Source organism: Cervus elaphus, chromosome 14 (assembly GCF_910594005.1).
Source record: "Cervus elaphus chromosome 14, mCerEla1.1, whole genome shotgun sequence".
Lineage (NCBI taxonomy): Eukaryota > Metazoa > Chordata > Mammalia > Artiodactyla > Cervidae > Cervus > Cervus elaphus.
This window is the reverse complement of record NC_057828.1, coordinates 52,859,233-52,968,234: the sequence shown is the minus strand read 5'-3', so window position 1 is coordinate 52,968,234 and position 109,002 is coordinate 52,859,233. Positions and strand designations below refer to the sequence as shown.

Genomic DNA, 109,002 nt, shown 5'->3' with positions numbered 1-109,002 from the left:
TAGCCAGCAAGGACGGCCTTGCCGCCCGCAGCCTGTGGTCACGTGCACAAGAACCTGGTGAGTCTCAGGGAGCAGACCCAGTCTGCTTTGTGCCTTCCTGCAATGAGATGCTCTCAGATTACCTGCTTCTAACATGCTTCCTCTGCAGCCAACGCGGCCCTCTTGTGATCTCCAGACCACCACCAGGGTGGGAGGCACCCCTGTGGACCAGGGCACACCCGCACGCACACCTACCTGCAGTGCGCGAAGCCACAGGGTTCGGGCTCCCACCTTCCTCACCTAAGCTGCTCTAACACCGCACCAGAACCTTAACCGACTGTGTCCACGTGGTCTCCAACCCCTGGACTGTCCCGTAAGCACAGGGACAGAAACCCAGTGACCCCGCACACCTCACACGGGCCGCCGCATCCCCCGCCTCACAGGTGCCCCTGAGGGGTGCCCACAGGTGACATGCGCCAGAGACAAGCCCTCGGGGTTAAAGGGCAACCACTGGGATGCAGTTCTTTGTCTTTCCTAAGGAGATCGTTGTACATCTGGTCATATGTGGTTTTGAAATCATAAACGTTTGGTTTGTCAGGTGCTGGTCCTGGAAGCTTCACATGAGTTCCTGTTCCGAAGGACCGGACGCTGAATCCTCGTTTGCTGAAAGACACAAGAGGACAGAGAATCACAGTTGGATTAAACAAGACAGAAAATGCTAAAAGGGAATAGGAAATGGACTTGAACAATTATACCATTCTCAGAGAAAATGTTCCTCAGTTGTTGTTTTTTTTTTGATGTGAACCATTTTTAAAATCTTCATAGATTTTGCTACATTATCATTTCTGTTTTACGTTTTGGATTCCTGGCCATGAGGCATGTGGGATTGAAGCTCCCCTGACCAGGGACTGAACACACATCCCCTGCATTGGAAGGTGAAGTTTCAGCCACTGGACCACCAGGGAAGTCCCTCCATTTTTAAGTATTTTATACTCAAATTTTAAAAAATCCTGCAGCACATTACACAAGCTAGATGAAGCCAATCCAAGCACAAGACAAAGGATTAATGGATTCCGGGGAACGAGGCAGCTATCTGTGAAAGCCAAGGGCAGACACACAGTCAAACGAAGATTCACCTAGAAAACCCTGTTTCTGATTGTTGTGTGACTTTTGTGTGTGTGTGTGTGTGACTCCTAAAAGGAAATTGTTTGCCCAGGTTCCCAGCTGCCCTGATGCTGGCTTCCCAGGACCTAGACAGAGGCCCCAGAGCCCCCAGGGCAGGAAAAGCACCCCCACAATGGCCTCCTGCCTCAAGGCAACGCCTGTGAGGCCTGAAGACAAGGGGACGGCTGAGTGTCTCCTGATAAATGGTCAGGCAGGCAGCACCCACAAGCCGCACATGGCACCCACGTAGCCCCGTGGCTGTCCTCACTCTAGGGGCTCTGCTGCAGACCCCGTGTCCTCTCAAACTCACAGGATGGGAGTGCTCAAAGTGTCTGCGTCAAACAGCCCGCTCACCCTAACCTTGTGTTCACACACCACTGCACGTCCATGTGGATGTGTCCCTGCCCACCGACTTGGTAGCTGACCCCAGGACTGGTAGCACTGATGTCCTCCTCACAGCGCTGTGGGCTCTGCGGCCACCTCTCAATGTCTCAAGCTTTTTTGTACATTTTATTGTAACTCAGGGGTCTGGCTGCTTCTGGAGGGATTTTTGGTTATCACAACGGGAGGCCCACGGAGGAGCCAGTGCATCTGGACACTCGAGGCCCAGCACCCAGAGAAGTGCCAGCCTGCGGTCCCTCCCCACCACGTGGGCACCCTTGCCAGTAGCTCTCTGCTGAAAGATGGACAGAGGAGGAAAACCTCACTGAGCTGTGGTGCCCATGGGGCGAGACCCACGGTCCCTTCCCACTAGACACAGCATTTCCAGAAGCCCAGTTGAGTCACTGTTCTCCCAGAGAAGCAGGAAGGACCTGCAGGTCACTCAGGGGTGCCACCGTGCAGATCAGGGGTCCAGGGGCACAGCCACCATGCTTGGCACCACAGAGCATCATGGGCATACGTTTTAAAAGCATCTCATCAGGTCTCTGTCAAACACCTTGCCCGAGCCCTCTGAGGTTGGTAAAAGCCGAGCCCTGTCCTTCCACCCCTGGATGGCCCAAGCTGTGCCCCCACCCAAGCCCCGGATGTTGCCCATGATGGAGAACATGGAGAACATCTCTGACAGCAGAGATGACTGAGCATACAGGGCCATGGCCACTTGAGATGTAAATAGACCTCAAAGAAGGGTGGCTGGGATGCAAGGGCCCCCAGCAGATGCCCGCAGACCATGGCACCAATATCTGAACCCATTTCCTCAGCAGGTCAGAAATGTACAATAGAAGAAATGTTTTCTGTCAGAGCACCAACAAGCTGGGGATGAAGGTCTCCCTGACAACAGCACAGGAGCCACTCCCTCCCAACATGGTGACAGAGATGGGTCACAGTCATGTCCCCACAGGAGCACAGAGCAGGGGCCATGCTGGTCTTGCTGGCTTCGCGATGGCCGCTACTCCACAATAACTGCCCAAAACAATCACTGTATCCTCATAGAGCCAACTCTCCCCATCCTGGAAATACCCTGGAGGGAACAGGTCCACCAGGGAGGGATGTGTGCTATGAAAAAACACGTACCCACAGAAACACAGTCCCCGGGGACTTGGGGCTGAGTCCAGTTTCCAAAGAGAGAGCCTGAGGTGTGACACCATCAGGAGGCAAGCCAGGGGGCTGCGTGAGCACAGCTGTTGGACAACCATCTAGGACCACCCTGGGTCTGTCCCAAAGTCGCACAGGTGCGCACAGGATCTGGGGAGAAAGGCCTGTCCTTTGGTGGCAGCCCTGATTCTTTTAAACAAGTCATCTGAGACCAAATAATGATACATTAATTATGCGAGAGTGCCTGTGAGGTCAGACTAAGAAACCACGACTAAGCCCACTTCTCTCAGCTAGGTATCTATGAAGTTGGCTCCAAAAGGGGTCCCCAAAATCATTCTGCGGAACAATGGGAGAAATAAAACATTTCCCAACAAAGGTACATGAAAGATTCATTTAAGACACAGCTCCTCCATCACTCTTTTTTAAAAAAAAAGTATCTCTATATCTCAGTCATTTCCTTGTGGTCATTCTATTGAAATATTTATCCGTTATTAAAGAACTTATTTATATGAGCCTAACTCTTAAATCTGGGGCTTCCCTAGTGGCTCAGATGGTAAAGAGTATGCCTGCAATGCAGGAGACCTGGGTTTGATCCCTGGGTCTGGAAGATCCCCTGAAGGAGGGCATGGCAACCCACTTCAGTGTTCTTGCCTGGAGAATTCCTCGGACAGAGTAGCCTGGCGGGCTCACAGAGCTGCAAAGAGTCAGACACGACTGAGCGACTAACACAACTCTTAGATAAGTTCAAATTCGTTAAAACGGGTCCAGGTACAACTACTCTTGAAACACATTAATAATGAAATACAGTGAACAAACCTTAATTTAGCCCGGCAGCAGCGAAAGAGATTATTAAAACCCCAATGGCTGAGGTTTTAAGGAAAACAATCGCCATTTCTACTAGTGGTAGGTCAGTCATAACACCTTGATCCAGGAGTATTTTCTGGAGCTTGCTATGTGCTGGGATTCAGCAGCGATCAAGAGACCCAAACCCCCTCCTCAGATACTCTGGGAGCATGGCATAAAGGGACCCTCCAGGACCCAGGTGGCGGGAAACAGGGACAGCAAAGCCGTGGCACAGGGGTGACAGGAGAGTGGGAAACAGGGTGCCCTGGGGGCCCCAGCACACACTGTACCTGTAATGCAGACCCCAAATAGGACCCCAGGTCGTGTCAGGTTGGGGCAGGGCAAGGCTGCCACTGAAAAGCTGCCCACAGGGTTTCCAGGAGATGGAGAGTCCCAAGCACAGGGTCTCTTGTGCCCACCTACCCTGTTACTGCTGGGGCAGCAAGTCTGAGCTGCCTGGGTGGGTCACCTCCTCTCTTCCTCTCCTATCACAGGGGAGCCTGAGGTTGGAGTTAGGGCCCAAAGGAAACACTGTCCACATGCTAAAAGTAAACTACCCCAAAGATAACCTAGGCTAATCTTTCAGCCGGCTGACCCCCACCAGTGTGTTTCAGAGGATGCCTGCTGGTGTCTGAAGGCTAGGTGCCGCTCTCCCCACTAGACTATCCGGCCGGGGTGGGGGGGGCGGGGGTGCCAGTTGTGCCCTCTCCTTGCTGCCTCCCCAACTGCCTGAACAGTCAGTTACCCAAACATATTTAAAAATAAAATGAAACCCCCCAAAACAGGAATTCACTGGCAGAATTTAAACCACACACACACAAAAAGAAACTCAGCTTGTTCTTCCCCCAACAAAATGTTCACAAGTGGCAGAAAGGCTAGTTAGCAACAGAAGTGCTATCTCTTCTAAGCTCACGTGGCTGACAACACAGCTTGTGTGACTGTGCACAGTGACAACGTGTTTCTTACATAAACGGACTGAGTGCTATAAAAGTATTCCTGACAACCAAAAAGCTTTGACTCAAGGGCCAATTATTTCGTATGTTAAATAAATCTTCCAGACAAGTTTTTAGCAAACTTGTTTTTATAAAGGTATCAAAAAACTATAACTATCTGAGACATATACTTTAATAATGTTAAATATTAAGATATAAAAATGTTAAGTTAGAAAAAATATTATAGTATCATATAAAATGCTGAATTCTGGGAAACAGAATTGTTTCAACTATAATCCTGATGTCTAAAGGTAAAATAATAAGTTAAAATGAACAATGATCATGAAAACACACAAATTATCAGCATAGGTTATGGGTTATGGTATTTTCCCTATTTTCTGTAGTGTACTTATTAACCTATTTCAAAGCATTATTTTGGCTAAGACTGAAATCCTAGACCACTGCCAAACTTCTGAAAGTACGACCTGTCTCTAAGTAGGACACAATGTGCTTACAATCATGTCACCTTTAGTACAGGTAAAATCATCCACGACTTAGTCAGCCTAGTTTCTAGCTATACAATGACCCCATGTTTACCCAACACAAATCAACTGCTCACACAGTATCACACTTCCAATGTCTGCCTGCAATTTCACTGTGGATCAGCTGCAAACTTGAGATCAACTTCCTGAAATGTTAACATTCCAGTAAGGTTGATGTCACTACTAGCAAAACACTTCTCAGAAAATGTTTTCTAGGATTTATTTTATTCCTGCCATCCCACAAGGTCAAGAGGAAACCAAGAGGCTTCTCAGCATGAGGTCACCGTGCACAGAGCTTGTGACAGACATACATCATTTTCCCCACGAGAAACTCCTGCTTGGATGTCCCTGCTCTAGGCTGGCTCTTCCTCCACTCTGGCTTTTCGAAGGTCAACTTGCTCTTCTGGTCACCACTGGCCTCCCCAGTGTGGGGGCCAGCACAGAGTAGGTTCTCAAGATCTAAACTTGAGTCATCCCAGCCCCAACACTGCGCTAAGCACTGTTTATCATAGTGAACCCGCCCAACTATCTTCCCTTCTCTGGGCTTGACCTGTTCTCGCCTATATAAGGTTGGTGATGATCCTTAAGGCAGGGAAAATGTTTTAGCTGCTGAAGCTGATACTATGCTTGGTCTACCCAGTTTCGTCTCAATGTTAAGAACCAAACAGAAATCTACCTTCTTCCAACCAATCCTTCTGGTCTTATTTCTGCCCCCTGAAGACAAAAAGCAAAACACAATGCAACGTCCCTTAAGATCTATGAAGGCAAACGTGTCCCCTGTAGGCACCTCTTCTGCCATCCTTGAAGACACGATTTCAAATCCTTCCACCTCGCCAAATGGTCTCCAGTTCACCTTTGCCAAGTGTACCCAGAAAGGAAATATAAAAAATGAAGCCCAAGGGGCCTTGGGCAGAGCTAACCATCCCTCTCTGGTTTAGGACAAGACAAGGGAGAGTTCAGCACCATCATGGGGAGTGTGCTGTGTCGAGTGGCCCAGGGTTCAGATCCCAGGAACCCCTGGGAGAAGAGGTCTGAGCACCTCCATCCCACTGTGGTTGGGCCACACACTCCACTGAGGACACTGAGAGTTGAGCGCCCCACCGCAGATTGGAGCATCACAGGGCCTCAGGTGCCTGCTGCATCCCCACACCCCGGATCTTTCTCCAGCCCGTCAGATGTTACTTGTCCATCAGACTGGAGCCCCGTGTCCAGATCCTTGCTGTTACTCACCAGCTGGGGCTTCTGGCTCTGGGTCTTATCCCCTCACCTGTGTCGTGTGGACATCTTAAGAGTTTTGAGGATGAAATGACATGTACATTTGTAAAGTACTTGGCACAGAGGAGCTAAAGAGATGACTCTAACCTTCTTTCTTCCACATTTGAAGCCTGTCTGCTTATCTTCCCCAAATCACACTACCCAGGAAGTTACGATTGAAAACAGACTGAGAATTCACTTCAGTAGGTTTTACAAATCTTTCTTTAAAATTTGCTTTTAATTACTACAATTAAATATATAGCTTCCAAAAATCAACATGCCCCTTAACATCCAGAGATAGTTTGGAACAAAAAAGTAATTTAATTGGCACCAAAGGGACATCTTAATCTGCAGAGTACAAAGAATAGGAGGCTCTGTAGAAACAAACAGTCTTCCTATACTCCTTTTGAAAACCTAAAGAATTCCCAGGACTAGTATTTCAAATAATTTAGTCTCAAAAGATCAAAAATGATTACCCTAGGGAAATTATGGCTAGCTCTAGAAAATGCCAACCTTTGTTAACACTTGTATTCAACACGTCAGAAAAATACAGCCTGAGCTGATTTTCAACAGGGAGAAAAAACTGGATTTCAGTAGTAAACAATCTAGCATGCATTTGTTTGGTCTGACAGTTAAGACTCCATGTTCCCGATGCAGGGGGGCCAGGGTTGATCCCTGCTCAAGGAACTAGATCCCACATGCTGCAACTGAGACCCAGAGTAGCCTAAAAAAACCTGTATTCCCTTTGACAGTTCATTTCAGAAGTTTTCCTAAGCACAGTTTTATGCAGTTGTAACCAAACTGCAAATGCAATTTCCCTGTTTTAACTATCATACATTTTTGTTGGCCATGCCAAGGCAGGAGGACCTTTGTTCCCTCAGCAGGGATGGAACCTGTGCCCACTGCACTGGAAGTGCGGAATCTTAACCACTGCTGCACCAGGGAGTCCCTTATCATGTCTTTTTTTTTTTTCATTTATTTTTATTAGTTGGAGGCTAATTACTTTACAATATTGTAGTGGTTTTTGTCATACATTGACATGAATCAGCCATGTATCATGGTCATTTTTAAGTACTTTTCACAATTATCTTTAAGACCTAAGTCTCATGTCTCTAAATCTATAAGCTCCCCTGCTTGTAACAAAAGTCATCATATACATTATTTAAAGATGCTATTAAACCTTGTAAATTATCCAAATGGAGATAATACCATAAATTAGTTTCAAAAGTGAAAAATGACATGAAAATTTGTTCAACCTCAATAGCAATTTTAAAACTAAAGAAAAGGCAAGGTTCTTATTTTGCCCCAGCAGCATGAAAAGATGTAAATAACGTCCATATTGTGAGGAAATGGGGAGTTCTGTAAATAGGCACTTTTCTGGAAAGCAGTCTGGTAGAATGTAGGAAAATGCAAAATATGCCTACCTTTTGATTCAGCAAGTCTACCTCCAGCAATTTATGGCAAGGAAATAACTAGAAAAGTGTACAGAGACATGAATGGCACAAGAATTTGGATATTATAAAACTGAGAAACAACCCCACGTCTGTCACTGGGGATGATTACCAAAATGACTACTGCACAGGATTGCTTGCTACTCAATCACGGTTTTGAAACCACTGCCATTACTCAATCTGAACAGGCACGTTTAAATCCAATATACTAAAATAAAAGCAGAAATGAACATTGAAATTAAACTACGTTCACATCCTGTGAAGAGATTACAGAACAGTATTTTGATCTCTCTTAAGTGTGTGTATGTATATACAGAAAATATCCAGAAAGAAGAATGTACACCGAAACGGTACTTCGAGTGATTCTTATCTTTTCCATCTTATATAGCAAGGATGTTTTGCAACACGTAAACACAATTATTTTAAAAAGGAAGACAGTCCCCCAAATGTAAACATCTTAGGAATTAAGATTCATGTCTAAGATAACTTCACACTGATGACGTAAATAATGTATGTTACTCTAAACTTACCTCCTTTGGCCCTCATTCTTGATTAAATTTGAAAGACAGTAAAATGGGTAAAAGTACACAAGCATTTCTACTTGGTGATTATCTGCAAGGGCTCTTCACCCTCCTTTCCACAGGAGTACCAAGGCTATACCAACTACTTCAAACTAAGGAAGGGCTTGTATTTTGCAGTGACTGAGGACTATTAGCTGGGCAAAACTTCAGAAATGATTTAACAAATTTGCTAGAGGAGATTCAAAAACACCTCCTTTCGTAAGATTCCATCCCAACTTTGTTATGCAAAGAGCTTAAAACAAAGGATCCAGAACCAGCCAGAGCCAGCAGAATGAGGTGGTCTCCAGGTCACTTGTTATTCTAACTGAAGATATTAAATTTCATTTTTCTTGAATAATTTTCCAGGAATGTGAACTTTGCAGTCTTTCCTTTATATTTACCACTAGTGACTCTGAACAGATATACTCAGTTTGGGAATCAGATCAAGCACACTGTAATCCTCGGACTTTCCAAATTTTAAAACAAATTTAATTTAAAAAATCCTAGTTTAGAAACAAATTCCACATTAATTTGTTAGGTTCCAAGCATACCACACTCGACCAAAAAACACATTAACTGAATACTGTGGATAGTGTGGTAGACGTTAGGGAAGAATTAAACTCTTAACTAGCAGATCATGGACACCTGGTATGTCCAGCTTCATAAAGAATGAGGGGTGCAGGAAAACTCTGATTTCACTGGGAGAGTCAAAGCTGACTGCCGCGGTAGGGGAAGCGAGGCATGGTTGTCCTTTAACTCCAAGTAAGCAAACTTCGGGAGAAAAGCAATTTCAACTTTGTTTTACTATCAAAATTGACATGTACACCTAACTTTTAACTGTAACACAAGGCGTTAATCTCACATTCTGTGAAGTGCTTTTGAACGAAAAAAACTATCAAATGGGAATAAACTTTTATTAAACGTACACAAGAGAGTCACAAAAAGGGAGTTACCACTGAAATATAAACTAAACGCGTGAAACCAAATTCACGTGTGGTTCAGAAATTGTCGACTGGAGATTTTCCAAAGGAGAAAGGAATTCTTTGCATGGGACTTGAAAAATGTAAACAGGAGTAAACACACAAATGCATTAAAACAGGCCACTTTCGTGTTTTTAACGACTTGTTCTATCCTGAGGTTCTGTTGTGCAAGTTTTCCACGTTTGATACCAGGCGACACGCCCTAGACAGAGCCGGCCTGTCCTCTCGTGGACCCTAAACTTCGGCTTGAAACTTACCACCTCACTGCAGAGCATTTAAAGGAGATCACTGTTTTCAGATATAGATGTGAGTACTAAGGAGACACGAATAGCATAAGCCTTTCAGGTTTACTAGCAGCTTTTGAGGTTCCCGTGACCCGGAAACATTTCGGCTCACATTCTGAATTTTTCGTGACGCTAGGCACATATGGAGGAAACCGGACGGACCGAGCTTTCTCGAGTCCTCGCACCACACGGGCCCGGAGCCAGTGAGCCCGGACGCGGCGCGGCCTCTACGGCCGTCCTTCGGGAGCCGCCACGTACCGCCCGCCTGAGAACCCGGGATGCCCAGCACCGGTCGGGGAGAACCGGGGCTGGTAACCGCCGTCACCCAGAACTGGTCGGGAAGCCGGGATTGCCCGGCACGGGTCAGTACGAGCCCAGGATCCGGGGCCGCAGCCCAGCATGGACCGGGGAGGGCCGGGGCCAGCAACTGCGGCCGCCACCACCCAACACGGGCCAGGAACCTGGACCGCCCAGCACGGGCCAGCTAGGTCCGAGACTAGGAACCAGGACTGCCCATCACGGGCCGGAGCCGGAAGGACGGCCTGTCGGCCGGCGTCCGTGGGGCGCGCTGGACCAGGGCGGAGGCCCCAACTACCTGAGGATGTTGTGCGCCTCCATGCTCCGGTTCTGGTTGCTCGAGCACACCACCGCCACCCGCAGTGGCGACGACGGCATGGCGGCAGCCGCACAATCTGCGACTCCCGCTTCAGAACTCCCACCCAGCCGCGCCGCTTCCGCGCGAGCAAGATGGCGGCCTCCACGCCCGGAAGTCATGACGCGAAGCGGGGGCGCCGGGACGTAGCGCGTCAGGACGCGCGGCGGGGGCGTATGTGCGGTGTCCCTGCGGCCTCCCTAGACCGCCCCAGACCGCTGGGCCGCGGACGGAGGGAGGCCCCACCCTCTGGGTGCCTGGCTGACCGGCGAGCGCTCAACCGCTTCGAGCGCGAGGGCCAGGGCCCGCATTCGGCAAGGGAGCCGCCTGGCGCCTCGAACTGACGTCCTGACGTCGCAAGCCGCCGTCGCCGGGACTGACGCGCGAGGCGTCGCGCCGGCAAAAGTGACGTCACGCGCGCCCTCGCCGTCGCCGGGAGTGACGTACGAGGCGTCGCGGCAGCTGGGACGTACACTGAAGGTTGCTGGTCTCCGCCGGCTTCTCTCCTTAGCGTGGAGTCAGCCCCGGTTGTTTTCACACCTACCGCCGGAGCCGCCGTACCTCCAGCGCTCTAGGCCGAACCCCGTGCCCCTTGGATGACTGCCCCAGCCTCTTACTAGCCTCTCGCAAACACCAGCGCGTGGGTGTCCTCTGAAAACCCTGCAAAGTTTGACATTTAAGTGAAGTTGTGAAAGTATTTGCAGAGACAATTAGAAATGAGAGTAGGAGGTGTGAGGAGACCTCCTGGGTTGGGAGAGCAAATTGACTTAAGTCCTTGGGTTTGTTTGGAGGCACTGGCACAGTCGTTAAGAATCTGCCTGCCGATGCAGGAGAGGCGGGTTCGATCCCTGGGTGGGGAATGTCCCATGGAGTAGGAAGTGGCAACCCACTCCAGTAGTCTTGCCTGGAAAATTCGACGGACAGAGGAACCTGGAGGGCTACAGTTCGTGAGATCGCCAAGAGTCGGAGGTGACTGAGCACGCACGCGGTGCGACCAGAGGTTTGGGGTCATGATATGACGGTGAAACTAGTCAACTCGGTTTTGTTGTCCTCCAGCCGCTTGGAGTGGCCACTGAGTTGATGTTTTGCAGTGGAGGCGCAACAAAGGGAGGGGGCAAGGGAATGGCGATGCTCCACTATGGATCCAGAAGTGATGAGAAAGGAGGATGTGAAGGGGTGGCAGCAGTGAAAAGGTACTGTGTGTTCTGAATTGGGGATCCCTATGGAAAAAATGTCACTGGAGCCAAACAGGTAGAACAGGATGCTTCAAACAGTGTGTGGGGAGGGGACCGCATTTTATATCTCTGTAGACTAAGTGTGACCATGGGCACCAGTAGAAGATAGTCTTCCTGTTGGAGAAACTCAGAAACCAGGGCAGTGAGTGACCACCCTTACTGATGTTCCAGTGTCCTATTACTACTGATGTTTTCACGGAAGAAAAGGCTGAGAACCAGACCCTTAGAGTATTTAAGGACCCTTGAGCATAGTGTGGGGGGAGGGACAGTGCATGACTGCAACAAGGAATCGTTTACTTGGAAAGACCGGGTTGAGGGGGTGGTGTGAAGGATGAATGAGGAGGAATGAGGGCCCCTCTGCTCTCTATGTATTTAAATATACTTACAGCATAAGTCTAGGAGGACATAACACTGAGGCAGTGAGAACCGGGGCAGTAGGGTTGTGGGTGCTTTGAATAAAGCACCGTTGACTTTGTGTTTTATGTTGAACATGTATTTCTCTTACACCCACCACAAATAATAGCGCTGTTTACATTTTGAAAACAACACCTCCCCCCACCAATGTGCTTTCCCAATATGCTCCTGAATTCAAAGACAGTATGGTCTGACCATCCCAGTGCAATACTGAGCTCTCCTACCTCACATTTCCCAGCTTCCTGTTAAGAACTTAAGGGACTACCGGCTGAAAACTGCTTGTCCATTACCTTTTTTACCTCTGCATAAGCCAACCTCATACCTCAGGTCTTAGTCCAGGCCCTGAGAGTTGCAGACAGATGTCACGGGCTTCAAGAAAGCTCACCCTTGTTGTTGTCTTCTCCCCCTGGCCGTTCTGTGCTTCCAGTAGCACCCTTAACTTGCTCTTATGGCTCTGAACAGTTTTTAGCACTCTGCTTCTCTTTCCCACTGCTTTCACAGACTCTGAGTCAAAGGGGCTCGGGCCCCCTTTTCTAGCCAAGATGGCTGTGTTGCGTATGTCCAGTATATTTAGAAATATCGTTCCTCTGGAGACATTGACCAAGTGCTCATCTAGCAGATACCTGAGGGAGAAGGTGCCCAGGTGGGTGAAAGAACGCTCTGTGCTTAGGGTACCAGCATTTTATACTTTGTTCATGGCATGGGAACCCCAAGCTGAAATAAAAAATATACTTAGTCTTGGACCATTGGAATCTCCAGGGCCCCAGTATAAACAGGACCCAGTGTTCCCTTAGGACACATCCATCACCAGGGTCACATGGGACAAAGAACACTCCATGAGCAAGTTTTACCAATAAAAGAAAGCAGGGTGAGCTCCCACAAGGTAACTTGCATATTCATCAAGCAGGATAATTAATTCCTCAAGAGCTGGAGAATATAAAACAACCTGAGATGGATTATAAGACAATTTAATGACATATAACTAGACATTTAAAGGGTAGTGTGTGACGAGTTCTGACATGTGTACATCCATGTGACAATAGTAACAACGGCAGTCCCATGGTTAAGATTCTGCTTCCACAGCAGGGGACATAGGTTCTGTCCCTGGTGGGGGAAGGTCCTGTATGTCATAAAATAAATACAGTGGTAACATGTATCACCCTCAACAATTTCCTATACCCCTTTGTAATTCCTCCTTGGGCTCCCCTCCACCTGCCTGCCACCCCCCCCCCCCCAATCTCATCAGGTGACCACTGAGCTGTTTCCTGTTGCATAGCTTAGTTTGTATTTTCTAGAATTTTACATAAATGGAATCATAGAGTATGTACTCTTTTTTTTTGTGGGGGGCAGTCCCTCAGCACATTCATTTTGAGATTCACCAATAATATTGCACATATAAATAGTTGGTTGATTTCTGTTGCTGAGAAGTATTCCAGTGTATGGGTGTTCCCCATTTCATTTATCCATTCACCTGTTGATGGACATTTGGGTTGTTTCTAGCTTCTAGCTACTACAGTGAAGGCTGCTGTAAATATCCATGAATGAAACTTCATATGGACATGTTCTTTCATATCTCTTCAGTTAATGTTTGAGCACAGGATGATTAGATCACATGTTCAAATGTACGTTTAACTTCTTAAGGCACTGCTGCCAAATTGTTTGCAAAGCGGATGTACTATTTTACATTCCCACAAGCAGTGTTCCAGTTTCTCCACATCCTTGCCAGCATTTGATGTGATTAATCTTTTCAGTTTTAACTGTTTTTAATAGCTGATATCTCATGGTATCTCCGTGTGTTTTTAATGTATATTTACCTAGTTACTAATGAAATGAAGCACAGTTTCAGAGCTTATTTGCTGTTGCTCTGTCATCTCTGATGAGGTGTCCAAATCACGTGTGGTTTATCGCTGTGTTGTGATTAAGTTGTGCCGTGTACTCAGTCGCTTCAGTCATGTCCAGCTCTTTGTGGCCCCACGGACTGTAGCCCGCCAGGCTCCCCTGTCCACAGGATTCTCCAGGCAAGAATACTGGAGTGGGTTGCCATGCCCTTCTCCAGGGGATCTTCCCAACCCAGGGATTGAACCAGGGTTTCTTGTGTCTCCCGCATTGCAGGCAGATTCTTCACACTAACCTACTTGGGGAGCTCCAATTAAGTTATGTGTGTATATATGTATTTTCCAGATATGTGATTAATTTTTCTCCTTGGAGTTTGTCTTGTTCTCTGATCAGTGTCTTTCGAAGTCAAAAGTTAAGTTTGATAAAGTATAATTTATCAATTGTTCTTTTATAGATTGCACTAAAATATTTGCTATGAAAAATATACTGATGGGATTAATGGTAGATTAGAGATTGAAGAAGAGAAGGGTATTAAATAGAAGATATACAGATAGAAAGTATAAATGAAACAGAAAAAATGAACAGAATATCAGTGTGCTATGGGGCAGCCTCCAGCAGCTGCTATACATGGAATCAGTGTCCCCAGTGGGTGGGTTGGCACTCTGGCTGGTTGTTAGAGACACTGCTCCTGGCCCTGCTTGAACTCGGGAATTTTGCCTCTAATTCCATTTGTTGCTTCCTTTCTTGGCCCGGTGATTCCCTCATACACACCAGTCAGTCCTAAGCTACAGATCTTTATGTCCTCTTCTTCCAATTTCTGCCCCTCAATCTCCAGCCATCTTGGCCTCCCAGAGCCATCCACTCAATTCAGGACAGTACTGGGCTCTGCCTGAGTCCCTTCTCTGTGCTCTGCATCCTGAAAGTCATCCATCTGCCCGACAGTAAGCTGGAACAGTCACAGAACTCAGTTCATCTCTTTCCTTTCTCATTAGGGGTCATGACCCTTCATTGCATGATAGCCAATGTATTTATTTATTTATTTATTTTATTTATTTTTTTTAGCCAATGTATTTAGAACTGTTGTTTCACATATTTTGTATGATTTTTTAGTTGTTTCAGGTGAAAGAGTAATTCTGATCCCTGTTACTTCATTTTGGCTGGAATCATAAGTCTCACTGAATCCATTTTAAAGAGAGGGAAATGTGGAAACTCACCCTACAGATGTTAAGATTATAATAATAAGACTAATAGAGTACAACAATAGGAAAAGGCAATCAGATCAACGCCCGTAAAGAGACCCATGCACGTGTGGGGATGTGATATGTATTGTGGGGCTATCCATATACTGGAAAAGGATGGATTGTTTCTGCAGATCAGATTGGGGTACTGATATAAAATGTTGGATCCCTACCTCACACCATATAGAAAGATGCCCTCTAGGCAACTAAAGACATAAACATAAAAAGTAAAGTCATAAAACCAGTTGAAAGAAATATTTTATGGGGACCACTTACGTATTCTTTGGGTATGCAAGAATTGCTTAAGACCAAAAAAAGACATACAACTTACAGGGAAAAAAGGATAGGTCTGATATCATTAAAATTAAGGATATGTTTTCAACAAAGGACACTGCTGACAATGTTAACAGTATAGGAGAAGATATTTGTGACATCTAAAATGGTCAAAGGTATGTATCTAGAACTATGCTGTTCAGTACAGCCCCCACTAAACATATACAGATATTTAAACTTAACACTTTAATTAATTAAAACTTATGATGCAATTTCTCGGTTACACCAGCCACAGTATCCACAATGACTAATAGCTACTGACTAGTGACCACTGTGATTCAATTGTGTTCCTCAAAAGAATAAGTTGATACCCTAACTCCTGGTATCTGTGGGTGTGCCCTTATTTGAAAATAGGGGTCTTTGGACTTCCCTGGTGTCCAAATGGTTTTAACCATCCATTTTTAACCATCCAGTGGTTAAAAATCCACCTGCCAATGCATGGAACATGGGTTTGATCCCTGATCTGGGAAGATTCCATATGCTGAAGGGCAGTTAAGCCTGTGGGTCACTACTAGTGAAGCTGGAGTGCCCTAGAGCCTCTGCCCTGCAACCAGAGAAGCCATTGCAATGAGAAGCCCGTGGACCACAACTAGACAAAGCCCACATACAGCAACGAAAACCCAGCACAACAAAAAATAATATTTTTTAAAAAAGGGTCTTTGCAGATGCAATCAAATTATAATGGATTAAAGTGAGCAATAATACAGTGAGTGGTATTATTGCTGTCTCTCAATGGTACAGTGAGACTCGCAAAAGGTTTCAGGTCTCCAGCCTCCAGAACTGTGAGAAGACAAATTCCTGTTCTGAGACACCCAGTTTGAGGTTTTGTTGGGGCAGCCCCAGGACACTAAGACAGCACAGATAAAGTACATCTTCACAATTTCAGAAAGTCCTATTGGACAGTACTGGGTATTTGCAGAGCTCTTGAAAACCAAGGGGGAGAAGCCATAGTGATGGGAAGTTGTACAAGAACGTGAATGAGCAGTTCATCCTAGGGGAGACTCAAACAGCCGATAGGACTGGGGAGTGGTAGGCAGCCTCTCCAGTGAGCAAAACAGACTCAAATCCAGTCCCTGCTGCACCGGTGACAGATGAGCACAAGATAGAACACACTGGTGCGGAGCACCTGCGAGACAGTAAGTCAAAACCTCCCTGCATGGCTTTAGCCATTAAAAACAAGCTGAAAATATTGGTGAAATGAGGTACATACACCCCTAAGATCCACGGTTCTCACCTAGAAAAATCCTCACACAGGTCCCTGAGAAGTATGGACAAGGGTTTTCATGGCGACACAGTGATCAGCATGGCAGCCACTCGTGTTCCTCCAGGGGTGAGGACAAGTCAGCCTGAGGGACACACACTAGAAATTACACATAATGGACAGAAACGAAATATTTGTGCATTCTGCAGCATGGATAAATCTCAAAGACACGGTATAGAGTTTAAAAAAAACAAAACAAGGTGAGCAGCACAACATCAGAGTGATTGCCAGGAGGGACAGGAACAGGCATGGGGAGAATTTGTCAGACTGGAATCCTAATTGAGCAGAACAGAGACACCGGGGCAAAGCAAGGAGAGAGTCCAGATAAAAGTTGGGGAGGAAAAGAAAGGCAGGTCCCAGACAGGTGAGGCCATGTAATTAACACATGGTTAATAGCAGAGCTGGGACGTTATAGATACCATCCCAGCCTGCCCACTCCCCACCTAAGAGTGAGGGAAACCTGGCTCTGTTATATGTGACCAAGAGGACAAAGCAGTGACTGACTCAACATCCAGACTCAAGAAAAAAAAGGGACTTCCCTGGTGGTCCAGTGGCTAAGACTTAATTCCCAATGCAAGGAGGCCTGAGTTCAATCCTTGGTCAGGGAACTAGATATCACATACTGTAACTAAAGATTCCACATGCGGAAACTAAAACCCAGCACAGCCAAATATATTTTAAGAAAGAAAAAAGAAGCACGCTGACATCCCTATAGATAAGACAAACCAGAAAGACATGCCCCCAAAACAGACATTTTAACCAAATATTTCATTGTAAGCCAAACAGGAAAAGGATAGGAGTTATGCATCAGAAATGAAGGGGACATTTTACTGAGACCACTGGAAAAAATGAAGATTTGAAAAGACAGCCAATACAATGTAGAAATGAACTAGCATCTCTAAAGTGAAAGTGAAGAAAGTGAAGTCGCTCAGTCGTGTCCGACTCTGGGACCCCATGGACTGTAACCTACCAGGCTCCTCTGTCCATGGGATTTTCCAGGCAAGAGTACTGGAGTGGGTTGCCATTTCCTTCTCCAGGGGATCTTCCCGACCCAGGGATTGAACCCAGGTCTCTCACATTGTAGGCAGATGCTTTACCGTCTGAGCTGCATCTCTAACGGAGAAGGAAATCTGGGCCCTTGGTGCATGTGGCCCCTGGGTTCCTGCCTTCAGGTCAGGTGCAGCCTGACCCCTCCCTGGAAGGGGGCTGCTACCTTCCCTCTCAGCAGGCTCAGGGAGGACACACTCCTGGTCCCCAAAAAGCTGCAGCGAGGCTGGAGGAGGCTCTTGCTGTCAGGGCCCAGAACTCTCTAGACTCTCTAAGCTGAAGTGACCAAACTGCACACCCCCAGGCCACAGTCTCCAGTGGCTCCCTGGCTGTCCCGCTGATCCAAATCCAACATCCCAGACCAATGATCTGAGATCTCCAGGGAAACGCTTGCCCCACACCCTGCCCCCATGGAGGGATCCCATTTCCTCCACTGCACCCAATCCTGTCTGCACATTTTTGTGTCCCATAGCTGACCAGCCCCCAGGAACATGAGGTCCTCACAGGCCAGCACAGATGAACTGGTTTCTCCTAAGAGGACGGAGGCCAGAATATCCAGTGGACCAATGGCACAAACAGCTGCCTGGGGGCCGTGGGGAGGGGCCTGAGCAGGCAGGCAAGCAAGCAAGCATCTAGCCTCCAGGTGTCATTGCCAGGGCTTCAGTGTCAGCCACACAGGGCAATGGGCACATGTTCACAGAATGACTGTGGATCCCTCCTGCTGGCTGAGTGTGGAACACAAACTGTGGGGCAGGTCTGGGCAGCAGAGGGCGTGTGTTTGGTAGTGGAATCTCAAGGACCCCAGGATTCTGAGCAGGATCAGGCTATGCATGCAGCCCTGGGGATCTCGGCCAAGATGCATGTCAGGTCATGGCATGGACAGTAACAGGCACAGACACTTAACTCTTCTCTGTCTGGCTGACCTCATGTAAGCCTCCAAACAGGCCTCTGAGTCTGGTCTTATGACTGCACTTCACAGATGAGACAAAAGGCGCTGATGGCTGCGTGGGGCTCTTTAAAGGCCAGGCCAGGCCTACAGCCAGGCAACCCTTCAGTGTTTCAGAAGCCTAACAGTTCTTTCTGCCCCACAGCAGAAAAATCACAAGCTTAGGGAAGTAACCTTCAGGCACCAGTGAGGAGGGCGAAGTCCTGACCAAGGAATGGGCATCAGGACCCTACCTCCAGGGCACAGGGAAGACGCATGTCCCCCCACCAGCCTTGCATGAGTCAGAGAGGGTGGTGGGGAAAGGAGAGAGAGGCTCCTCCAGGACATGGTGGGGATGGAGGACTGGAGACTCGGTAGGGCAGAAGCCTGAGTGTCCCTTGCACCCCCTAGGGAGAACCGAGGGGCCACTGGGGAAAGGAGCAGTTTCAGAAACGGCAAGGGTTCAGAAGTGGTCTTCCTGAACACCAGCTCCAGATTGTTTCCAGAGCCTCTGCTCCCCCTGCCCCACAGCCCTGAGCTGGGCGCTAGGCCTCTAAGAAGCCCCTGAACAGAGCCCTGCGAAGTCATCTCTGAAGCAGAAGCCTGCAGGTTAGGGCTGACCAGTCTGAAGAATCAGCTGGGAGGATAGGCCTGAGGCTCCACCTGACATGAATTTAATCAGGGCCACAGACCAGATTGGGTGCAGGGCGAGGGAAGGGTCCAGGGCAGACCTCCAACAACTTCATGGTGGTCCCAGCTCTGAAACCGGCTGCACAAAGGAGCTGGAGGCTGGACTGCCCGCCTGTGGAAGACACCCGAGGGCCCTCACAGGTGGCAGGGGGATGCAGAAGGTCCCCAGGAAGCCAGGATGAAGTAAAACCCCTCCCACTCCCAGGGCTGTCTAGACACTGCACTACACCCCCGCCCCCTGGTGGCAGGGATGAGTCACTCCTCAGAGCCTGGCCCGCCCACAGTTGTGTTTGCTCAGAAGGGTCACTGCCAGCTGCAGAATCTCAAGGACACCCTAGCCTAGGTGGGGGAGGCCCAGCGTGGGGGTGAGGGAAGGGCCGAAGGGGCCCTGCTTGTGACCTGTGCCCCCCAGCCCAGCTCCAGCACCACGTGGGGAGACCCAAGCCAGGGAGGGGGCCCACCTGGAGGCCCCTAATTGCAGCTTGTCTTAGCTCCAGTAGATCATCCCTGAGACTGGGCTCTTTCTAACTGCAGCAGTTCCACCCTGCCCCCACCCAACAGAGCAGGCCGGGAGAAGATGCTTTCCCCAGCTCCCCGGGTGGACAGGCCAGCCAGGGACACGCCGCCTGTTCCTCTGCCACAAACTGCAAGGGCAGCATGCCTGTGCCCCTGGCTTGTGCGGACCCCAGGTGACCTGGCAAAGGGTCCAGGGCCAGCCACTGGACTGACTGATGCCTGAGGAGCCAGGAAAAGGGGCTCAACTTCCCCCTACCCCTTCTCTCCCCTGTCACAAATAAGTACACAAAACAGTGGTTTTGGTCTAAGAATGATGGGCATTTAGACACTGGCACGAGGCTCACACCTGGCCAGTGCCACACCAGGGATGGGCAGAGCAAGGACAGAGAGGTAGGGAGTGGGCATTGCGGGGGCACCAGCCAGGCTGCTGGTGTGGAGGTCACTGGTGGCTGCTGGGGGGAGCGGGGAGGAGTTAGCCACAGTGACTCCAGAAGTGCCAGGTCCAGGACGGCCAGAGTCAGGGGCTCACACAGAGCCCGGCGTTGTCATGTGGTTGGTGCCCACAGAGGGGCGAGGCCGGTCTTCAGTCCGTGGTGAGAGGGTGGAGGGGCCCGGCAGGCAGCAGCATCTCCTGCAGGTCTAGGAGGGGGTGGACCATACCGTCCGTCATGCTGTGGTTGAGGCTTGGGATCCAGACCACAGTGGCAGGTCCAGCCGGGCAAGGTTGGCATCTGTCCTGTGCCCTCTGCACACAACACTGTTTTTTCAGACCAGTCCCATCTTCCCAGCCACCTGCCCCCAGTCACCAAGGTAAGTCCTCGCCAGAAACGCAAAAGGAAAGGGAAGGAACCCAGCCCAGGCAAAGCACCAGCTTCCCCCCCAGGTCAGGGACACTCACCCTGGATACAACAGCTGAACGCTGGGCCGCCTGCTGAGCTAAGCCGTGGCTTCCAGCCTGTAGGATGCTCAAAGGAGGAAACGCGGCAGTACCCTGCTTCCCCAGGCCAATCACTCCTGCAAAGCTTGAAGGGAGGGTCCCCAGGGGGCTCTAGCCAGAAGCACACACGAGCTGCCAGCATCGGGGCCGCAGATCCTTTCGGACAGTACTGGACGGGTGGCTGGCTCCCGCAATGGGCCTGAGATACTAAGGCACGAAGCTACCTAAACCCACTGGGGCGGGGCGGGGAGAGGACAGGCTCCGAGGGCCCTTGAGTTGGTCAAATACACAGTGACCAAGCCATGACGACAGCCTGGCTTTTTCCAACTCGGCACGGGCTGGAGGCGCAGGGTGACGGCCAGGGGCTGCCGATGGCTCTTCTGAAAAAGGGCTCTGTGGTCTCACGGCCCCGCCAAAGGCCTCTGGAGAGCAGGGAGAGCCCTGGACACGGCTGGCACCTCTCCTCAGGCCCAAGGGCCAGTCCCGAACTGGAATCTGGGAGTCAGCTGCTCGGCTGGGAAGGTCGTCCGGTGACTCCAGGCCCTGGTAAGGGCCGGTGCCCCATCCATCTCCAGAAGGCCCTGTGTGGAGGTCCTAAAGAGGGAGCAGGAGCGACGAGGGGAGAGCGGGCCGAGGGCTCCGGGCCTCCTGCGCCCTAGTCGGGCAGGCAGAGCCCGGGCGGGCAGGCGTCTCGCGCTTCAAGGCTGCCTGCGTAGGCCCGGGCGCCCGAAGGCCGGGTGCATGAGGTTCTCGGTGATGTAGGCCACGAGCAGGCAGATGACCACAAGCATAACGCAGATAGAACCACCCACCGCCGTCATGGCCACCACGATCTCCCGCATGCCGGCAGGCTCGGCGGCGAACTCCACACACTCGGCGGGTACGGCGGGCTCCGGGGCGCCTGCCGGCTCGGCTCGCAGCGGCAGCGGCTGCAGGCAAAGGCGGTAACGCACGCCGTCGTGCACGTCTGGCAGCAGGTAGTCGCGGCAAGAGGCGCCGAGCAGCACGCGCTCGCATGGGAAGCGCGTGTAGGCGCCACGCCACGAGCAGTTGAGAGCGAAGGCGCGCACGCGGCGCGCCTCGGCCGGCCCCAGGCGCCACTGCAGCAACACGCTGCGGTTGCGCAGGACGCTGGCGCGCAGTGAGCGGCCGGCCGAGGCGTGCGCCGCGCAGCCGGGCGCCTGGCAGCGGAAGCCGCGCGCGGGGCTGCGGAAGCACAGGCGCCCGCCTCCCGCCTCGGGGCCCTCGGGCAGCACCTTGTAGGGACACCAGGGCGCGTCGGCCGCCGGCTCCCAGCCCGGCGGCGTCGGGGCGGCCGTGGCACAGGGCGGCGGGGCGCAGGCGGCCAGCAGCAGCAACAGCGGCGGGGCGCGCATCCTGCGGCTGGGCCGGGCGGCGGCGGGGCGCGGGCTCGCGGGCGCGGGCGGTGGGTCACGCGGGCCGCGCCGCCGCTCCCCGCGCTCGCCCGGCGCGCCGCGCCCTCCGCCGCCGCCCGCTCCGACCCGCCCCCGCGCCCCGTGCGCGCTCGGACCGGCGCGGCGGCGGAGGCGGGGCCGCCCCACGTCCCGCCCCGCTTAACCCTCGCTGGGCCACAGCCACCCGGAGATCGGATCTCGGAGAGGGGGCGGCCGCGCGAGTGGGGCGGGGGCCGGCTGCGCCCAGCTGCGCCGAGGCCGCTGTGCCTGTTGGCCTCTTGCCGTGTGAGCGCCCTTCGGAGCCCTGCCACTTCTCGCCCTGCCAGGCTTTTCTTAGGGCTTTTCCGTGGCTTTGGCGGACTGGGGTCTCGAGTCGCGGCCCACGGGGGCAGCTCCGCGACTCTCCTTGACCATGCCCGGCGAGGACGCGGTGTGCCTCTGGGTAGGGGGAACCAGCCGCCTGGAGCGCGCGCGGCTTCACGCCGCCGCATCCCAGACCCACGGTGGCCACCGGCAAAGAAAGGGTCCCACATGCCCTAACTTGGAGGGGGTGAGGATGGAAACGCCCCCCATCCCCCTCCCCGAGCTTCTGCTCCTTGAGAGGTGGACTGCGCTGACCTGGGAGGGGCCCCAGCGAGAAGAGGCTTCTTCATCTGAAAACTATTCATTCTGCACCAAAGTGGCAGCTACAGGGTGGGCCACTCTAATTAATCTTTCCCTCAGCTCCTCGAAGATAGGGCCCTAGGGCAGCCCTCTGGATCTCCGAGAAGAGAGCAGGACTGCACAAAAGGAACAACCCTCCATAAGCCCACCCGATGCAGCAGGCGGACCTCACTACCCCCCCGGAAAGGAAGGGCACACACCTCCCCCCACTCCTGTCTTCAAGCGTGGGCCCGAGGCCGGAGCCCGCCCTCCTTGGTCGGGATGCCTCTCCAGGGCCAGGGGGCGCCTAGCCAAGCCTGCCTGACCTGACTGGATGTGAAGCAGGAGCGCCTCACGTGCAGGGAGCACAGCTCTGAGCAGCGAGGGGGAGGGGTCCCTGGCCACTGTCCTGTGGACCCTGGTCACCCCCGCAGCCCCTTCCAGGTGCTGCTCTCACCTGAGAACACAGGGGAGGGACGAGGTGGTCTCCAGCACTCACTGAGTCCTTGCTCCCCATGCACCTGCCCATGGAGCATCCTACTTCCACCCCCCTCACCACTTCCTGATCATCCCTCTGAATTCTGTGTCAGCACTGGATAGCAAGACCTCAACCCGAGCCTGAAGCCAGGGCTTAACGGCCCCCCTACCCAGGCCCAACACTCCTACCCCTCAACACCAGGTCTCTCTGGCTCCTTCAGATCCCGAGCAGGGTCTCCCCAGTTCTCTGCACCTGCTGGGGGTGGGGTTGGGTGAGGATTTAGAGAGACGTACCCTGGCCTTGCCTCTGGCCTCTGCTCCCTCTGCAGGTGGGGATGGGGCTGGGTTCAGCCTCTTGCCCAGCGTCATGGGGGACTCAGGAGCTCCCCAAGGAAGGCAGAAAGTTACAGGGACCCCCATGTCCTCACCCTCAGCTTCCTGGGGCCTGGATCAGCTTGCTCACACCAGGTTTCCAGGGGGAGCTGAGGCTGCTGCAGTTGCTCTGCCCAAGGGGTTAGTGGTCAGAGGGGGCCATGCTCTGTGGTGGTCCCGGTCTCCACTACCAGGCCCTCTGGGCCAGAGAGCAGCCGGGTAACCACTTCACCTGCCCACGCCTGAGATGGGTGGAAACAGGACTGTTCAGAGCTTTTGCAGCTGATCGGGGGTGAGGGGAGAAGTCCAGTTAGATCCAACCTCAGACGTCCCTGGGGAGCCTAGCACCCATGCCTTGAGTTTGTTCTGTGGTTGAGGGCTCACACACCAAATGCTGAGCTTCCTGGTCTGGCAGCTCGTGGCTGGAGGGATGGGCCAGGCATGGGGTTGCGGGCTCTGCTGTTTCCCCATCTGGGTTTGACTCTGCACAGCATGTCTGGGCAAAGAGCAGGTTGGGGAGGGGCATGTTCTGCTTGTCCTATCCAGGGTATGTGGAGCTGCTGCAGGCTTGGGGCGGGGGGCAAGTGTGACAAAGCCCTGCTTCCCAGCGGAGGGTTCTGGGCTGGTAAAGCAAACAAACTCCCCCAGAAATCCACCCTTCACCTCACATCAGCCCCCACACCCACCTCTGCAGCTGTCCCTGCCAGTGGCCAGCAGGATCGCCATCTCTAGTTCTGCAAAGTCCCGGTCCTAGGGCTCAGCTCTGCAGAGGGGCTGGAACCCCCTCTGTCACCAGCCACAGCCTGTGAGGAATGTGGGTGGATTCTGGCTCCCTTCTCCTAGCCCCACAGAGATGGCCCCTCTCGGATCCTGGATCCACCAGCCCTGAGATCCCCTCTCCAGAGCCCCTGCCTGACAGCCCCCCACCCAGAAGCAGGAGCTCATGGAGTTTGCAGGAGCAGCTGGAGCTTGTGTCATTCCTTCCCCACTAAGGGAAGGGGAGGAGAAGTCAAGGTCAGCACTCACGGCCCTCATGTAGCCAAGTGTGGCCCTGGTGGCCTCTCTCCCACCAGAAAGGGCAAATGGGCAAGACTGCAAAGACCAGAGGGCCTGCCTTTAACCAACTGTCCACCCATCATGGTTGCTCCCTCCCCACAAAGAGACCCTACTTTGGCTGGAACCAGCTTCCTGGGCATTCCTACTGGAGACCAGAGGACAGAGCCTGGGCTATGCAGACATTGAGGCTGGCTGCTGGGCACAGGGAACAGGGGAGAGTCAGCAGACAGAGAGGAACCAGCATGTGAACTAAAACCAAACCCAACACCCCCACCCCCACCACGTCTTGGGCGGGTAGCACCTGCCTGCCCCACGTTTGTTCTGCCTTCCAGTGCCAGTGCCTCCAGTGCCAGCTCAGGCACACTTCCGTTTCCCTTTTGGGGGCCTCCGTTCTCCACTCTCGGGCTGTGGGGCTTTAGGTGGGTTCACCCACCTTACCCAGGGGTTGGAGGAGCACCCAACCTGGCCAGTCAGGCGGTCCGCCTGGCCTGAAGGCCTTTGCCAAAGCTCACAGAAAGTGTGGTTGCTCCCCTGGCAAGGGTAGACATCCAGCTGCTGACCGGAAGGTGTTGTGGGAAGAGCCGGTCTGTGGATGAAGTCACCCCCAGAGAGAGGCAAGAAACCTACCAGAGTATTTGCACCAGGTGTCTGGATCCAACTTGTCTGAAGCAAGCCCACCTCTGAACTTCACAGTCACAGAGGCCAGGAAAACCCCTCTTGTTTAAATACTAGAACACCAGTTTTCTCACCACTGCAACTGAGTTCCACAAATGCGTGGCCTGCAGGCCCCACTGACTTCCCCAACTTGACTTCCCACCCTCCACCCTGAACCCTTCTCTTTCCAAGAACCCCAGGTCACTCCTTCTGCCTAACACCTCCTCCCTGAACACGTGAGCATCTTCCCTCAGCCCTACTTGCCGCTACCCTGGCTGGGGTCTCGGGGCCTCAGACAGCAGGTGGGCAGCCTGACCCGCTGTCCCTTGGCTCCAGCTGTGAACTGTGGACACAGACTGATCAGGGGGCTGAGCTGCCTGCGAGGGGCCAGAAAGGCAAGGGGGAGGCCATGGCCAGTGATTGTGAGCAAGAGCGCAGGAAACAGGAAGCTGTTTCTGGGCAAGGAAAACGTGGTTTCTCGGATCCCCTGTTGGGAGATCCAGCTGGGGCTGGCCCTGAGGACGTGGCAGGCAGGGAGGGGACAGGCCTTCATCCAGCCCCCACAGGTCCAGCTCAGGCACACTTCCCTGCCTGAAGCTCCACTTTCTGGTTGTCAATATATTTGGCGGCTCAGATAGTAAAGAATCTACCTGAAATACAGGAGATCCAGGTTCAATCCCTGGGTCGGGAAGATCCCTTGGAGAAGGGACTGTCAGCCCACTCCAATATTCTTGTCTGGGGATCCCGTGGACAGAGGAGCCTGGCGGGCTATAGTCCATGGGGTCATAAAGAGTCAGACACGACTAAGCAACTAACACTTTGACTTTCACCAGCCGTGTGGTTATTTGCTGGATGTTCTTTTTAAATCCAGTCAGAGGAGACTTCATATCATGACCACAAATAGAAGAAAACTCAGTGTAGGATGGTCTTGGCTTCCTCCTTGGAGACGTCAGACTGACCATCTAAAGGTGACCCCAGAAGCCTCCGTGGCCTTCATTCTCTCCACGTGCCACCTGCCCCCTCAGATCCCTGGAGGCTGCTGGTCACCCATGGTGACCTGTGGTCCCTGCCCCTACTAGGGGAGGGGCATCCAGGGGAGCCCACCCAGCTCACACCTCATGTCGGGGCCGATCTCCAGGACCTGTGGGAAATGCTTCCGCCAAGCGGTGGTGGGGCAGGGGGTGGTTGACCAGGCTGGAGCAACCACAGGGTCTTCCAGGAAACCTCTTGGAGGGGCGCTTCTAGACAGGGTGGCCCCCTGCACCCCATCAGGGTTCTGAGAGAGCAGCTGGCATGGGGCCCCTCAGACTCCGAGCACGGAGGGTCATGGGATGAGCAGGTGACCGTGTTGTTTGGGTTGTCCGAGCAAGAGAGGGTCGGGGCGGCAGCTGCCCTCCTCGGCCTCTGTGTTCATGGGGACCTCCCTCTCCACTGCCTTGGCATCCGGGGCTGGGTCCTGTCTTCATGGGGCCAGCCTCTGTTCATGCCCCAGAGGACCACAGAAGGACTGCTCCTGCGGGGTGGGGTGGGGGCCTGACATCCGAGGAAGGGGACCTTTTTTGGGGGTGCAGTGTTCTCCTCTCGACAGATCTGGGCTCTGAGAAACAAGTTGTCAAGCCCAGGTTGGCCTCTGTGGGGCCATGTTTCTCACGATGTGGCCGGCCGCCCTCCTCCCCTGCAGGACCCAAAGGTGCCTCCGTCACTGGCTGGACAGCCTGGGCCTCTCTGCAGCCTTTGGGGCCTCCCGCCCCGCAGTGGCCCATCCTTAACCAGTGACCTGAGGGGGATAATCCGCACCTTGTGGGGAGGGAGAGCGGAGGGGATGCTAGAGAGAGGACCCCCACACACCACCACTGGGGTGGGTCGAGAGCCTCTGCACAACTCACCGCCCCCTTTGCCTTTGCAGTAAGGTGGCTGGGGCGGCCCTGGCACCCACCCACCCATCCAGCACCCACCCACCCATCCAGCACCCAGCCCCGGCACCCACCTAGCCTCTGCACCCAGCCCCAGCTGTCTCCCTACCCAGAGCCCCTGCTTCTTTGCTCCCTGAGAACAGAGATGAGCTGGGAGGCTGCAAGCATATCCCCAGGGCTGCGTGGCAGTGGACTGGTGTCTGTTTTCTCACCTGCAGAGGCGGGAGGTAAGTTTGGGCCTCCAGGAGCCCCTACTGGCCCACAAGGCTTGGAGCTTGGAATGGCCGGCTTCTCCAGGCCTCCAGTGATTCTATCAGGACAGCATGTTGTGGACTATTGGGGCAGACCCGGTTCCCGGGCTCCCAGGACATGCAGGATGGGACCTGGCCTGGGACCTGGCTCCTTTCCCTCCCTAGAGTGGATGAACAGAGAGTTGGCAGTATGCGGGGCAGCAGTTGGGCCCAAGCTTGCCTGATCACGAGCTTGGCAACTGGCAGAGGCAGAACTGAGGCTCGGGGTTCCATGAGCCTGGGATGTGGGGCAGGTCCCACCCGGGGGTCTTCCCTGTGGAGGGCTCCCAGTGGGTCCCTCCTCCCAGAACAGATCAGTACAGGCATCAGCAATATGGCAGTTTTTGCTGGAAGCACACTGAATTGAGCAAAAAGAGGTGTTGAACAGAGTGGAGAGGGCCTCCAGTGCGGAGGCCCCTGTGTGAAGTCATTTGGGTTCCCTTTGGCTTGTTTCTGCTTTTGTACAGAGACCCTCTTGGAGCCCATTGTGGCCGAGGGCCCCAGTGAGGCTGACGAGGGCTAAGCCTCACTGGTCAGCCTGGGCTTAGGGCATCAGCAGATCTGCTGGCCCTGATCAGCCTGGACACTTTACTGGCTTGAAACTATTCAGATGTCCTAGGAAGTTGTATATCTTGTTTATGTTTCCAGACTTATCGGCATGAAAACTCCCACAGTGCTCTCGCTCCCGCAAGACATGCAACTATGTTCTTTTTCATTCCTAACACGAAAGAGAAAGGTACCGCTCACCACTTACGGCATGTGTTTAGAAAGGGTCTGCTCGGCCCTTCGCTAATCTCAGCAAGTGTGAGCTCTGTAGGCCCCTATTTCTGGAATGATAACTGGGGCTATCCAGCCTCTGACCAGCTTAGTTCCCAGCTGCTGGTGCAGGGGTGGAGGGAGAGGAGTTTAGAAGGGCAGTGGGAGGGAGAGGCTCAGCCACCCCTGACCTGCTGCATCCTCAGAATTTCTGATTCTGAGGACATTCATGTCCCTCCTCTCTAGTCATGTGGTGAATGGGGAGAAACTTTCGTTCTTCTGATGCTATAAAGCTGCCCCTACTCCCCAGCTGCCTGCAGGTGGCACAAAGGCACCTCCTCGACACCCGGACTTTCAAGAGTGGACCCATGTCCCCCCAGATTCAGCCTCCTGATCGGGGCTTTGCCTGGATAACACTGAGCTGACATCTGTCAGTGTGATGAGTCGGCCTGGTCTCTGTGGGCATCCACCTCACTACTCCATGGCCAGGAATGAAAAGGTGACAGTGCACTCCTCAACTTCATCTTTAGAGTCTTGCAAACTAGATCTTGGCTTCAAGTGTGGCTTTAGCCACAGGTGAGTATGTGAATAGAGGGCGATCTCCTTGCTTTTGATGAGTATGTGTGTGTGTTAGTTGCTCAGTCGTGTCCGACTCTTTGCAACCCCATGGACTGTAGCCCACCAGGCTCCTCTGTCCATGAAATTCTCCAGGCAAGAATACTGGAATGGGTAGCCATTCCCTTCTCCAGGGGATCTTCCCGACCCAGGGATCAAACTCAGGTCTCCTGCATTGCAGGTGGATTCTTTATGTCTGCCACCAGCAAAGCACTTTTGATGAGTTTATAAATCTCATATTAGGAGATGCAGAAGAGATTCATTCAAAAATAAGGTCAAGGAAACAACAAGGTGAATCATGCTAGAAGAGTATAACATTGCTCTGCTCCAAAGTGTCTCCAGCCAGAAATTATCAATGAAGTGAGAAATTCTTGGGAATGTGAAACAGTTTTTTTAGGCATCTGAAACATTTACTCATATTGTTTATTTTACTGCTGCATGGTTGATTTATGGTATTAGTTTCAGGTGGACAACATAGTGATTCAACATTTTAATGGATTATACTCCATTTAAAGTGATTACCAAATAATGGCTATATTTTCCTGTGCTGTACAGTAAATCCCTGTTGCTTATCTATTTTATACAAAGTAGTTTGTATCTATTAATCCTATACTCCTGTCTTGCCCCTCTCCCTCCCTTCTCCCCACGGGTAGCCATTAGTTTGTTCTCATATATGTGAGTCTGATTCTGTTTAAATGTATTCACTAGTTTGTTTTATTTTGAAGTTTCCATATACAGGGAATTCCCTGGTGGTCCAGTGGTTAGGACTCAGTGCTTTCACTGCGGGGACCCAGGTTCAATTCCTGGTTGGAGAACTAAGATCCTGCAAACTTCACGGCCAAAAAAAGGCATCACATATAAGTAATAACATGTGGTATTTGTCTTTTCCTATCTGACTGATTTCACTAAGCATAGTAATCTCTATGTCTATCCACATTGTTGTAAATTGCAGAATTTCAGTCTTTTTATGGCTGAGTAATATTCCATTGAGTTACCACATTTTCTTTTTAAAATATTTATTTATTTACTTGACTGTGCCAGATCTTGGTTGCGGCATGCAATCTCTTAGCTGTAGCATGTGGTATCTAGTTCCCTGAACAGGGATCAAACCCAGGCCCCCTGCACTGGGAACTCAGAGTCTTAATCACTGGACCACCAGGAAAGTCTTCAGTATACCACATCTTCTTTATCCTTTCACCTGTTGTTTTTTTCCCAACAAAAGGTCTCACATATTTATCACTAAGCCAAAGCTCTAGCGCAGAAACACTGATACAAAGAGAAGAATCATTTCCCACTAAAACTCATCCAGCTTTTCAGACAGTAGTGATGTTCTCAGAGTGATACAGTAAGATGCAAATGACCTTGACACAGCATAAATCTGTGCCACCTCCCAAGGGGGCTCCTTATAGACCCAGCCTGGTTCTTCTCCAATGTCTTCTCTTGTAGTTGTACCTGATTTTATTACCAGTTTTCATTTAAATCCTTTGAGGAATGGGACAATCCTGCTTTTGCTTCTTGTCTAGGAATTACTCGATCCTGAAAGTCTTGTGAGAAGACCTGGCAAGGAGTAAATTCAACCCTGATAGGATATGGCAGAGAAGAGACGAGATCCATTCATCTGTTGATGGACACAGGTTCAAAACATTTGTTCATATGATTTTGATCACACTTATGTCAAATGACAACAAATGCTGTGGAATTGTTTTTATTTTTTAAAAAAGAAAAAGAGTAAGTTATCTATTATTTCTGATGGGCACCTGTGCAATTTCTTAGTGAAACCAGAAGAAAGCTCTGGAATTCCTTCTTTTCTCTTTGTGCAAAAAGTTATGCCAAATCTCACAGTTCTGTTGGTTTCCTTAGAGTCAAGAGTCTGTTTCCTTTCAGGCTCAGATGTTTTCTTGGATGTGTCATGATTAGGATTACTCCTCCAGGACACATTTCTGGGTCAGCTAGCTGGGCTGTCCTGTTCATTCTGTGTCCCCAGCTCCTTCCTCTGTAAACCTTCAGCCTGAGTAGCCAGAAGTCTTCACAGGCAGAATCTACTCACTTGACATGTAGTTATTTTAAAGTGCTAGGCCCCCACTGGGCTGGGAGAAATGGGAATGAATACAGAATCCCGCCCTGTTGATAAGCCCAGTGGTGTCCTCAGCCTCACCTACTACCCTGACCTGCAGTTAACCTCACATTCTGCTTGGGTCCACTCCTCCCTGCCTGTCCCCTCCTCCTGCTGCTCCTCCAACACACAGGCACATCCTGGGGCTCAGCCCCCTCTTACGGTCCCCCTTTTAAAAAATTATTTGCTTATTATTTTTGGCTGCCCTGGGTTTTTGTTCCTGCCTGAGGGCTTTCTGTAGTTGCAGAGAGCAGGGGTTACTCTTCCTTGGGGGCGCTGGCTTCAGGAGTTGTGTCTCGCAGGATTTGTTACTCCACTGCATGTGGGATCTTCCAGGACCAGGGATTGAACCCGTGTCCCCTGCATTGGCAGGTGGATTCTTAACCACTGGACCACCAGGGAAGCCCTATGATTCCGATTTCATTATGTTTGGGCTTGCTATTTCCCTCCTGTTCTTTCTCTCAGTTTGGCCATGCATTTAAAAGGACGCTTTCTGTATTTCATACAGATTTTCCATCCTTTCAATGAGAAGGCCTTGCCAGTGACTGAAAACACCTCGTTGCTGAAAATGGGGCTCCTCGTTCCTAAGCATTGATTTATCTTTGGCTATAAACGCGCTTAAAAAAAAAAAAAAAGTGTATTGGATAAACCGGCTCCCTACTCCTCAGCCCTAGGCCCCGCCGTGGTCCAAGGCTCCGGTTTCCCGCACAGGCAGCTTCAAGGGCTGGAGAGGGGGTGTTCCCCCCACCCCGTGCTCAGAGAGGCAGCCTAGTAACTGCTTCCCACTCTGGCCTGAGGGTACACGTGGAGGCTGTGCGGTAGCGCCCATGGATGAAGGACCAGGCCTTGGCGTTCAGCTTCTGGGTCCCGAGCATCGCGGGGAGAGTTGCCTCCACGTGCACCTGCAGGAAGCCGCGCCTCCGGGAGTCGCCAGCAGGAGGCGGGCGGCTGCTGCCCGTCGGGGTCGGCAGCACCGCCACCTGCTGGCCTCGCGGTGAATTGAGGCTGCGCGGACCCTGCGCTCCCAGCGTCCCGGGGGGCGGCAGGGTTCTTCCTTCAGAAAGTACCTGGACTTTCCCCGGGAAGTCTGAGCCGCCCTGTGCCAGGAGTTCACAGGGGGTCCTCCTCTGTTCCGCCCTCGACTGCTCCACCCGGCTTTAGCTCGGGGTGTGAAGACGCTCTACCCTCTGTAAGGCGAGGGCCCCTTCAGGACTTTCATTTTCCAGAAGCATTCTGGGTGTTCTTGCTTTTTAAAATTTATTTTATTCAAGTATAGTTGATTCACAATGTTGTAGTTGATTTTACAATGTTGTAGTTGATTTATAGTGTTGTGTTAATTTCTTTCTTCCTTTTTTTTGGTGGGGGGAGGCCTCTCAATGCAGCATGTGGGATCTTAGTTCCGCAGCCAGGGATTGATCCTATGCCCTCTGCATTGGAAGCATGGAGTCTTAACCACTAGACCATCAGGGAAGTCCCTGTTCTTGCTTTTTAATGTATTAATTTTATCTACCTTTTGAAAAGGTTATTGAAGTATGATTTTTAAAGTGAAATGCTTCCATTTCTAGAGTACAGTCGGATGAGTCAACAAATGTATAGATGAAACGTCCCCAGCCGCTCCTCTCTGCCCCATCCACTCACTGGAGTCTCACCTGTTTCTGGATTTCATGTAAATGGAATCCTGCCGTCCATCCCCTTGCATGTCAGGCTTGTTCTCTCAGCATAAGGAGGTCCAGATCCTTCTAGGGTGCTGCTCCTTTCAGCAGTTCACTGCCTTGTACCCCAAGCAGCACCTAACCCACCACTCAGCTTGTGCTTCCTTCCCTGCTGGTGGACGCTGGGCGGGGTTTGCCTGGAGGATGAGCTGCTACCAGCAAGCATGTTCAGGGCTGTGTGTTTCTGTGCTTCCAGTTATCTTAACGGAAGACCTGGGTGCAGTGGAGTTTAGGGGATGTGGGGTATGGAATATGACTGACACTGTCATATCTGCCAGATCATTCTCCTAAGTGGCTCTTGTATAGTTTACATATTTTATATTTCACCAGCAAGGTGTGAAACCTCCAGTTGCTCTACCTCCTGGTTAACACTAGGGATTTCCGGTCTTTTTAATGTGTATTTATTTCTTTGGCTGTGCTGGGTCTTAGTTGTGGCGCACAGGATCTTTGTTGCATAGTGTGGGATCCTTAGTTGCGGCATTCTAACTCTTAGCTGGGGCACGCAAACTCTTAGTTGCTACAGCATGTGGGATCTAGTTCCCTGCCCATGGATTGAACTAGGGACCCATGCCCTGGGAGCACTGGACCACCAGTTCAGTTCAGTTCAATTCAGTTGCTCAATCCTGTCCAACTCTTTGTGACCCCATGAACCGCAGCACACCAGGCCTCCCTGTCTATCACCAACTCCTGGAGTCCACCCAAACCCATGTCCATTGAGTTGGTGATGCCATCCAACCATCTCATCCTCTGTCGTCCCCTTCTCCTCCTGCCCTCAGTCTTTCCCAGCATCAGGGTCTTTTCAAATGAGTCAACTCTTCCCATCAGGAAAAGTCCCTATTTTGGTCTTTATAAAGCTAGCAAGTATACTCCAATAAAAAGAATAAAAGAAAAAAAATAAAGATAGTGAGTGGGTAGTGATGCCCCATTGTGTGTGTCCTGGTTTTTATTTGGAAAATAATTTAAGATCTCAGAAAAGTTGAGAAATTAGTAGAGAGAGTTCCCATATACCCTCTGCCTAGGTTCTCCTGGGCTTCCCTGGTGGCTCAGATGGTAAAGAATTCACCTGCAATGCAAGAGACATAGGTTCAATCCCTGGGTCAGGAAGATTCCCCAGAGAAGGAAATGGCAACCCACTCCAGTATTCTTGCCTGGAAAACTCCATGGACAGAGGAGCCTGGCAGGCTACAGTCCACAGGGTCGCGAAGAGTTGGACACGACTGAGCAACCGAACACCACCACCAGGTTCTCCTAATGCTCGCAACTAACACAGCCTTACGAGATTCTGAAAAGCAGGCAGCTGACGAACACAGCACTGGTCACTACAAGACTTACCCAGGGGTGGATGGCTTTCCCATAATGCCCTTTGCCCCGGACCCACGTGGCCTTTGGTCGTCATGGCCCTGTGTCCATTCCAGTCAGTCCTGGATATTCAGGGTTTGCCTGTTGCCCATGACCTTGACACTTCTGAAGTTATTTTGTTGATTCCCCCTTAACTTGGACATGTCTAATGTTTTCTCCAGATTACAATGAGCTCATACATTTTGGCAAGAAGTGCTGTGTCCTTGGGCATCATAATGGGGATAACACAGCATCCATCTGTCTCTTGGCCAGCAACATTCACCTTGATATCATGGTAAGGTGGATTTCTCTGCGGTAAAGTCACTATAATCAATAAATATCCAGTAGGAAGCTACTTAGAGACTCTGACAACATCCTCTTTCTCATCACACATCCTCATCACTAATTTCAGCATCTACCCATGGGCCTTGTCTACAGTTCTCACTGTTGTGGAGCGCCCTACCAAGATCACAGGTGTGAAGCCTTGTACCAAGGTCACAAGTGTGGAGCCCCGCACCAAGGTCATCTCCAGAACTGACTGAACCCCAGAGCAACCATTGCCATGAGCCCCTTGGATATAAACCAGCCAGTTCTCAAGCCCCATATTAGGTAAAAAATACCTGCCCTAACTGTTACGTAGTTAGAGTAGGAAAAAGGAATCCAAAATGGCGGTGGCAAAAAGACAAAGAAGGGAAAAGCCCACGAAAATAGAACAAAGGAATGTCCCAGGACCAGAGTGAGGACCTCAGGTAAAACAAACCTCACTCCTGGCTAGCCCAATTTACATAGGGCAGACTCAGCGGGGGAGGAGACAAATATATAAAAGGAAGAAGCCTAGAAGGATTGGGGGCTTCTCTTCTCTTCACATCTTTCGAGTCAGCCCGCCCTCACGCCTCAAGGATATATTTTCCTTTGCTTTCTAAATAAAACTGAGCTGTAACATGGAGCTATAACACTGGTCTGTCTGAGGAAATTACATGGGGCTGTAACACAGGTCCATCCGTCACTTCAAATTTTTGCTGTGGTGAGACAGAACCGAGGCAATTACACATTCCCCCAATGCTAACCAGTCACCTAATGCCAGCCTTCCAGCAGGAATGTTCTCTGTCTTGAGACTATAAACATTGGCTACTAGCCCAGGGAAGGGGTTGGCTCTCCCTTAAGCCTGCCTGCAGTTTTAACAGTGGGCTCTCCCTGGTCTGTCAGGGGGTTGGCCTGCTGTGCTTGAAGTGCCCTCATCATCTCCACTCTTTGTTCTGAATAAACTCACTCCTTTCTGAAATACTCTATGTCTGGAAATTATTTTCCACCTTGAGCTCAGACCAGGACAACTGTGCTGTTTGTCTACTGGTGTTTTCTTTTTTCTTTCATTCCTTCTATATTTATTAGAGTTTTCCAGGTAGGGGCTTCCCTGGTGGCTCATATGGTAAAGAATCTGCCTGCAGTGTGGGAGACGTGGGTTCAATCCCTGGGTTGGGAAGATCCCCTGGAGAAGGAAACGGCTACCCTCTCCAGTATTCTTGCCTGGAGAATTCTGCAGACAGAGGAGCCTGGCAGTCTACAGTCCATGGGGTGGCCAAAGAGTCGGACCTGACTGAGAAACTTTCACTTCATTTCACTTCCAGGTAAGGAAGAGCTGTGTCTTCTCCCCCACTAACTTATTTATTCCTTATAGCAATATGGAATCTTACACATTTAACTTGTTCTATGAGTTATAGTACTTATTTTATCATTATTTATTGTATTGCTTAGATTGACCTTTGCCCTTTGGGAGCTATTTCAATTGGCTCCTATGTCCTTTCGACAGACCTCCATTATTTGTTTTTAATTTAGGTGAAATTCACACAACATAAAATTAACTGTTTTCATGTGTATCATTCAGTGGCATTTCTCTCATTCACAATAATTTGCTACTGGTTACCACCAGTAACTAGTTCCCAAATGTCATCACGCCAAAAGGAGACCCCACAGCTGTTAGCATTTTCCAATCACTCTCCCTCTTGGTCCCTGGATTTATCTGTTCTAGATATTTCATTTTGTGTAAACAGGATCATCAGCGTGTGATATTTCATGTCTGGTTATTTCACTGAAACTGCTGTTAGAGGTTCTTCCTGTAACCTGTGTCAGGCTGCATCCCTCTGTGGCTGAGTAACACTCCTTGGATGGAGGGATCATGCTCTGTTTATCCTTCATCCTCTGATAGGTGTTTTGGTTGCTGCCACCTTTTGGTTCTTGTGAGTAGTGTAGCTGTGAACATGTGCACAGGTGTGTGTTTGGGTACCCGTTTTCAACTGAGTATTTACCTAGGAGTGGAACTGCTGGTCATTCTATGTTTAAGTGTTTACCACATCAACTGCTCCATATTGCATTCCCACCAGCAATGTACAAGGGTGCCAATTTTGTTGACTCCTCACCAACGCTTGTTATTATTTCTTTTTAAAAAGTATACTTATCCTAGTAGGTATGAAGTGTTGCCTAAATAATTTTATTTATATTTATTAATTTATTATTTTTGTCTGCCTTGGGTCTTTGTTGTTGCATATGGGCTTTCTCTAGTAGCAGCGAATGACAAATACTCTCTAGCTGCGGAGTGCAGGCTTCTCCTTGGGGTGGCTTCTCCTTGAGGTGGCGTCTCCTGGTGTGGAGCAGGGGCTCAGCAGTTATGGCACAGGGGCTTAGTTGCCCCTTGGCATGTGGGATCCCATTTCTGTGTCCATGGATTGAACCCATGTCCCCTGCATTTGCAGGCAGATTCTTAACCACTGGACCACCAGGGAAGTCTTTGCATTTCCGTAATTACTAATGATGTTGAAAATCTTTCCACATGCTTCTGCCCACCTGTATGTCTTCTTTGGGAAATTGTCTTTGTAGTCTAGTCCTCTATCCATTTTTTAGTTGGGTTGTTTGTCTTTCTGTTAGGTAAGAGTTCTGTATGTATTCTGAATATTAGACCCTTAGAAATGTGATTTGTAAGTATTTCCTCCCATTCTGTGGGTCATCTCTTCACTTTTTGGATAACATCCTTTAATGCACAAAAGCATTTAATTGTGATGAAATCCAATTTACCTTTTTTTAACTTTATTGACCATTCTTTTGGTATCATATTTAAGAATGCACTGTCAAATTCAAGTCATAGGGACTTCCCTGATAGTCCAGTGGTTAAGAATCCATCTGCCAATGCAGGGGACACAGGTTTAGTCCCTGGTCAGGGAAGATACTGCATGCTACAGAGCAACTAAAACCATGAGCCACAACTATTGAATCTGCCTGCTGCAACTTCTGAAGCCCATGTGCCTAGAGCCCATGCTCTGCAACAAGAGTAAACACTGCAATGAAAAGCCTGTGGACTGCAATGAAGAGTAGCTCCTGCTCAAAACTAGAGAAAGCCTGCCTGCAGCAACAAAGGCCCAGCACAGCCAAAAATAAAATAAATAAATCCTCTAAAAAATTGCAAGGTCATATACACACACTGCTGTATTTTATAGTTAACCAAAAAGACCAACTGTATAGCACAGGGAACGCTCCTCAGTATTATGTAACAACCTAAATGGGAAAAGAACTTGAAAAAGAATAAGATACATATTTAGGTATAACTAAATCACTTTGCTGTACATATGAAACTAACAACATTGTTAATCAACTATACTCCAATATAAAATAAAAAGTTAAGAAAATGATAAAAAAATTCAAGATCATGAAAACTTATCCTATATTTTCTTCTTAGAGTTTTATAGTGTTAGGTCTTACATTTAGGCCGTTAGTCTATTCTAATTTTTGTAGGTGGTGGGAAGTTAAGGTCCAACTTCATTCTTTTGCATGTGGCTAGCCAGTTGTCTGGCTTCTCAGGTAGCTCATAAAGAATCTGCTTGCCAAGCAGGAGATGTGCATTCAATCCCTGAGTAGGGAAGATACTCAGGAGAAGGAAATGGAAATCTGCCGGGGTCCAGCCCTGGCGGAGTCCAGGGGTTCCCTTCGGATGAACGGCATCAGGGAAGAAAAGAAAGGAGTCGAGTCTTGGTTGAGTGCAGGATCAAGACAACTTTATTCTTTTACATCAGTGCTTATACACCCTAAAACCAATAATCGTTTAAAGAGGTTTAAGGAGGGGGGAATGATAAGATTGTACCAGGTGCATAATCACGGGTTACATCATAAAGAACTTTCCAGAACAGTCAATACCTACACATAACTTTTAAACAATTCAATGGCAGCAGCTAGTCAACTGTGAAAAGCCATCTACAAACCTTATCTTGGGAAGCTCAGCCCCAGGAGGACTTAGCTCTGGTATGTAATCCTATGGGTCAGAGGTCTCATGAATTCCCTCCTGATCACACCCTAAGGAATCTTTTCAATCTCGTAATGGACTCTTTATCTACTTTTGTTTATGGGATAGATAGGCCTGTTGCTAGCAGACTTGGTTTTGTGCTGGAAGGGTTTTTGTGCAATCATGAGCATTTTAGGTTCTAAATTGGCAATCATAATTCCAACAGAGCCAGAAGAGGCAGGATATCCTGTGTAATATTTTCCTTACCTCTGGCCTGTTTATTGGGACCCATGTGTCCCCAGGGACTGTGTTGCTGCCATGCAAAGGTTTCAAGGAGGGATTTTAGGTAAGAGTCAGACTAGTTTTTAGGGAATGTAGAAGAATGCCAAGCATCAGAAGATGAAAGGACGAAGGCCTGGGAGTCGAAGGTGGGGCCGTCCCGAGAAACCCCCAGAGGTCCAGACGCCTTTGCGTGCCAGCTCCTTGAACCCAGACCTTGTCACGGGCGGAGTTTCTCTCTGCCGGCTCCCGACAGAAATCCATTCCAGTATTCTTGCCTGGGAAATCCCATGGATAAAGGAACCTAGTGAGCTACAGTCCATGGGGTGACAAAGAGTTGGACACAACTTAGTGACTAAACAACAACAGCCAGTTGCCCAGCACCATTTGTAGAAGAGGAAGTTTTTTCTGCATTAAATGGTCCTGGAACCCTTGGTGAAAACCAATTTGCCATAGCTATATGTTATTTCCAGACACTTGGTCCTAGCCCATTGATCTCTGTTATCTGTCCTATGCTGTTTTGATCATAGTAACTTTGTAAGTTTTGAGATAAGTATGTCTTCCAATTGAAAAAGACATATTGTTATGGATATTCAAAGGCCCTTGCAGTTACATGTGAATTTTAGGATCAATTTTTCCATTTCTGCAAAAAAAAAAAAAAAAAAAAAAAAAGATGTAGGAATCTTAATAGGGATTCCAGTGAATCTATAGACAGTTTTGGGGAGGTACTGCTCCCTTACCAAAGCTTCCCAGGTGGCGCTAGTGGTAAAGAACCTGCCTGCCAATGCAGAAGACTTAAGAGACTCAGGTTCAAATTCTGGGTTTGGAAGATCCCCTTGAGGAGGATATGGCAACCCCCTTGGGTTGGGAAGATCCCCTGGAGGAGGGCATGGCAACCCACTCCAGTATTCTTGCCTGAAGAGTCCCATGGACAGAGGAGCCTGGTGGGCTACAGTCCGTGGGGTAGCACAGAGTCAGACATGACTGAGCGACTAAGCATGAACACCCCTTTACCAATATTAAGTCCTTCAATCCAGGAATGTAGGATGGATGTCTTTGCATTTATTTTTATCTTCTTTAATTTCTTTCAGCAATCATGTGTAGTTTCTTATGTCATTTACTTCCTTGGTTAAATTTGTTCATAGGTATTTTATTCTTTTGAATGCTATTATAAATGGACCTTTTCAGGTTGCTCATCATGATTGTATAGAAATATAACCCATTTTGTGTGTTGATTTTGTGTTCTGAAATTTTGTTAAATATGCTTATTAGCTGTAGTAGTTATGGGAGAATTATTTATGGCTTTTCTGTGTATGAGATCAAGTCACCTGTGAACACTGATAGTTTTACTTCTGCCTTTCCAATTTGGTTGCCTTTTTTCCTTTCTTTCTTTTCTTTTTGCTTTTAATTGCTCTGGTGAGAATTTCCAATACAATATTGAACAGAAGTGGTGAGAGGGCAGTTTATCTGTTTGTATTCATGTTTTAAGTTTTACTACAGAGAACAAGGAAAGGACATCCAAAAGGCCACAAGCCATTCAGAAAAGTTGGAAAGTTATTGGAAAAGAGACAGAGAAAGCAAAAATTCTCTGTTTTATCATGGGACAGAGAAAAATGTGTCATTGTGACTTTTATTAAATATGAGTATCTGTTTAATTAATCCTATTTATTTATGTTCTCTTTTATATATGTCTTACATTTATATATATTAAGAATACAAAATATTATTATTATGGCCAACAGATTTTTTTATATAAAAAGTTAAAATAATAGACAAGATAAATTAATATGTCAAGAATAAAAAACATCATAAAATATTGTTATGTTTAACAAATATTTTTGTTTAATTAGTCCTACTATTAATTACTATTAATGCCATGTTAGTTAGTCATTGTTATTGTTTAAAAATAGCATTTATGGGAATTGCCTGGTGGTCTAGTGTTTAGGACACCCCACCAAGATCCCACAAGTCTTACACTGTGGCCTAAATAAATAAAAGTGCATTCATGTAACTGAGAAGTAAATAATATGGACAAATATATAGTTTAAAAAACTCTGTTTCTCACATGTTTATGTTAAGGTAACAACAGGTATTATACTGTATTATGTAATTGTTTATTATGTATTTGGTACATATGTTGTTTTGTTCTGTTTGTTTGTTTGTTTTGTTTTCTCTTTTGGATTTTAGTTCCCTGACCAGGGTTTGAACCTACACACTTGGTAGTGAATGTAAGTAGTCTTAACCACTGGACCACCAGGGAATTCCCTATGTGCTGTTTAAGGTATTGAGCATGGTAGGAGACGTCACAGGGCTGGGTCCCTGGTTGGACAGCAAGAGGCTGGTCCTGAAGGTGGGAGCGAGCCTCAGGCACCACCCGGAGCAGATGTCTCGGGAGGTGTGCTTCTCTCTGGCCCAAGTGTGGCCATGCAGGAGCCCTGAGAGAGGATCCAGGAGAGAGGATGGGAGGGGTCACCAGGGAACCCCACAAAGCTTGGGACAGACAGCAGTGCCCGCATGCAGGGACTGTGTCCCTCCTGCCCCAGGGTGCCTGCCCCTCGTGGGCAGGCAGGGTTCACTTCCCACTTCCACCCCTCTTCTGCTTCTAGAAGGAAACCTCCCAGGCTTCACATGGGGGAGAAAGGGAACTGTCTCAGAAGAAACAGAAAAGACGGTCAGCTCCAGGGGGTGGAGAATTCTTCACACCCCTGGGCTTCTGGAGGTGTCCCAGGTGGTGAGCCCAGCCCACCAGTATCTGAGAACAGAGTCCCCAGCCTCCTTTGCCTTTGAGTAACTCCACCTGGAGCTGATCCATGTCCTTACTTTCCCAGCAGGTGGGCCAAGAAGTTCTGGCCAGGGGGATGTTGGCCATAGAGACCTCCCTCCTCCTTCTCCATCCTCAGCTCACAGGTGGGACACGAAGCTGGACAGGATCCCCTGACAAGGATCCAAGAAAGAGAGTCAGATGGGGTCCCAAGTCCTGGGGACCCCTCACCCAGCCCTAGACCACCACTACTGAAGAGGGGAAACGTCTGCAGCCTTTTAAAGCCACTTCAATTAGGTAGGTTCCCGAAACTGTCAGTCGAGCTGCACCCCCCAAGGAAAATTCCTAAGACAGCAGGGTGAGAGGAGACTAGAGAAGACACAGGACAGGAGCCTGGGTGGAAGTGTCAGTGCAGAATGCAAAAGAAAGGCCTTTAGAAATCTGTAATTGCACTAAAATGGGGGGAAGGGGAGCTGTACTTGTGAAGGAACATTATCCATGAGAAAGTCAGAAAAAACCAACATGAACTCAGAGAGGTAAACAACCCAGCCATTCTCCACCTCTCTGAGGACACTGACCCCCATCCTACAGTTTAACTCAATTTTTTAAAACCAAATGAATTAAGAGCTTTATTAACATCACAGTATACTCAGGAATAATTTTAAAACATTATAGCTGAAAGAGAATGACATGTTTATGATCTTGTCATGCACTGTTTTCTTTGAAAAGAAAGTAATACAAAGAAATCCTATTGAGTAACTTGGAGCAGCATTTGGGGAAAAAGTACTTCTATTTACAAATTTAAAAAATTATGATTTCACCTACACAGTCACTATGTTCCTCTATAATGAGACAAGCCCTTAAAGCTCATGTGACTTTGTTAACATCATGGCATTGTCATCACATAATTTCTTGGTGTTTTCCATGAAGAGGGTTGATCATACTGAACAGGACTGATCCCACTAAGGTTTCCATGCAGCTCATCAGTTTTGCTACCATCTGGACTCCTTTTGGACTGGACCATTGGTCTGCCTGTCCCTCCAGCAACTGTCCTGTTCTGTCCTGACATCCTGTGTCACAGGATGGCCTGTGATTTCCTTTCAAGGCTGCTTCCCTTAGCCCTCTTCCTCCTTCTGATCCTTACACTAGACAGTTTGCTTTCACTCTACAAATAATAAATATTGGAGAGGGTGTGGGGAAAAGGAAACCCTTCTACACTGTTGCTGGAAATATAAGTTGTTGCAGCCACTGTGAAAAACAGTGTGGAGGTTCCTCAGGAAACTAAAAAGAGATTGCCATATGACCCAGGAATCCCACTCCTGGACATCTATCCAGAAAAACTCTAATCCAAAAAGGTACATGCATTATTCACAATAGCCAAGACATGAACACAATCCAAATGTCCATGAACTGATAAATGGATAAAGAAGATGTATATATACACAATGAAATACTTCTCAGCCATAAAAAAGTATGAAATAATGTTGTTTGCAGCAACATGAATATTCTTAGAGATTATTATACTAAGTTAATTATGTCAGACAAAGAAAGACAGATACCATGATATCACTCATGTGTGGAATCTAAAATATGGCACAAATGAACTTATCTACAAAACAAAAACAAATCCACAGACATAGAGAACAGAGTTGTGGTTGCCAAGGGGGAGGGGCTGAAGGAAGGATGAAGTGGGAGTTTGGGGTTAGTGGCTGCAAACTAGTATATAGATATACTAGTATATATATATATCTAGTATACTAGAATGGATAAAAAACAAGGTCCTACTGTATAACACAGGGAACTATATTCAATATCCTATGATAAACCATAGTGAAAAAGAATATTTAAAAATGCATGTATATGTATAACTGAATTACTTTGCTGTACAGCAAAAATCAACACAACGTTGTAAATCAAGTATACTTCAAGTTAAAAAAAAAGTGGGACTTCCTTGGTAGCACACTGGCTAAGAATCTTCCTGCCAATGCAGGGTACACAGGTTAGAAGAAAAAAAGAATTCAAGACTGTTACTGCCTTGATTCTTATAACATTCCCTGACCAAGAGCATGTCTATAAGACCTCTCCCTATTCTCCAGGGAAGGGGCACAGTTCTTGAGGCACTAGCCTCCTGTGTTACCCCTTTGCCTGGCAAAGAAATAAAGCCATTCTTTCCTTCTCCTCCATAACTATGTATTTCTGTTCAGCATCCATGCACAGACAGCCAAGATTTTGGTAGCATTTCCCATCCACAGACTATATACTGCAGTTGTCTACAACGTCCTCCTCAGGTTTAATGAATTTGCTAGGGCTGCTTATAGAACACAGGAAAGCAGTTTACTTCATAGATCAACAGTTTATTATATAATAAAAAGATGTAACTCAGGAATGGCCAGATGGCACAAGTATGTAGGGCCAGGTGTATGAGACAGGCATGGAGCTTCCATGTTCTCTCTAGGCACAACATTCCCTGAATTTCTGCATGTTCACCAATCCAGAATCGCTCCCAACCCTATCCTTTGGGTTTTTATGGGCATAACTGGTTAATTAGCCATTGGTGATTGAGTTCAATATTCAGCGCCCCTGCCACCCTCCCCAGAGGTCAGAGGGTGAGGCTGAGAGTCCCAACCATCTAATCACTCGGATGGTTCTCCTGGCAACCAGCCCCCACCCCTAGGAGCTTTCCAAAGACCACGTTGTTAAAATAAACTCAGGTGGGATTGAAAGAGGCATGTTATGAATATCAAAATGCACCTTTATGACTCTTCTGACTTAGAAAATTTAAGGGTTTTAGGAACATTGTGTCAGAAGCTAGGGATCAAAGAGCTTAACTAACAAAAAGAAGGGATGAAAGGTAAATTTAAGAATATCTACTGGAGGCCTTCCTCGGTGGCTCAGTAGTTAAGAATCTACCTGCCAGTGCAGGGGACATGGGTTTGACCCCTAGTCTGGGAAGATCCAAAATGCTACTTGGGGCTTTCCTGGTAGCTCATTGGTAAAGAATCTGCCTGCAAAGTGTGAGACCTGGTTCAATCCCTGGGATGGGAAGATCCCCATCTGGAAGAAGGAAATTGCAACCCACTCCAGCATTCTTGCCTGGAGAATTCCAGGGACAGAGGAGCCTGTGGGCTACAGTCCATGGGGTCACAAAGAGTCGGACATGACTGAGTGACTAACACTCACTGGGAAGATCCCAAATGCCACAGAGCAACAAAGCCTATGTGCCACAACTACTGCGCCCACATGCCAAGGGCCCATGCTCCACAACAACAGAAACTACCACAATGAGAAGCAAAGTAGAGTGGCCAGAGCTTGCTGCAACTAGAGAAAGTCTGAGAAGCAATGAAGATCCAGTGCATCCAAAAGTATTAATAAATAAAACTTTTAAAAAAGACTATCTACCAGAAATAGAGGTAAACAGTATGTGAGAAAAGAAAATTAAAATTAGAGGTCCAGTCAGAATGTAAAAGGAATTTCATCAAGACAGAACATAGACTATGGAAGGGGCTTGTTCTTCACAAAGTTCCAAAACTAAAGGATATGAACATGTAGAATGGAGAGAACCACTGTGTGCACAGTACCATGAGCAAGGCCCACATCTACTGTGTTATTTGAGAACACCAAGAATAAAGATGTGATGAGAGAGTTGGACTATAAAGAAAGCTGAGTGCTGAAGAATTGATGCTTTTGAACTGTAGTGTTGGAGAAGACTCTTCAGAGTCCCTTGGGCTGCAAGAAGATCCAACCAGTCCATCCTAAAGGAAATCAGCCCTGAATATTCATTGGAAGGATTGATGCTGAAGCTTAAACTCCAATACTTTGGCCACCTGATGCAAAGAACTGACTCATTGGAAAAGACCGTGATGCTGGGAAAGATTGAAGGCAGGAGGAGAAAGGGATGACAGAGGATGACATGGTTGGATGGGATCACTGACTCAATGGACATGAATTTGAGCAAGCTCTGGGAGTTGGTGATGGACAGGGAACCCTGGTGTGCTGCAGCCCATGGGGTCACAAAGAGTCGGACACTACTGAGCTACTGAACTGAACTGAAGGATAACGAGAAAATCCTAAAATCTTTCAGAGAGAACAAATATCACACACAAGTGGTGAGGAATCATAATGACTTTGACCTTTTACACAGCAGCCCTGGAAGCCAACAGTTAAAAACTATGACTTCAGAAAGGTTGAAGGAAAAGTATTTCCAATTTAGAATTCTATACCCTACCAAACTATCCATAGGAGATGAGTAGAATAAGCACATTTCAAACAAGCACCCTTCTCAGGAAGCTACTGACTTCAGCAAAATAAGAGAGTAAACCACAAAGGGGTTCCAGGAAAAGGGAACCAGACAGGAGAAAGGCCAAGAGTCAGAGGGATGACAACAGAGGAAGGGTCAAGAGGGCAGTGCTGTGTAGTGGGTTGAGAATGCCATCAGTCTGGAGTGAAAAGGGGCTTCCAGAAATTAAATGGTTCTGATGTGTTTGAGCCTTTGGAAAATGTTATTGATAAGCAGGTGACAAAGAAAACTAGCCACATAAAATTCCAGGCACAAGAGAAATACTAGGTCACTATGAAAGGAAAGAAGATTTCCCTGGTGGCTCAATGGTAAAGAGTCTGCCCGCCAATGCAGGAGACACACGAATTAGAATCCTGGGTCAGGAAGATCCCCTGAAGGAGGAAACGGCAATGCACCCCAATATTCTTGCCTGGAAAATACCATGGACAGAGGAGCCGGTAGGCTACAGTTCATGTGGTCCCAAAGAGTCAGACAGACAACTTAGCGAGCAAAACAAATGACGAGAAAGAAGAGGAGGAGGTGTGGTTTTTATGCCCTCATTGTGAACAGTCGTGAAAATGTGGGGGTGGGGAGAGGTGGGCAGACGTGTTTGGAGAGCATGCTTCTCCTTGACCTTCTTGGGAAGTCCATAGAAATGTCTAAATTTGTTTTATGTTTTTTACTTTTTATAACGTAGTCACAAATATATTATTTATTTGGCTGCACTGGGTCTTAGTTGTGGGCAAGTGGGATCCATTTTCCTGAGCAGGTATCAAACCCGGGCCTCTGCATTTGGAGCATGGAGTCTTAGCCACTGGATGATCAGGTTCAGTTCAGTTCAGTCATGTCTGACTCCTTGCCACACCGTGGCCTGCAGCACGCCAGGCTTCCCTGTCCATCACCAGCTCCCAGAGCTTGCTCAAATTCATGTCCATCGAGTTGGTGATGCCATACAACCATCTCATCCTCTGTTATCCCTTTCTCCTGCTGCCTTCAATCTTTCCCAGCATCACGGTCTTTTCCAATGAGTCAGTTCTTTGCATCAGGTGGCCAAAGTATTGGAGCTTCAGCTTCAGTTCTTCCAATGAACATTCAGGACTGATTTCCTTTAGGATGGACTGCTTGGATCTCCTTGCAGTCCAAGGGACTTGCAACAATCTTCTCCAACACTACAGTTCAAATGCATCAATTCTTCAATGCTCAGCTTTATTTATGATCCAACTCTCACATCCATACATGACTACTGGAAAAACTATAGCTTTGACTAGATGGACCTTTGTCAGCAAAGTAATGTCTCTGCTTTTTAATATGCTGTCTAGGTTTGCCATGGCTTTTCTTCCAAGGAGCAAGTGTCTTTTAATTTCATGGCTGCAGTCAACATCTGCAGTGATCCTGGAGCCCAAAAAAGTAAAGTCTGTCACAGTTTCCACTGTTTCCCCATCTATTTGCCATGAAGTGATGGGACCAGATTCCATGATCTTTGTTTTTTGAGTGCTGAGTTTTAAGCCAGCTTTCTCACTCTCCTCTTTCACTTTCACAAGAGGCTCTTTAGTTCCTCTTCACTTTCTGTCATAAGGGTAGTGTCATCTGCATATTTGAGGTTATTGATATTTCTCCAGGCAATCTTGTTTCTAGCTTGTGCTTCATTCAGCCCAGCATTTCACATTATGTACTCCACATGTAAGTTAAATAAGCAGGGTGACAATATATAGCCTTGACGTACTCCTTTCCCAATTTGGAACCAGTCTGTTGTTACATGTACAGTTCTCATGATTGCTTCTTGACCTGCATACAGATTTCTCACGAAGCAGGTAAGGTGGTCTGGTATTCCCATCGCTTTAAGGTTTTTCCACAAAAAAGATCTTCATGACCCAGATAACCACGATGGTGTGATCACTCACTTAGAGACAGACATCCTGGAGTCTGAAGTCAAGTGAACTTTGACTTCAAAGGCTTTGGCGTAGTCAATAAAGCAGTAGTAGATATTTTTCTGGAACTCTCTTGCTTTTTCGATAATCCAATGGACATTGGCAATTTGATTTCTGCTTCCTCTGCCTTTTCTAAATCCAGCTTGAACATCTGGAAGTTCTCGGCTCATGTACTGTTGAAGTGTTGATTGAAGTATTTTGAGCATTACTTTCCTAGTGTGTGAGATGAGTGCAATTGTGCGGTAGTTTGAACATTTTTTTTTTTTTTTTTGGCATTGCCTTTCTTTGGGATTGGAATGAAAACTGACCTTTTACAGTCCTGTGGCCACTGTTGAGTTTTCCAAATTTGCCGACATATTGAGTGCAGCACTTTGACAGCATTATCTTTCAGAACTTGAAATAGCTCCACTGGAATTCCATCACTTCCACTAGCTTTGTGTGTAGTGATGCTTCCTAAGGCCCACTTGACTTCGCATTCCAGGATGTCTCGCTCTAAGTGAGTGATCACACCATCGTGGTTATCTGGGTCATGAAGATCTTTTTTGTATGGTTCTGTGTATTCTTGCCACTTTTTCTTAATATCTTCTGCTTCTGATAGGTCCATACTGTTTCTGTCCTTTATTGTGTCCGTCTTTACATGAGATGTTCCTTTGGTATCTCTAATTTTTTAAGGAGATCTCTAGTCTTTCCCACTCTGTTTTCGTCTCTTTCTTTGCATTGATCACTGAGGAAGGCTTTCTTATCTCTCCTTGCTATTCTTTGGAACTCTGCATTCAAATGGGTACATCTTTCCTTTTCTTCTTTGCCTTTTGCTTATCTTCTTTTCTCAGCTATTTGTAAAGCCTCCTCAGACAACCATTTTGCTTTTTTGCATTTCTTTTTCTTGGGGATGGTCTTGATCCCTGCCTCATGTAGAATTTCACAAACCTCCATCCATAGTTCTTCAGGCACTCTATCAGATCTAATCCCTTGAATCTATTTGTCACCTCTACTGTATAATCAATCATAAGGGATTCGATTTAGGTCATACCTGAATGGCCTAGTGGTTTTCTCCACTTTCTTTAAGTCTGAATTTGCCAATAAGGAGTTCATGATCTGAGCTACAGTCAGCTTCTGGGCTTGTTTTTGCTGATTGTATAGCGCCTCTCGATCTTTGGCTACAAAGAATATAGTCAATCTGATTTCGGTATTGACATCTGGTGATGTCCATGTGTAGAGTTCTCTCTCTTATGTTGTAGGAAGAGGGTGTTTGCTATGACAAGTGCATTCTCTTGGCAAAACTGTTAGCCTTTACCCTGCTTCATTTTGTACTCCAAAGGCAATCTTGCCTGTTACTCCAGGTATCTCTAGATTTTCCAGTTTTGCAATCCAGTCCTGTGTGATGAAAATTACATCTTTTTTTGGTGTTAGTTCTACAAGGTCTTGTAGATCATCATAGAGGAACCGTTCAACTTCAGCTTCTTCAGCATTGCATAGACTTGGATTACTGTGATATTGAATGGTTTGCTTGGAAACGAACAGAGATCATACTTTCATTTCTGAGATTGTACCCAAATACTGAATTTCAGACTCTTTTGGTGACTATGAGGGCTACTCCATTTCTTCTAAGGGATTCTTGCCCACAGGAGTAGTTACAATGGTCATCTGAATTAAACTTGCCCATTCTAGTCCATTTTAGGTCACTGATTCCTAAAATTTTGATGTACATTCTTGCCATCTCCTATTTGATCACTTCCAATTTACCTTGATTCATGGGTTTACATTCCAGGTTCCTATGCAATATTGTTCTTTACAGCATCAGGCTTTACTTCCACCACTAGTCACATCCACAACTGGGCACTGTTTTCGCTTTGGACCATCAGGGAAGTCCCCAAAATGTCTAAATTTAATACATCAAAAACTAGTCTTCTCTGGCTGAGAAACGTAGGGGTTTCTGTCAGAAGAAAAGCTATTACAAGGGTTGGAAGTATTTGCCTCTGGGGGAGACTGGCATGTGACAGATGTTTTTCACTGTCTTCATTTCTGCGAGAATTAAAACCACACACACACACACACACACACACACACACACACACACACACCATGCACTGGTGTAACTCTGATTTTAAAATATATCAAGTTAAAAAAGTTGTGAAAACGCCTCATCGCTACACCCAGAAGAGGCAGCAAACCGTCTCCACAGCAACCCAACGCGGCTCTGAAACCAGCTGCGCCACGTAGGGCCAGGCGAGGGTGACGCACTTCCGCATCTGGCCCCGCCCCTCCGCCGCAGGGGCGTGGTGGTCTGGTCCTCTCTTTCCCGGCCTACGCGTGCGCAGTCTTCCGAAGCCGGGCGCTTGGGGTGCTAGTGTCCCCACGCCGCCCTGGCCGCAGCCCCACGCATTGAGAGGCACGAGAATTGCCGTAGTTTGCAGTCTGCATTCGTCTCACAACTTGTGCACACGTTGTCAGACGCGAGAGCGGACCCGAATCATTCTCGCGGAGGCAAGGCTAGCGGCTCCCCTCCCTGTCGGGGCGGGGCTAGGGCCGTAGCTCAGCCCTCACTCCCCTTACGTCACGGCTCTGCTGGTCCTCCTGGGAGTTGTGGTTCGGGCCCGCCCCTCGGCCGTGGTCCCAGGGGGCTGCGGACTACGGGTCCCGGCAGGCCTCGCGTTGGCCCCTGAGCCCCTGGCGCCGGGGGCTTCGGGCGGCCTGAGCCAGTGGCCTCTGGCGCTGCGCGGCACAGCTTAGCACCTGGCAGGTTGGCTGGCTCAGAGAAGTCTAGCTCGCGGGTTGGCCGCCCCACACACTGAGGCCGCAGCCGACCGACTGACAGACTCGGCCCTTCTCAGGCCCCCGGAGCCTAGGCGCAGAGCGGCCCGGACGCAAACTTCCGGGCAAGTGGAAGGGTCGACAGGGCCACCAGGCCCGGGGTCGGCAGCGGCGGGGGCCCGGGGAGGTTTCCCGAGGAAGGTGACGAATGACGGGCGGGACGCACCCGAACGAGTGAGGAAGGGGTCACTTTCAGGGTGGGCGCCCGGCTCAGCCTGTCCAGCCCCGCCCCCCCGCAGGCCAGCTGCTGGAGTCCAAGGCGCAGCGCTGAGCGCTGACGTCGGCTGAGCCGGGTCCGCCAGCCCTCCGGTCCCTACCCCGGCGGCCCTAGACCCTCGGAGCCCTGCAGGGTAGGAGGCAGGCCCCTTGGGGCAGCTCTGGGGTCGTGAGCGTGGGCCGGGCATGGGCGTGTAGACAAACCAGCGAGGCGCTGATTGTGCGTCTTGGCATTCCCCCCCCGCCTCCACCGCAGCCGCAGGGTCTGATGGCTCAGGGCTTGAGCCAAAGGTTAAAGGCCAACCCCCAAGTCTCCAGGCTTCAGGGCTGCAGCCCACCTATCTGTAGGCGAGCGGGGGGCGATTGGACAGCTAGATAAGAGAGCTCTTGAGGGGCTCAGATTTTGTCTGATGCCGCGTCAGAGAGGTTTTGCTTGTTTTTGAATGTGTCTAGGGTGTTGGGGTGTGAATAATCCTGCCTCTCTCCTTTTGAGTTCAGAACCAATAGAGAAAATAAGTAAAGGTGCCAGACAGGCTCCTGGTGGGCATCAGCGGGGCAGGGGTTGCGGCAGCGTTACAGTGGAAACACTGGCACACCAGGTCCTTCCTGGCAGGTCCCCTCCTCTCTCTCTCCCTCTGGCCTGTTGCTCCAGGTGCAACAAGTATCTGAATGTCATGCTCCCGCCCAAGACTGGCCCTGTGCAGTGGTTGGGTGGTGACTGCCCTGTCTGCAGAGTGCCTGAGGGCTTCTGTCTGGGTCGCCAGAATTAGGGTGATGGCCTCCCTCTACTTCCTTTAGGCCTTCTTCCAGCAGGTGACTGACAGGCCAGACTCCCTGGCCACTCAGGATGTCCACCTCGGCTTCAGCCAGAGCTGCCACATGACTGGAGCCTGTGATTCGCCAAGTCTTGCCAGTTGACTGTGCCACACGTGGTGCGGATTTAAACTCCATCATTAGACCAGCCGGAGGTGCCCAGAAAGGAGTGGCAGCCTCTGGTGGCCAGCATTCAGCACCCAAGTTGATTCTTCTCAATAAAGACAGTTTGCCAACTTACTAGCTAAATGGGATTTACTCTTTGCAGCTTTTTAAAGTTTTTTTTCATAAAATAATCAAAATAGTGCAAATACTTTATTTCTATATTGTCTAAACGTGTGCTTTAGAAATACTTGTGCCTTCCAAAGAGAAACTAGTAAACCAACAGAGCAGACCCAGGTGTCCACCCATTTGGTTGGAGTGGTAAATGCTAAAAGTGTAAGACTGCCTTTTAAAACCCATTTTTCCCCAGACCTGCTGACTGGCTACCTGTTTGGTTTGCTGTGCTCTGTGTCAGCCATGGATTCCAATCTCCAACAGGAAATCTTGGTGGCTGAGCAAAATTGTGACCCGAGAAACAGCAACTAAGCATTTGGGATGCTGACAAGAGGCTGGTGTATACGCTAAGGTAAGTGCCAGCTGCTCATGCCCTGAGTGCCTCTGTGTTCGCACTTCGCCATGTCCTACTGTTGGCGACCCCATGAATTGCTGGTCATCAGGCACCTCTGTCCATGAAGTTTTCCAGGCAAGAATACTGGAGTGGGTTGCATTTCCTACTCCAGGGGATCTTCTCCACTGAGGGATGGAACCCCCATCTCCTTTGTCTCCTGCATTGGCAGGATTCTTTAGCATTGCACCACCTGGGAAACCCTCAGGGTCATCATAAACCTTTGCAGCGACAGCCTTTGGGGGTTCTGGTGCCACCAGGTGCCTGGGTTGTAAGCTCTGAGGAAGATGTTAGAGTACTGTGTTTCTGCCAAAAGGAGAAAAAGGAAGAGCGCTCTGGATGAATTCCTCACTGAAACAAGAGTTCCTTTCCTCCCTATCCCCTCCCTTCCCCTGACCCCGGTCTATTTCCCACTTGCCATCCCCTCCCTTCACACCCTGGGAGACCTTCTGAGGTGAGATAGTGAGCCCTGATTGTGGAAGGGCTGGGGACCTGGGGGTCACATGGAGCATGAATGGCCATGTCCTGGGTCTTGGTGACAACAATGACAAAGACCAGGCAGGGAGGCAGGTGGCAGAGTAGCAGAGAGGCCTGGAAAGCCTCTGGGCTGCTTCACGGGTGTCCTACAATGCTGTGCCCGAGCATCAAGGTCTGAGAGCCAGGAGGGCAAGCAGGGGGCATTGTTGGGGGCCCTGCTCAGACCCAGCTGGGGTGATGCCCGGCTGGATGGAGGTGCTGTGGCACAGGATCCACCTGGACACCTGGGGTGGAGTGTGGAGGGGAGGACTGCTCTTCTCTGTTCACTCTCTTCCTTCAGGGGCACTGGTCTGAGCGGGAGAAAGCCCGAGGCTCAGCATGTCCATTCAGCTCTGTCCCCCATGGGCTAGTGGGCTCCCAGGGGCACATACTTAGGGAGCATGGCAGGTTGCTGGCCAGCACTGGAGAACTGCCTGGCCGTGCTATAAATAGGGATGTGAACACGACAGGTGCTGGTCAGAGGCATTTCTTGTGACAGGCTGGACTTTGCTGGTGACCTAGTAGAGCCACTGCTGGCTGAGTCTTGGTCCTCTTTTCCCACAGACCTTGCTGGGCGCCTTCCACCCCCAACCATTCTCTGCCTATCCCCCTGAGGGCAGAGCCAGGCACTGGCCACACCTGCTCTCCTGCTTAAGGTGTCCAATCACCCTAAGTCTTGTTGGAGACAGTCTGCGGCCCATGGCCAGTGGATCTGTAGGCCTACAGGAAGGGTGGGTGCAGCAGCCGACCAGGTGGGCTGAGAGGCTGGGCTCACAGGCTACAGAATAACTGTGGTGCTGACTTTTGGGAGAGTGCCCTTTCCTGCCCCTTTATCTCAGTCTCCAGGGCCAGTTTCTGGGCCTTGCAGGTGGCATGTCCCCTGCGAGCAGGCACTCTTGCTGCCTATCGGCCCACACTTGTTTGGGTATGTGGCTGCCTGGCTGACTAGCTCAGCAGGAGCGCCTGGGAAGAGTAGGGGGCAGCTCAGCCCTGCCCGGGAGCCATGGCAACCCTGGAGGCTCCCTGAAGGGCAGTGCCTCCTCCCTGCCGTTGGGCCAGTGGCTCAGGCTGGGCTGCCCTGCCCGCTTGCACATGAGTGGCAGTTGCTGACAGACGCCAGGCAGGAGGCAGAGGCCACACGTGAACAGCCCTCTGACAAGGCAGCAGCCCACAGGCCCTGCCCTTGTCTGGGGCTCACTGGCACCGAAGAGCCACAGGCATCCTCATGTGGGCTTCTTGCTGTGGCTAGCAGGACAGGAAAACCCTGGTGCCCCGTCTTCTTTGGGTCCAGAGGCCGTCGGGGGAGGGTGGCTAGAGGGCAGCGGGAGCGGGAGGCCTCATAGCCCCTGCGGGGCAGCCATCAGGTGAAGGAGCAGCGGGGTGTCTTGCTGAGACTAGGCCTCGAGTCGGAAAGACTCGTCATTTTGGATGGTCCACCTGTATCTGGAAGCCCTGGCAGTCTGGGCGGGGTGAGGAGGGAGTGAGCACAGGCACCTGTGGGGGCAGGGGAGGACTCGTAGAAGGCTGAGCTGGCTGAGCAGTTCATACCACTGAGAATCTGAGGGTCATTCACTTGGACTCTAGGCTGGGTGTGGCCCAGGAGCCTTGCCCTGTAGGCAGTGCCCCCCCCCGCGTACTCTGTGCCCGGCGCTGGCCTGCAGGTGAGACTGAGAGGGTGGCCGTCAGGTGACCTGTGAGCTCAGGCCTGGGATGCTGATTGTTGGGCTGGGGTTGTGGGGGGTGGTCCAGGTGCAGGGGTGACGCGTGGGTCTCCTTCCCTGTTGCTGGCCGAACCTTGGGCTGGCCTGGCGGCCTATGGCTGCTCTGAGCCACTGGACACTAGAGGGAGCAGCTATACCCCAGCAGGCCTCAGGCTCTCCTCTGGCCTTCCAGGAGCCCTGCAGTGCAGTGAGTTTCATTCAGGGATCCAGGCCTGCATCTTTCCCAGCCTTGGGATCCTCATGCTGGGGAGGCAGTCTCCAGAGATGGAGGGGTGACTGCTCTCTTACTGTCCTGGGGTCCCGAAATCCCTCCCTCTTCACTACTATCTTGCGGGGCCCCGAGTCCCCTCCCACTTCAGGTTCTATTGCTTTAAACTCTTAGGGGTTGTTCAAATCCATTCATGTTAAACCAATTTTATTGAGGAATCACATAATACCAGGAGGCACAGGTCATGAGTAATCCAGCTTTGCAAAGTGAACACACGTGTAATTGGCACCCAGATGGGGAAAGAGCATGTGCCCAGTTCCAAGCCCCGGTGACTGCCTCAGCCACTGTCGCCCTGCCTCCAGCGCCCTGGGTTTGCTTGTTCTGTTTGTGAGCTTCCTGTCGGTGGGGTCAGGTGCACTGCTCCTCTCCCTTAGCATCTGTTTGTGAGCTCTGTTGTGTAGTGTGGTGGGTCATGCTCCTTTGAAAGTAAATCTTGTCAGGACCCGGTTCACCCTTGAGCCTGCAAGGCGGGCCCTGCTGTGAACAGTGCCTCCTCCTGCCTGGGGTGGCCAGGCCACACCTCTCAGAAGAAGGCCCAGCAGTGAGGCCCAAGTGAAGGCGCACTGCTCACCGGGCTGTAGGTAGCATCAGTCCCCAAGTGTGTTAGGTGCTGGAGGTACCCAGGGTTTTCCTGTTTTCTGTCGGATAGTCTGCTTTGTGCATGAGGTCAGCAGGCTCTCTTTCCTCACTCTGGGTACACCAGTCTTAAGTGCCGGCCAGTGTTTCTTCGGAAAGTTTTGTCTTACCTTGCATATTGATGTCTGCAGTCCTAGTAGCCCCTCCCCCCGCCCCCATGCCAGCCACCCAGAACCTGATCTGCTGGTGTGTAGACCTCCTGACCAGATCGTATTCCCTGGTCCCTGGGGATCTGAAGTCCCATCACCAGGACTGCCCCCACACTACTGTTCCAGCTCCCCGCAGCTGCTGGGGAAGGGGTCCCTTTCCAGAGAGGTGTCCCACCTGCCCTCCAGCCTCAGGGCATTCCAACGTGCCCCTTCCCCCACACTGGTTTCCGTCTCTCCCTGGCAGTCCTCTGGTGTGACCTCGTGTGGCTTTCTCCATGTGGCCCGATGGTCCCCTCTCCCCGCAGGTCTCCACCATGGACCCAGACCCCCAAGCGGGCGTGCAGGTGGGCATGCGCGTGGTGCGTGGCGTGGACTGGAAGTGGGGCCAGCAGGATGGCGGCGAGGGCGGCGTGGGCACGGTGGTGGAGCTCGGCCGCCACGGCAGCCCTTCGACCCCTGACCGCACAGTGGTCGTGCAGTGGGACCACGGCACCCGCACCAACTACCGCGCTGGCTACCAGGGCGCACACGACCTGCTGCTCTATGACAACGCCCAAATCGGTGCGGGCCCCGGGGGCGGGGCTGGGGCGGAGCTGGGTTGGGGGCGGGGCCGGCGGCGCACCTGACGCTGCGCCCCGCAGGCGTCCGCCACCCCAACATCATCTGCGACTGCTGCAAGAAGCACGGGCTGCGGGGCATGCGCTGGAAATGCCGTATCTGCTTCGACTACGACCTCTGCACGCAATGCTACATGCACAACAAGCACGACCTGGCCCACGCCTTCGAGCGCTACGAGACGGCCCACTCGCGCCCGTGAGTCCCCCCAGCCTTCCCAGTGTCCCACCCCACCGGCCAGCGTCCAGGGCCTCCTCAGAATGCCTCCGACACACGACGAGCCTCAGTCCGGGAGGGCTGGAGCTGCCTCCTGCTGACTGCTCTGCTGCAGGTCAGGTCTGTCCTGAGCCATTTCCTGGAGGAGTGACCAGGCTCGTGATCACCCCAGGGGCCTGGGCATTGACACCAGCCCTCACCCCCTACAGAAGGCGACTGTGTCCACCTAGCAGGTCTGTGGAGGTCGGTGCTGTGGATGGGGCCTCCTCACCCTGTCCCTTCCTCTCGCCAGGCTCTCACTGGCCCCCCAGTGCTGCCTGACTGGGGCTCTGAGAGTGGCCTGTGTGGGGTGTGCTGCTTGCATCTGCTGTGGTCAGGAGGGCCCATGCTAGGGAGGATGGGCACCCAGAGGCGCACCCCTGCCCTCTGCACTGTTGCTGTCACCTCCTTGACACCCCTACCCGGGGAGGGGAGGGATGTGCTGGCTAGCGAGGGAGCTGGGAGCAGCCATCCAACACCTGGCCAAGCCTGCCTTCCTCACGCCCGCGTTTCCCACATGCTGAACCCTCCCCAGGCCAGGCCAGGTGCTGAGCTCTGGGCATAGCTCTGACAGGATACCTAGCTCTCCAGGAGGTGGCAGATGTGGTGTGACCACACACAGGAACCATGCGGTGAGGGTGGGCCTGGAGCACCCGTCCAACCTGGTGTCATGAAAGGCCCCTGGAGGGAACCAGTCGGCAGCCCCACTCGAGGTCCAGTGTGGAGGGCACTGGCCTGGGGGGCCTTCTGTTCCAGGGGAAGAGAACCCGGAGTGGGAATGGGGAGCAGGGCTGCCAGAGCAGAGGGTCTGCTCCTGGCACTACTGCCCTTCATGGCCTGGGACCCACTCTGTCTCCTATAGGGTCATGCTGAGTCCCCGCCAGGGCCTCCCAAGGATCCCGTTAAGGGGCATCTTCCAAGGGGCGAAGGTGGTTCGGGGCCCCGACTGGGAGTGGGGCTCACAGGATGGTGAGTGGGGGCCAGGTGGGAAGGTGGGCTCACAGGATGTTGGGGGGTGGGGTGGGAAGGTTGGGGGGGCGGTTGTGGGAGGCGGTTGCCACCAGCTGTGGCTCATCCTTATGGCGTGGGTTTACCCTGCTGGTGGGGCCACTGTCTTCCCAGGAGGAGAAGGGAAGCCAGGCCGAGTGGTGGACATCCGTGGCTGGGATGTGGAGACAGGCCGGAGCGTGGCCAGTGTGACGTGGGCCGATGGCACCACCAACGTGTACCGTGTGGGCCACAAAGGCAAGGTGGACCTCAAGTGTGTGGGCGAGGCAGCTGGCGGCTTCTACTACAGGGAGCACCTCCCAAGGCTTGGTATGGGTGGGCCGTCCACCACGTGCCCCCCCCCATTTGCCCTCCGTCCTGCCCTGGACCTGGGGGTGGTCTCTGGAGTCACTGAGGTGAGTGGTGTGGGCAGAAGGAACTGCCTGAGCCAGCCCTGCTGCACCCCCCACCCCCAGGCAAGCCTGCAGAGCTGCAGCGCAGGGTCAGTGCTGATGGCCAGCCCTTCCAGCGTGGGGACAAGGTCAAGTGTCTGCTGGACACGGACGTGCTGAGGGAGATGCAGGAAGGCCACGGCGGGTGGAACCCCCGGATGGCCAAGGTGAGATGCCCCACCTGGTGAGTTCCCGTGCCCACCCTCCCCATGTCCTCTGGCTCCCCGCCCTCCCTGCTCCACCTGGCCACTGCCTCCATGACCCGCCACAGTTTATCGGACAGACGGGCACCGTGCACCGCATCACAGACCGTGGGGACGTGCGTGTGCAGTTCAGCCACAAGACCCGCTGGACCTTCCACCCTGGGGCTCTCACCAAGGTGCATGGGGGGGCTGAGCTGAGCCCCTTCTGCTCACTTCTGCACCCCCTTTCATGTACCTTCTTGGCCCTGGGAGTGCCTTCCTCTAGCCCTGAAGGACGAGGTCAGGGCCTGGTGGGTTTAAAGGGGATTCAGTCCACGAAGAGGGACCTAGATGTGAAGGGGAGGCCCAGGGCGTTGTTGGAAGTGGGGGGGACAGGAGACCAGGCCCCAGCATGTGTTCTGAGGGCCAGGGGAGCTTCGCAGGCTGCAGGTGGCATGGTTGGGCAGAGTTCCTAGAATGCTCCCGTGGGTGCTGCCTGAAGGGTGGGAAGGCCCCTTAGGACAGGGGTGGATCTTTAGGACACCACCCTGGATCAGGGTGGTGGGCATGGTGAGAGCTGTTTGAGAAGCAGTATTTCTCAGAAGCAGGAGGGAGGAGGTGGAGGGCAGGTGGCAGAGCATCCGGTGATGACCCCTGGACAGAATGCAGAGCCAGCACTCAGCTCAAGCTGGAGACACCTGGGACATGTGGGCCTTCAAGGAGGGGTTGTGGTGGGGTCACAGGACAGGTGGTTTATAGAGTGAGTTCTGTCTGTGCAGGTGAGGGCACAGGTGTGGATAAAGTTGCTAGGGAAGGTTTGGGGTGCGGGAGGAGCAGCCCCTGGCCCCGCCATGTTCAGGCTCTGTTCCCAGTCATCCTGGCGCCCCTCCTCCAAGCTTGGCTGGGCTTGTCTTGGTCATACTGCCCACCCCCCCATCAGCCCGTGGTCAGGCCTGCCCCAGCCTGAACACCCCTGAGCTGGCTCTGACCATCACCCCTGTGGTTCTGAGGCTGGGCCGGCAGGGCTGTCCTGGTCACCTGTCACCCTTATTGGGTGAGACCCTCTGGTTGTGTTTTCAGGCAGGGGCTGGGGTCCTGATGAGGTGGAACTGAACGAGGGTGGAGGCCTTCCTGCTCTCCGACTCTGGGCAGCCATGCCCGCTGGGGCTCCTCATGTGCTTCTCTCGTGCTCCTCTGTCACTCAGCAAAACTGCCTGGTGGGTGAGGTGGTGCGGGTTATCGACGACCTTGACACGGTGAAGCGGCTGCAGGCTGGCCATGGGGAGTGGACTGATGACATGGCCCCTGTGAGTCTCCCACCCTTATTTCCATGCCTATCACACTTACCCCCGGGAGGCACGCTTGTGACCCCACCCTCTCCTCATTCAGGCTCTGGGCCGCATTGGGAGAGTGCTGAAGGTTTTCGGAGATGGGAACGTGGGTGTGCTGGTCAGTGGGAAGCTGTGGACCTTCAGCCCCTCCTGCCTGGTGGCCTACCGGCCTGAGGAAGATGCCAACCTGGACGTAGCTGGGCGAGCCCGGGAGAACAAAAGTGAGGGCATCCAGTGAGCAGCTGGTTGGGGCAGGGCTGCCCTGGCCACCACTGACCCTCAACCCCACCTTCCCCAGGCTCCCTGAGCGTTGTCCTGGACAAGCTTCGAGCCCAGAAGAGTGACCTGGAGCACCCAGGGAGGCTGGTGGTGGAGGTGGCTCTGGGCAATGTGGCCCGGGCTCTGGACCTGCTGCGGCGGCACCCGGAACAGGCGAGCCCGAGACCTGCCTCCCGGCCCAGCCAGCCCCAGTGAGGGGGCCAAGGGCCAGGGACTGACCCTCTGCCTCTCCCGGCAGGTGGACACCAAGAATCAGGGCAGGACTGCCCTGCAGATGGCCACCTACCTAGGCCAGGTGGAGCTGGTGCGGCTGCTGCTGCAGGCTCAGGCGGGCGTTGACCTGCCGGATGACGAGGGCAACACAGCACTGCACTACGCAGCCCTGGGGTGAGGCCCGGCCAGAGTGCGAGGGGGCTGGGCCTACAGGTCCAGCCAGCGGGCACAACGCCCCTCCTGCTTCCTCTCCTGCCAGGAACCAGCCCGAGGCTGCCCGGGTACTCTTGAGCTCAGGTTGTGGGGCCAATGCTCTGAACAGCACTCGGAGCTCAGCACTGCATGTGGCCGTGCAGAGGGGCTTCCTGGAGGTGGTGAAGGTCCTCTGTGAGCGTGGCTGTGACGTCAACCTGCCTGTGAGTGCTGGGTCCCCTGGCTCTGGCCCTGGGGTCAAGGAGGTCGTGGCTGAGACCTCCTTGCGAAGTGATCACTGGCCTACCACCGGCAGGATGCCCATGCTGACACACCCCTGCACTGCGCCATCTCAGCGGGCACTGGTGCCAGCGGCATTGTGGAGGTCCTCACCGAGGTGCCAGGCATCGATGTCACTGCCACCAACAGCCAGGGCTTCACCCTGCTGCACCACGCGTCCCTCAAAGGCCACACACTGTGAGTTTGGGGTGACACACAGCTCCTGCTGTACCACTGGGCCACGGGGTCGCCCCCGACCCCAGAGGCATCTCCCTGCTCCCACAGAGCTGTCAGGAGGATTCTGGCACGGGCCCGGCAGCTGGTGGACGCCAAGAAGGAGGATGGGTTCACGGCACTGCACCTGGCCGCCTTCAACAACCACAGGGAGGTGGCCCAAGTTCTTATCCGAGAGGTGTGGACAGAGTCCCCTGGGCCGTGGACTGGGGTGTCAGGGCCCACCAGGGTCCCTGGGTTGAGCCCGTGCCCACCCCTCCCCAGGGCCACTGTGATGTGAACGCTCGCAACCGTAAGCTGCAGTCCCCGCTGCACCTGGCTGTGCAGCAGGCCCACGTGGGGCTGGTGCCACTGCTGGTGGATGCCGGCTGCAGCATCAACGCGGAGGATGAGGAGGGGGACACGGCTCTGCACGTGGCCCTGCAGCGCCACCAGCTGCTGCCTCTGGCAGCTGATGGGGGCGCAGGGGACCCGGGTCCCCTGCAGCTGCTGTCCAGGGTGAGGAATTGTGACTCTGGGTGCTGGGGAGGGGGACGCAGAACTGGGCCACAGGTTCCTCTGCCCTCTCTCCCCTCAGGATGGCTGGACCAGGCCTCGTAGGGTGGGCAGGCTGGGCCACAGTGGTTTGTTCTGTGACCCTGGTCACCACTGCTGGCCCAATGTTCCTGAGAGTCTGACCAGCTTGGGAGAGGGAGTGGGGTCTAGTAGGGCTTGGCCCTGCCATAGGCCGAGTGGTGTGTCAGAACACGGCCTCCGTGCCACCGGCTGCCCAGTGGGGCCCTTTGCCTTTGGCTCCAGGGGCCTCAGGGAGCAGGTGCTCAGGCCTCTGCAGCCAGGTACCAGCAGAGGCTTCCTTCAGGCCAGCATTCCCAGGCGCTCGCCCTCACCAGCGTCTGTCCTGCCATCCAGCTACAGGCCTCGGGCCTTCCGGGCAGCGCGGAGCTGACGGCGGGCGCAGCGATCGCCTACTTCTTAGCGCTGGAGGGCGCCGACCTGAGCTATGCCAACCACCGCGGCCGGAGCCCCCTGGACCTGGCTGCTGAGGGTCGCCTGCTCAAAGCCCTGCAGGGCTGTGCTCAGCGCTTCCGGTGAGCCGGCGGGGCGGGGGGCGGGCTCGAAGCTCCGGGCCCTTTCAAGACCCCTGTCCCCACGCAGGGAGCGGCAGGCTGGCGGCGGTGGCAGCGGGGGCTCGGCCCAGGGCCCAAGACTGGTGCTCAGTGCTCCGAACACTGTGACCAACCTGCATGGGGCCGCGCCGACGGGGCCCGAGGCCGCCGAGTGCCTAGTGTGCTCGGACCTGGCGCTGCTGGTGCTGTTCTCGCCCTGCCAGCATCGCACAGTGTGCGAGGGTGAGTGCGGGGTGGGGAGGGGGGCGCGGCAGCCGGGCTGGACGGCCCCTCACTCAACCGTGGCCTCCCCCCGTAGAGTGCGCACGCAGGATGAAGAAGTGCATCAGGTGCCAGGTGGTCATCAGCAAGAAGCTGCGCCCAGGTGGGGCCCGGCGCCCGCCCCGCCCCACTGCCCCCAGGTGTGGGCCGCTGCACCCGCCCGCGGCCCCGCCCGATGTCCACGGCCCCGCCCCCTTTCGTGGCTCACATTCTATTCGCGATTCTCTCGCAAGACCTCGGCCCCGAGCCCCCGCCCCTGACCTGGACCTCTTCCGCAGACGGCACGGAGGTGGTCAACGCAGCCCCCGCGCCCGGCCCGCCGCGGCAGCTGGTGGAGGAGCTGCAGAGCCGCTACCGGCAGATGGAGGAGCGCATCACCTGCCCGATTTGCATCGACAGCCACATCCGCCTCGTGTTCCAGTGCGGCCATGGCGCGTGCGCGCCCTGTGGCGCGGCACTCAGCGCCTGCCCCATCTGCCGCCAGCCCATCCGCGACCGCATCCAGATCTTCGTGTAGCCCGCGCCCCCCGCCTCGTTCCGGGGCCATGCCCCGCGGCCACCCTCGCGAGCCCTTTCTCTGTGTTTTATAAAAAGATTGCTGGACTTTGTGTCTGGTTGCCTGTCTGGGGCGGGGCCGTGCGGGTCCCCTACCGCGGACCGTTCTGACCGCACCCCTTACACCGTTGGCCCAGCGCTGGGTTCTGCGCTTTGGCCAGAGGCCTTGCAAAGCCTCTCCCGACCCGCGTATTCTGCCCTTCTTCCCAGGACTCACGGGTCCAGAGTGCGGCCCGGACCCTGGCCAGAAAGAACGGGGCCCCGGGCTTGCAGTGTCGTCCAGAGGCACTGAATGGACCGAAACCCCAGCAATAGCCACCTCCCTGCCCCTGGGGTGGGCTACAGAGTCGGGTTTTGGCTAAAGCAGGACCTGGTCTCGCGGCAGACTGTGCGGTCCTGGCTAAGTGGGGAGTTGGGCGAGGCCTCCGGTTTCAAGCCAGGAGCCCCGGCAGGGTCTCAGGACCGCTGAGCGTGGGCGGAATACGGATTTGGGGAGAGGGCAGGACATAGGACGGAGAGGGTCGGTGTGTTGGCTCGAACTTAGTCATGAAGTGAGGGAGGGGACTGCCCTCGTCTGGACCCAGCGGCCGGGCGCTTTCCAAGAACCACCAAAATGCTCCCCTGGAGCCTCAAGGCTGTCCGCCAGCCACTTGGCGCTGACCCTGCTGGCCCGGCGCGCCACTGTCACTCTGGGCTCAAAGCCTGGATGGAGAATAGGGAGGGCCCGCACCCCCGGCCTCCTCTGGCTGGGCGCCTCTCCACTCGGAGTAATTCCCCCAGCCCCCATCCCGTCTCCCCTCCCCGCAGTCCGCTCCGCCCCGGCGGGCCTCCCGCCCGGCCCTGGATCCCGGTTCCCCCAGCCCAGAGGCGCCCGCGCCTACCTCCCGCCTAGCTCGGCTCCTCAGCCAGGGGCAGCCTGAAAGCCGTCCCGTCGAGTCTTCTGCTCTTGGGACACCCGGCCCCCAGCCCCTACTCAGAACTGTCCAGACTTCGGTCCTGCTTGCGCTCCGCAGGGAGCGCCTGGTGCAGACTCCTGGCTCCTATGGCCCCCACCCCCGCACCTTGTGAGCTTTCCCTGTCGCCCGCCAGGTCCTTCCGCTGGCCCGGGCCGGTCCCTCTCCCTCCTGGCACACAAACTTCGCTCCGCAGGCGCCGTCCCTCTTCCTCAGCCTGGTACTCACTTGCCACGTCCCCTCCCGTCGCGTCCCTCCCCTCTTGCGGGGTCCCTGTCGCCAGCGCCTGCGGGGGATATGTCCTCAGCTGACCAGGATGGAGTTTCCACTGCCGGGTCTCATGGGGTGTCGAGGGGCTTGGGGGGACTCCGTTTGGGAGAAAAGTTGCCGAGTCATTCAACTTCCAGCGCGTTTGGGGACCCCAGCTGACATTCCCGCCTAAGCCTGAGTCCCTGGCGTCTGTCCCTTCCCTGGCGTCCGGGGCCCTCCTCGCCCCCCCACTGCCAAGTGACCCCGCCCAGCGGGCCCTGCCCAGGCCACCGCCACCGACCCAGAGGCTCAGGTCCCCGCGCCCCAGGCTGGAGGCGGCGGGGGTGCTCCCGACAGTGGGCGGCCAGCTGGTTCCCTTCAGGGGCGGCCGCACGCCCTCCCCCCGGGGCTGTAATCTGAGCCGCTGCCGCGCCGCCCCGCCGCCCCAGCCCCGACAGCGAGTCCGCAGGCGCCATGGGCCGCGGGGCCTGCGTCCCCTCGGCGGCGTCGGGGGCCCGCGACCCGGCCCGCCGGCTTGGAGCCGTGCTGGGCGCGCTGTGCCTCTTCCCCGCGCTCGTGCTGTTGGCCTGGCCAGGGACTCCGACGAACGGGGCCGGGGCGAGAGCAGCGCAGGTGAGAGCGGGCGCGGGAACGGGTGGGTCCGGCCCCGGCTCCACGGTCCGGCCGTGAGTCCGCGTGTCCGCGGATGCGGGGGGAGGGGCCGGTGGGGGGCAAATCTGCCGCCAGCTCCGCCCACTCCGACCTGGCGTGTTTTTAGTAACTTTTTCTGTTAAGTAAACCCGGCACAGGGTAGAAAACCAGAAACAGCCGAAAGGCAGAAGGAGGGGCCATCAGCACTCCCTGGAGCGCGCCCCCTTTCCAGGCTCTTTTCCTCGAGACCTGGGACTTGGGGACAGTCCTTACTGCCTCCCCACGGAGCACTTGCTTCCCTTCAAGGGCGACGCTGCGCCCCAGACTTCGGGCGTCCTGGCCTCCGGGAGCCTCGGTCCGCCGCACCCCCCGGCGCCCCGCAGACGCCGCTACACGCTGACCCCGGCCAGGCTGCGTTGGGAACACTTCAACCTTACGTACAAGTGCGGCCCTGGCCCTGGCCCTGGCAGGTGGGGGGAGCACGGTGTCTCCGGCCGCCACCCCTGACCGTGACTCCTACCCCAGGATCCTCTCCTTCCCGAGAAACCTGCTCAGCCCCAGTGAGACTCGGCGGGGTCTGGCTGCCGCCTTCCGTATGTGGAGTGACGTGTCCCCCTTCAGCTTCCGCGAGGTGGCCCCCGAGCAGCCCAGCGATCTCCGCATAGGTGGGCGCCGTGCCCCTGCCCCCGCCCCACCCAGAGGCCCTCTCTCAGGCCCGTGCTCCCCCAGGCTTCTACCCCATCAACCACACGGACTGCCTGGTCTCCCCGCTGCACCACTGCTTCGACGGCCCCACGGGCGAGCTGGCCCACGCCTTCTTTCCCCCACACGGCGGCATCCACTTTGACGACAGCGAGTACTGGGTCCTGGGCCCCACACGCTACAGCTGGAAGAAAGGTGACGCGGTCCTGGCCTCCCATGGGGCCCTCCACTACATGGGAACAGCGGGGGGTCTTTGAGGGGTCGTGCAGGGGATTTGAGGTCAGGCTGGTGGGGAGGGGAAGGCTGGTTGGAGGCTGTAGGCCTGGGTTCCGGGAGTCCTGAAGCCCCCCCCACCCCCACACCGCTGGAGCCGGAGCCGGAGCCGCATTCCTGGGGGCCAGCTCACCGCCTCGCCGGCCTGGAACATTCTTATCTTCCGTGGCCGCGGCGGGGAGGCTCCCTGCGCTGCAGCAGCTGTGCAGGCCGCGGGGAGCAAGGAGGCAGGGTGGGGGTGGTTGCTGGGCTGGGTACCGGGCGCTGATCGGCCGGGCCCGCAGGCGTGTGGCTCACCGACCTGGTGCACGTGGCGGCCCATGAGATTGGCCACGCGCTGGGCCTGATGCACTCCCAGCACGGCCGGGCGCTCATGCACCTCAACGCCACGCTGCGCGGCTGGAAGGCACTGTCGCAGGACGAGCTGTGGGGGCTTCACCGGCTCTACGGTGAGTGCGGGGCCGGTGGTGAGTTGCAGGAGGCGGGCGGGGGCGGCCGCGTTCTGAGGTCAGTCTGCCTCCGCAGGCTGCCTGGACCGGCTGTTCGTGTGCGGGTCCTGGGCTCGGAGGGGTTTCTGCGATGCCCGCCGGCGACTCATGAAAAGGCTGTGCCCCAGCAGCTGCGACTTCTGCTATGGTGAGGTCGGGTGTCCGCCTGGCCTGGGTGCGCGGGGGCGCCCGGCGCTGATCTGGCTCCCCCACCCCGAGCAGAGTTCCCCTTTCCCACGGTGGCCGCCACTCCGCCGCCCCCCAGGACCAAAACCAAGCTAGTGCCCGAGGGCAGGAATGTGACCTTCCGCTGTGGTCAGAAGATACTCCACAAGAAAGGCAAAGTATAGTGAGTGACCCGGCTCCGGCGCCCGACTGAGGGCGGGGGGCGGCGGGGGGGGGGGCGCGAAGAGGGGAGGGCGGGACCCTCCCTGCCCAGCCCTCCGCCCTCTCCGCAGCTGGTACAAGGACCAGGAGCCCCTGGAGTTCTCCTACCCCGGCTATCTGGCCCTGGGCGAGGCGCACCTGAGCATCATCGCCAACGCCATCAACGAGGGCACCTACACGTGTGTGGTGCGCCGGCGGCAGCGCGTGCTCAGCACCTACTCCTGGCGCATCCGCGTGCGGAGTTGAGCGCCGCGCTTCGGGTTGAGGCCGCTGATAAAGCACTTTGTCTCTCAAGTCTCCTTGCCCTTTCTTGGGATGGTGGGTGGCTGTTCTTGCGCCCAGCGGGTGGGGAACCTGCTGAACAGGCTGACCACTAGAGCCATGATCTGGCACGTGCTCAGTGCTGGGGAGGCAGGGCCCCCGTGGCTGCAAGGCTTCCCTGAAGAGTGGGGTGATCTGGGGAGCAGGGCTGGGGGCACCAGCAAAAGGAACTAGTTTGGAGCAGGTGGGGGCCCCAGACAAATCCTGTCCAGCCAGACTAGTAGCTGGAGGTCATGCAAGTCAGGAAGAGATGAGTCCAAGTGGGGTTGGAGGCCTCCCTTTATCCCTGCCTCCTCTCAAGAATGTGGGGGCCCTGGCTCCCCACACCCCCAGGGAGCACTAGTTCAGGATCCAGCACAGGACTAGCCGCTTAAAGAAGGATATATCAGACCTTTCCTCCAAGAATATTTTACTACATCTTAAAACACAGTAACAACCTTGTACAAAAACCCACTGTGGCTTAGAGTTCACATGCCTGGTTCTAGGGGCCCTGCGTTGAGGAGCAGGAAGGAGCCCCAGCAGCAGCCTGAAGATTTATTTATTTATTTATTTTTTTTTTAGAGAAGACCGTTTTTTATTCTTAATAACTTATTGAAGATTTAAAAACAACAAAGATCTCCACAGTTCTGATCCTAGTGCCAGTGGTGACCGCCCGGCATGGCCCCTCCATGGCCAAGTGTGTGGGGGTACGAATGCCCACCCTCCCCTCACAGGGCAAGTCCAATTCGTATGAAAAAATACAGCCTTTCCTCCCACAGCAAGGAAAATGTGATTTAATTCTACAAATTTACAAGGCAAGATAAAATAAAAAGAAAACGTGGAAAACCCCACGAGGCCAGCAGTCCAAGACTTGAGGTTGTACCCGTGGCAGCCCTGTGGCATTGGCGCCCCGGTCCACAGTCAGGACCCAGACAGCGCCTCCAGCGCCTGCGCGGTCGGTGCTCCCCAGGGTGGGTCCAGGTCGGCTGGGAGCCTCAGAACTTGAGGCTGAAGCCCGGGCCTGCAGCTGAGGCCCCCTGGTTTGTGGTGGTGAGGTGGAAGCCCGTCTCCTTCAGGTCGTCGTCGCCCTGTGGACACAAGGGCATGTAGGGCCCAGGCCGGGCCAGTCTTGCCTTGGGGAGCCCCCACCCCAGCACCTGACAACCCCTTACCAGCTGGCTGTAGCCCAGGCCTCCCTCTGGAGGTCGCGGGCTGGTGCCTCGCTTCACCCTCTGCTGTTCGCTCTTGGCCGGCCACGTGGGGAACATGGAGGGGTCAATGGGCAGAGGGGTCTCGCGGAAATACTCATGCTTGAGGCCGTCTTCCGCGTTGACTCTCCGCCCAGGGAAATATGTCAGAAACCTGGGAGAAAAAGGCACTAGGTGACATCAATAGGGCAGCTTGGGGGCAGGACCGAGGTGGGCAGGGGTGGGGCACAGGGCAGGACGCACTTGTTCATGAGGTCGAAGCCCTGGTCTGAGAGCAGAGCCCCGAAGCGCTTGCGGAGGTTGTTATAGGGGTACTCAGTGAAGGTCATCTTCTTGACAGCTGGGAGGTCGTTGTAGCCAGGCCAGATTTTCTCACTGGGGGTCCCCAGGTCCTAGAAGAGGGAGCATCTCAAGACACTCAGGTTGTGCAGGGAAGGGTGGACCGGCCTGGGCACCTGCACATGCCCCCAGTGGGCACCTACCTTGAACACTTTGTTGATCTGATCAATTTCTGACTTCCCAGGGAATAGCGGCTTCTGAGTCAGCAGCTCCCCAAAGATGCAGCCCACTGACCACATGTCCACGGCTGTGGAGTACTCCTGGGGGGTCAGGCAGGGGTCAGGGAGTGCTCAGGGGGCTGAGAGCCGGCGTGCCCTGGGGGCTCCGGAATACCCACTCACCTTGGCACCCAGCAAAAGCTCAGGGGCTCGGTACCACAGCGTCACGACCACTGGGGTGTAGGCCTTCAGAGGGGACCCATACTCCCGTGCCAGCCCGAAGTCCCCCACCTGCGAGGGGAGATGGTGGGCTGCAGATGGCTCAAGGCTGGGAGCTGTTCTGTTCCCAGCCACCCGGCAGGGCTCACCTTGAGGATGCCTGCGTGGCTCAGCAGCAGGTTGGACGTCTTGAGGTCTCGGTGCAGGATCCAGTTGTCATGCAGGTGCTTCACGCCACGCAGCAGCTGGATCATCAGCGTCTTCACCTCCCCTGTGGCAACAGGCAGCACGGGGCTGGTGCCTGGCTACTCGCCGCTGCAGCAGCCACTGGCCTTTCCAGCATATGCACACCCAGTGGGATAGGGTCACAGTTCAATGTCAGCAGCCCCCACACCCCCACCCCCAACAGCCCGAGGGTGGGACATCCCTCAGGGGATGTGGGTCCAGGGTCACCCCATGGGACTGACTGGGACACACCTGGCAGGAAAGGCTGCTTCATGGTCTCCATGAGGCTCTTGAGGTCGTGCTCCACGTAGTTCATGACGATGTAGATCTTGTCCATGTTGCTGCCCACGACGATCTCCTAGGAAACAACAGCAGGTGCGAGAGGTCAGGGTCCCAGCCAGCCCTGCCACCACCAGCACTCCCAAGAGATGTGAGATCCCAGGCCCGGATACCCGGTGACACAACAGGGAGCCCCCAAGTGTGATGGCCACTAAGGGTGCGGCACTGGGGCCCCTGGGGGCAGAGGTGCATGGGCCTCACCCTGACAGTGACGATATTGGGGTGCTGTGCCTTGAGGATGGTGTTGATCTCCCTCAGTGACGTGATTGGGAAGCCCTCCTTCTCCTTCTCCATCTTCAATCGCTTCAGAGCCACAATTTCATCTGAAAAGAAAGTCACCGGAAGACAGACACTGACGAGACCTTCTTCTACCCAAATGCTCCCATTTACGGCTGTCCCCTGGAATCACAGGACGTGGCCAACTGGCCTCCCTGGGGGCTCAGAGCCTGGACCGCCTCCGTCTCTGAGGCCCTGGCCCCCGGGCACACACCTGCTCAGGTGCTGTCACTCCAGGCCTGGCCTGGTGGACTCCATACTCACAAGCAGCACAGAGCTTCTTGGTCAGGCTGACTTCTGTGGGTGCCAAGAGCCTGTTGCTCAGGTGTGCTCAGGTGTGCACCAGCCAGGTGAAGCCCCGTGAGGGCCAGCACCAGGGGAGGGGTGGCTCCTGGGATCAGAAGGAACTATGCCCAGTGACTTTGACACTGAAGGTGACAGGGCCCTGTACACAGCCAGGGGCCTGTGGTGCTGGCTGGCACTCTGGGCCACCTGGTCCATGCCCTACACCCACTTCCCTGTGGGGGACCATCCTGGGCTGCGTCCCACCTGTCTTCTTGTCCTTTGCTCTGTACACCACCCCGTAGGTGCCTTCCTCAATCCTGTTCAGACACTGGAACTCCTCCACACTCCGACAACCCTAGGGGAGGAACCAGCATGAGGGCATGGTAGCCAGGCTCACAGCCCACAGCAAAGCCTCAACTAGACATCTCCAGAAGCCCAGACAGTGCTCAGGCAGGACCTGGGAAGAATCATCTTCTTAGCCTCTGCTTGCTCCTTCAGTGAGCAGGTGCCCTCTATCCAACAGTGGGCCCTGGGCACCAGCCCCCCGCCACACCTCCAGCCACTGATCCTAAGATGATGCCAAGACAGCAGGGACCCTCTGTGCTGCACCCTCAGCTGGCGCAGCAGCCCCTCAGGTGCAGTGGACCCTCAGTGCACCTTGGGCCCTCACCCTCTTGGGACCTGCCCCTCCCCCAAGTCCCTCCCTGCACCACTTTGGTTACTGAATTGCAGGCCAACATGCACCACTGCCCTCTGACCCCTACAGGGCAACAAGGCAAGGGAAGTCAAGGGCCCATCTTCCCAGGCCGAGGCAGAAGTGACTGCAGAGCTGACTGCACGCGAGGCGGCCTGACTCTTATGCATGGGGCCCCTTGTGGGCGTCCTGGCTGCAGTTGCACAAGCTTTCCTCCAGCAAGCTTGTTGGACAAGAGCCCAGACCATGACAGAGACCATGACGGAGGCTAGGGGCCAGGCCTGGCCAGAGACAGACACCCACAGTGAGGACCCAGCTTCTGCTCTCAGCCACCAGCCCTGTCCATAGGCAGCAAAGGGGAAGTGCCTCACCTGCAGGGCAGGCAGGTACTTGGGCAGCTCCTGCTTGAGCTCGATGGGCGACAGGGCTGGGGAGTCAGGCACAAAGTCCCCTTCGGTGAGGGCGCTGCTCTGAGGGGTGCCCTCACCCGCCTCCTCTTCCCCCTCTTCACTCTCTCCAGAATCGTGGTCAAACCGTGACTCTGGAACTTCAGATATTAAATCCAATTTCAGAACCAGAAACAGACAAGTGTCACAACCCTCACCCATTCTGGGGGGACTATGAGCACAAGAGCCTCCAGGGGCCAGGACATACTGTGTCCCATTGCCCTGGACAGAGGGCGCTGTGTCTTGGGGCCACTGGCCAGGCCGGGACCACTGTGAGCTAATGACCAGTTGTCTGAGAAGGCCGGCCCAGAATAGGCGTCCAGTGGCCCAAGGCCTTGGCCTGGCTATTGGCAGAGGCCACAAAGTCCCATGCCAGTGACTGGTCTGTGGTCAGAGCCCAGCTGGTGTTTTCCAGTTCCTATCCCAATGTCCAGGCTGAGCAGTCCCCAGAAGGGTGCCCAGGGAACCAGCAGCTGGGTCCTGGATATAGCAGCTGGGTGTCCCTGTGGCTTCTGGGTGGGGCGTGCCACAGACAAGGCTTATTTGTGGGTCACAGTCCCACCACAACTCAGACATGGGTCAAGCACCCAGGTCAGAGGTGGACGAGGAAGAGGTGAACCACCACTTGGGGGCTTCTCACCAACCAAGACGTGGTTTTCATTCTCTCGCTCCTCATCTTCACTCATTTCTTCTTCACTCACTTCTTCTGCAAGAGAAACAGGCATCAGCGAAGACCATCTACAAGAGGTAGCAAAGGGCCCTCACATGATCACTGGGGGTCTCACATGGTCCCAGTCAGCAAGGCATTTTCAAGATGGGTACTTGTTTACGTAGACTTTATTGTTCTGTAACTTCTAAGCTCATATCACATTAAGCCTCAGGCTCGAGCTCACCGGCTGACTGTCCGGACACATCCTCAGAGTTGCTTCCAGTCTCCTCCTCCTCCTCTTCTTCCTCTTCCTCCTCCTCCTCCTCCGACTCTTCACTGCTGCTTCCCTCTTCCTCCTCCTCCTCCTCTTCCTCCTCCTCAGAACCTGACCCCGACTCCGCTTTAGGAAGAAAACAGGTGGGAGTGAACTTGGGGCCCACCCTGTGGTGGCCAAGTTGGGCAGGGCCGGGCGAGCAGTCACCTGACGAGGACTCAGCGGAGCTGGTCTTCCTCTCACTGTCGCTGACGTCCTGCAGGTCAGACAGCAGGTCTCTCTCTTCCACTTTTTCTTCTTTCACTTATAAAATAAACCACTGAAGGTGAATGTGAGGCAATGTTTTAAAATAACATTAGATGGTGCTTCTCATATAAGAGGACCAGCTCATCTACAGACAGTTGGGAGGAAGACAAGTCTTCAAATGCTCTAGCGCATGAACTTACACAGATAGCCGTTCACACACACAGGTGCTGCAGCACCCCATGATGTTGTGAAGCATCAGCCAGCCTATGAGCTCAGGTGTTCCCCTAGCAAAGACCACCCCGCACTGGGCCCGCAGGCGCTGTGCGGCCTTACCTGGCTTCCGGCTGTCCCCCAGCTCAAGCCTTTCTCGAGGCGGCCGGAGAGGGCTCCGGCTCCAGTGGCTGGCTTTCACCTTGTCGCTGTAGTCGTCTCTCACGGTCCGGTGATGTGCAGACACTGCGCAAGAACAGCACAGGGGCTGGGGCCAGTCCCCTTTTCCTCTAGGAGTACACATGCCTACAGCCAGCGAAAGAGCCCAGGAAGCCACCAGAGGACCCAGGTGGGCATTCTAGACTGCTCTCTACTGGTCAAAGGAAGGGGACAGAACCCGCCTCCTCAAACCCAGGCCTATCACCCACTGGGCATTAGGCAGGTGGACACCAGACATGGCTATCCAGGATGCACAGCTCACACTCCAGGACCTGCAGCGTCACCTAGCCCTCTCGCTCACCCCCGCCCACCTCCGGCCTTCCCCCACCCTCCCGCCCCGCCCACCTCCGGGGCCCCGCCCACCTTCCCGCCGGGCCTCCCGCTCCTTGCGCCTCTCCTCGGCCCGCCGCTCCCGCTCCTTCTGCTCCCGCTGCTCCTTCTGCTGCTCCCGCATCTTGCGTTCCCGTTCTCGCTTTCTCTCTAACTGCTCGAGGCGGTCCCTGGAACAGGAGCACGCCAAATCTTTTCTCACCCCCGAAACCGGAAGCTTTCTTTTTGGCCCTCAGTGCTTTTTGCTCGCATTTATAAACTGCCCCTCTGGCAAGCCATTTCAGTATTCTTGCCTTGAGAACCCCATGAACAGTATGAAACGGCAGAAAGCTGTAACAGTGAAAGATGCACTCCCTAGGTCGGTAGGTGCCCAATATGCTACTGGAGAAGAGTGGAGAAATACCTCTAGAAAGAATGAAGTGAAGGAGCCAAAGCGAAAACACCACCCAGTTGTGGATGTGACTGGTGATGGATGTACACAGTCCGAGGCTGTAAAAAACACTACTGCATAGGAACCTGGAATGTTAGGTCCCTGAATTAAGGTAAATTAGAAGTGGTCCAACAGGAGATGGCAAGAGTGAACATCAGCATTTTAGGAATAAGTGAACTGAAATGGACAGGAATGGGAGAATTTAATTCAGATGACCATTGTATCTACTACTGTGGGCAAGAATCCCTTAGAAGAAATGGATGTCCATCACCAACTCCCGGAGCTTGCTCAAACTCATGTCCGTGGAGTCAGTGATGCCATCCAACCATCTCATCCTCTGTCGTCCTCTTCTCCTGCTGCCTTCAATCTTTCCCAGCATCCAGGTCTTTTCCAACCTGTCGGCTCCTCCCATCAGGTGGCCAAAGGATTGGAACTTCAGCTTCAGCATCAGTCCTTCCAATGAATATTCAGGACTGATCTCCTTTAGGATGGACTGGTTTGCTCTCCTTGCAGTCCAAGGGACTCTCAAGAGTCTTCTCCAACACCACAGATCAAAAGCATCAATTCTTCAGTGCTCAGTTTTCTTTATGGTCCAACTCTCACATCCATACATGACTACTGGAAAAACCATAGCTTTGACTAGACGAAACTTCGTTGGCAAAGTAATGTCTCTGCTTTTTAATATGCTATCTAGGTTGGTTATAGCTTTTCTTCCAAGGAGCAAGCGTCTTTTAATTTCATGGCCGCAGTCAGTCACCATCTGCAGTGATTTTGGAGCCCAAGAAAATTAAGCTGTCACTGTTTCTATTGTCTCCCCATCTATTTGCCATGAAATGATGGGACCGGATGCCATGATCTTTGTTTTTTGACTGCTGAATTTTAAGCCAGCTTTTTTACTCTCCTCTTTCACTTTCATCAAGAGGCTATTTAGTTCCTTTTCGTTTTCTGCCATAAGGGTGGTGTCATCTGCATATCCGAGGTTATTGATATTTCTCCCAGCAATCTTGATGCCAGCTTATGCTTCATAAAGCCCAGCATTTCACATGATGTACTCTGCATATAAGTTAAATACAGTATGTGGGTGCAATCTCAAAAATGACAGAATGATCTCTGTTCGTTTCCAAGGCAAACCATTCAATAACACAGTAATCCAAGTCTATGCCCCAACCAGTAATGCTGAAGAAGCTGAAGTTGAATGGCTCTATGATGACCTACAAGACCTTTTAGAACTAACACCAAAAAAAAATGTCCTTTTCATCATAGGGGGCTGGAATGCAAAAGTAGGAAGTCAAGAGATACCTGGAGTAAGAGGCAAATTTGGCCTTAGAGTACAGAATGAAGCAGGGCAAAGGCTAACAGAGTTTTGCCAAGAGAATGCACTGATCATAGCAAACACCCTCTTCCAACACAAGAGACTATTCTACACATGGACATCACCAGATGATCAACACCGAAATCAGACTGATTATATTCTTTGCAGCCAGAGATGAAGAAGCTCTATACAGTCAGCAAAAACAAGACCGGGAGCTGACTGTGGCTCAGATCATGAACTCCTTATCGCCAAATTCAGACTTAAATGCAGGAAAGTAGGGAAAACCACTAGGCCATTCAGGTATGACCTAAATCAAATCCATTACAATTATACAGTGGAAGTGACAAATAGATTCAAGGGATTAGATCTGATAGACAGAGTGCCTGAAGATCTATGGATGGAGGTTCGTGACATTCTACAGGAGGCAGGGATCAAGACCATCCCCAAGAAAAAGAAATGCAAAAAGGCAAAATGGTTGTCTTAGGAGGCCTTACAAATAGCTGAGAAAAGAAGAGAAGCGAAAGGCAAAGGAGAAAAGGGAAGATATACCCATCTTAATGCAGAGTTCCTAAGAATAGCAAGGAAAGATAAGAAAGCCTTCCTCAGTGATCAATGCAAAGAAATAGACAAAAACAACTGAATGGGAAAGGCTAGAGATCTCTTTAAGAAAATTAGAGATACCAAGGGAACATTTCATGCCAAGATGGGCGCAATAAAAGACAGAAACGGCATGGACCTAACAGAAGCAGAAGATATTAAGAAGTGGCAATAATACACAGAACTATACAAAAAAGATCGTAATGACCTAGATAACCACGATGGTGTGATCACTCACCAAAGCCAGATATCCTGGAGTCCAAAGTCAAGTGGGCCTTAGGAAGCATCACTACGAACAAAGCTAGTGGAAGTGATGGAATTCCAGTGGAGCTATTTCAAGTCCTGAAAGATGTTGTCAAAGTGCTGCACTCAATATGCCAGCAAATTTGCAAAACTCAGCAGTGGCCACAGGACTGGAAAAGGTCAGTTTTCATTCCAATCTCAAAGAAAGGCAATGCCAAAGAATGTTCAAACTACCACACAATTGTACTCATTTCACATGCTAGGAAAGTAATGCTCAAAATGCTCCAATCGAGGCATCCATAGTACATGAACCAAGAACTTCCGGATGTTCAAGCTGGATTTAGAAAAGGCAGAGGAAGGAGAGATCAACTTGCCAACGTCCGTTGGATTATCGAAAAAGCAAGAGAGTTCCAGAAAAACATCTACTATTGCTTTATTGAGTACACCAAAGCCTTTGACTATGTGGATCACAACAAACTGTGGAAAATTCTTCAAGAGATGGAAATACCAGACCACCTTACCTGCCTCCTGAGAAATCTGTATGCAGGTCAAGAAGCAACAGTGAGAACCAGACATGAAACAACGGACTGGTTCCAAATTGGGAAAGGAGTATGCCAAGGCTGTATAATGTCACCCTGCTTATTTAATTTATATGCAGAATACATCATGTGAAGTGCTGGGCTGGATGACGCACAAGCTGAAATCAAGACTGCCGGGAGAAATATCAATAACCTCAGATATGCAGATGATACCACCCTTATGGCAGAAAGCAAAGAATTAAAGAGCCTCTTGTGAAAGTGAAAGAGGAGAGTGAAAAAGCTGGCTTAAAATTCAGCAGTCAAAGAACTAAGATCATGGCATCTGGTTCCATCACTTCATGACAAACAGATGGGAAAAATGTGGAAACAGTGAGACTTCATTTTTCTGGGCTCCAAAATCACTGCAGATGGTGACTGCAGCCATGAAATTAGAAGACACTTGCTCCTTGGAAGAAAAGCTATAACCAACCTAGATAGCATATTAAAAAGCAGAGACATTACTTTGCCACGAAGTTTCGTCTAGTCCAAGCTATGGTTTTTCCAGTAGTCATGTATGGATGTGAGAGTTAGAAAGCTCTCATAAAGAAAGCTGAGCACTGAAGAATTGATGCATTTGAATTGTGGTACTGGAGAAGACTCTTGAGAGTCCCTTAGACTGCAAGGAGATCAAACCAATCAATCCTAACGGAAATCAGTCCTGTATATTCATTGGAAGGACTGATGCTGAAGCTGAAACTCCAATACTTTGGACACCTGATGCAAAGAAATGACTCTTTGGAAAAAAGACCCTGATGCTGGGGAAGACTGAAGGCAGCAGGAGAAGGGGACGACAGAGGATGAGATGGTTGGATGGCATCACCGACTCGATGGACAGGAGTCTCAGCAAGCTCTGGGAGTTGGTGATGGACAGGGAAGTCTGGCGTTTTGCAATCTGTGGGGTGCATAGTCCAACACGACTGAGCGACTGAACTGAACTGGGTTTTTCAGCCCACCAAGGGCTTTTAAAAACCAGAACTCAAGTCCTGTTAACCCCATCCCTAACGATGGGCAGAGAGGGAAGTTCTGGCCAAAGGAGGTTAACTGCCTGGGGCTGAAGCCCCACTTGGTCCAGAACATTCTGCTCATCTGATGCTCTGAGATGCACCAAGGCTTTCCTCAGGTGCACACAATTTTAATCCACTTCTGCTAGGAGGCAAGTCTTCCTGAGCCTCCCGTCTAAGGAAAGGAGGGGAGCCGCAGCCCCCGCAGGGCTCTGGTTCAGGTGCTTGCAGCCGGAACACTGCACTGCACGCCAAGGGCAGCCGCAGCCCCAGGTCCCCACAGCGCCTCTGTTCTCATTCAGTGCAAACCGCCATCAGGGAGCCCCGGGGGCCCAGGGGTCAGGGCCGGGCGCGTCCACCGGCGGGGCCTGGGTGCGATCCCTGGTCAGGGAACTGAGATCCCACAAGCTGTGCATATTTTTTGGCCCCGAAAAATTAAAAATCAGATATTTTATATTTTTCCTCATCATTTCTTGTGAAGGCCATAGGTTTTTCAGAAATGGGTTGTTGGATTTCAAACATCTGAGGATACCCCGCCTGGTCCAGTTTCTTTCTGTTGCTAACTTTAATTGAACTCTTCTGTGATAAGAGGGCATACTTTTTTTGGCCTCAATTCTTTTGAGACTCCTTACACAGCTTGGAGTTTTGTGGAAACACATCCTAGAAGCTTTCAGACGATGTGTGTCCTATAGCTGCATTGCTGTGCCCACCTGTCATGACGTTTGGCTGGTAGCATCTTCCAAATTATATACATCCTTGCTGATTTTCTCCAGCTTTACTACTGATGACTGGCATGGGACCCCAATGCTTCCACCCAGAGTCAATGGACTAGTACTCCCTTCAGTTGTGTTCAGGTTGGGGTCCAATGCCAGGTGCCAAAACATTTATCCTGGTCGCAGCTTACTGCTCTGCATTTATGTCGTCACGAGGGTCTCTACCTTCAGTGTCTCTAGTAACATATATTTTGTCTGACGTCAGTGTAGCCACTCAGGCCCTTTTACCGTTGTTGTGTGCATGGGCCATCCTTTCCCATCATTTCATTTTCTGGCTGCCACATGGGGTGTGGGATCCTAGTTCCACGACCAGGGACCGAACCTGCACCCCTTGCATTGGAAGCATGGAATCCTACCCACTGGACTTTCAGCAAAGTCCTCCTCCTTTACTTTCAACCTACTCCAACTCTAAGATGTCCCTTTGACATAGCACATAGCTGGATCTTGCTTTTCTGTCTGACAGGCTCTCCCATATTTGGTGCAGAGACCATCTCACACTGAATGTAACTATGGATACAGCTGGTGCTGCCCCCCGGAACCCCACCTTCTTTTGTCTTGTTTTTTGGTTTCTCTGTTTCTCCCAGTTGGGATGGGTTCTTTTTTGGCTTCACCATGAGGCATACAGAATCTTAATTTCCCAATCAGGGATCAAAACCAGGCCCCCTGCGGCAGAAGAGGGAGTCCTAATCACTGGACTACCAGGCAGTTACCCGTTTGGGGTTTAAATGAGGATTTTTAGCAAACCATTTTAATTCCTCTATTTACTATTTTTTAGAAGTTACTCTAGAGATTGCAGTGTGCATCTTATGAGATCAAGCTCCAGGAAACGCAGATCTTGTTCACATACAGCCCCCAATCCTATTTCCTCCTGCAGTTTATACACCTTATGGCTACTTGACCACACAGTGTTTTAATCATTGTTTTATGCAATCTTGTGTCTCTTGTAGTAATTCAGACAAGATGGGAGAAGAAGCATGTTTATAGGGGCTTTCGTCCTAACCTGCAATTCAGCCACACCCAGGGCTGGCCTTTTCTTCTGGTGTCATTTCTGCTCAGCTTGAAGGTTGTCCTTAAGCATTTCCCGGAAGGCCCACGTTGCTGGCAGAGAGCCTCTGCTCACCTGCCCCTCACTTGTGAGGCAGGCTGTGATGGACACAGAATTCTGGGGTACCAGTATTCCTGCCCTTCCCCAATTTCTCATTGGTTTTCCCGGTGCCACTGTTACTTTGTACTTATCCTATTCAGGGTTCACTGAGCTTCTCTGATATGTAGATAAATATTTTTCATCAAATTTGGGACATTTTCAGCTGTTCCCCCTTCCTTCCAAGAATACCGCTGTGCATATGCTGGTCCCGTAGACACTGTCCCTTGGTTCTTGAGTCTCTCTCAGCTTTTCTTCAACCTTTTCCTCACTGTCATTAGAAGGCACGATGTCCATCTTCAAGTTCCATGCTTCCAGGTCTTCGCCAAGTCTGGAACACACTGTTTCTATGGTGTTTTTCTTCCTTAGAAAGGGTTAAACCTTATTTCTTTGTCTCAGAGCTGTGTTGAACACTGGACATCTAGACAATGTCCTGCAGCAACCATGCCTTCCAACCTTTCCTTCCAGTTGCTGCCATTCAGGGACTGTGACGCTAACCCTGTCAGCTCGTGTCGCCTTGTATAGTGTGGCCACTGCTGCACTGTTCCATGTGCTTCTCTTTATTTTCAAGCATGGCTTCCTTGGGGTTACTACTGTGTCTGCATAGCTGTGTGCCCAAACCACACTGGGCCTGCAAACATAGACCATTCTCACACCTGCCTTCCCTGTCCTTTGTGGGGCCCCAGCTGCTGGGAATGTCCACACCTTTCACCCTGCTACTCCCCTCCTGTAGAGCAGCCCAGCTCCCAAGCTCTCCCTGGAAATGACCACAGGACACAGAGGTAGTCGAGGGGTCACGCCTAGGCCATGGAGGATAGATCTGGGTTAACAGACGCTCCTCTGGGACTCTGAGCCCACAGAGAGGCCCCTGGAGACAAAAGCACCAGAGGCTGGTGTCCTAGCTCCTGGCCATTTCAGGGCCTTTGGGGTTTCTTTTTCTTTTTTGTTTCTTTGTTTGGAAGAACTTGAGTCTATTTCTGTTGTAACCCCGGGAACCCTAAGCAATATGCCTTGTCGGACAGTCTTCCTGGACAAGGTCCCTAGAACAGAGCAGGTGCCTGGCACACACCCACCAACCAAGCAGGCGGTGAGTCACTCACACCGAAGCCCCTCCTCGCCGATTGTGCTGCAGGTGGTACATGCAGGGACGGACCGCCTCCAGGACGGCTCCACTGGGATGGGACAGCGGCCTAGCCCGCCTCGCTCCAGGCTCGTCCCTCACCAATCCCACACGGACGTCGTCTCAGGGTGTGGACAGCCCCCCACCTCCTATTGGCCGCCACCCCGCCCTACTCTCCTTCCCCCACTGCTGCAAGTCTGAACCTCTCAGAAGCTTCACTCCTCACCTCTCAGCTCCTCCTAGACCCCCAGCTCCCTCCAGCAGTATCCCTCCCTGAGGGACCACCTCAGAAGCTGAGGCGGGGACTCTGCCTTGAGTCAGGACCACACTCTCTCACCCGCTCAGCCGGGCTTCTGGGCACCTGAGCAGCCTCCGCCTGGAGGAAGCCGGTGCACAGGTTTTTGTTCCCCTTGTCAACTTCTGTCACCTCACACGTGCAGTCCCATGTGCAGGGAACCCTCGCTTCCTCCGGGACAAGCCTCTGGGCCGCTTCCTGCCCAGTTCCCGTCCGTGTATGACCTGCCCGCCCACATCTCTGCTGTTGTCAGGGCACCTACCTCTCCCTGCGCGAGTGCTCCCGAGCCAGCTCCCTCCGCTTCTGCCGCTCCCACTCCCTCCGAGCCTTGTCCTGCTCCTCCCGGTGCCGCTTCCGGCGCTCGTGCTCCCGCTCCTTCTCTTTCACTCTGGCATGCTTCCCTATGGGCAAACAGCATGTGTCGTGAGAGGAGACTTAACCTCCAAAACTCAACAATACCCAGTGAAAAAAAGAAAAAATATCTAATCAGTGACTTGGAGAGGGACTTCCCTGGTGGTGCAGGGGTTAAGAATATGCCTGCCAATGCAGGGGACAAGGGTTCGATCCCCAGTCCAGGAAGATCCCACATGCTGCGGAGCAATTAAGCCCGTGTGCCTCAACTACTGAAGCCTGTGTGCCCTAGAGCCCGTGCTCTGCAACAAGAGAAGACACTGCAATGAGAAACCTGCACTGCAACAAAGAGTAGCCCCTGCTTGTTGCAACTAGAGAAAGCCTGAGTAGCAATGAAGACCCAGTGCAGCCAAAAATAATTAAAAAAAAAAAAGACTTGGAGAAACAACCATGACTTTTGTTAAAAAAAAAAAAAAAAAGATGAAGACATAAAACTCTATGTCATACGCCTGAAGTTAAGAAAAAAACAAAAATAATGTGATTATCACTGAACAGAACTGTGGTCTCTATCTTCTCAATTTTCTGTATTAAATAAGCTGTAATATTAGGCTACATCAGTCTTGTGATTTTAAAAAAGTCATCACTTGTAAAGAACACAAGACAAAGCTTAACTTCTTTTAGTTTCTGCAACACATTATAAACCACATTAAACCAACTGCATTTAACAAGATTTACATCAGGCCCAGGTTCATTTTCTCAACACCCCTAAGAAGCTCTTGATAATGGTGTGACAGCAAACCCACTACTTGGACTTTATCAAGCATCTGTTTCTTAAAAGCAATTGAGCACTAAAGAGTGGCTTTCCCACGCTGAATTAAAACAATTTTATAGACAGACCAGCTTTCCCAGAACAATGCAGTGAGGGGAAAACACACCAGAAGGAAAATGAAGTATCTATTCAGAATGATCTATAATAAATTTATACTTTTAGCTAAAATTTTATTCTCTTCTCTCTCAGCTGTGCTCTGAAGAACGTAGCAGATCATGAAGTAGGAAGGAGACCATATCTGAACACAACACAAAATGAAACAAATGCTCTGTACCCCCTTCTGCTGAGTGACTGCGATGCCTACGTTTCTCTTTTCTCTTTTCGTCTTTCCTGTGATGTGCTTTTTCCTTCCGAGACATCTGCTGGGGTGGTTTGATAGCCAAAGAATCATCTTCCTCTCCTCTGCAATGAGACACCATGGCATTATGTCACCTGAGAGGGACGTAGGGAGCACCAGGGCAACAGAGAGTCTCCCCAACCCAGGGAAAGGAAGGGTTCAGAACATAAAGGAGAGCCTCAACCGTCAGCTCAAAGACTGTGCTCATTATAACACTCAGGCTTCCCTGGTGGCTCAGCCGTAAAGAACGCGCCTGCCAATGCAGGAGATGTGTGTTCCATCCCTGGGTAGGGAAGATCCCCTGGAGAAGGAAATGGCAATTCACTCCAGTATTCTTGCCTGGGAAATCCCAAGGACAGAGGAGCCTGGTGGGTTACAGTCCGCTGGGGTCGCAAAAGAGCCAAACACGACTTAGTGACTTTAACAACAACGATTATGAAACTTAAGCCCAAACTGTATATTAAACACAGATTCAGATGGAAAGTACAGTGGAAATCAGTGTGCTACATGGAACAAAAATGCTCTCTGAGGAAACTCTAGGGTGTGACAGACATGCAGTGTTAATTATCTTGATCGTGTACAACAACTTATCGAACTGCATACATTAAATCTGTGCAGTCTCTCACTTACAAAAGCTGTTAAAAAAGAAGGTCCCACAATTTTAGTCAAACTTAATGATCTCAAAAGGTCATTTCATATTCTCAACTGAGTATAAAACCAAAACCTTGGGAGAATGCAGAGTCTATACCTTTTTGCCTTAATTTCTGGTTATAGTGTTTTTGGTTGTTTGATGATGGACATGAAGGGAAAAAACTGAGGAGAAGCCAAAGAATAGGAAGAAATGTCAGAGGTACAGCTTTGGCAGGACTGTTTCTGTTTCTCCTAGGCCTCACTCAAGTATCTTTCAGCAGCAACTCTGGTTTATTTGTAGATAATTTTAGACAGTACTTATAGAAATCATCACACACACAATTCCTTAAATGTACTATGTGAGTTGTGCTGACTTCACTGAAGAGCAATCACAAAGGAACACACACTCACACTTCTCCTAAGCAGAGTGGGGAGCTGGTACCTGACACCACACAAGGCTCATTTCCATGGAGGTCATGACCTCCAACTTACAAAATCACACTGAGAAGGGCCAGCTGGGGTCACACACAGTCAGATGTGAGCGCACCTGCAGCTTTTGGGCTCTTCGGGGCCACACCCCACTCACCTGTCTTCCATGGAGTCCTCTCTTCTGTACGGCGAGTTCCTTATTGTTATCTCCATGCGGTGGTCCCTCAGCTCCCCCTCCTCAAGGGAATCCCGCTTGGAATCCCGGTCATCAGACTAAGAAGCAAGGAGAGAGTACTTTTCCTTACTGATAAGCCTATTTTTAATAAGACGCAAACCTTGCCAACATCCCCAAACCAACTTTCATACACACTTTTTCATATGACCAATGTGATAAAATCTAAAAAACTGTCATTCAAATCCCATGACATCAGACTTACAAAATAACTCTGTAAACCAGAACCTGAGAAATTAAAACCAGCATATATGTAAAGGGACATTAGACTCTTATGCCAAGTATGTTAGTTGTTTATATGAGCCAAAACTGAGCCTTAAAGCATACTTCATACACCAAATAATTTGCAATATCTCATAAATATGTAAGAAAAGTCTGTTGCTAATTTTAAATAAGAGGTATTTCTTTCAATGCTCCTCATTAAATCACTAAAGTTTTCCTATGTTATTAGGCAAACCAAGAAAGGTGTAAAACATTAATTTCAAGGCAACTTCCTACTATAGTAAAAATACTTGGAAATGGTATCATGAATATAATGATGAAATGAGAAAAATTAGTTCAACCGCACTAATGATTTTAGGTTCAAAATACTTCATTTTCCATGTAGCTGTGGTCATCTATATGCAGCTTTTTAGTAAGTTATCAACCTGTCTTCAAAGTAAACTGAGCATCTGAATGTTTTTGTTAATTTTTAGAATAGATTTTGGGCTCACCTGAGACATTTGGAAGTACAAAAGAACTTCACCGAAGAAGCGTTGTTCTAATGGAAAAACGAGGGCAAAGAAATTAAATCTCCTTTAAAATAAAAACACTTACTTAAAAAACATGGCTTACATTTTTTAAGCGTTTTATCTCTGCTTTCTCCTCTTGTTCCTTCCGTCGTTTCTTTTCCTGAAGAATTTCATCTAAAGTTTTCACTTTCCAAGAGTCCTTTTCATCACCCATTTGAGTTAAAACACTGCAAAAAGACAAGAATTCAAACTGCGTCAGGACACAGCAAGCTATGGTTTGATGCTATGCTGTTCCTAAACATTTTTGCCTCACCACTTTTGAGTGCTTCAGTAGAAATCTTTGTTAAGAAGGATGGGCTATGCCAGAAATAAACCCACATGCCCACAATCAATTATTCTTCAACAAAGGAGGCAAGAATATACCATGGGGAAAAGACAATCTCTTCAGCAAGTGGTGCTGGGAAAGTTAGACAGCTGAATATAAATCAATGAAATTCAAACACATCCTCACGCCATACACAAAAATAAACTCAAAATGGCTCAAAGACTTAAACATAAGACATGACACCCTAAAACTCCTGGAAGATGTCACAGGCAAAACAATATCTGACATAAATCATACCAATGTTTCCTTAGTAAGTCTCCAAGGCAATAGAAATAAAAGCAAAACTAAACAAATGGGATGTGATCAAACTTACAAGCTTTTGCACAGCAAAGAAAATGATGAACAAAATGAAAAGACAACCTATGGGCTGGGAGAAAATATCTGCAAACAATGTGACTGACAAGGTTTAATTTCCAAAATATACAAACAGCTCACACAACTCAGTAACAAAACCCAAAAAACTCAATCGAAAAATGGACTGAAGACCTGAATAGACATTTCTCCAAAGAAGAAATACAAATGACCAATAGGCACATGCAGAGATGCTCAACATCACTAATTATCAGAGAAATGTAAATAAAAAATACAATGAGGTATCACCTCACACTAGTCAGGATGGCCATCATTATTGGTTCATTTATTCCGAAAATTGTTAAAGGCAAAGAGTCGACTCATTGGAAAAGACTGATGCTGGGCAAGATTGAAGGCAGGAGGAGAAAGGGACGACAGGGGATGAGATGGTTGGATGGCATCACTGACTCAATGGACATGAGTTTGAGCAAGCTCCGAGAGATCATGAAGGACAGGGAAGTCTGGCGTGTCTGTCCATAGGGTCGCAAAGAGTAAGACATGACTGACTGACTGAACAATAACAAATAACAAATGCTGGAGAGGGTGTGGAGAAAACGGAACCCTCCTACACTGTTGGTGGGAATGTAAATTTGTGCAGCCACTATGGAGAACAGAATGGAAGCTCCTCAAAAAACTAAAAAAAAAAACACAAAAAACTAAAAACAGAGCTACCCTATGACCCAGCAATCCCGATCCTGAGCATATATCCAGACAAAACTATAATTAAGAAAGTTACACACACACCTTCTATGTTCACAGCAGCACTGTTCACAATAGCCAAGACATGGAAAAAATCTAAATGTGTACTGACAGATGATTGGATAAAGATGTGGTATATATACCTATATATGCCTTACACACACACACACACACATATACACTGGAATACCACTTAGCCATAAAAAAAAAAATGAAATGCCATTTGCAGCAACATAGATGGACCTAGAGATTATCATACTAAGTCAGAAAGAGAAAGACTAATACTTTATGATATCACTTATACGTGGACTCGAACATATGACATAAGTGAATTTATCTATGAAACAAAAACAGACTCACAGACATATACAACAGACTGGGGTTTACCAAGGGGAAGGGATGGAAATGAGATGGAGTGGGACTTTGGGGTTAGCAGATGCTATACGATGGATAAACAGCCAAATCCAACTGTACAGCACAGGGAACTATTTTCAATTTCTTGTGATAAATCATAATGGAAAAGAATATGAAAACATGTGTGTGTGTGTGTGTGTGTATATGTATATATAAAAACTGAATCACTCTGCTGTACAGCAGAAACATTCACATTTACAACACTGTAAATCAACTATAATTTTTAACAACTGAAAATACAGGGGGGGAAAAAGGTTTCAAAAAAAGAGTGATGGGTCGCGGAAAGCGACTGCTTGTACTCCAACCTCTTTTATGTCATTCCTGTACGGTCTAGGAAGTTACCTCACCTCAGTTTACCATTCTGTAAACGGTAAGAAAACCACCTATATGACGGTATCATAGAGGATTAAGTGAGACCTCCCAGGTAAAGCTCGTAGTTAGGTATCTGGCACTCACCAAGCACTGTTCTCACCGTCAGGAGGATTTATTTGAAAGACCACCTGGGCCGAGTGGGCCACTGGCCCATATGACGGCAGCAGCCCCATCACAAGATTAGGGGAGGTCTGGGAGTGAAGGACTCGAAGGGCGCGCTCGCAAACCAGGAAGCGGTTTCCGGTTTTGGAGTTTCAGTTGTGCTAATCCGGGGTTCGGCCGGGCTGCAGTTAGCTCGGGGAAAGCCTGGGCCCGCCGCCTCCACGACTCCGAGTTCCGCGTAGGGCGAGATGGACCAGGGAAGCGAGGAGTGTAGCCCAGCCTGGTCCACGCGCCCGAGGCCCGCCGGGACCGGAGAGATCGAGTGAGCTAGCTGGTCGCGCCATGGCCCCTGCCCAGCCCGCCCCGCCCGCCCCGCCTCTACTTACCCCTGCGCCGCCGCCGCCGCCGGTCCCGGAGCCTGAGAAGAAACAGCGCCCGGCGCGCGACAGGAATGTCGTCGCTTCCTGCGTCGGCGCTGGGCTGATGACGACCTAAGACGCGTCTCCGCCGCCGACTCCCGACCTGAACAGAGTGCCGGGAGTGCGCTGCGCGTCACTTCCGGCTTTGGCGCAGGCTGGTGACAACTTTAGGGGCGGATGATCGGAGCCGGCAGGCATCTGGGCCAGCCTGGTTGGGTGGTTGTGACTGCGTCCTCTCTCCCCGCTCCCGTGACCCCGGGGCAAGACCCTGAATCTTCCTAAGAGAAGACGAATCTTGCTTACGGAGCGGGGCGGGAGAGCGGTTACCGCAGGATTTTAAGTTGTGCGAAGACCAGGGATGACTCAAAGTTAGTGCTTACTCAGGCTCGCCTGCGAAGGTTTTTAAAGACGTTGAATCCTGAGGTTCGGCCTCAAACCTGCTCAGGTTCAAGCAAATTATTCTTCGAACCTTTGTGGTCACAGAAAAATGGTAATGCGACATCGTGAATCTCAGGAAGAGAACGGTGAACAAGTATCATTCACTTGCAGTGTGTGCAAGTCGTGTCCGACTCTGTGCGACCCCATGGGCTGTAGCTCACCGGGCTCCTCTGTTCATGGAATTTTCCAGGCAAGAATACTGGAGTGAGTTGCCATTTCCTCCTTCCGGGGATCTTCCCAACCCAGTGACTGAACCTTCCTCTCTTGGATCTCCTGCTTTGGGAAGCGAATTCTTCACCACTTAACGCCACCTCCAGTTTACTACCTGGCCAGAAATGGAAAATGTAGAAAAATTCTGACCAGAAATTAGGGCCCAAAGAGGGTGTGTGGAAGTGAAATTCTTTCTCTTCCCAGAAAGAATTGTTTTTTCTGTGCCCAAGCTCTTGTTTTGCTTCCTGAGTTTTTGGTGACAGGAAAAACCTTCAAAAAACAGATGAAGGCAGTAAGAACCCACCCATGTTCATTTCAGTAGCCCAAACACTTGAGACTTACACAAAGGAGAAAACAAAGTACACATTGAACATTTATTTTACTTTTGTAGAACAAGAGTCCTAGATAGTTGCTACCATGGTAGCTTAATTTGGACAAAGTAACCAGTAGGCATCCACAGGATTAATTATACAGCATTGATGTATAGCAGAATACACAGTGACTCACTAAATTATGTAACCACCATTTTTCTAGGAAAAATTGATCTAATTGCATAAATACTGGAATAGGTGAAATAAAAAACACTAAAATTTTGAATAATGTACTTTTAGTTCTCCACAGGTTTTTTTTTGTTGTTTTTTTTTTTTTTTGGTGTAAAGCAAGTATAATTTGGTTCTGATATAGACAATTTATTCGTATAATTTTCAAGTTTTTCAGTATGGGAAAGTCACCCTCACTGTGACCCTCTGCAATGATGGGTCCACAATACTCCCTGGGTGGGTTCAGACTCAACTCACACATCTACAGTCTAGAAATGGCACATCAACTGAATGCCAGTTTCCCTCAAGTGAAAAGCAAGAAAAAAAAGACTTTGCCAATTAGAACAGTTTCCAAGTCAGTCTGGACATCTAGGCAAGGATGCAATGGCAGCATCCAAGCCCTCCGGAGAAGAGGAGGAAATACTACAGAGAGAGAAAACTGGAAGGTTTTATACCCAGAGCATCAGGGTGACCAAGCCAAGTGATGGTTGGCACAACCACCTGGTTGCTCTTTGCTCTTCAGGAGAGAGAAACAGGCCAACTCATCAGGGAAGTAGGAACATTCTTATTGTAAGCTAGGAAAATGAAGAGGTCCCAACCAGGGCATGAACGTATTCTGGAAAAGAACAGAGCCCTTACTACAACATTGGTCACAGGCAAACAGAAGAGGGTTTCTACCTGTAATAGCATCCTTGTTTAATTTTTCCAACCTAGGTAGATAGTGAAAACACTTCCAGGCCTCAAGAAGCACATCCCCAGGACAGATGTAGAAAGTCATGTTGTGTTTCTGTGGTCTCTGCTGATCTGTCTATAAATGACCATCCACAGGATAGTCAGTGCCACACGGGAGGCAAAGTCCCTCAGTTTGGGGCAAGTATTTTAAGGGCCTGCGGATAGCGCGGATCCACGTGGCTTACTCTTCGTGCAGCACTTTTTTATTGTGCAATTTACAAATTAAAGACACATTTTGGATTATGCAAGAGTATTCTCAGCTTTCCAAGGCGATGATTTTAATGCTAATATGCAGGAAGTTACGACTATCAGAATTCTTTTTTTTTTTTTTTTTTAAAAAAAAGCCTTTCATGCCACTCAACAGTGGAAATTTCCTTGAAAGCCAGAGATCTCTAAGTATTGATGCAAGCAAGCAGATGACCAGAGTCAGAAGCCTGGTTCATGAGTTTGTTTACAAAGACATGGACAACGACCATGGACCCAGAGGAAATGGACCTAGTGTTGGCGTTGGTACAAGCTGGCCTGCGACGGTTCAGTGAAAGGAACATACTAGAAAACTACTAGACAAAGTTAATTAAAAAACATGTCTGTACAGTTATTAAGCAAACACCCACGCAGGCTGTGGGGTTTGACTCTCCTCCCAGAAACGCCCACCATGTGGATGACTTGGGGCAGAGTCAATGGACGGAATGTGGCCATAGCATGTGTCCCGTGGGCGCCAGGCCCCGGATTCCCTGCTGGGGATGAGGGATGGGGGATGCCCCAGAAGCAGCTTTGCTAGAAACTGCCTCATTTACTAATAATTTAGGAAAATCTTTCTGGTCCCCAGATCTGGAAAATCAAAACAGGCCCCTAACAACACTCAGACACAAGCAGCTGGTACCTGATCACTCTCAGATGACAGTCTGCACCTGGTGACACACACGCTCCCCTTCTTCATGTCTCGCCCGCAGCTGCAGGTGTTGTGGCCCCAGTCTGAGGTCAGAGGCTAGAGCCCCCCGGAAGTGGTGCTTCTGGTCCTCACAGAGCAATGTGCCGCCCCAACCACTGCCCCAGTCCTCTTTAGCTTTGTTTAGGGGTAAACAGAAAAAGAGGAAAGGGGGAAAACCTGGGAAAGACACCAGCTACCCCTGCACAGGGAAGCTGCGTGTGACCTGCCGACCTCTGAGCAAGGAGGTCAGCTTCATAAAAGGTTGTAGTTAAAAGGCCCCATTTTTAATCCCTCATCACAACAGACTTTCAAAGTCAGCAGAACTTAATGAGACGCACTTATTGCTCTTTGTTTCCAAGAGACTTGCTCTCCAGGAAGGGCTGGTTTATATTTTCCAGTTGAGAAGCCAACCAGAAAACCAGAGAAGCAATTAAGGCGCCGGGGCCTGGACAGCAGGGACTGTTCCCAAGCCTCGTGGACCACTTGTGCCCTCGGGTCGCTCCGTCCCACAGGCCAGCTAGAGATGGGCAGGTGGCCAGCCCACGGCCCCTGAGTTGGGCTGTGCCTGACAAGTCCCAGAGCTCGAGTCTGGTAGGTGGGAGAGGGGCTACACCCTGACCAGAAGTTCCAACAGGATGTGGGGCGAGGAGTAAAGAGAGAGGTGGAGCCTCAAACACCTGTCTGTCTGTCTGTCTGTCTGCCCTGGGGGAGAAGGGCTGGGCTGGGTCTGACTCTGGTTTACCCGGCACACTCCATGCATTCCAGAAGCCATCTGTGCCTCTGTTTCCTTTTAAAACCTACACTGTCATTTAAAATGCAGCATAACAAAAGTGTAAACACTCCACATTCGTCCTGCTCATCATTCACGAGGGGGAAATCGTTAACACCCTTGTCAATGAGACCAGGAGGCTCCAGACTGGCTGGGTGGAAACAGGGGATCCTGGAGCCCCTTAGAAGAGCCTGCCTCTAACCTACGAGTATGGGGAACAGAAGGGACACAGGCCCGCCCTGCCTTGTGGCCATCTACCTGCAGCTTTCAGGCTGGAAACCACATCTGGGTCTCGGAGGGGCAACCTGGCTGCCCACAAGGGACAGGACCCTCTGGAGGTGGGAGGCTCAGCATAGCAGATGCAGGGAGGGGCAGCCCGCCTTCCCTAAGTGGCACTGATGTGACAGCTCTGCCTTGGGTAGAGGAGATGGACACCCTGCCCTCAGGAGCAGGAAACCCCAGGTTCTCACCCCATCTGTACTGTGCCACTCTCTGCCCACTGCAGTGGCCTCTGTGCCCTGGCCCTGGGGGCCTCAGCCTGGCCGAGCCCAGCAGAGCGCCCAGCGGCCAAGGAGCAGGGTGGACTCCAGCAACCGCTGATGGCTGGCATGCAGGAGCCGGTTCCCTACACTGGCTCCAAATGAGGGGGTGCCTGCTGGCACCTGGACACAGCTCCAGCTTCACAGCTGTCCCAAGTGGTCATCACTCACAGAGGAGTTAGGGCCTGGCCTGGCTGCTGGGGTGCGGAGGCTGCCGGGAGGAGGTTGTCAGGGCGCTCGGCCATGGCTCAGTGGCAGCTGTGTTCTCCAACCCAATTCAAGTTCCTGCCAGTTCTGACTCACAGCCCCAGAAAAAAGCAGAAAAGGCTGCCCACCTTGCCTCCCACAATGACTATGACCCATGGAGCCAGGTGGTTCCATACCCGCTGTCCACGGGGAGGGAGAGGCAAAGGGGGTCCCCCGTCAGCGAAGAAGCGAAGAGGGGGTGGTGTGGTGCCCTCATGGCTTCGGGGCTCAGTGGTGTGGCCGGGGGTCCTGGGGGAGCAGTGGCTCAGAGCTGCCATCCGGGGGCTGGGTGGTGGCCGAGGCCAGGCTCTGCATGGCCTCGCGCTGCTGTTGCTTGGCCTTATTGTAGAGCAGGACGCCAGCTGTGACCAGCACGGTGCCCACAGCTGACAGGCTGGTGACTTTGTTACCGAAAACGATGACGCTGAGCCAGATGGACAGGGCATGCTTTACTGTGCTGGCAACGCTGCAGGAGGTCAGGGAGGTCAGCGGGGCCAGGGGCGCCTCCGCCAACCCCCCTTTGTGTTGGGGTCCTACCTACTAAAACAAATCACAGAGAAGGGGGACCGCAGAGCTGGGCGCCATCTTCAGGCTCAGCCTTGTGCCTTACTTTGTCCTTTCTTTGACGGAAATACTTCTAAGTGAACTGTAGGCATCACAACCTCTCACCCCAACACTGCAGCCTACTCTCCAGAGTGGGAAGTGTTCCCTTAGGAAAGCTGTCTGGGAGTGACACCATGCTGCTTGCTCACTGCTGGGACCTCGTGAGGATGCAGTGACCACAAGGGTTTGTCTTCTGGGCTGCCATTTTGGATGATTTAAAGTTAACTTTTGTATTTTTCTGCCGTAAGCTATTTTCCTTAAAAAGAACCAGTTTCCTGTCTTTATATGGACCATCACTAACAACCCCTGAAAAGCAAAGTTTCAGGGATATTTGGAAATAATTCCTGCTGTCCTACAGGAAACAGACCCATCAAACATACTGACAGTGTGAACGTCAGGGCACGTGTCACTCAGGCAGCCCCAATAGTGCTGAGGCCCCTCCCCCGGGATGTGGGAAGAGTGCTGCCAGGTCTGAGAGCAGCATGAGGCCCCTGAGGCCCTCAGTTCTGAGGACAATCCCGCTCTCCCATGACTGTTCTGAAGTTAAAGGACAAAGCTCCGCTAAAAGGTTTCCACAACAATATGACAGCCAAATCCAAGGACAATCACTGGGGGGGTTTTCAGGCTTGCTGGTGACCTGGGCTCCTTCCTTTCTGTTACCAAAATCCCTCTGCTGTCAAATCAGCACTTAGTCTGTCCAGTTAGGGAAGAAGCTCATGAGACCCAAGCTTGGGGCTGAGTTCCCAGCAGAGAGTCAGTGGCCACGTGGGGCTGCTGAGTGTGAGCTGATTAAAGTCAGAAAAACAGACTTCAACTCCTCAGCACTTGGCCAGTTCCAGGTGCTCAGGATCCACACATGGCCAGGGGCTCCCACCCTCCATCATCCCAGGAGATTCCCCGGACAGTGCTGTTCTGGGGAGAAGTACCTCACGACAGTGCAAGGAACTCTCTTCTGTGCACAGATTCCCAGTGGGGATCCCCCTAAAAATCCATTTCACAGACTTTCCTATTCATGTTTCAAATGGCACCGATACAGAATGGCCAAGTAATTACGACCCCTGGCCACAGCGATCACTACATTTGTGACCCACAATCACAGAGCCCTCTGATAAAAACGTCAGATGGCAAGCGTTCCCCTCGATGTGACCCGGATGCACCTCATCTCCTGTCCTTACCTGAAGGTCACAGGGGAGATCCTCCCCATGAGCGCGTAGGCCGTGACGCTCTGCAGGTGGAACAGCACGCCGTCCGCCAGCAGCAGCAGCACCACGTCCTGGCTGTAGCGGAAGCTCCTCCCACTCCTCCCGATCACCGGCAGGTCCTGCACCAGAGCCAGAGGGACGCCTGCTGCACGGACCCAGGGGGAACTCCAGTGGCATCTGTGCCCCAGGGTCTGGGTCAAGGGAGTGACACCGCGGAGGGCTCTGGGGCCGCACGTGGACGGCAATGATCAAATCTTTACACACGAAACACACACAGCCTCTAAGCATGGGACAAGATGCCCAACATCACTGACCATCAGGGAAGAACAAATCAAAACTACAACGAGGGGGCTTCCCTGGTGGTCCAGTGGCTTAGAGTTTGCCTACCAACGCATGGGACGTGGGCTCCGTCCCAGTCAGGGAACGAAGATCCCACATGCCACGTCACGACCATGCCCATGTGCCACAGCTGAGCCCGCAGTCCAGGGCCTGTGCTCCGCAACCAGAGAAGCTACCACAATGAGACGCCCAAGCGTAGCAACGAAGACCCAGTGCAGACAAAACAAACAAATAAAAAGAAAGCCTCAGGGGAAAAAAAGTACAACGAGGTACCAGCTCACACACATCGGGATGACTACCATCAAAAAAACAAAAACCAGAAAACAACAAGCACTGGTGAGGAAAGGGGAAGTTGGATCCTGAGCACTGCAGATAGGAATGCAAAATAGTGCAACTGCCGTGGGAAAACAGACTAGTCAACCCTCAAAAAATTACACACAGAACTGCCATGTGATCCAGGACTCCACTTGTGGTCTGTATCCTGAAGAGATGATAGCAGAGTCTTGAAAAAGTACTTACACACTCACATTCAGAGCAACATTACTTACAACAGCCTAAAAGTGGAAGCAACCCAAATGTCCATCACTGGAAGATTGGTAAACAAAATGTGGTCTAGCCATACATCTATTCAGCCTTAAAACAGGGAAGAGGTCCTGACACCTGCTCCATCGTGGATGGCCCTTATGACACGAAGTTGAGTGAAATGAACTAGATGCTAGAGGACAAATCTTATGTGATTCCATTTCTATGAGGTCCCTGGAGGAGTCAGAGTCACAGAGACACAAGGTAGGAGGGTGGCAGCCAGGGGCGAGGGAGGGGGTAACAAAATTCAGAACCTCTCCCCCAACGTATGCCTCTTTGGCATAAGAATCGTTTTTGAGCTGAAGGCACTGAGAAAACAGCAGGTGCCAGAAGAGTGCTCTAATCTCCCTTTTCCTTCCCAGAAGCAGGAGACAAACCCCACATGGGAGCTGCCCCTTCCCCCCAAGGAGAGGGGATTCAGGGGCCTTGTCATCATTCCCCTCATCCCCCTTCAGCCGCCCCAGTGTCTCAGTCACTTGCCCACAATCACCTCTTCATTCAACCTGACGTGGAAGCACTCACTGAGGTCTGCCACTTGTTTGGGGCTTCATTTGCTCTGGCATCACATGAAGCTAGTATTAAATGAACCTATGTGCTTATCTCCTGTTGATCTAAGTCAGTTTAACTCTCAGGCCCAGCTGGAACTCAGGGGGGGTGGGGTAAGTCTTGTCCCCTCCACCTGGTGGGGTGGAGTGGGGTGAGGAATTAGCATTTAATGGGTCAGAGCTTCAGTTAGAGACGATAAAAAAATTGGGGTAATGGTTGCACAATGATGTGAATGCGTACCTGAAATACACTGAAAAATGGCTAGAATAGTAAATTTGATAGATATTTTATCATAATAAAATAAGTTTAGATGTGCATGTTCTTTTACTCAACCATTCCAATCCAAGAACACAACCCAGAGAAACATCCTCACCCACTAAAGACATGACACAAGGAGTTCCCTGTTATGTGCTGCATGTACAGAGCAGTGGCAGGGCCAGACCACCACATCCGGTGGGTCAGGGCAGAGCTTGGACTGGACAGCTCAGCACCACTGTGTTGAGAAGACAGGTCCACACAGATGCACATCTGCACTCCTACAGGACTCACGACACACGTAAGCAGGTTTGTGGCCACGCAGACACACTGAGGGAGCAGCTCCACTAGGAGGGGGCCTGCGAGGGGCTGGGGACAGTCCACTCTGTTTTACATGTTTCTGTCCTGTGACTTATTCTATGGTGGTCACAATGTTTTTAAGTAAGAGAAGAAATAAGAAACAACTGCAGGAGTTCCCTGTTGGCCTGGTGGTTGGGACTCAGCTCTTCCACTGCTATGCCCAGGGTTCAATCCCTGGTTGGGGAACAAAGATCCTGCAAGCCATGAGGTGCAGCCAAAAAGCAACAACACAAGAGTGTGCCTAACACCCCCCTGCCAAAGTTTCCAGAACTGGGGCTGTAGCCCGGCCCTCACGGGCACCAGACCTGCTTGGGTTTGCATCGGTCAGGCCCCCTCGGGCGCGTGGCAGCCACACAGTGCCAGGCTCACCCCTTGAAGGTGACTGTGATGGTGGGACTCACCATGAAGAAGATCCAGGCTGGGACGAGCATAGCCACGGCCGCTGTGCTAGTGTAGAACTGCAGCTCCGCAGCCCTGTGGGACAGGGCAGGTGTCTGAGCCTCCCACACCCTGCAGCCTCACCCCGGCCTACCCTACCCTGCCCCTAGCCTCGCTACCCCCTTCTCCCCTGCTACGGGACAGTGACAGCATCCCTGGCTGAGGGCAACTGGAAACAGGTGGGTTTTTCTCCCCAGTTTCAACAAGGTTCTTTTAAAAGCACCGGGGAAATGGGAGGGTCAGAGCTGGGGCACAGGGAGCTCTGGGAGGTTCGGGGCTGGGGTCTAGGGCACTCTGGGAGTGTTGGGGCTGGGGTCCAGGGCGCTGTGGTCTCTGTGGGGCAGTGACACTTACGAGAATCTATATTTGTCCCCACTGAGGAGTTTTTTGGAGAAAACGTTCTGCAAACTAGAAGAAAGAAGAGAAAAGACTATGTGAGCTCAGAGGCCACCTTATACAAAGTGCCTTGTCCTCTGGAAACGGGTACACATGGAGGTCCTTGAAGACAGCCCTGGGCATCCATGAGCCAGGCTGAGCTGCCCCTTTCACAGGTGGGTAAGCTGAGGTCTTGGAGGTGGAGGGCATGCCTGGGGTTACCCAGCTCTGCACAGAACCCCTCTTGGCACCCAGAGCTCCCACAAATCAGCTGTAGCCACAGGACAGACAATATGAGCACAGGAAGACCCAGGGAAACAGAGATAGAACTCCTGGCTGGGAAGGCCAGTGGTGGCTGAGAGGAGACAGGACAGTGTCCAGCTTCCAGACCACCAACACTGCCCCCAGCTCTGGCCAAGGGAACTTGAACCAAAGTGAGGCTGGGGGAGACACTCACAGGCCACCCCCTCTAGGGATGACACTGCGGGCCAGTGGGAAACCTGGCGGGACTTGTGCGAGGATGGTCCCTGCAGGATAGCGGCCAGGAGGTCTGAAGCATCTGCAGGTGAGTGAGGAGGCCTCTGAGACCATACTGTGCTGGAGTTAACAGGTTAAGATGCAAACTGGGACTGAGCTGGGCGATGTTTCTGGGAATTAGAGAGGCAGAGAAGGCTGAAGGAAACACAGCAAGTGTCAGATGGAATGAAAGGTGGTTTCTTGTTTTACTCATGCACCACTCAGAAACCCTCTGGTCTCTCTGGAAGTACCAGCAATGACACAAGCTTAGACACAAGAGCCGCTGCCGCCTCCCTTCTCCCCTCAGAGACGGTGACGCACAAGGAGCAGGCTGCGTGGAGCTGTCAGCCATTGGGCCTGATGCCCACACTCCGGCAGTGGGACACGGGGCCCCACGTGCCCAGCTCCCACCCTACAGACTCACCAGTCCATGATGTTGGTGGACAAGGCGGCTGAGAACCCCAGGAAGTTGAAGCTCATCTCGGTGGCCGTGCACAGTGCCAGGCCACCCATGACAGGGATGAGGGAAAGGTTGACCAGTAGCCCTGCAGGGGGAGAGCACATGGCTGGGCTGCAGTGCCCCCCAGTGGACCCAGCTGCCCCCCAGGGGTGCTCTGCTTGCTCACTTCTCGCTGGAGGGAAAAAATAGCACATGTCTGTCACCCACTCCGGCCAGACACGTGGAGCAGAGGACTCCACACTGGAGTCGCCAGCTCCAAGCCCCGCTTTCTGCACCCCACCCCACAGTCCCCAAGCTCTCACTTGTGAAACAAAGGGGCTGAAGGGTGGTCTCCAGGGAAGGCCAGGGGAGGAAGGAGGCCCCATACCTCAGGGCACCCAGCCCTCCTGCCTTCATAACCAACAGTCTTGACAGGAGGGTTAAAAGTCCTTTCGGGACAACAGAAAAACTTGTCACTGGGTACAAGGCCTTCAGCTCCCCCTACCCCCCATGCCTCTACCTTGATTTCGGACATGGCATTTCATTAATCTTGAAATTCAAAGCAGACAAAGGGACAAGCCTTTCACACTTAGCAAAACAGAGCAGAAGTGCAGCCCTCAGACAATCTGGTAACCTCCTGAGACCGTGGCCACTACCCCGCCCAGGACAGTGCTGTCCACACAGCAAATCCATGGGCCTATGAGGCCTCGAGTGTCACCATGGAAGGAAGTGTCTGCTGGGCGCGGACCACACGCAGGGCCATGGCTGGGAGGCCACCAAGGAGGCAGATGCCTGCGCTGTGGGCGGTGGTGGGTTCAGGGCTCCGCTGGGGCTGTGCCCCTTGACAGACCCTATGAGGTTGCTCTGCTAGGGTGCCTTCAGGGGTCACCCCTCTGGGGACTCCACACCTTGGCCCCACAAGTCTGGGTATCTCAGTCACTCTCCCCAACAAATTGCATTTTATCAAGATTTCCTAATTGTTCCAGCAAAACACTGTCTTCTCCATGGCCCGATGTTCTCAAGGCCTTTGAAGTCCCCTCTGCGTGGTGAAGGCAGCAGTGCGGTCAGGCTGTTTCCTGCTGCGTGGGATTGCAGGACCTGCGGTCACACTTTGATCTGACTCTGCTTTGCCATCACCTGCACATCGGCCTGGCTCCAGGGGCCGGTCTGCGAGATGCCCAGCTGTGCCCTCTCCCCACCACCTCCTCCCCAGGGTGCTGGGCACTGCCTTGTTTTACCTTCTGGTCATTTCCTAATTGAAGCCAACTCAGCTCCCTCTCCGAGCAGCACTCCTACCCCCAGGGCAGACATATGTCACGTGATGAGTCTGCTCATCACAGGACCCCACCCCCTACAGGCTGGCAGGACAGTCAGGGACATGTGTGCAGCTGGACAGTGCCTGCCCCGGCCCAGCTTAGAGATCTGTGATTGCGTCCCATCTGCTGAGCCTTGGGGGAACAAAAGGCGCAATGAGGGCCGGGCGTGGGGGGCTGCTCACCAGTGTGCTCCCCCAGGACCGTCCGTGACAGGATCACAGTGAAGATGGGAGCCGAGCTCTTCACGGTCTCAGCAAAGGACACCGCCACATTTTTCAGGCTGACTAGACCCAACACCACTGTTGCAAACCTAAGACAATCAAAAGCATCACAAATCAGTGCATTCCCTCTCTCAGGAGTCAGCCTGGAGGGTCTGCCCCCACCCTGCTCCCCACTCCCAGGATCACCTGATGCTAATAGCCAGCTGGGGGAAGAGATTTCACAAAAACAAAAAACTCAGACACCCAACCTGAAATGTCAGTGGGCTTACCTCATCAGACCTACGAACAGCATGGTCATGATGAAATTGGGTGGGTAAGAAAGCCGAGTTTTGTGCTGATACAAGCAGCAGGGAACAAATATTTTAACACAGCCGATAAGCGTGGTTGAGAGCATCTGCACAGCCCCTGGAGGAGACGAGGCCCGTGAGCAGAGGGGTTCCCTGGGGCTCTGTCCCCACCAGCCCAGGCAGGTACCTAGTGAGCAGAGGGGTTCCCCGGGGCTCCGTCCCCACCAGCCTGGGCGGGTACCTAGCATGCTGGGTTCCCCTTCCAGCAGGGACAGGATGTACTTGTTGAGAAACAGGGTGCAGAAGCTAAAGAAGAACCAGAGTGTGAGGTAGGTCAGGGCGCGGGCGCCCCACACGCCCAGGTCTGCCTCGATGACGGTAGTCTCCGTGACGGTGACCGTGAGCACCTGCTCCTCAGGGCTGCCATCGCTCTGGCCGAATGCGATCTTCTCACTCCGGTGGCTGAACACAGGGGCCCAGGCCAGGAGCGGCCGTCCCCCAGGCTTCTCGCCAGGGCCCGGGTCCAGCTCCACCAGGGCTGGGGGTTTCGCGGACGCCGACATCTCAGGGGTGGCAGAGGGCTCGGGTCAGGGACCCAAGGACAGAAGTGGCAGCCATGGTGACACCAGGCAGGGCGAGGGCTGGAGCTGAAGGAAAGGACGGGATGAGGTGGTCCTGAGTGGCCAAGGTCCTGCCAGGTTCAATCACCCCCTTAACAGTAACTTAAAGCACAAACTCGGGACCACGGTCGGCCACGCACCCAGGAGCCCCAAAGGAGCAGGAGCGGGCGCCCCGCTGAGACCATGGCCTACACCAGCCTAGCCTCCCTTCCCTCCCTACACAGCTGACCCTCCAGTAAGTTCCACTCAAACTTTTCTAAAGCACCTGGTGATCTGGCCTCCTCCAGCTACCCTCCTCCCTCGGCCTCTCCCTCAGCTCAGCGAGACCTGTGTCTTCACTGTCCCCTGCCCCCACCTCAGAAGCTGTCTCCAGTGCTCTGCGTTTCTCTCCACCCACCAGGACCAGACAGAGCCCAGAAGGGGCTGCCCTGAGCTCCCTCCCACCCAGCTGGCTCTCCAGCGCACAGCACCCTCCCCCGCCTTGATGTTTCATCCAGAGTTTTGAACTGTCCTTGGTGGGAGGGCTGACCAAACCAGCCTGTTCCCCTTGACTTTCCATTCCTCCTTTGCATCATCTCTTTCATGGTCCAACAGTTCATCACCCAGGACCTGACATTACAGTCCTCATCCTTCAGTGGTCAGCCGCCTCCAGCTTGAGGGGGCAGTTTCTGAGCACACACCCTGGGAGGAGACTCCTCTTGGACCTGAGGGCCTGCCTGCGGGTGCGCAGGGGGCTGCCTCTGTCTTGCAGCCAGGAAAGACACTGCTTCCTCCACAGACTCACACCTCTTGGCTTCCCCAGAGAGGCCTCGCTCAGCCCTGAGACCACGCGCAGTCAGACCCAGCCTCTCACGTGCGCTGGTGGGTGGGTGCTTCAGTTTTGGCTTTGTCCCCCGCTGTGCCACACAACTTGTGGGATATTAATTCCCCAAACAGAGATTAAACTCGAGCCCCAGCAATGAGAGCACAGAGTCCTAATCGCTGGACCTCCAGGAAATTCCCAGTTTGGGCTATAAGCAGTGTCCCAGTGATGACCACCAGCCCAGGAGGCCTGGCTGCTCCTCCCCAGTGACACCAAACAGGAGGTCCCAGCCCCCTGGCCATCCCCTCCCCCAAGCAGCCAAGCCGGTCGACGATGTCCTGATCCCTCAGATGCTGGCGTTTGGGGGATGCCCATCGTGTTTTCACCTAACTGCCAGGTTTATGTAGAAGAGGCATCGGTATTTAACTTGCTGTGCCACCCACCAAAAGGGCTGGCTCCTCTACCATTACCGCCCCAGGCCCACTTCTGCTCAGGCTCATGTGAGCCAGATGGACTCGTGACCTCCAGCTCCCACCCAGGGCAGGGCTCCTGGCTAAGCTGCCCCCGGCTCCCAGTGTCCAATCAGTGTCCTCAATCACTCCACAAGCTCAGCAATGCTTGGTCTCGCCGGGCACCCAAGCCTCCACATGCACACCAACCCTGGGGACACCACAGCCGTCCTGACGCAGCCCAGACCAGGACGGGTGCACCCAGCCCTCCTGTGGGCTCTACTTCCCCACAAGACGCACAAGCCCTTCGACCCCTCTGGCACTGCCGGGGTCAGATCTCCACTAACACCCCGTCCTCCCTCCTCTTCCTGGCCTGTGGCCCATTCCCTCTGGACAATACCATGCTGGGAGCTGCACCTCCATGGGCAGCCCTGGGCTTCTGGTCACCCTTCAGTGCCTTGGCACCTAAGCCAAGGAGGAGATGGCAGGGGCCAAGTACCCATCGAAAAGCAGGAGATGCTGCTCTAAAAGTCACCAGAAGAGGGTCCCCTGGGAACAAAGACCAGGGCAGGAGAGACAGAAACCTCACCCAGGGCATCAGGCTCCCAGGGAGCTCGACTCAGGCGGGCCTGGACGTGGGCGCTCCAAGGACCCCCAGCAGCACACAAGGAACGCGAGGGGGCAGGCAGCAGACAGCAGGGACCACACTGACCAGGATCCTACCTCTGGACACAGCCTGTAGGCGCTGAAGCAGCCCAGCCGAGAGGGAGGGGTCGGGTGCCCTAGAGAACCAATTCCAACTCAGTCTGAGGACATTCCTGGGTGAGGATCAAAGATCAGCGATCACCCTGCCAGTGGGGGAGGAGCCACCTCCCGGAAACTCAAGGAGAGACAGAAGTAAACTCAAGGAGGGACAGAAGGCAGGACGGAGTCCTGCAGACAGACAAGAAATTGTCAGGAACAGATCAGTGGGATGAAAAAACGGAAAGCCTAGAGAGGAAACGTCGACGACCCCACAACCCCTCAACCCCATGGCGGCCTCAGACTATCTCCCAGCACGGTGTTAACCAGTGACCAGAGGCCATCACTTTACTCCCCAGAAAAACGAGCGGTTGCCCCGCCCATGGAGGCACCAAAGTGGACCCCCAGGGATGAGACAGACACCATGTGTCCTAATCCACCATGCTGAACCTGGTGCCACTGCAGTTTCCCTGCCACGAGCACAGCTCTGACGGTGAGAGTTAGGGTCTTGAAAGAAAGCCGAGCAGAGGAGGCTGGACGGCAGAGGCCCGAGCGCCAGGTGAGGCTATAGATCCACACAGCAACCACGCCCCGGATCCTGCCAATGCCAGCACTTTCTAAACACTTATGCCCTTGGGAACCAGGTCCATGCTCCACGTGCTTAAAAAACAAAAATGCCCACATCAATAACATGTCTAGAAACAAAATCTCTAATGCGCGATACAGATAGAAATACCTAAATCAAAGCACAACTCAGAGGAACAACTTCAGCCCATTGAGAAGCAAAGGGAAGGAAGTGACTGGGGAGACTGCATGGGCGCTGGGGTCAAGCGCAGGTTCCAGACGAGACCTGGGCGAATCTGGGGGGCAGCACTTAAGGAGGGGCAGACAAGGGAGTGGGCTGCACGAAAGCGGGGGTGGGGGCACAGTGCGCCTGCTTCCACATCCACTTACAACTCTGCCCACGCGGAGGCCTGGAACAGAGACGCCCCCGCAGCAGGGGTGGTGCTGGTTTCCAAACCTCTGCTCTGCTGAACTGTCTCCTCGCAGAGATGGCTGAGATCAGGGCTGGGGCCACACAGCTGGGCCGGGAGGAGGGTGGGCTCCTGGATGGCATGAGGCCCATGTGAGGGGTGCCTGCCAGCGAAATCCAGGTGGATTGAGAGAAAGTAAATAACAGCAAAGGGCCAGCACACAGACGACCACCAGGATCAACAAATGGGAAAAGCTGTTCCTTCAGGTAGAGGGTCACATGACTGACGTGACTAGATGTGCCACCAGGCCCCTGCTGCAGCCCCTGGCGAGACCCACCAGCAGAGGCTGGAAGCTGGTGAAAGTTCAGCAGTGACAGGATGTTCAGTCTTAGTTACATCCTTACAAGGTACTGGGCAACTACAAAAAGCATGATGGAGGCACAAAAGGGAGAAGGAAAAGAGACTCTCCTGGAGAAACGGGGCTGCCCCCAGACACTTGGATGGGGCCACGTGCTGCACTGGTGCAGAGACATGTAAACAAGCTGGGATGCAGGGCCCAGGGTCTGTGCACAGGTAGGACCTGGACCCAAGACAGAGCGGGGCTGTGGCTTCTGGGAGAAGGTGGCCTTGACTCCCTGACACCAGGATGGCTGTCATCCACACCAGTAAAGAGAGACTGGATCCCGGCCTCACAGCTCCAGACACACGCTACCAATTCACAACATCCACAGGGCACTTCCCAGGAACCAGGCAGGGTCTGACCCAGCAGGGCACACATCATGACTCCATGGCTCTTCCCAACAATCCTGGGGAGGCATGCTGTCACCGTGTGAGACACAGCTTCTGTCCAGAGTTGAACCTGGGAGGTTGGGCTGTGGAATGCAACCGTGTGAAACCTCACACTTAGAAGAAAACACAGGGAGTATCTTCCTGATCCTGGGGTAAGAAAAGAGTACCGTTTTTTTGGCTGTGCTGCACAGCCTGTGGCACCTTAGTTCCCTCAACAGGGGCTGAATGCAGGCCCAGCAGTGAAAATGCCAAATCCTACATTGGACCACAGGGAATTTCCAGAAAAGTGCATCTTAAACCAGTCCCCAAAGCATTACCCACAAATATAACCAATCCGATGAGGCTGCTAAAGGAAGAGCTCCTGTGCTTTCACAGTGATCACAATGTAATGTCAACACACTAAACATGCTAAATGACAAGTGACACCTGGAGGGGTCATGACAGCACGACAGGGAGAGAGGATGGATCCCTACAATCAGCAGGAAACGTGGGTAACACACCAGGAGGGAGAAGATGTCCACACGCCCAATGAGTACGAGAGGAGCCGTCAGCTCTGCACCTCTGGACAACGCACACCCAGCTGGAGGCTCAGAGCACTCGTGACCCCACAGATTCTGTGGTCCAGACGGTCGACCAGCATGATGGCGGAAGGGGCTGGGGTCGCACCTCCAAGCCCACACATGCAGCTCCAGCAGCTATAAGGGGAAGACCCTCCACAGGGCTGCGTGCACAGGCTCCAGGCTGTGGGCTGGCGGCTGAGAGCCAGCGCCCGAGGAGGCCGAGTCTTCTTGGAACCTTGGCCCCTTAGCATTTGCTGGACAGAGCTCATGAGAAGCCCACCCTCAAGGAAGGGGGCTACAGAGGGTGCGAACGTCAGGAGGCAGGGTCACAGGTATTACCTTGAAGGTCGCTGACCAAAGGTGCTGACCTCATCCATGGTAAGGGAGATGGACACACCACCCACCCCTACTGCCCAAAGCCATCAGGTCTGACAACACCCAGAGCTGCTGGGAGGTGCGGATCCAGAGGCCTGAACACGGCTACAGTGAGGGCTGGTAACAGAACCTGGGAGAGGACTGGGCACCACGCTGAGAGAGACACCCTGGCACACCCTACAAAGCAGAACCTCCATCCTTGAGGGTCCTCCAGAGATGTCCAGCAGGAGTGCCCAGGGCGAGACTGCTGGTCACCACCACTAGGAGGTGCAACTATCCATCCGCGAGGAGTGAGAAATGCCTGGTGGCACCCACAGCTGACGGTCAGCCAGGTCCCCTTGCTCAGACAGCAGGCGGGCACATAGCACTTACCGCTGGTCACTGGCCAGAGCGGCAGTCCTGTGCAGAAGGCCTGCTCCCAGGTACAGTGAAGCCCCTCAGTAGCTGTACTGGCATCGCATGTGGAGGCCGGGGGCAGCGGCCCAGAACCCAGCAGGTCCAGCTCAGGCAGGCCCACTGGGACCCCAGCTGCCCGCCCTGGCTCTGACCGCCGTCTTCTTTCTCAGTCTCTGTGACTCAAGGCACCTTCACGAGAGGCAGTTCTCATCCTGTGAAAAGCCAAAGGTCAGCAGCCCAAACTGATAACGAAAACTGACCTCACCCAGGGTGGCCTGGAGATGGGGTGGACCAGGCTGAGCGCAGGGCTTGTGGGGCCCCCCACCTCCAGGCCCCTGGTGACACAGGTCTGAATTACCGCCCTCTGGGCTTATAGCACAAATGACAAGAATTGTAATGTAGCCTCTTCCGCTCAGCTTGGAGCCAGCAGCCTATGAGGCGGGGGTTGACTCCACTGCACTCCTGTCCAAAGCCTCTGCAGGACAGGGTCCAGGCGGGCCACTGAAAGGAAACCAGCATCATGTTGCAAAAAGCACACACGTGATGTTTTCATCACATGCAGGCACTGAGACCCTCCCAGCCTCCACCAACCCTGCAACAAGGGCTCTAGACCCTGGGGAGGCTGCCTGGTTCTGAAATGTGGGCGGCCAGGACCACCAGGGCACATTAACCACTGAAGGGAAGCTCAGGGTGGAAGTTACTGACAGGAAGTTGTCAACTTTCCCATCCAGTTTTGCAGAACCCTGAATTCGGAGGCCCATGAGTCAGAGGTCAAGAGTCTCTGTTCTACAACAAGCAACTCAGGATGCTCTAAAACACCTGGTGAGGAAATCTAGGTCGGTTCACATTGTCAGCAGGGCAGTTTAGATAAAATACACTGAAAGTCTACAAATTTCATACTCTTAATTCAGAAATTCCACCTCTAGGGCTTTATCCTAAAGAAATAATCCAACAAAGGCCCAGGCTTGTACATACAAAGATGTTCAAAAGCTTTGTTTTCAAGACTGAGAAGCTGACACTGGCTAAGTGTCAGATTAAAAAAACTGTAACAAACTCTGTCACATAATGGGACACTGTAACCCTACCAGTTGTGACAAAAATATATTTGTCATACAGAAAGTGAGAGCAGAGTTACAAGCTCTCTGTACATGTGTTCAGGTTTAAAAAGTGCCAACGGTTCAGAAGAACACAGCCCAAGGTAACAACTGTGGTCAACTCTCAGAGGCAGAATCTCAGATCCTTCCTTTTGTGTGTGTGTGTGTGTGTGTTCTCTCCATTTTCTAATTTATTTGCATTGAAAATGGATTTTTTAACAAGACCTACTATATAAAAACAGGGAACCATAGCCAGTATCTTATAATAACCTATGACAGGATGGAAAAGAATGACAAAGAATGTTACGTATGTACACCGAATCACTTTACCATACACCAGCAACAAACACAACTCTGTAAATCAACTATACTTCAATTTTAAGACAAAAATAATTTCTTTAATGTAAAAACTTTTCCTGTTCCCTCTCTTAATGTTCCTTTTCAGGCAGTTTAATATTATTTCATTCTGCTTTAAAATGTTACTTGCCAGTTACAGGATTTTGGGTAAACAACATTACACTCTACTGAAAAACAAGGCACTTTAAGCCATTAAACAAAGAGTCTGCTTCTAAATAGTTCTTTTTTTTTTTTTTTAAACAGCAGCGACGGGTGAGCAAGGTTTTCAAGGCTTCAGAGCGAGAGCGCTGGGGGAGGAGCGGGCGGCACTGCAGGCCCCGTAAAACCCAGTACAGAAAGTAGGCTGAGAACGACAATGAAGTCTTAGCTCTGGGCCTGACTGGGAGTTTCCCAACCCAATTTACAAAATAACAGTTCGCTAGGACCGGCGCCTGGCAGGACGTCAGTCATTATGTAATTTCCAGTTTTTTTAAATCCTGCGAAGACACCAACTGCAATGAATTTGCTGCGGGCGACTGTGCCCGGAGCGGACAGAGCACCTTTGCCGGTTCTTTCAGGAGCGGCTGCACCTGCTGCGCCAGGGCCGTGCCCACCTCGGGGCGCATCGGTGGGGGGCGGTGTTAAAACGCAAGGGCAAACAAACAAACAAACAAACAAACAAAAGCGCAAGGGCGCCGACCCTGTGTCCCCACCTCCGCCTCTGACAGCACCCCCAGGTATCCAGGCGCTGCGGGCCCCGCGGACCCCCAGCTCCCGCCCCACCTGTGCCCCGCCCGCCGCGGGCAGATTTGGAGCGGGAACGTGGCGCCGGCCTCGGAGGCCTAAGGTCCACTTGGACGCCTGTAAGGCGTGGCGGGGGCCCACATGGTGGACGCTGCAGGAGCGGACCCGGCGTGAAAGTGCTAGGAACGGTTCCCTTCCACCCCCGGGCGGCCTCGGACGCCCAGGCGCGCGTGCCAAGGCCCGGGGTTGGCTGAGTTGGAAGGGGAAGCGGGGGGTCGGCACGGACTCAAAGGGCGACCCCCGGGGGTGACCCGCCCCGCCAACTTTATTTAGCCCTTCACCCACCAAGGAGCCCCCGGGTAGATGCCGAGCGGGCCCCGCAGCCTCAGGGACGTGGGCCCGACCCCGGCCCCGCAGCCGGGCGGGGTCCCAGCGCGCCGGGACGGAAGGAGCGGTCATCCAGGGCCTCGCCGCCCCCTACTCCACACAGCAACCCGCCCTCATCCGGTTGACTGCGGCTCACGGAGCCGAAGGCTGCGGGTCGGGATGGGTGGGCGGACCCGGAGAAAACCCGCAGGTCCCGGCGGGCCACGGGGCGGGGCCAGAGGCGGGGAGCAGCCGCTACTGGCCCGGAAGCCACGCGCCGGAAGTGACGCGTCTGAGGTCCGCCGCGGTTCCTAGCCGTCCCGTGTGACCCATCCCACGGGACTCGTTCCGCAGTGTCCTGAGGGTCTGGGCTTCTCAGCTGCCGCTTGGGTGCTGGGAGCGGGGACTCCCTCCTAAGCGATTCCCGTCGTGGTCGTCCCCTTGGCACCCCCTGGGCCGTAACACATCAGCCCACATGGGAATAGTGCTGTTGGGCGATGGCGACCCCCGTGGTCATCCCCTTGGCACCCTTCGGGCCGTACCTCATCAGCCCAGGTGGAGGTGGTGCTGCTGGGCGATGGCGGCGCGCGGCCTTGGTACCCTCCGGGCCGTAACGCGTGGCCCAGGCGAGGGTGGTGCAGCTGGGCGATGGCGGCCCCCGCTGTCTTGGTCCCCTCCGGGTTGTAGCACCTCGGCCCAGGCTGGGGTGCTGCTGGGCGATGGCGCCCCCTCGCGGTTGTTCTCTTGGCACCTTCCGGGCCATACCATCTCGGCCAGCGGGGCAGGTGCTTCTGGATAATGGCACTCGGTCGTCCCCTTGGTATCCTCCGGGCCGTACCAATTCAGCCCAGTCAGGGGTGGTGCTTCTGGGAACCGCCCTCCCCTTGATACCTTCTAGGCCGTACCACCGCGACCGAGGAGGGGCGGCAAGTTCGTGGAGGAACCGACCTATAAGCTGGCTCTGAGTTTTGGTTTCAAGAGACAAAAATTTCAGCCTCAAGGAGCCTCCCTCAGAAGAGGAAAGACAAAGGGACTGTCCTAGCTGAGAAAGCCAGCGACGGAGGTTCTCTAGGGGCAGCTCGATTCCGAGGCCACGCCCCTGACGAGGACGCTGGTTGGCTGAGTTTGGGGAGTTCCACCAGGGGGCGTGGCCTTGGACCAAGTGGGTGAGGGGCTTCAGTGGGATGGTCTTGCCTGCGCGCGCGCCCCTATCCCCCCACTCATTCCTGGCACCATGCGCAGCATCTTCCTGGCCCGATTTTCCTCCTGGCTTACATTATTAATTTTTAGCTAAAAAAAATTTTTTTAAGTCGTGCCTCACTGCTGTGGGATCTTAGTTCCCGAACAGGGATTGAACCCAGGCTCTTGCAGTGAAAGCTAGGAGTCCTAGCCACTGGACTGCCAGGGAATTCTCTCCACTTACTTTTTTTTTTTTTCACAGGGGAGAAGCCCTATGTTTGCATCCACTTACTTTTAAAGGTAATTTTTAGGAGCGAGGTTGCTGCTAATGGGCTCTTCCTCTTCATTTTAATATTTATTTTTATTTGTCTGTATGTGGGACCTAGTTCCCTGATCAGGAATTGAACCCATGTCGTCTGCTTTGGAAGCTCGGTGTCTTAGCTAGTCAGCCACCAGAGAAGTTTCTAATGGGCTCTTCTCAGGGCCTACTTTTTAAAAAATTATTTATTTCGGTTGCACTGGGCACATGTTGCTGCCCTGGGGCTTTCTCTAGTTGTGGCGAGCAGGGGCTACTCTGTTGCAGTGTGTGGGCTTCTCATTGTGGTGGCTTTTCTTGTTGCGGAGCACACACGGGCCAGGAGCATGGGCTCCAGTAGTTGGGTGCACCCGGTTTTTAGTTGCTCTGTGGCATGCAGAATCTGTCTGGACCAGGGATCAAACACGTGCCCCTGCACTGGCAGGTGGATTATTATCCACTGTACCACTAGGGAAGTCCAAGGCCTACTCTTCTTGTCAGACTTTCATATATTTTGCTTCATAGTGTTTTAAAATTACGTTTCTCCTTTAGATCTTGGCCAGAGGGTCAGTTAATGGATGGTGGTATCTGCCTACTCCTGGCGTCTACAGGCAGGGTTTGGGCCACAAGGTACAGGGGAAGGGTTTTCCTTGCGATCCTCCAGAGGGTGTGACCGGAGGAAAGGCCTGGACACCCCAGGGGTTGGTCAGGGGCCTGGGCCTAAAATGCAAAAAAGAAAGCAAAAGTGAAGTTCTCTTAACATCTGTATCTTGGAGCAGAATATGACACCATCATCATCCCTGAAAGTGAGTATTCAGGACCCTGAACAGTTTATGGGGTAGATTTTCCTACTTTGCACAGAACTCTGAGATGCTTGATGACTGCCCAGCAGCACTGGTTGTTGCTGGTCAGTGAGTTACTTGTACTCAAATAATTTCAAAAGCAATTGTATGAAAAGTAGCAAAAACTTTATAGCTGAGTCTTTCTTACATTTTATCTGAGACAGTTCTTTTTAACAATTCTGAAATGACGTCGGGGCGCCAAATCACCTTATCCTCTTGGGCTGGCCACTCCAGCACAGAGGACAGTGTTACCCAGTCCTTTGACCATGGCTGGAGGAAGTCTTTGCTCCGTGGTCACACTTCCAGAGTTTGTATCCTGCCCCCTTTTGTCTTGTTAATGATTTTTCACCTGAAACAAAGCAAAAAAACAGCCATTTATTTTACCAGAAAGTCAGGTTTGTTTCCCTTGTGGCTCAGCTGTTAAAGAATCTGCCTGCAAT

The 109,002-nt window shown here is 52.4% G+C and overlaps 6 protein-coding genes across 20 annotated transcripts in view; 2 read left to right on the top strand and 4 right to left on the bottom strand.

The window, feature by feature from the left end:
- SSU72 (SSU72 homolog, RNA polymerase II CTD phosphatase) overlaps positions 1-10,527 on the bottom strand; it is a 24,951-nt gene extending 14,424 nt beyond the window's left edge. Inside the window, exons 1-2 of the mRNA XM_043923326.1 lie at positions 10,118-10,527; positions 499-642 (exon numbers count right to left, since the gene is read on the bottom strand). Of these exons, the coding sequence (XP_043779261.1) occupies positions 499-642; positions 10,118-10,296 (323 nt within the window). The 5' untranslated portion in view covers positions 10,297-10,527. The remainder of the gene's footprint in view (positions 1-498; positions 643-10,117) is intronic.
- Positions 10,528-19,966: 9,439 nt separating this feature from the next.
- FNDC10 (fibronectin type III domain containing 10) lies at positions 19,967-22,068 on the bottom strand. Of its 2 annotated transcripts, none has more exons than XM_043923328.1 (2): positions 20,568-22,068; positions 19,967-20,414 (listed from the first exon to the last, which is right to left on the bottom strand). In XM_043923328.1, exon 1 carries the CDS (start codon positions 21,980-21,982, stop codon positions 21,305-21,307), a length of 678 nt encoding a protein of 225 aa, XP_043779263.1. In that variant the 5' UTR covers positions 21,983-22,068; the 3' UTR covers positions 19,967-20,414; positions 20,568-21,304. The 2 variants fall into 2 exon arrangements, with proteins under 2 accessions (XP_043779263.1, XP_043779262.1); XM_043923327.1 differs by having other exon boundaries at positions 19,967-20,308.
- Positions 22,069-50,050: 27,982 nt separating this feature from the next.
- MIB2 (MIB E3 ubiquitin protein ligase 2) lies at positions 50,051-62,274 on the top strand. Of its 4 annotated transcripts, XM_043924486.1 has the most exons (21): positions 50,051-50,343; positions 51,780-51,935; positions 55,570-55,825; positions 55,906-56,077; positions 56,211-56,328; positions 56,997-57,103; positions 57,257-57,451; positions 57,598-57,740; positions 57,845-57,952; positions 58,961-59,062; positions 59,145-59,307; positions 59,385-59,518; positions 59,604-59,752; positions 59,838-59,994; positions 60,087-60,247; positions 60,335-60,461; positions 60,548-60,781; positions 61,193-61,371; positions 61,439-61,632; positions 61,709-61,774; positions 61,950-62,274. In XM_043924486.1, the coding sequence occupies exons 3-21, from the start codon at positions 55,658-55,660 to the stop codon at positions 62,186-62,188; spliced, it is 2,916 nt and encodes a 971-aa protein (XP_043780421.1). In that variant the 5' UTR covers positions 50,051-50,343; positions 51,780-51,935; positions 55,570-55,657; the 3' UTR covers positions 62,189-62,274. The 4 variants fall into 4 exon arrangements, with proteins under 4 accessions (XP_043780421.1, XP_043780423.1, XP_043780424.1 ...); XM_043924488.1 differs by lacking the exon at positions 56,211-56,328 and having other exon boundaries at positions 57,857-57,952; XM_043924489.1 differs by lacking the exon at positions 57,845-57,952.
- A 1,451-nt stretch (positions 62,275-63,725) lies between these two features.
- On the top strand, positions 63,726-66,787 carry MMP23B (matrix metallopeptidase 23B). Of its 2 annotated transcripts, none has more exons than XM_043924503.1 (8): positions 63,726-64,061; positions 64,386-64,522; positions 64,605-64,744; positions 64,809-64,976; positions 65,339-65,503; positions 65,580-65,690; positions 65,765-65,891; positions 65,982-66,787. In XM_043924503.1, exons 1-8 carry the CDS (start codon positions 63,903-63,905, stop codon positions 66,304-66,306), a joined length of 1,332 nt encoding a protein of 443 aa, XP_043780438.1. In that variant the 5' UTR covers positions 63,726-63,902; the 3' UTR covers positions 66,307-66,787. The 2 variants fall into 2 exon arrangements, with proteins under 2 accessions (XP_043780438.1, XP_043780439.1); XM_043924504.1 differs by having other exon boundaries at positions 63,736-64,061; positions 66,001-66,223.
- Positions 66,788-67,007: 220 nt separating this feature from the next.
- LOC122708261 (cyclin-dependent kinase 11B) lies at positions 67,008-86,214 on the bottom strand. Of its 3 annotated transcripts, none has more exons than XM_043924490.1 (20): positions 86,085-86,214; positions 83,479-83,602; positions 82,570-82,685; positions 81,291-81,418; positions 80,099-80,237; positions 72,380-72,516; positions 71,921-72,043; positions 71,549-71,644; positions 71,312-71,467; positions 71,059-71,124; positions 70,344-70,519; positions 69,543-69,633; positions 68,919-69,040; positions 68,631-68,736; positions 68,303-68,424; positions 68,118-68,225; positions 67,920-68,036; positions 67,681-67,829; positions 67,402-67,591; positions 67,008-67,317 (listed from the first exon to the last, which is right to left on the bottom strand). In XM_043924490.1, exons 2-20 carry the CDS (start codon positions 83,587-83,589, stop codon positions 67,225-67,227), a joined length of 2,346 nt encoding a protein of 781 aa, XP_043780425.1. In that variant the 5' UTR covers positions 83,590-83,602; positions 86,085-86,214; the 3' UTR covers positions 67,008-67,224. The 3 variants fall into 3 exon arrangements, with proteins under 3 accessions (XP_043780425.1, XP_043780427.1, XP_043780428.1); XM_043924492.1 differs by having other exon boundaries at positions 81,321-81,418; XM_043924493.1 differs by lacking the exon at positions 86,085-86,214 and adding an exon at positions 83,358-83,404.
- A 184-nt stretch (positions 86,215-86,398) lies between these two features.
- LOC122708262 (solute carrier family 35 member E2A-like) lies at positions 86,399-107,303 on the bottom strand. Of its 8 annotated transcripts, XM_043924496.1 has the most exons (11): positions 106,789-107,303; positions 103,683-103,918; positions 101,567-101,749; positions 98,242-98,647; positions 97,983-98,118; positions 97,675-97,802; positions 96,162-96,282; positions 95,201-95,254; positions 94,810-94,882; positions 92,300-92,445; positions 86,399-87,035 (listed from the first exon to the last, which is right to left on the bottom strand). In XM_043924496.1, exons 4-11 carry the CDS (start codon positions 98,561-98,563, stop codon positions 86,657-86,659), a joined length of 1,359 nt encoding a protein of 452 aa, XP_043780431.1. In that variant the 5' UTR covers positions 98,564-98,647; positions 101,567-101,749; positions 103,683-103,918; positions 106,789-107,303; the 3' UTR covers positions 86,399-86,656. The 8 variants fall into 8 exon arrangements, with proteins under 8 accessions (XP_043780431.1, XP_043780429.1, XP_043780430.1 ...); XM_043924494.1 differs by lacking the exon at positions 101,567-101,749 and having other exon boundaries at positions 106,789-107,302; XM_043924495.1 differs by lacking the exons at positions 101,567-101,749; positions 106,789-107,303 and adding an exon at positions 106,226-106,775.
- Positions 107,304-109,002: the final 1,699 nt, after the last annotated feature.

Bases quoted from the DNA above. Each gene is read 5' to 3' on its own strand.
- FNDC10 (XM_043923328.1), bottom strand. From the start codon at position 21,982: ATGCGCGCCCCGCCGCTGTTGCTGCTGCTGGCCGCCTGCGCCCCGCCG.
- MIB2 (XM_043924486.1), top strand. From the start codon at position 55,658: ATGGCGGCGAGGGCGGCGTGGGCACGGTGGTGGAGCTCGGCCGCCACG. The intron at 56,078-56,210 runs GTGAGTCCCCCC...GCTCTGCTGCAG, and splicing joins GAGACGGCCCACTCGCGCCC to GTCAGGTCTGTCCTGAGCCA. The intron at 59,308-59,384 runs GTGAGGGCATCC...CACCTTCCCCAG, and splicing joins GCGAGCCCGGGAGAACAAAA to GCTCCCTGAGCGTTGTCCTG.
- MMP23B (XM_043924503.1), top strand. From the start codon at position 63,903: ATGGGCCGCGGGGCCTGCGTCCCCTCGGCGGCGTCGGGGGCCCGCGAC. The intron at 64,062-64,385 runs GTGAGAGCGGGC...CTTCCCTTCAAG, and splicing joins CCGGGGCGAGAGCAGCGCAG to GGCGACGCTGCGCCCCAGAC. The intron at 64,745-64,808 runs GTGGGCGCCGTG...GTGCTCCCCCAG, and splicing joins GCCCAGCGATCTCCGCATAG to GCTTCTACCCCATCAACCAC.
- LOC122708261 (XM_043924490.1), bottom strand. From the start codon at position 83,589: ATGGGTGATGAAAAGGACTCTTGGAAAGTGAAAACTTTAGATGAAATT. The intron at 72,517-80,098 runs GTAGGTGCCCTG...CTCCTGTTCCAG, and splicing joins GAGCACTCGCGCAGGGAGAG to GGACCGCCTCGAGCAGTTAG. The intron at 69,041-69,542 runs GTGGGACGCAGC...CTTTCTTTTCAG, and splicing joins AGCAAAGGACAAGAAGACAG to ATGAAATTGTGGCTCTGAAG.
- LOC122708262 (XM_043924496.1), bottom strand. From the start codon at position 98,563: ATGTCGGCGTCCGCGAAACCCCCAGCCCTGGTGGAGCTGGACCCGGGC. The intron at 95,255-96,161 runs GTGAGTCTGTAG...TCTTTCTTCTAG, and splicing joins TCCACCAACATCATGGACTG to TTTGCAGAACGTTTTCTCCA. The intron at 94,883-95,200 runs GTAAGTGTCACT...CCTGTCCCACAG, and splicing joins GGGGACAAATATAGATTCTC to GGCTGCGGAGCTGCAGTTCT.